Source organism: Hippocampus bargibanti, linkage group LG03 (genome assembly GCF_051943395.1).
Source record: "Hippocampus bargibanti isolate YZ-2025 linkage group LG03, ASM5194339v1, whole genome shotgun sequence".
NCBI classification, from domain to species: domain Eukaryota; kingdom Metazoa; phylum Chordata; class Actinopteri; order Syngnathiformes; family Syngnathidae; genus Hippocampus; species Hippocampus bargibanti.
In genome coordinates, this window is record NC_142736.1 from 26,943,147 (window position 1) to 27,087,325 (window position 144,179).

At 40.4% G+C, this 144,179-nt stretch overlaps 8 protein-coding genes across 19 annotated transcripts in view; 6 read left to right on the forward strand and 2 right to left on the reverse strand.

Annotated features, from left to right (window-relative positions):
* LOC148900863 (semaphorin-4B-like) overlaps positions 1-9,123 on the forward strand; it is an 89,064-nt gene extending 79,941 nt beyond the window's left edge. For both annotated transcript variants that reach the window (XM_088992876.1, XM_088992875.1), the window contains exons 13-15: positions 3,665-3,822; positions 5,252-5,343; positions 7,781-9,123. In XM_088992876.1, coding sequence (XP_088849002.1) covers positions 3,665-3,822; positions 5,252-5,343; positions 7,781-8,553 — 1,023 coding nt within the window. In that variant the 3' untranslated portion in view covers positions 8,554-9,123. The remainder of the gene's footprint in view (positions 1-3,664; positions 3,823-5,251; positions 5,344-7,780) is intronic.
* An 8,925-nt stretch (positions 9,124-18,048) lies between these two features.
* Positions 18,049-20,328, reverse strand: serf2b (small EDRK-rich factor 2b). The gene is made up of 3 exons (XM_088992877.1): positions 20,193-20,328; positions 18,513-18,621; positions 18,049-18,430 (listed from the first exon to the last, which is right to left on the reverse strand). The coding sequence occupies exons 1-3, from the start codon at positions 20,197-20,199 to the stop codon at positions 18,358-18,360; spliced, it is 189 nt and encodes a 62-aa protein (XP_088849003.1). The 5' UTR covers positions 20,200-20,328; the 3' UTR covers positions 18,049-18,357.
* Positions 20,329-35,545: 15,217 nt separating this feature from the next.
* LOC148900865 (RNA polymerase II elongation factor ELL2) lies at positions 35,546-68,472 on the forward strand. Of its 2 annotated transcripts, none has more exons than XM_088992878.1 (12): positions 35,546-35,769; positions 35,990-36,037; positions 54,879-55,006; positions 56,402-56,565; positions 58,752-59,002; positions 60,375-60,499; positions 60,606-60,723; positions 61,968-62,394; positions 63,495-63,546; positions 65,290-65,461; positions 65,562-65,606; positions 67,278-68,472. In XM_088992878.1, exons 1-12 carry the CDS (start codon positions 35,590-35,592, stop codon positions 67,386-67,388), a joined length of 1,821 nt encoding a protein of 606 aa, XP_088849004.1. In that variant the 5' UTR covers positions 35,546-35,589; the 3' UTR covers positions 67,389-68,472. The 2 variants fall into 2 exon arrangements, with proteins under 2 accessions (XP_088849004.1, XP_088849005.1); XM_088992879.1 differs by having other exon boundaries at positions 35,548-35,769; positions 58,758-59,002.
* A 120-nt stretch (positions 68,473-68,592) lies between these two features.
* On the forward strand, positions 68,593-78,774 carry wdr93 (WD repeat domain 93). 5 transcript variants are annotated; one of them, XM_088992882.1, is made up of 17 exons: positions 68,593-68,841; positions 68,945-69,186; positions 69,368-69,480; positions 71,253-71,454; positions 71,589-71,653; positions 71,737-71,815; positions 71,911-71,975; positions 72,453-72,522; positions 72,596-72,668; positions 72,735-72,799; positions 73,890-74,016; positions 74,108-74,244; positions 75,796-76,000; positions 76,412-76,472; positions 76,561-76,717; positions 77,758-77,944; positions 78,082-78,774. In XM_088992882.1, exons 3-17 carry the CDS (start codon positions 69,376-69,378, stop codon positions 78,155-78,157), a joined length of 1,674 nt encoding a protein of 557 aa, XP_088849008.1. In that variant the 5' UTR covers positions 68,593-68,841; positions 68,945-69,186; positions 69,368-69,375; the 3' UTR covers positions 78,158-78,774. The 5 variants fall into 5 exon arrangements, with proteins under 5 accessions (XP_088849008.1, XP_088849009.1, XP_088849010.1 ...); XM_088992883.1 differs by lacking the exon at positions 68,945-69,186; XM_088992884.1 differs by lacking the exon at positions 68,945-69,186 and having other exon boundaries at positions 71,287-71,454.
* A 608-nt stretch (positions 78,775-79,382) lies between these two features.
* On the reverse strand, positions 79,383-84,425 carry LOC148900867 (putative gonadotropin-releasing hormone II receptor). 2 transcript variants are annotated; one of them, XM_088992887.1, is made up of 4 exons: positions 84,295-84,425; positions 82,490-83,022; positions 81,202-81,406; positions 79,383-80,791 (listed from the first exon to the last, which is right to left on the reverse strand). In XM_088992887.1, exons 2-4 carry the CDS (start codon positions 82,991-82,993, stop codon positions 80,274-80,276), a joined length of 1,227 nt encoding a protein of 408 aa, XP_088849013.1. In that variant the 5' UTR covers positions 82,994-83,022; positions 84,295-84,425; the 3' UTR covers positions 79,383-80,273. The 2 variants fall into 2 exon arrangements, with proteins under 2 accessions (XP_088849013.1, XP_088849014.1); XM_088992888.1 differs by lacking the exon at positions 84,295-84,425 and having other exon boundaries at positions 82,490-83,037.
* A 4,243-nt stretch (positions 84,426-88,668) lies between these two features.
* ddias (DNA damage induced apoptosis suppressor) lies at positions 88,669-93,048 on the forward strand. The gene is made up of 5 exons (XM_088992880.1): positions 88,669-89,218; positions 89,774-89,935; positions 90,163-90,271; positions 90,361-90,665; positions 91,594-93,048. Exons 1-5 carry the CDS (start codon positions 89,097-89,099, stop codon positions 92,681-92,683), a joined length of 1,788 nt encoding a protein of 595 aa, XP_088849006.1. The 5' UTR covers positions 88,669-89,096; the 3' UTR covers positions 92,684-93,048.
* A 6,433-nt stretch (positions 93,049-99,481) lies between these two features.
* sppl2a (signal peptide peptidase like 2A) lies at positions 99,482-114,325 on the forward strand. Of its 2 annotated transcripts, XM_088992889.1 has the most exons (17): positions 99,482-99,634; positions 102,120-102,230; positions 102,357-102,539; positions 103,738-103,827; positions 103,900-104,033; positions 105,027-105,178; positions 105,254-105,350; positions 105,451-105,552; positions 106,621-106,702; positions 106,983-107,057; positions 107,138-107,191; positions 108,675-108,728; positions 110,475-110,574; positions 110,653-110,733; positions 110,880-111,040; positions 111,447-111,480; positions 112,767-114,325. In XM_088992889.1, exons 1-17 carry the CDS (start codon positions 99,581-99,583, stop codon positions 112,808-112,810), a joined length of 1,608 nt encoding a protein of 535 aa, XP_088849015.1. In that variant the 5' UTR covers positions 99,482-99,580; the 3' UTR covers positions 112,811-114,325. The 2 variants fall into 2 exon arrangements, with proteins under 2 accessions (XP_088849015.1, XP_088849016.1); XM_088992890.1 differs by lacking the exon at positions 108,675-108,728.
* Positions 114,326-115,370: 1,045 nt separating this feature from the next.
* trpm7 (transient receptor potential cation channel, subfamily M, member 7) overlaps positions 115,371-144,179 on the forward strand; it is a 46,786-nt gene continuing 17,977 nt past the window's right edge. Inside the window, exons 1-22 of one of the 4 annotated variants that reach the window (XM_088992896.1) lie at positions 115,371-115,578; positions 125,457-125,536; positions 127,764-127,802; positions 128,485-128,692; positions 129,400-129,613; positions 130,570-130,694; positions 130,766-130,937; positions 131,070-131,244; positions 131,754-131,877; positions 132,256-132,328; positions 134,475-134,575; positions 134,905-135,039; positions 135,117-135,170; positions 135,256-135,396; positions 135,497-135,631; positions 137,422-137,699; positions 138,759-138,987; positions 139,242-139,397; positions 139,474-139,617; positions 141,830-141,958; positions 142,343-142,594; positions 143,390-143,600. In XM_088992896.1, the coding sequence (XP_088849022.1) occupies positions 115,576-115,578; positions 125,457-125,536; positions 127,764-127,802; positions 128,485-128,692; positions 129,400-129,613; positions 130,570-130,694; positions 130,766-130,937; positions 131,070-131,244; positions 131,754-131,877; positions 132,256-132,328; positions 134,475-134,575; positions 134,905-135,039; positions 135,117-135,170; positions 135,256-135,396; positions 135,497-135,631; positions 137,422-137,699; positions 138,759-138,987; positions 139,242-139,397; positions 139,474-139,617; positions 141,830-141,958; positions 142,343-142,594; positions 143,390-143,600 (3,178 nt within the window). In that variant the 5' untranslated portion in view covers positions 115,371-115,575. Of the gene's footprint in view, positions 115,579-122,995; positions 123,257-125,456; positions 125,537-127,763; positions 127,803-128,484; positions 128,693-129,399; positions 129,614-130,569; positions 130,695-130,765; positions 130,938-131,069; positions 131,245-131,753; positions 131,878-132,255; positions 132,329-134,474; positions 134,576-134,904; positions 135,040-135,116; positions 135,171-135,255; positions 135,397-135,496; positions 135,632-137,421; positions 137,700-138,758; positions 138,988-139,241; positions 139,398-139,473; positions 139,618-141,829; positions 141,959-142,342; positions 142,595-143,389; positions 143,601-144,179 lie in introns of those variants that run through there. The other 3 variants (XM_088992893.1, XM_088992894.1, XM_088992895.1) reach the window with 3 other exon arrangements.

Here is a 144,179-nt window from a genome sequence, read left to right on the forward strand (position 1 = left end):
CGTGACGTCACGAACTGGGGGCGGGACTCTCTTTTTTTTTTGCAGATTTTGGACACTTTAAGTCATTTTTATTGGTGTTTTGCATTTGAGTAAAAATATCATACTGCGTGTTTTGGGTATTTTAGATGCTATAAAACGTTTTTCGGATGTCAGTTAAGAAACAAAAAAGTGACGTCGGTTGTACTTTAAGCGTCAGGCCTCACGGAGATATCGCGTGAGCATGACGGTTCTGAAACTCTGAGTTTGAATATCATTTCGGCTGTTCTATTAGTGGAGTTAGCGAGTTTTGCCTGTGCTTTTGTGTATTTTCTTAAAAAGAGTTAAATAAAAAATAAAATAGAAGCATGAAAGTAGGCTATGAGTTCAGTTTCAAGTTTCTCAATGGAGTTTTTATGCTCACAAAATATACAGCAAGAAAAGAACAAAATTCATCATATTTTAATTTTTAGTAAATTGATTTTTGTGAACAAAAATACACGTTTTGAGTTCCTAACTTAACTCCAGGGTTTTTGCCACTGTCACTCCAATTCCAGGAGCCACAGAATATTGAGATTTCAGAAAACATAAACATTCAACGCAGCGTATGAAACCTTAGACGCTCTTCTTTCATCAGAAAAAAAAGTTATATGGGTCTAGAGCAGGGGTGGGCAAACTTTTTGACTCGCGGGCCGCATTGGGTTCTAAAATTTGACAGAGGGGCCGGGCCAGGAGCATTTGGAGGGAGTGTTTGGGCCGGAAATACTCCGAACAAGTTATGTCCATAATTTATAAAATCACTTCAAATGACTTCGACTGAGCGTATTTTACAAAGATTCCACAGCATATAGCTATAGTTTACGTTTTAAGACTTGCGCTGAATATATGAAGTCTTGTTTTCGAGTTGATGACGATCCCCATGTGACGTCACGTTTGGACCGCCCTGACCGAGAAAGCGACATACAATGCATTTTGGGTACTTTGTTTAGTCTGAAAACTTCGTGTTAATCCGTGTTGATGGCGAAATTAGAAGGAAAACACATAAATAACGCCATGGTGAATCGTTGTGTGTTGCACCAAGACAACTATTTGATATTCGCTGACACAAATTCCCAGCTGACAAATCAGCCCATTTCCAACGGAGCTTGGGCGCAATCTTCTGCTTTTTCTGGGTGCTACATTGCTGTCATTGACGGCTCGAATTGATATGGGAGGACTCCTAGAATCAATTGCAAACATTTATGCTTTCCTCTTCAGAAGAACAAGAACAAGAAAACATCTTCTCCGAATCTGAAGCCATTGTTTTGATTCTCGAGCAACCTTCTGAAACTGGCCATTTCCGGATTCATTTTGAAGTCATTTTTATTGGTGTTTTTCATTTAACTAAAAATATCAGCCTGCCTGATTTGGGTATTTTAGATGCTATAAAACGTTTTTCTGATGTCAGTGGGAAACAAAAACAAAAAATGGTGCCGGTTGTCCTTTAAATGTAGTATGTACAAACCTCATAGCACAGTAAAAACACTACAACCCAATTTATTAACTGTCTTTCAAATGTGAAAAATATCCCTGATCAGTTAATAAATTTGTCTCAAGGAATATGCAAGATATGGCATTTACAAACTATTTCGCAGATACTTGGAGGAGGAAATGGAAATAGATTAAAATAACATATGCACTGTGATTTATCAAGATTGCGTCTGATTTTAATAAGTTTCCATCGAAGGGGCAAAGTTAAAGAAATCAACATTTATTGAAAAATGGAATCACTTTCAACATTCAAAACATATTATTACACAACGAAATATTCAAGCTCAATAATACCTACTTGTGTTAAATTCCGCAAAATCATAGATGGTTTGTCCTGACCGCGCGCTCAACAAACTCCTCACTGACGCTCTCGCCTTCACGCGCTAACAAAACACGTGTACCGTCGCCGAGCACACAAACATAGACTACCTGCAGTTGAAATTTGCATACTCGGCTCGGCAGCCAATCAGAAGCCTGCTTCTTTCTTCTGGACTTTCGCAAGCGTTACAAAGTCGTGCAATTGCATGTCATTTTCCAAAATAGATGCACAGAACCTCAAACTAGAAGAAAGATTCAAAAGAAGCTAACAACATATGTGACGCTACAAAACGTAAATTTACATTAAACCGTGACTGTAAAGTGTACGTGAGACTTATGAAAGGGGCTTAGTGGCTCGTAGGAATCAATGCAAACGTTGCATTGTGCACCACAATGACAATCGACTACTGTAGCAAAATTTACAGCCATACGCATTTGCCGTAAATTAAGCAAGGTAGCATTTGTAGTTGGTGCATTCTTGATTTAAAAAAAAACTTTATACTTTGTGACAATGTTTCTTAATGGGATTGGTCTCATTTTGCTTCAAGTTGGGAAAAATGGGGCAGGCAACTTTTCAGTTATCTGCCCTGTTGTTCGCTAGCTTTTTGTCATGAGTTTTAGACACTGTTTGTACTATAATTTGGGCAAGTTCGGCGGGCCGGATTGAAGAGCCTAACGGGCCGTATGTGGCCCGCGGGCCGTAGTTTGCCCATGCCTGGTCTAGAGTAATCTAAGCTTAAAGTGGGGGTGGTTGTACAAAAAGCCAATACTGCCCCCTCGTGGAAGGGAACAAACATTACCAAATGCACTGACCAGTGCTTTATCGCCATCCCCCGTCGGAAAAACCAAAATCCGAACAAATTTAGTAATGGCGCCCCACATCATATTTTCAATTCCTGAATAGATTCAGAAATGGCAGTGAGCGATTTAAAATAAAAACTTAACAAAATATTTACTTATGAAGTGGTGCCTTGAGATATGAGTTGAATTCATTCTGTAATCAAGTCCGTAACTCAAAACACATGCGTCTGAAGTCATTCTTTCAGAATGAAATAAATGGAAATGACTATCAAATATTAGCGATTATATAATTCTACCATAGCACAGGTGTCAAATTTAAGGCCCTGGTTCCTCATTCCTAAATTATATGGGTCTGAATTTATATGAGCTTGAAATGAGGGCGGCTGTCCAAAATACAATGTAATACATACACATTGGTTCATATTGCGCTTTAACAACAGTGGAAGCTGGAACAAAGCGCTTACATGGACAAAAGGAAAATGCTGCCCCCTTGTGAAAAAGAAAAATCATTGCCAGCGGCCATGGCCAGCACTTTATCGGCACCCAAGCATGAAAAAACAAAACCCGAACAAATTCGAGAATGGCGCTCTACGTCACATTTTCAATTTCCCGAATACATTTTTGAATGGCAGCGAATGAGTTAATGTTGGTTTCCTGTTCAGCAGTTTTGTGCCATCCTTGAAGAGTAATATCTATACAAGCCCTTAGCCCTTGGGGGAGAAAAATACAACATGTGGTTTCCTTATTTTTTTTTCTTCAATCCCTTTGTTGTTGGTTCGAATAATCTTTGATGCATGATTTGAAAAGGGAACTATAAATTAAGAGCATGTGTTTTGCACATGTGTTTTGCCCATAGTTGAAAAGGCGTTTTTGTCATGCATGTCGGAAGTTCATGGTTGCATTGATGAAAAAATTGGGAACACCTCCCAACTTTTAAATTGACCATTCCTCCTCAAAATTGTCCATCGCAATGAATAAGAAAAGTTGTCAGTCTAGATTGTGTTTGTGATTTTATACATTTCAATCCTCCTTTGTGCAGGGCCTTCTGTTTGTGTCGTCATACTCGGGCCTGGTGGAGGTGCCCGTGGCCAATTGCTCCAACTACCCAAGCTGCGGCGAGTGCGTCCTATCCAGAGATCCTTACTGCGCCTGGACCGGACGCCTTTGTCGGGATGTTAGAATGGCACCGCCTGACAGGTAGGTCAGCAATGTTGGGATCGCTCGAAATTGTTTGAACACAACGTGCTGTGCAATACTTTGGATAAAATATTGCATCAATAAAACACAGCGTCATAACACAGTGAACCACTCAGGGTGAATGCAACCCATTCCAAGGTATTGTTCAATCAACCTCCAATTTGTTTACAATTTGGAAACCTTCCAATTTGTTTACAATTTGGGAAAAAAATCCTATACAGTATTTTGTTCTTCTTTCTTCTTTATACAAGTACAGTGATACCTCAGTTTACGAACTTAATTGGTTCCCAGAAAGTGTGTGTAAGGCGAAAAGTTCGTCTGCCAAACATTTATTTCCCATAAGAAACCATTAAAAATGAGAATAATCTGTTTCCAGGTCCCCATAAAACAGAATTTTCTACTAAATATGCCTTAAAACTACACAAAATATACCTCTATGTATAATAAATGTGATATTGTATTATAATTAAAGAAATAAACTACTTTATAATATTCGTTTTATTTACCTTGGTGATGGTCGTTGATGACTTGATGAAATGGAGTGGGAGGAGGATGGAGTGAGGGAGTTACTGTTTGGAAGGAGAGTCACCGTCCATAAAGACTTTCTAGCTGGTTTTCATTAATCCAAATCAACAGAAGTTTTTCTACCTCTTCTATTGCCTGAGACTGTTGCTTAGACAACACAGAAACGCCCTTAGCCACACGTAGCAATGTTCACTCGACTTAGCGTACTGGGACGCTAAGTCACACAAATGCACACCTGTTCGTGTTTCTTGATGATCTCCTTCTTCTGCTCGACCATAATTTTGTTTTGTGTCCTCTTCGGCTTAACACTAGCCTGTGGTGGGATCTTTTTCGGTCTGGGATCTTTTTTCCCCAAAACTAGTTTGTATGCCAAGATTCTATTTTCGCGAATTTAATGTTCGTAAAGCGAAAAGTTCATTAGCTAAAGCGTTCGTAAGCCGAGGTATCACTGTAGTGTCGTTAAATTTACATGCTAAGGCTAACGTTGGGGCACACACACACATGGTAGGAATTCCTATTCCGTTCATTTGGTTTGGATGGAAAGTCACTCAAATTAAAGCTGAAAGCGGTACAAGTACACCGGGGACCTTTTATGAGCAATCTGATATCCTGTAGATTGCAAGTTGACTTTAAACTTTTTTTCCTAGTACAGTAACATACAACTTAAGTGGTTCCACAGCCTTTATCAAAACAAACAAAGAAAAAAAACAGGCCAATGGTCATATTATGAACTTCCCCAAGATGCTGTTTCAAAAGAAGGTTGTTCCCTTTTGTCATGTTGAACTGGCACTGTGATTATGCCATTTTAATGAAAGACTTGCGCGAGATGGAAGAGCATCTGCACACAATATGTCACTTCAACTGCAGCTGTGGGTGTTTTCTTTGTGTGTCATGTCTGTATCAGCCATTGGCAGCAAGATGTGGAGGAGGCTGACACTTCGGCAATTTGTAACAGGACGCTCTCAGGCCCGAGATCTGCCCGACCCACAACTACCCGTGAGTGATTTATTTTATTTGTTTATTTTTTTTTTTCGCAAGTGACATTTTGCCACAAAAACACATAAATTGCAAAGACTACATCTTGATGTTGTATCTTCACTTTCATTTCATATCAAATCCTTCATTGGGAAAAGCATCATATAAAGGACAACCGACGTCACTTTTTTGCTTCTTGACTGACATCGGAAAAACGTTTTATAGCATCTAAAATACCCAAAACACGCAGTATGATATTTTTAGTCAAATGCAAAACACCAATAAAAATGACTTAAAGTGTCCAAAATCTGCAAAAAAATTGAGCTGCGAATTGGGCATTTTCAGAAAATCCCGCCCCAGTTTGTGACGTCACGCCAATACGTGTTGCATTGCTTGATAATCAAAACAATGGCTTCAGATTCAGAGAATATGCTTTCTTGTTACACCTCGAGTTATGAATCTGATTCAAATAGTTCTGAAGAGGAAAGCATACATGTTTGCAATCGATTAAAGAATTTATTTTGAGGCAACATTGGGGAGAAACGGATCACCAGAAAAGAGGCACAAAATGGCGACCTCCTGTGGCCATCTCCGTTTCCACAGGCTGATAAATTCATTTTATGGAGCTTGGACGCCCTCTTCTGGCGGCTTTTGGGTGCAACACAAGGTTTTCAGACCAAACAATACAGCAAAATACTTTTTTTCGGTCAGGGGGCGTCGTCACCAACTCAAAAACAAGACTTCCTGAATATTCAGCGCGAGTCTTAAAACGTAAAATATAGCTATATGCGGTGGAATCTTTTTAAAATACGCTCAGTAGAAGTCATTTGAAGCCATTTTACAAATTACGGACACAACTTGTCCGGAGACGTCGGTTGTCCTTTAAGTCACTAATGTTTAGTAAGTTTAATTGTTTTATTTGCTTTTTTTAAGGAAAAAAAATGCTGTCAAATGCCTGTAATAAGTGGTTTGGCTGAGCATTCCTAATATCCAAATGTCTTTTTTTAATGTATTATGATGTCGGTTTACAAGGGTGTCAAACTCATTTTAAAGGTATGTCTTCCCTTGGAGGGCCCTTACAACAGTGAAACAGAATAAATGTTTCATCATTGCATCGTATTATTACTTGTTCACAACAAATTGATAAATTACTGGTTTTGAAATCAGTCAAGGCCACCATTTGTTTCTTATTCATTGAATTTTTATTTGAGAGAGTGTAAAATACCAAATTATTGCAAAATCTCAGCATGGGACTATTTTACATATCGGTACAGATTTCAGCAATGAAATCATGGAAGTTAAGGCACATGATTTGCTTTTGCGGGCCACGTAAAGTGACATGGCGGTCCAGATTTGGCCCCTGCGCTTTAAGTTTGACATTTATGCTGTAGAATTACTGTACTATCTGGCTGGCTATCTGGCTGGTTAGCTATTAGCTATGTATTAGCTAGCTTTGTATATATTTGCCTTACTTCCGGGTTGAGTAAACGCTGGTGCGTGTGGCTGCCACTGCTCACCCACAGAAAAACTTTATCCTGTGACTGTAAAGTGACCTTGAGAGTTTTGGAAGGTGCTTGGAAATGAAATGGATTATTATATAATCGCTAATATTTGATTGTCACTTCTATTTATTTCATCCTGGAAAGATGACTTGAGATGCATGTGTTTTGAGTTACGGGTGTGTTTGCAGGATAATTTCATATCTCATATCTCGAGGCACCACTTTATAAGTATAAGTTTTCAAAAGTTTTTATTTTAACGCATTTCCTGCCATTCCCCAAATTTATTCAGGAATTGAAAATATGATGGGGAGCGCCATTCCCAAATGTGTTTGGGTTTTGGTTTTTCTTGCATGGGGGCTGCTGATAAAGTGCTGGTCAGACCTCTGGGAATGTTTTTCACCTTCCATGAGCGAGTAACATTTGCCTTTTGTCCATGTTAGCACTTTGTTACTGCCTCAGCTGTTGTTAAAGCGCTATATAAATCAATATGTATGTATTGTATTGTATTTTGTACAGCCACCCCCATTTCAAGTTTAGATAACTCCAGACCCATATAATATTAGGAATTAACTCATTCTCATTTTTTTTCTGATGAAAGAAGAGAGTCTATGGTTTCTTCTGCTGCATTGAATGTTTAGGGAGTCCTAAAACTTAATATTCTGTGGGTCCTGCAATTTGAGTGAAAATGACAAAAACCCTGGCACTGGAGTGGACACATTTTCGCTCATTGTCTGGCAGTGAATGAGTTAAAATTCAAAATGTTCTGATGAAAAGAAACAAATGTTTTTCAACCCTTAACATCCTTCAAACACATCTATGATGAACATTTTATTAGTTTAGAATTGCATGCGGGGCAGGATTAAATATGCCCGAGGAGTGATTTTGGTCAACTTCCCCACATTTATTAACATCACGACACCCAAATTTATTTTCGTTTGTGTTCCCTTTTGGGACAGGTGGCTCCCGTTGCCAGCTTATCACAATTCCTACCAACACATTCCGGGTGTTGCCCTGCAAGCTGCGTTCCAACCTGGCCCGGAGGAGGTGGCGTTACAGCGACGGCGCCAGCCAGTCCCTGTACGCCACGCCGGAGGGCAGCCTGGTGGTGGTGGCGCAGGTCGACAAGACTGAGACCTACGAGTGCTGGTCGGAGGAGGAGAGCTTCCGCCAGCTGCTAGCCAACTACTGCGTGAGAGCGGAACCCCGCCAGGAGGGCACCACGGCGACGGCGGGCCACTCGCGGACGCCGCATGTGAGGCTTGAGGAGGTCATGATCCTTCCCGGAGAGTCTCGCTCGCAGCAGATCCACACAAAGACCTACTGGAACGAATTAATTGTGGTGTGCGCGCTGCTCGCCTTCTCCCTCGTCGCCTTCTCCTTGTTCGTCATCTACCGCAACCGCGACCACATGAAGTCGGTGCTTAAGCAGGGCGAGCGCGCCAGCATGCAGCAGAAGAAGCCCAGGATAGCCAGCAAGCCTACCGAGAGCCTGCCGCTCAACGGCAACACCATCCCCGTGTCCACGTCGGACCATAAGGGCTACCAGACTCTCAACGACAACTACATCTGCAGCACGCCCACCAGGGAGTCCTCGCCGGAGAGCAAAAGCTTCTCTGACGCTTCCGACGGGCGACCGCTTAACGTCAAAGAGAGCCACGTGGAGTACTCGCCCACCTGTCCCCGACCCAGAGTGCGGTTAGGCTCGGAGATTAAAGACTCCATCGTGTGAGACCATCCCCGGCGCCTTTTTCATTTTACTCATTGTCTTTGCTTTCAAGCAGCGCGCGGGATGCGAAGGGCAACCCCAGCAAAGGTCGAGGACACGGCAACTGCTCTCCACTAGTTTTAAGTCATTTCTTCATGTCCACTAATTGCATCCGATCAGCGTGCAGAAAGCGGCAAAGCAAGACGGAAGAAGCTCGCTCAGCATTTATGTCTTCAATTCAATTTTCCTTCGACATCTACTACCGCCACGGCCGCATAAAAGCCACCAAATTCAGGTTCAAGAATGACAAAAAAAAACTTTCTCACAAACAGTAAGTGGAGGATGACCGGCGATGAAGACTGTAAGAGATCCTATCAAATCAAAAGGCCTGCAAACAAGCTGACTTGCACTTCCTGAATGTATGGCCGTTCACGCCGTGGACCGTCGGATGGCGAGCGTCAACCCGGAATCGTGCAGGTACTACGACAAGTATTAATATATGGGAGCATGAAGCGGGGGTACAGGTATACTGATCTTATTTTTCCTCCATTGGTCTAAGCTAAGAAAGGACTCCCTTTTTTGGGGGTGGGGGGGGGGGGGTGCCACTGAGCGATTAGCTTGAGCGATTAGCTTGTCGGTATCTTTTCAGAAAACATCTACCGTAAATGGATCACCTTTTCGATAGTTCCAATTTTACACAATTGTTCATATTGTGGTCGACACTGAGATGAGCTGTTCCACCATGGGCTCCGAAACAATAAGAGCTAATGAGAAAGCGCGCGGATGCTAATGCTGGAGCTGGTGCCTGACAGAAATAGTAGAGCAAATGGTCGTGTTGAATCTTTGTCGAACTTGTCGGACGTTTCATCCAACGTGATTAACATGACAAGGAAACAAGTAGAAGAGTTTCCAATCACAATCTACTCTATCATGACCAGACTCTTGGGCTGTGTTCGGAATCATTCACTAATTTCCCTTATCTCAAATAACAGTAAAGGGATTTTTATAGAATGGACTATAGTTAGCATATTATTGTAATATAAACTCCACAAAAAGAAGGCCTGGAACTAAAAATAATAATTTTTGAGGCCATCACTGGGGCTTTTTATGTTTGTTGCTGTTGTATAACTAGCTAGTTAGCCAACCGTTGGATCTTCAATCACAAATATTGAACTCATTTCTTAAATGTTATTTTTTTATGCTGAGTATGTTTTACAAAATGAATACAAACCAAGCACTCTATGTCCATTTGTCGTTTTGTTTTGTGTATTCCATATTTTCTGGAATATAAGGCACACCTTCAACAAATCACATATTAAAAAAAATATTTTCCATACATAAGGTGCACCGCATTATAAGGGGTGCCTTCAATGAATGACATACACTGTATTTTAAAACATTTTCCATATGTACGGCACATCAGTATATGAGACGCATTGTAAGCTTTAGAAAAAATGTTTTCTTTTAGGCACGCTTTATAGTGCAGAAATACACGGTACAGTGATACCTCGGTTTACAAACCCCTTGGTTTACGAACTTTTCGGTTTACAAACGTTAAATTTATGAAAGTTTTACCTTGCTATACAAACTTTTTCGGGATACACACGGAGCTGCCACAATGAGTGATGTCGTTGGCAAACGAGCCTGATCTCCTCACAACAAAATGGCAGCCGGCTTGTTTTGGTTGTCTATTCCCCGCCCCCAGTCGTCGGTTAAAGCTACCTGATTGGTCAATAACGTAGCAGTGGGGGGAGGTGGTTTAAACATTAAAGAGACATACAGACGACAGAGAGAGTGACAAAATGGATAGAAAACAGTGAAATTTGGGCTTGTTTCAACTTTGATAGTTCAAGTGTTACATTTGATAGTTCAAGAGTGTAGACTGCAAGGTTAAAATTCCCATCAATCAAGCTCCACAAATAATCCGCACAAGCCATCTGTACACTTGATGCAAAACGTTATCAACCCAGCTAAACAGAACACAATTGATGAGGAACAAGGTAAAATTATCGCAGAGAAAGCACCTACAAGGGATCATTCCTCAAAATGGTGAAAGAAGAAGGCTACGTTCATCATCAAGTGTTTAATGCTGATGAAACCGGCCACTCCATTCCATCAAGCCATCAATGACCATCACAAAGGTAAATAAAACGACTTTATTATATAGTACAGTTTATTGCTTCAATTATAATACCATATCAGATTTATTATACATAAAATAAGGTATATTTTGCGTCATTTTAAGGCTTAGAAAATTAGAAAGTAGAAAATTATATTTTATGGGGACCTGGGAACGGATTATTTTCATTTTTATGGTTTCCTATGGGAAATTAATTTTGGGGATACACACTTTTCGCCTTACACACTCTGTCTGGGAACCAATTAAGTTTGTAAGCCAAGGTATCACTGTATTTGTTTTCATATCTATTATTTGGTGAAAGCCGTTTAAACAGCACAATAAAATGACCATCTCTATTACGGATAGCCTGATTCCGAACACAGCCTCAACCAGTCCTCTTTTTCTTTGTTGGATTTTTCTTTTTTTTTTTGGGGGGGGGGGGGTGCCCCATGGCATCACGCTGCCTTTCACAGTTCAGCCTTGGCACTGTGACAGACGTGCTGTTAAAGTCATCTTGAGTAACGCTCGATTATAAGATGAGAAAGAAGACACTTTTGGATTTTCTTGTCATGTGTGAAAGTCGGTATGTGTATACCCCGCTTTAATTAACAGAAAGCCAAGGAGTTAAAAACAAATAAATGCATTAAAAAAATATAATAATAATCTTCAGGGTCGCACTGAACCATCTTATGTTCTGTGCCAAAAAAAAAAGCAATTAACTTGCAATAGTGCCATTGTGTTGTGATGACCACTCCCACCATCTTCATTTTAGGATTGCAATGAGCACATAGAGGCTTTTGCTAAAGTCACACAAGTATATTGTGTTGGCGGTTTTTTTTTTTTTATATTTAAACAACAAAAAAAACAGATGGTTGCAGACCACATAGGTAGACGCAAACCAGCAAAACGACACGGCTCTCCTTTACTCTCTACTTCTCTTACAACAATGTATTCAATTGTGCAGACCACAAATCAAAACTAAAATAGAATCATTCTTAGCTAGCACATACAGTAATTAAAAAAAACAGGAATGTCACCTGATTTACTTGTTGCTTTAGCTAGAACCTAAAAACGAGCCCAATGAAAAAGCCTGGTGGCTCTTCGTCTCCTTTACTCTATATTAGGTCACCAGTGAATGCGACTGCCGTATTGGGCCGATATATCCAAATTTTGGTTCAATGAAAATGTCATAAAGTTTCACAGTGACAACTCATGACTTGCAGCAGTCAATCACGGAAAACTATGGGGAGATACGGCAGAAAACAGGAAGTCATCAGACGCATATTGAACAACTGTCTTTTATATTTACTTGGAATTTTGGAAAGACTCAAATGCCCCACATTAAGCAGAGAAAAACTAGATTCGTCAGATGGCAAATATTAAAATTCAAGTCATATTTTTTTAATGGGACGCCACCTGTATGTTCTTTTTTTGAAAATTTGAAACATTTACAAACGTTCTTATTATTTAACTCATTCACTGCTAGACGATGTGCAAAAAATGTGTCCACTCCAGTGCCAGGGTTTTTATCATTGTCACATGAAGTCCGGGACCCACAGAAGTAACTCAAATAGATAGAAGGCAAGCTAGCTAGCTAGCTAATAGGTACAGTAATAATAATAATACATTTCATTGATAAGCGCCTTTCAAAACTCTCAAGGTCACGTTACAGTCACAGGATATTTTTTCTGCGGGTGAGCAGCGGCAGTGAACGCTGGTGCGTGTGGCTGCCGCTGCTCACCCGCAGAAAAAATATCCTGTGACTGTAAAGTGTCCTTGAGAGTTTTGAAAGGCGCTTATCAATGAAATGTATTATTATTCATATTGAGTTTTGGGACTAGATACACATTCAGCAATGGCAGTGAATGAGTTAATAGGTCAGTTTTGTCACATGTAATAATTTAAGGAGTCGATGTAAAGATGGTTTCTGCATGCACATTTTCCATCATCATTGGAGTCCATGTGAAAGCACAAATATTTCTAAGTGTTTGTACAGAATGACACTTTCCACATTAAAATGCAACTACTGAGAAAACGACAAAAAACAGGGACCACCGTGAACTTTCTGTGTACACTATTGAGACTTAAAGGACAACCGACGTCCCCGGACAAGTTGTGTCCATAATTTGTAAAATGGCTTCAAATGACTTCTACTGAGCGTATTTTACAAAGATTCCACCGCATATAGCTATATTTTACATTTTAAGACTCGCGCTGAATATTCAGGAAGTCTTGTTTTTGAGTTGGTGACGAATCCGTACGTGACGTCACTAAAGGAACGCCCCCTGACCGAAAAAAAGGACACATTGTAGCAGTCCTTCCGTCACGTCAATGCATTTTGCTGTGCTTGTTTGGTCTGAAAACGTCATGTTGCACCAAAAAGAGCCAGAAGAGGGCGACCAAGCTCCATATAAGGAATTTATCAGCCTGTGGAAACTGGCTGATTAATTCCTTACAGGGAGCTTGGTCGCCATTTTCTGCCTCTCTTCTGGGACGCTACATTGCAGTCCAGATGCCTCAAAATGACACGGAAGGACTTCTTTAACCGATTGCAAACATGTATGCTTTCCTCTTCAGAACTATTTGAATCATATTCATAACTGGATGTGTAACAAGAAAGCATATTCTCCGAATCTGAAGCCATTGTTTTGATTCTCCAGCAATGCAAGACGTCTTGGCATGACGTCACGAACTGGGGGCGGGACTTAATGAAAATGCCCAATTCGCAGCTCAATTTTTTTGCAGATTTTGGACACTTTAAGTCATTTTTATTGGTGTTTTGAATTTGAATAAAAATATCATACTGCGTGTTTTGGGTATTTTAGATGCGATAAAACATTTTTCTGGTGTCAGTTAACAAACAAAAAAGTGATGTCGGTTGTCCTTTAAGACTTTTTCCAAAGATATACACATCACTGAACTCTAAACTCACCTTATCTGTTCCAGCAGAAAACCTTTCAAACACAGAGTAACCGCCAACTGGCTCTATTCCGACACATCCAGTTGACAAAATGATTGCACAGCGTAAAGCGCAAAAAGTGGTCTGTTTATTTTATTTTTCTCATTTGATTATATCCACTGACTGTGCTTAGTATTATGTGCGTGTGTGAGTTTTTAAGGGATCTTGTGTAATATGTGGTGTAGAGATAAAAATTAACTGTTTGCCCCCCCTCACCCAAATATTTTGCGGCCACAATCAGCTACTACTAATGAGCACACTTCCGTTTGTGGATCAAGCATATTAAAGCAGGAATGCTATTTAGTTTTCATGTTTATTTTGAGTAAAAGCTATGTGTATGGCATATCGCACGATTTAGCAGATGTGTTTTCTTTTTATGTATACCAGTGGTCAGTCGTGGCATGTGAGTGTTATTTTTGCCAATTATTTACCAATCTAAAGTATTGAAAATGGCCCATAGGGCCTATTCTATCGAAGGATACAATGTTATTGGTTGAACAAACCTGATGTTTTGGGTTTCTGCTGAAAAGTGATGATTTTTGACTTATAAGGAGTCTGCCTGACACCAGTGTGATAAATAGGCTACTTAGCCTTGTGCGTTGCTTGAAACAATGGAGTCCTGCTAACTTTAAAAGTCACACTTCAGTTTAAAATGTGCCCAAAATTTGTAAATTGGAACTTAACATACTGCTAATTAAGATTGTATTTTTTTCTAGAACCAGCCAAGCACAAAAATGCTGTGAGCTAACTAAATTTACCCTTAGTCCTGAAGCCTATATCTGATAGTTGCTGCTAGCTCGCTAGCTATTTTAGCGAACAGAAACGGCGATACTACAGTTTATAAACATGACTTCAATTCGGACTCAACATAAATTACTTTAATGTATTGAAGATGAGTGTCGGTAAATTGAGCCTAAACTTGTTGCTTATTAGATTTAACTACTCCAAGCATCTTATATTTGAGCTAAAATTAGCCATTAGCCTGCCATATACAAGCTATATCCTGACACGATCCACTAGTGAGTTAAACTAAGAAATGCCAGTGACACTGCCTCTCATATATGCGCAGGTGACACAATAGTTCAAAAGTTGAAATTAGATATATGTAAAAATGTGCCTGAACTCGCTCTAAGTTAAATATTGTTACTTCTGGAGCGAGCCAAGCCAGCGCTGTATGTGTGATGCGAACAGCTGAGCATGTTTTACTATGCAAATGTGAACATGGGTTATTTTTTTGGGCTATGCGTGTGTAGGTAAAACTAAGAAACCCTAAAAACACCTTCATGGGCAAATAAAGTATGTGTAAAGTGGAAATGAGAAGACTGTTAAAGGACAACCGACACCATTTTTTTTTTGTTTCCTAACTGACATCAGAAAAATGTGTTATGGCATCTAAAATGGAAGAAAACACATAAATAATGCGATGGTGAATCGTTGTGTGTTGCACCAAGACTACTATTTGATACTAGTTGACACAAATTTCCAGCAGACAAATCAGCCCAAATTTACTTACTCCAAATCATTTTTCTCCCTTCAAACAAACTGTCACGCCATTAATCTGTTCCAATCCATATTATTTTAAGCTATCTTTTTTAGAAGACAACAAAACCAAAGTGCATGTAGGGCAATAGACTGCCCTGTCGGTTGTCCTTTATCAAGCCCACTCTTTGAATGAATTAAAAAAATGAACCTCTTTAAAAATAATTAGACGCTGCGAAAATGTCGATTGAATGGAATGAAAAAAAAAAACTCTCGCTAAACTCCAGTTGTTGACGCCAATGCGTTTGTTCACAATGTGCTCCAGTGCATTACTGGCCTTAGTTTTAACCATGCCCAAAATATACCGACGACTAAATAATGAAAAAAAGACATTTGAATGATTGGTACCGGTCCGTGGGTCATTTGGTACCGGGCCGCGCAGAAAGAATAAATAATTGACATAATTTCCGTTTTATCTGAGTCCGAACTATGTTTTATTTTGAAAAATGAAAAATTACCACATTACATCCGTCTATGATTTACTCTTGACGCATGTCAAAACGCTTGTCTAGGTCACGTAGTTATCATTTTATTTTGTTGTATTTATCCGCCGGTCTGTAAAAATATGTTCTGACATTAAACCGGTCCGTGGTGCTAAAAGAGGTTGGGGACCACTGCCCTTTAGGACCTAGAAAAAAATCATCATGAAGGCCCCTGTGAAACTGACTGCATGATCCAATGAATAAATATCCTGCTTTTATATGCTTGATCACCTCATGAAAGTCTAAAAAAAAACGTTATTTTTTATTCTTTACGTGCCATGTCGTACTGTCTGGCATTTACCATTCACAGTGACATGAGTTATGCTGCCATTGATAACGTTATACGCCAATGATAACACTAGGGGCTGTTCAGAATGCTTTTCGTTTCGTTTTATGTTGTTTTGTTTTTGCATACACATGCCTTTTTTGAAGACACAAACTGACATGTACAATTACCATTTGGCCTTAATTGTCGTGCATATTTATTAATGACGAGCTTTTTGTTCTAGAGCAATTACAGCTTGCTTCATTTTGAGTAGCTCGCCAGTGATGCAACAAATACTGTAATGGATGTGAATGTAATGGCCACCTTACAGCTTCTTTATTTTCAGGTTTTTTTTTAAAGGATTTTTGTTGTTTTGTTTTGTTCAAACAGTCCCCCGACACAGATCAGCACAATACAACTAACATTTAATATTCCTTCTTGGCATCATCCAAATAAACGTCATCCAATTAATTGACAAAAAAAAGTAGACAAATGTGGTCTTGCCTGCATGATTCCCTTCTTTTTTTCAGTTATTATTATTATTGTTATTATAATTATTTGTTATGTAAATATTTGTGAACTGTATTTTTTTTTTGTATTCTGGAGATGAATTGTAACTGTTGTTTTTTGTTATAATGTACATAAAAAGCACTTTATTTTAAGTTTTTACGATAAATGAATAAAATCAATGTTTTTGGCAGACACGTGTGAGTAGTTTTTTTTTTTTTTTTTGGCCATATTTTTTTTAATCACAAACGACATTTCTGTAACATTGTGAAAAGAGTATTTTATTATTCTAGGAAATTGTAGTCATCAATTATTGGAGAACAAATGCTCATGCTATTTAACAATTTGTTTTCAGGCAATTCCGACAGCTTGTCCGACCGAGACGAGGAATTGTTGTACGGTATTTATTTTTCAGGCATGTGACCAGAATGGAAACATATGTCATCGTCCAATCAGCAGAACAGGGAAACAAAGCGTTTTTCCACGTCCACGCTGCTCGGAGTGAGTGTCACGCTGCCCGCACACAAATCCGACAAGAGTATCACGACATCATTCGGAACTTCTGGGTGAATTAATTATTCATAATTTGGAGTATCGATTTGACTTACATATTGGGCTTTTCTGCCACCTGGCGGTCAAGTGCGGTAACTGTGGTAATAGGAAAATACATAGTGATTGATGAGAAAGCCAAAGACGACCCAGAAATTCATTAGGGTATGAAACAATGGCGGATCGTCAAGGCCTACAAAGTCTTCACTGCTGGCCTAAAAATATCTGAATCACGGACTGTTAATTATAGTTTGTCCATGAATTCTTACTAAATAATTCCAAATTGTCTTTTGGCCCCCTTTCATGACTTTTCCCTGTGTGTGCTTTTGTATTTAAGCATTTAACCAATCACATTTCAGCCACCATTTGTTACCAGGCTCAGAAATCTACCTGGACGCCTTCACAATCAGTTCTACGGGCTCTGGAGCATCAAACTTTTTGCTCGAACACCTTTTTGACTAAGAGAGCCATAAAAGTAAAATACTGTATTGTATTTAGAAATGTTTTTCAGTGAGAGCCACACACACATGCATGATTTCAACAAAATGTCAGAATATATTATTTAAAATAACTTTGTGATAATACTCACCATTAATATGAATAGTTTTCCGTTCCTCATGAGTAAAAAAAGTTTTGTCAAGCCACAATGGCTAAAGGAGCCATTTTCAAGATGAAATTTCCAAGAAAAAAAAAGAGAACATCATTAAGAAAGGTTGGTCAGTTATTTCCTGGCTAATTGTACACCCGAGTGGACTTGTAGTAAATCACACCACACTTTTTTCGGTCTGAATTGATTCAGGCGTAGCACTACTGAAGGCCTAGCGATGCAATCCACGGACCGCCACTGGTATGAAATGACAGCTACCCTGGTAGATACTTCTCAAAGTTGATACGTTTCTTTTGCCGGGTTCCAATTCTATAGTTGTAACTTTCTTCTCAGCCACCAGTGGTAGTCTTCTCATATCTTTGCTACCAACTCATCATGTGCCACCAGATTTGTCATGTAAAAATAATAACCCAATAAATTCTGCCCCTACCACCAACAGGGTTCCAAAGAATTCACTCCTCTTAGTGATGATTCTAATGAACCAAACAAGCGTGAACTACAAAGATACTCTTTATTTGTAACCATCAGGAGACATTTATTTTACAAGAAAACACACAACAACGCTTTGTGTGGACAATTGTTCATCTTTCTGCTGCTGCTAAAAGCACTGATGCTTCTCTATGTACGTGGCATCAGTGTGGGATATTGGCGAACAATTTCACCCCAGAAAAAAAATATTCCATTGCCATCATGAGAGAACGTAGGCTTAATTATATGTTGAAGAGCTGATATTAAAAAAATGACATTACTGGCTTTTATATTTATCAGGAAGGAAGCCAAATACGGGATGAAGTCAGCTGTTCACTTGGATTTAGGAGTGTCTTTCTCTCCGCCATCTGCTTTTTTCTGCTTTTGCTGCATTATTTCAGCATCCCTTGAGAAGAAAATATAATAGATGTCATTAGGATGAAACCAAATATAAAATTTTACCTACAAAGGTGTATACTGTCTTGTACCTCTGCTTGCGAGCGGCAGCTGAGAGCCCGTCATCACTTCTCTTCCCTTTGGTGTTCTCATTAGCTTTCTTGGCAGCCTTTTGGCGTGCAAGATCACGTTGATTTCCCCCTGAAAAACACACAAGAAAACATGGTAGTTGGAAATGCCAAATAAAGTAAACAATTTTCCCAATATTACATTTGATATATTAAAATGGAACTGTATAGTGCCACTTAGCGGTTTTTTTTTTTTTTTTGACGACGATACTAGTGCAGCGTGTTCTACCGGAAACAAATTCCTTGTGTGTTCTACATACTTGGCAATAAAGATTATTCTGATTCTGATATTAAACCAACAAAGTACTCCAAACTCTGATCTCAAAATGCCGTAACCTCATTTTAAAACCGATTCACAATATAAATATATGTTGACAATCAGGACAAATGTTTGCATGTTTCTCTCCGTCACCCTTAAAGTAAGCAAAGACATCATTGTCAGATGTATCAGAATATTCTGAGTGACTTTTCTGTGGAATGGTGTGTGCGAAGGAGGATTGACCCTCACAATCTGCCCAGAAAATAACACTTAAAATGTGTAATGAGTAGGGTTGTAGTAATGTTTATTTTTTTTTCCAATGCATATTGACATTAAGCAAGATCATTTCTTTTAAACCATGTTTTTGATTAGATAAGGGTATTTTCTAAAATATTTCGCTTGGGTTGTTGTTATGAGACTTCTGCAAAACACACTGACGAACTTGATCATTTGAGTCGTGTTGGAGGAGGGAGACAACCAAAATAGGGGCTCTTGAGGACCGGATTCGGGCATCCCCGCTTTAGGTAATACAACACCAATGGTGATGTATTACCTAAAGTACACAATAACTTTTAAAACAAAAATGATGACTTTTATATTGTCGGGTCTGTCACATTTTAATATTCGCTTAGATGATAGCATTCTGTCTGAATGTACCCTATTCAGGACAGACTACGCCGTCGTCCTGACACTTCTTCGCTTTACAACGTTAAATCAGAAATAGCCAATACTTGTTAAATATTTGCATGTCAAACAAATAATGTATCACACACCAAAGTGGGTCTGGATATAAGAGAGTGCCTTCCTGTGACGTTCGTAACCCCCGTTTGTGTTATGTCGTAAAAACCGAGGAATGGTGCATGGTTAAAAACGCAGAAGACGTGGCAGATGGGCGCTATGGAGAAGCGTCACAGCTTAAACCACAACAACACAGAAACAGGTCGGGCAACGGCACAAGTAACACATTGGACACACCCGATATGCAGGTAGTGTAAAAATATTTTCTGGAAATGAAATTTGAAATGTTCCGAACGATCCATTCGACACGATACATCATAAAGCGGCGCTTGAAGACATAATTTGGCATCAGTCAATTTCAGTAGGTCAAAAACTCGCTTCAATACTAAATACAATACTAAAACAGATCAACGCAAATAACAACACTTAATGCAATTTCTAATCACTTGCAATCCACCTAAACCTGAAAAAAACAAAGTTATTAGGTCAAATTTGGAGACGTCCAAGCCCCGCGAGAAGACGTGAGGTCTGTTTCAGTAAATAGACGGCGTCAAGATTCGGTTGACCGAGTGACAGAAACAACACAGCATGCAATTACTGTGAAGTATGTAATGCCTTACGGTAAATTTATATATGTCGATACCCACTGGTCATTTTAACACGCGATGTTTCCGTCGACCAAAATCCACAAAAAGCTTAGCCTAAGGGCCAAAGTATCCTTTTGCGTAGCGCCAGTTGCTCTCCGCCTGATTCTGCTGCGCCACCACTGCGTCTGCGCACAAAGCAGAAACCAGAACATTCCGTCGTCAATGCGCGCATGCGCAATGTAGCCTGGTGTTTCTGGGTTAAATATTGATGCAAAGCAATTAATAACTAGAACTAATCTAGAACTACCAGATTCACAAATAGGGAACAAAAGTTAAAACGACGAAAAAACAGCCATAATACAAAATCAGGTTCTCCAATATGTTTTTTTAAACAGAAAAATACCTTTCTCAGAGCCATTGTGCCAAACTCATTTGCAAGGAAAGATTGTGAATTTGTATAATTTAATCATAAATCAGATGGAAATCAAATATTTGAAAATCAAATATTTACAAACCCAATTCCAAATAAGCTTCGACGTTATGTGACAAAAATCAAAACAGACTGCAATTATTTCTAAACCATATTCAACCTCGAGCAGTTTTTTAACCTTTTTTGAGCCACGGCACGTTTTTTACATGGAAAAAATTGCGGTACACCACGAACAATCTCGGCGAAATTACGCAATCAGTTCTGTGTTGCCACACGGACGAATATTAAGTTACCCTCACAGTATTTACAGCATGGATACAGGATGACATTATTTTTGCAGGAAATGATGAATACATGTTTTATACATTCTCAAATAAAGTGAGTTTTGAAAGGCGCTTATAAATGAAATGTATTATTATTATTATTATTATTATTATTATTATTATTATTATTATTATTATTATTATTATTATTAAAAGTGACATTGGATAATTTCTCACGGCACACTAGTGTGCCACGGCACAGTATTTGAAAACTCTAGGTCCTAGTAGTATATAGTACTAGTTCCTAGTAGTATATACTAGTACTCAGAAGAGAATATTTTGTTCAAACAGATAAACTTTTGTGTTTTTAAGCATAAGCTTATCTTATATTTTATATCTCTTATAGCTTTTATTTTCAGCAAAAGCTATCGACCAAGGCTTTTAAATTACAGATTTTAAGTTGCAGGTGTAGCAGTGAACTGTATTTACTGGCATTTTTTTCTTGAGTGTGTGGTGGTGATAACACGTTGATGTTGGGTTTTGATGCAGTGCCGCCTGAAGCATCGAAGGTCATAGATATTGAATGTTGGTTTTCGGCCTTGCCGCTTGCGCCTTGAGGAAGATTGTCTGACAAGTGTTCGACTACTTTTTCAGGCACTTGCTCTCAAAGAGCTGAACCTTACCTAACCTTTGTTTGTGAATGACTGAGCAGTTCCGAAAAGCTATTTTTATAGTTAGTCGTGGCACTTACCTGTTCACCAGTGGTGTTTCAAACAGGTCTTTTTTTTGCCACCCGTGACGGCTTTTTTCGGAACGTTTTGCTGCCATTTATAAATAAGTTGAAAATCATTTGCCTAAAACATTAACATTTATCCATTTGAACATCAGATATCTTGTGCAGTTGTATTGTAAGTGAGAAGAGTGAAATATACAAGTGATCGACAATGTTGGACTGTACCCTTACTTTGAAAGGCCACTGGCATTGACAGTGTCTCGCCAACGGGGGGAAGTCTTTCACAACACAACACGAGCAGCAGCTTTTAAAAATAAATATAAAAATAGTGTAGTTTGAAATTGTGGCTATGGTTTATAATAAGAATAAGAATAAGAATAAAAATAATAAACATAATAAACATAATAAACATAGTAAAAATAGTAAAAATAATAAAAAAATGTGATAATAATAATATTATTATTATTATTATTATTATTATTATTATTATTATTATTATTATTATTATTATTATTATTATTATTATTATTATTTTGGTGTTGTAATAGCAATAAAAATAGTAAAAATAGTAAAATTAGTAAAAATAGTATCAATAATAAAAATAGTAACAATAATAAAAATAATAATAATAATAAAAAATTGTAATAATAATAATGTTGATGATCATTAATTATAATAATAATAATAAATGTCTTTTATAAGCGCCTTTCAAATCAATGTGTTAGGGGTTCAAAGTAAATTTTTATGCCGGTATTGGGGTTTCAAACCAGGATTATCATTTAAAGCAAGAGTTAGTTATCAATTAGTTTCACTGTAATCTTCAACTGGGATTTAAATCAAGGACTCTGTTTTAAATTAGTCATGCATGAGTTAGGACTTTCATCAAGAATTGGTTTTCATATAAGAGTGAAGATTTCAAAATAACTTTTCAAATCAGTGTCAGAATTTCAGATCATTATATTTTTTTAAACCTGCGATATGATTTTAAATTAGGATTTTAAATCTGTATTGGTGGTGCCTGTGTTCATTTTCGCTTTTCGTATTCCAGTTTCCTCCCACATTCCAAAAACACATGCATGGTTCCTGACAGACTCTAAATTAATCATCAGTGTGATTGTGACTGTGAATGTGTATTTATCTATGTGTGCCGTGCGATTGGTTGCCAACCAGTTCTGCGCGATAGGCTCCAGCATAAACAGATTAGAAAATGGATGGATAGAAAATGGATGGATAGATAGGACACAAGCCGCCACCCACATTTTTACTAAATGCAGCCTTCTCCTTAGGCTTATTATGTAGTATCGTGTGCAGCGATAGGTCAGTGTGCACTTCTTGTTTCAGTCCATTGCTGTCATCCATCACCCTGCCATAGTCCTTGCCGGCGATCCTCTGTGATTGATGGGATAAGCTGACGCCAGCCATCACATAACTCTCATTCCACCAGCGTTGTTGTAGTACAAACTTCCTTTGACACAAGGCAGATAAATAATTCTTTCATCAGAATATTTATTACAGTGATACCTTGGTTTACGAACTTAATTGGTTCCCAGACAGAGTGTGTAAGGGGAAGTGTGTATCTCAAAAATTATTTTCTCATAGGAAACCATTAAAATGAGAATAATACGTTCCCAGGTCCCCATAAAACATAATATTCTACTTTGTAATTTTCTAAGCCTTAAAACTACACAAAATATACCTTATTTTATGTATAATAAATGTGCTATGGTATTATAATTAAAGAAATAAACTGTACTGTATAATAAAGTCGTTTTATTTACCTTTGTGATGGTCATTGATGGCTTGATGGAATGGAATGGCCGGTTTCCTCAACATTAAACACTTGATGAGGAACGTAACCTTCTTCTTTCACCATCTTGAGGAATGATCCCCTGTAGGTGCTTTCTCTGTGATAATTGTATCTAGTTCCTCATCAATTGTGTTCTGTTTAGCTTGGTTGATAGCTTTTTGCATCAAGTGTACAGATGGCTTGTGCGGGTTGTTTGTGTAGCCTGATTGGTGGGATATTTTCACCTTGCAGTTTACACTCTGTCTTTGAACTATCAAAGTTGAAGCTCACTCACTGTCGTCTGCCTGTCTCTTTAATGTCTAAACCACCCACCCTCACTGCTGATTTATTGACCAATCACTTGGCTTTAACTGAAAACTGGGGGCGGGGAATAGCGGACAAAAATAGCTGCCATTTTGTTGTTAGAAGAACGCGCTCGTTCGCGAACGACACATCACTCATTGAGGCAGCTCCACATACGAAAAAAGTTCGTTTTCCAAGGTAAAATTTCCAGAAATGTAACGTTCGTAAACCGAAAAAGTTTCCCATCTATTTAACTGCAGTCTCTCTACCAGAGGGCGCTCGTACCCCTTGACCACAAGTTATTTTGGGACAAAAGAAGACACGCGGACATATGAAGATCTCCTGTTGTGCAGATGTTGCACTGGGCGACCTTTTGTCTTGGAAGCAGAAGAGCAATCCAGCATGAGGCTGGATTCAATTTCGCATACGCAACTGTTAGGGTTTAACGCTTAGGAATGAGAAAATCAACCAGATAAGAGCCACATGAAAAATACACAAAACAATGGAGACTGTATGGTGGATTCATCACGGACTTAGAAACTATTTGGCATGCAAGAATTGAAAAAAATAACTCATTTGAACTTTCAAGCGAATTTTAAGTCAAACGTTGTGGAGCTTACACGTTCTCCCCAGGCTTGCACGGCTTTTCTCTGGGTTCTCCCACATTACAGAAACATGCATGGCAGCCTGATTGAACACTCGAAATTGTCCCTAGGTGTGAGTGAGTGTGAGCACAGGTGATTATTGGACCGTCGAGGCCCAGAATGCCTTCTCTGCTGGCCTAAAAATACTGTATCTGAATCACACTGATGTTAATTATATTTTGTCCATGAATTCAGATGAAATAAGTCCAAATTGGACATTAGTTTCCGTTCATTACTTTTCCTCTGCTGGGCTGCTTCCAGACGTGTGTTTTCGTATTTATCCATTTAACCAATCACATTTCAGCCATCATTTGTTACCAGGGTCAGAAATCTAAATGGACACCTTCACAATCAGTTCTGTGAGCCCTGTCACATCAAATGTGTCAATCAAACTGTGTCTCTCATGATTCAGATTTGGAGTTGGCAACCCAAATGGGGTACCAACACCTTCTTGACATCAGAGTTTTCACAAACTATGATTGGCTAGTTACTAGCCAATCATAGTTTGTGAAAATTGCTCTGATCACAAGCCACTGGTGAAAAGAGCATACTGGCCAGAGCTAGCACGCTGTATCAGTAGCGAGCTGCATAAGCAAATATATTGTGTTGATTTAATAGCAGTTTTGTCAAGTTCAGACTTAGCACCACTGAAGGCCTAGCGATGATACCCAAGGCCCACCACTGCTACAAGGAGAGCTAAAGCAAATCCCAGAAGCCAAACAAAATGAAAGAGCAAAACCTGCTTACAATATTACTCTTGTCACTTGCTTTTCCCAACAATGATCTTTTTAATTGTAATAATTTTGGAAAAAAAACGTTTTTTTTTTTTTAGTTCAACGTCAGATTGCATCTATTGCACATAACGGTCACACGGTTTTGAAAACATCAAACATTTTGGAATTCCCAAGTAGCTTCAACTGTAAAAGTCTCACAAAGTAGATTCCCAGGAGGAAGCAAAGATTTGTCCTTGTTATGTCCAAATTATTTATGTGACTGCACAGGAAATGATGTCACCAAAATAAAGAACCAAGAGCCTTGAAAACACTCTCATGTGTTTTTTACCCAATGCCTCGATTGAGTCACATTTTCTTATTATATAATCTCAGCAGAAACCTGTTCGAATAATTCAACGTTGTCTTTTTTTAACTCACTCACTGCCAGACGTGCAAAAATGTGTCCACTCCAGTGCCAGGGTTTTTGTTATTTTCACTCAAATTCCAGGACCCACAGAATATTGAATTTTAGGACTACATAAACATTTAAAGCACCGTAAGAAACCTTGGACTCTCTTCTTTCATTAGAAAAAAAAGATTTAATTCCTAAGTTATATGGGTCTAGACCACAGGTGTCAAAGTCAAGGCCCGCGGGCCAAACCCGGCCCGCCACATCATTTTTTTCGGCCCGCGAAAGCCAATCAAACTTGTTAAATTCCATCATGATTGCTAAAATCTGAGCCAAAATGTCATATTTTTGGATGTCAACCACAATAAAAGTCATTATTCTTGACTTCAGATTTGAAAACGAGTTATTCATTAATTTGCTGTGTGCTCTATATGTAATATTTGAAGGGATTTAAACATTCTAATGGGTTCCGCAAATTCATAACGGCCCTCGAGAGGAAACCATAACGCGGCAAAAAATGACTTTGACACCCCTGGTCTAGACTTATCTGAGCTTGAAATGTGGGCGGCTGTACAAAAGGCAAATGCTGACCCGTCGTGGAAGGGAAAAACATTGCCAGAGGTCTGACCAGCGCTTTATCACCCCCCCCCCCTCCCTTCCGCAAGAAAACCAAAACCTGAATACATTCGGGAGTGGCGCTTCACGTCCTATTTTCAATTCCAAAATAAATTAGGGAATGGCAGTGAATGAGTTCATTCCTGTGCACCGTGCAACATTTCACACACTAATCAAATATTCTTTTTGTGACAAGAGTGGTCATCAGAGGAGCAAATCATGACCTTTTTTTCCCCACCAATGCCCTCCTTCGCATGTGCTATCTGACAGGAACAAAATGAATGAACGTATCACCTCTTCTCTAAATGCAACAGGCTCTTGTTAAAACGCCCTCCAAGTGTGTACCTCATCCCAACAGCGCCGGGAAAATGAAACCCAAACAGTCATAAAAAATGGACATGCATATACTGAAGTGATTTTTAGAGTAAAATTCAATCTAGACGTTGGGAGGACCACGTGTGTTCAAAGGGTTGCCATGGTAATGGCCTTATGCATCATTTCCGGCGTATGGTGATGGTGGCGGTTGAGGTTGGTGTGCGTGTGTGGTGGGAGGAGGCGCATGCATTTTTGGGTCAAATTTAATCCAATATTACATTGATTAAAAAAGTAAATCAATGAAAATGAGAGTGTTGGCATTCTTTTGCAGATAGATAATATGAATATTTTCCACTGGTTCCCACCCCACCCCTCTCTATTTCTCTCTCTTTCACTCACTCCCTCCCACTATTTTATTTTGCCAGGCTACCTCGCCGAGTTGAATGAACTCACTGTGTTCTGCGTGACTCGTGATGTTTGCTTTCCTCTACCAAAGTAGAAGTTCTTTGTGTAAATCTTTTTGGCCTTCTATGTACATACAGTCAACTGCGTCACATTTGGGCACTTAAAGGCCACATAATGTTATCATTCCACCTTAACGTGACAGCTTCATTTTAAATGGGTTTATAATGGGTCTGGATGCATGTTGAAGATGGGAAGAAACTTGACCCAATGTTTTTTCCCCTCTTTGGTGGCACTGTTCACAAACAGGTCTAATGTTGGCAGCAGAGTGGTTCAACATGCACGGTGGAGGTTTCTGGCAATAATGAGGACTGCATCGGGCTGGCCGAGTTGCTATTTGTTTAATGTAGGTACAGTATGTTCACAGCCGTCACAGTAGCTATCAAGAAAACAACATTTTTGATGACTGTTTATAATTTGCTTTAAACTTCACATTTCGTCCATTCATCTTGTTCCATTTCTACGGGGTCGGACTTCCCTCTGCATAGTCAGTGTGTCCTGTTCCTCTGGGGAATCCTTAGGTGTCCCCTGACCAATGAGGAGACATGTCTCTCCAGCATGTCCTTGGTCGTTCGTGAGGTCTCCTCTCAGTGGGACATGCTTGAAACTGTTCATTGGGGAGGCATCTGGGAGGCATTCTGATCTGATGCCTGAGCCTCCTCTTCTGACTTGTCACAATAGAGATAAACAAGCTTCTTGCCCTATTGTGTCTCTTAAAGGACAACCGACGCCCTCAGACAAGTTGTGTCCATAATTTGTTAAATCGCTTCAAATGACTTCTACTGAGCGTATTTTACAAAGATTCCACAGCATATAGCTATATTCTACGTTTTAAGACTCGCGCTGAATATTCAGGAAGTCTTGTTTTTGAGCTGGCGACTATTCCTGACGTCACGTCACGGAAGGAACGCCCCTGACCGAGAAAGGACACGCAATGCATTTAGCGGTACCTTGTTTGGTCTGAAAACTTTGTGTTGGTCCGATTTGATGGCGAAATTTGAAGGAAAACACATAAATGACGCAATGGTGAATCGTTGTGTGTTGCACCAAGACTACTATTTAATATTAGTTGACACAAAGTCCCATGAGACAAATCAGCCCATGTCCAATGGAGCTTTGGCGCCATCTTCTCCATTTTCTGGGTGCTACATTTCTGTTGTCCTTTAAGGGTGGGAAGGAATTGAAAATATGACACTTGTCCGGAGGCGTCAGTTGTCCTTTTGATACCGTCCTTGTTCTTAAGGATGGTAGCAATGGCAGATTTAGTGTTATGGTACTGGGACGCTAAGTCACACAAACACACACCTTGTTCGTGTTTTTCGATGATCTCCTTCTTCTGCTCGACCGTAATTTTCTTTAGTGTCTTCTTCGACTTAACACTAGCCTATGGTGGGGTCTTTTTTGGTCCCATAATAGCAAAAGTATACTCGATAACAAACCACGTCTGCACTCAAAGAAAGTGGGTGTGGAAAACTAGTCCGCCGAAAACTAGTTCGTCAGCCGAGACTATATGCTCGCAAATTTAATGTTTGTGTGGCAAAACGTTTGTGAGCTGAAGCGTTCGTCAGTGGAGGTATCACTGAATATAGTTTATGTCAAACACGTCGCCGTTTGAGTAATTTGTTCTGGTTTTGGTATCTGTGTGATGAAAGAGTTAGTGCTCACTGCAAAAAAAAAAAATCGGATGAAAGCAAGCATATAATTACATAACATTTAATAGAGCCTATAGAACGTAAAAGCTTGGCCAAAACAAACATGCGTATCATACCTCTGAAGATGGAGGTTACTGATTCGCTGTGGCGATCCCTTGAAGGGAAAAGCCAAAAGGAAAAGAAGATAGAACAGAGTCTCCTTCTCCAATGTACAGTACTTAACGACGTCACTTTTTGTTTTTTTAACTGACATCAGAAAAACGTTTTATAGCATCTAAAATACCCAAAACACGCAGTATGATATTTTTAGTCAAATGCAAAACACCAATAAAAATGACTTAAAATGTCCAAAATCTGCAAAAAATTGAGCTGCGAATTGGGCATTTTCAGAAAGTCCCGCCCCCAGTTCGTGACGTCACGCCAAGACGTCTTGCATTGCTAGTGAATCAAAACAATGACTTCAGATTCCAATTTCTTGTTACACATCCAGTTATGAATATGATTCAAATAGTTCTGAAGAGGAAAGCATACACGTTTGCAATCGATTAAAGAATTTATTTGTGCCATTTTGAGGTAACATTGGAGGGAAATCTCTCATCCCAAAAAAGAGGCACAAAATGGCGACCTCCTGTGGCCATCTCCGTTACCACAGGCTTATAATTTCCTTACATGGCGCTTGGACGCCCTCTTCTGGCCTTCTGGTGGCTTTTGGGTGCAACACGAGGTCCCCAGACCAAACAAGTACAGCAAAATACATTGACGTGATGGAAGGACCGCTAGCTACAATGCGTCTTTTTTAACGGTCAAGGGCGGTCCTTTAGTGACGTCACGTACGGACTCGTCACCAACTCAAAAACAAGACTTCCTGAATTAATCCAGCGCGAGTCTTAAAACGTAAAATATGCTGTGGAATCTTTGTAAAATACGCTCAGTAGAAGTCATTTGAAGCCATTTTACAAATTATGGACACAACTTGTCCGTAGACGTCGGTTGTCCTTTAAGTCAATAAACCCTCAGACACTCACTGACACTCTAAGTAGTATCTCACAATTGGGAATCTCCTCCATGGCAACAAGTCTCAGTGAGCTGCGTGGCAGTACACAGGGGAAGCACTCACCCATCTGGAGATGATGAGCACAGCGGACTGGTTCAGCGCACACAATTCCCGCTTCGCTTGATTTGAAGAGGGAAAACTCTACACAGTGACTTTTTTCCCTTGGAGGACACAGTGCGAACAAATATTATGAAGAGTGAAATTAGAAGCAGCGAAACTGCTTGCAACCTACAGTGCAAAAAAAACAATGTGAAGATCTTAAATTCTTAGTTAATGCCTTATTGTGGTCTGAATAAAGAATATAGTCAGAATTCTGACTTTATGCTTTCTGATTTTAATCTCAGAATCCAGAATTTTCAATTTAAAGTCAGAATTCTGATTTATTCTCAATTTAAAGTCAAAATTCTCACTTTAAAGTCAAAGTTCTCAATTTAAAGTCAGAAATGTTCCCTTTAATCTCAGAATTATGACTTTTAAAAGAGAATTCTGACTTTAAAGTCACAATTCCGAGATTAAAGTGAGAATTCAGAGACTTTAAAGTCAGAATTATTCTAAGAATTCTCACTTTAATCTCAGAATTCTAACTTTAAAGTCAGAATTATTTTCAGAATTCTCACTTTAAAGTGAGAATTCTGATTTTTGTAGTGATAAGTCTGAGATTAAAGTCAGAATTCTGATTTTGTAGTGAGAATTCTGAGATTAAAGTCAGAATTTGCCACCCGTATTAATTTTTCTTTGTTGGCCCTAATCATCTTCCGTAATATAGTGACCCATAATTCACAAAAAAATAAAATAAATAAAACTAACGAAAAAAAATCAGTTGCTGTTATTTTACCCGTTTCAATTGTTATTTATTGTTTTTATATATTAATTCAAGGTCTTCAGCACCTGTCAGTCATAACTGTGTTGATTCCTTTCTGATTGAGCATGAGAGCCTTGAGTATGATCCCCCAAAGTCATGCAAACCCACCATACTAAACTTATTTTGTCATTGTTTTTCTCACTGTATGTAAATTAAAACTCAGCATCATTATTTTTTGGAATCTGCGCATCTAATATTGTGGCCACTGAGCGTCTTTCAATGGAGAGACTATAATGATGCGCAGACTCTAAATTCACCTCCCTTGAATAGGATGACGTCTGTGGGCCAAATGAGTCATCAGAGCTGCTGGAAGCCCACTCGATCGTGGATATGGCTTCCGTCATGCCTCTGGAAAATAGGCATCCAGTGAGCGGTAATAAATTCAGAGATAAGAGTCCTTCCTCCGTGAGTGGCTTTCACACGTGATTACCTGGTTGTGACGGACAACTCTAATCAGGCCTCAAAATCCAGTGCGTCACGCAGCGGCTTTGTTGAAGCAGTGGGACTTTCATCAGCGAATGCATAGTATCGTATTTTGCGGTGTGTAAGGCACACCCCAAACCCTTGATCTTCTTCAGTCGGTGACCCTGCGCCTTCTACATGTGAAGTCATATTGAGCCACAACAGGTCAACGACCGTCAGCATCCACCGAATCCATTCCCCCCGTAGAAAAAGTAGTGCGTAACCCAAGCCTCTACTGCAGCGCCTTATAATGTGGTGTGCCTTATATTTGGAAAACTTTTATCTATTTATCTTTTTGTTTTTTCATTCATTGCCTTATCTATGAAAAAAAATGAGAATACACCATTCATTTGGGTTATGCTTTATACTCCGGTGCGTGTTTTACAGACGCTCCCCTACTTACAAACATTCGAGTTATGAACAACAGTACATACGAACATTTTTTGTCGCAACATATGTAGTATTCTCTCCAGTTGCATATGTTTATTTAATGTTTACAACCCAATACAGGTTACTTATACAAGTCTTAAACATACTTATATAAATGTTAAACACACTTATATAAGCCTTAAATGTACACTCCATACAACATATAGCACTGAAGCAACTTACGAACAAATTCACATTACGAACAACCGTTCGGAACGTATCTCGTTTGTAAATTGGGGAGCGTCTGTACACCGGAAAATACGGTATTCTATCAATTACTGGAATATCAATTTTGGAATATAGGAAGAGGTCAGACCACCTGGAGCATAAGGAGAACACATACAAATGCCTTCAAAGAAGACTGGCTCATGGATTCAAACCCTGAACCTTCAAACCATGTGGCAATGCGCCAACCACTGGAAATAGTCACAGATTTACACATAAAATTAAAACGAGGACCAAATAAGGACCAAGAAAATTCATTGAGAAGTCAAAGCCAGTCTAAATACACTCTCAATGTCACACTACTTCCTGGTCCCTTGATATAAACACTTCAGTAGTGTGGTGTCTTAACTTTTATTGGATCAATCTGTCACACGGTGCCCCGGTGGTTTAAAAAAGGACATGGACTCCTGCTCCCAATTACCAGATCTACTCCTGACGCCACACTCCATTCATTGTTGTCTACCGCATGATGTTCCCAGACAGAACGTGCTGCAAGTGGAATGAAATTCAAGTGATTACATGACAGAACAAGTGAAAATAATATGTACTGTAATTTCTGGAGTTGCATGGGGACAAAGTAGGTCGTTTGATTGTCTGTGTGCTCATGCATGGGAAGATGCTTCACAGCAGTCAAAATGGCATCTGTAAAGTCATCCAAAACCTGACACACCTAGGGTCTCTTATACACTGCTTTTTTATACACGTTTTTAAAGGACAATCAACACCATTTTTCTGTTTCCTAGCCGACATCGGAAAAACGTTTTATAGCATCTAAAATACCCAAAACACGCAGGCTGATATTTTTAGTCAAATGCAAAACACCAATAAAAATGAATTAGTGTCTCAAAACTACTTCAAAATGACCTCGGAGATGTCGGGTTTCAGAAGGTCCCGCCCCCTTGTTCGTGACGTCACGCCAGGACGTCTTGCCTTGCTCTAGAATCAAAACAATGGCTTCAGATTTGGAGAAGTTGCTTTCTTGTTACTCATCCAGTTATGAATATGATTCAAATAGTTCTGAAGAGGAAAGCATAAATGTTTGCAATTGATTAAAGAAGTCCTCCTGTATTAATTCGAGCCCTCAGGACTCCAATGTAGCGTCCCAGAAAATGCACAAGATGGCGCCCAAGCTTCGTTGAAAATGGGCTGATTTGTCTGCTGGGAATTTGTGTCCACTAGTATCAAATAGTAGTCTTGGTGCAACACACAATGATTCACCATCGCATTATTTATGTGTTTTCCTTCTAATTTCGCCATCTCCACGGATCAACACAAAGTTTTCAGACCAAACAAAGTACCCAAAATGCATTGTGTGTCGCTTTCTTGGTCTGGGGCGTTCCAGACATGACGTCACGTCAGGCATCGTCATCAACTCGAAGACAAAACTTACTGAATATTCAGTGCGAGTCTTAAAACGTAAAATATAGCTATATGTCGCAGAATCTTTGTAAAATACGCTCAGTAGAAGTCATTTGAAGTGATTTTACTAATTATGGACACAACTTGTCCGCAGGTGTCGGTTGTCCTTTAAGTGTGTGCAACCGAGTCAGAAAGACTCTCCAAACGTTTTTCCTTCTGAGGATTTTTTTTCCTCCTTTCCTTTGTGTGGATCGTCTACAGGTCTAGTAGTAGTACTAGTGGCACAATACAGTACAATAAATATCGATTTATATAGCGCTTTAACAACAACTGAAGCTGGAACAAAGCGCTTAGGATGATAACTATCATATACAGGAAATAAAACAGTCACAAAGATAGTAGAAAGCAGCAGGGAGTAAAACTCTGTATCAGAGAGTAAAAGTCTGAATCATGCATTATTATTATCATTAATATTTTTTTAAACGATGTATTTATTATTATTTATAATCAGATATTGAATTCTCAGATTTATTCACACCAGACCTTTCAGAAATTTTGCTGTTCTGCAACAGTTTGTCCAGAGGAATACTGGTTAAATATTGAGAGTTTCCACTTTATAAATTCGATCTCAAATTATATATATATTATTTTTTATTTCTTTTTGGGTGTCGAGGATTCCTTCCCATTTATACCTGTCAAACTGACAAGCAACCGATGAGCAAGGGGGGAAAAATAGTATGATTGGAATGAGGGGTTGGATCATTTTTATCAGGGTGCAAATAGCTGCCACACAAAAGTGACAGTAAAAAAAATAAACATACACAATAGTTTCAGAATGTACATTTCATTATTTCTTTGAAATAATATCTGTAACAGATATGTTATTCAAACCCAGTCTAAGTCCACAGCAATATTTAATTTTGAAAAGACTTTTAAAAAGCAAATATGAAGTTGAGATTTTGATATCAAAGAAATCCTTCATTATTTTTTATTGACTAGAAGATATTTTTATCTTACATGTGGATATGGCAGTGCAATCTCTGAAAGTAGGAACCGTTTTTTCCATGAACAGAGCTACGTTGAAGGTTTGTACGGATGTGATGTTTTTCAACCACCTGCTCACCCTCCTTTGACTCACAGTAACCTCTTCCTCCTCCTCTTGTTACGTACTTTGATTCAAGCGGTAGCTTAAGAAGTTAACTAAGTAGGCTTATACTTGTCAGACTCACCTGCCTTTTATTTATTTTTTTTGCTTCCGCCACTGTAACTTGTGCACTTTCGCTGTGTTTTATAAACACGTGATGCAAACTTTTCGTTTGCATCACATTTGCGTGGTTAATAAAATTGTCATATTTTATTACTAATTTAAAAAAACACCCATAAAAAAGAACAAAATGTAGAATGAGTTGCATATATAAAATGTGACAATTTAGTAGATAACATCGACCCTAGTACAGTTTAAAATTAGTTAGTTGGTTAATGGGTTCGTTAGGTGGTTGTTAGGTTGTTAGTTATTTTGTTAGTGGTTTGTATTCATTGTTGTGTTTGGAAAACACTGATAATTAAACATGGCATCTGAATTATGATTATTATTATTACTATTATTATTCATCCATTATCCGTACCATTTTATCCTCATTAGGGTCGGGGGTGCTGGAACCTAACCCAGTCGTCTTCAGGCACGAGGCGGGGGCGCGGGGGGGACACACCCTGAATTGGTTGGCAGCCAATCGCAGGGTACACAGAGACAAACAACCAGTCACTCTTACACTCACACAATTCGGAGTCTTCAATCAGCCTGCCATGCATGTTTTTGCAATGTGGGAAGAAACCGGAGGACCCGGAGAAAACCCACACGGTCTCGGGGAGGACATGAAAACTCCACACAGCGAGGCCAGACTGGGTCTTGAACTCGCGACCTCTGCACTGCGAAACCGGCGTACTAATCACTCACCAGGTCGCCCGCATGCTATTATTATTATTATTATTATTATTATTATTATTATTATTATTATTATTATTATTATTATTATTATTATTATTTCCAGTTTTTATTCAAACTCATTCACTGCCATACATGTGCAAAAATGTGTCCATTCCAGTGCCAGGATTTTTGTCATTGTCACTTGAATTCCAGGACCCACAGAATATTGAATTTTAGGACTACATAAACATTTAATACAGCGTAAGAAACCTTAGACTCTCTTCTTTCATCAGAAGAGTAAATTCATAAATTATATGGGTATGGTAACTGCCAGAGACCATGGCCAGCGCTTTATCAACACCCAAACATGAAAAAACAAAACCCGAACAAATTCGGGAATGGCAGTGTACTTCATATTTTCAATTCCTGAATACATTCGTGAATGGCAGTGAATGAGTTGAGAATAATAATCATAATAAGATTATGTTGCATTTCGGATCACTTTTGAGAAAAGGCATCAATTTCAGGCTAGTTCTATTGTGTACGGGTTCCTTCTAAAAATCAAAAATCTAAAAATGTGACTTACCTTAAGCATTTTAAACTGAATTCCTACTCGTGCGTAAGAATGAAATGGGCATTGACCCTTGTAAGAAAAGCAAATAAAAGAAGGCAGGCAGGCAAGGCACGTGCAAAACCCATTGTCGTCATCATAGCCCCGCCCACTTTGTGACGTTACCTGACGTTCCCCTGGTTTGAGCAGTGGTGGAGAGCAAGTAGCATTAATTTGCCGAGCACACTCCGAAAGGGAGAGCCAGCGATGGCTTCGCTCGGGCAGGAGCGCTCATACGGGCTGTCGTGCGGGAAAAACAATAACAACAACAACAACAACAACAACAACAACAGCAGCAGCAACAAACACGGACCCAACCGGACACTTTACCACGTCAAGCTAACCGACAGCGCCTTTCGAGCTCTGGAGGCTTACCAGAACCTTAAGGTACCTGTGGCTCGCGCTTACCGAATACGAGCACTTGTCAGAAGTTGTTCGCTAAGCTTAATTTTCCACCAAATGGCTATGTCATTGTACAAAAGTATGTTAGTGTCATCCCTCTGCAGTATGTGGTTCACTTAACGAGCAAGACGCCGAATGAAAGACTATCACCATACACACGCACGCATTTAAATTGCGTTTTGTTTGCCTCTTTCTTTTACCTCAGGCTGACCTACCAAGTGAACCGTCTATCTGTTTCGAAGGCAGTCAAGGGGTAAGGACATACATTTCTATTTCAAGTTATTTGCAAATTTCTCCATTCTGGGATGAATAAAGGTTTTCTGATTCTAATTTTCTGATTGCCGCGTTCAATGAATATTTACTTACTACTTCATTTACAACCTGGAAAAAAACGAATTGTCAAACATGCAGCTTGAACTGTACAACTGTTGACTTAATTAGTTTGTTTAGTTCTCATTTTTCTTAGTTGTACATTTTCTAAAACGCAGGTATCAAATCCTAGGAATGAGGACCTGATCTGGCCTGACATAATCTTAAGGGGCCCTGCCAAAACAAATCAAGCATGTCAACTTTCATGTTGACTAAAATATGTTCCAAAATTTAACATTTTCGTTTACAGTGATACCTCGGTTTACGAACCCCTTGGCTTACGAACTTTTTGGTTTCCGAACGTTAAATTTCAGAAAATTTTACCTTGGCATACGAACTATTTTTTGGGATACACACGGAGCTGCCACAATGAGTAATGTGTCGTTCGCGAACGAGCCCGTTGTCCTAACAAGAAAATGGCAGCCGGCTTGTTTTTGTCCTGTATTCCCCGCCCCCAGGTTTCGGTTAAAGCTACGTGATTGGTCAAGAACGCAGCAGTGAGGGGAGGTGGTTTAAACATTAAAGAGACAGGCAGACAACAGAGAGAAAGAGACAAAATGGATAGAAAACAGTGAAATTTGGACTTGTTTCAACTTTCAAAGGCAGAGTGTAGACTGCAAGGTAAAAATCTGTACACTTGATTCAAAAAGCTATCAACCCAGCTAAACAGAACACAATTGATGAGGAACTAGGTAAAATTATCGCAGAGAAAGCACCTACAAGGGATTAGTCCTCAAGATGGTGAAAGAAGGCTACGTTCCTCATCAAGTGTTTAATGCTGATGAAACCGGCCACTCCATTCCATCAAGCCATCAACCATCACAAAGGTAAATAAAATGATTTTATTATGCAGTACAGTTTATTTCTTTAATTATAATACCATAGCACATTTATTATACATAACATAAGGTATGTTTTGTGTAGTTTTAAGGCTTAGAAAATTAGAAAGTAGAAAATTATGTTTTATGGGGACCCGGGAACGGATTATTCTCATTTTAATGGTCTCCTATGGGAAATTATTTTTTGGGATACACACTTTTCACCTTACACACTGTCTGGGAACCAATTAAGTTCATAAGCTGAGGTATCACTGTATACAGTAAGTTGAGCAGGAATTGAGCACACAATTTTTCCCGACTTCTGTTTTAAAAACTGTCCATGCACCTGTTTTCTGTGTACTGTATGAAACAATATGAGGGGATGTTTCAATTTATATAGTTGACATGTTGGGAAAATCCATGAATTTAAACGGTTAATACATGAGCCAGTATGGTTCAGGCTACTTCTCATTGTCATCCAAACAAGTCGTCAATTTCACTCGCTGCCCCATACCAGACACGATGCTAACCATGCGATCTTTGTCATTTATTCATTAATTTGTTTGTTTCTTTATTTTAAACCATTATCCTCATTGCTGTCTTGAGTGAGCCCATCGCAACACCCACAAATCACAGATATATTTAACATAAAATCAGGGAAGGACTATAAAGACACAAATTCCACATGATAGGAAAGCGACAATCATCTGCTGACTTATAATATTGGATTGGATTGGATTGGATTGGATTTGCCTTTATTAGTCTCGCAGTGGAGAAATTAATTAACTCATTCACTGCCAGACATGTGCAAAAATGGGTCAATTCCCATGCCACGGTTTTTGTAATTGTCACTTAAATTCCAGGACTCACAGAATATTGAGTTTTAGGACTACACATAAACATCAATACAGCATTAGAAACATTAGACTATTTTCTTTCATCTGAAAGAAAAAGTTAATTCCTAAGTTATATGGGTTTGGAGGTATCTGTGTTTGAAATGAGGATGGCTGTACAAAATACAATGCAATACCTACATATTGGTTTATATAGCGCTTTAAAAACAGCTGAAGCTGGAACAAAGCGCTAACATGAAAAAAAGGGGGAATGCTGCCCCTTTGTGGAAGGGAAAAACATTGCCAGAGGTTTGGCGAGCGCTTTATCGGCACCTCAGCATGAAAAAAACAAAACCTGAATAAATTTGTGAATGGCACTGAATGAGTTCAAAAAATAATTTCTCATCAATCCTACAAAAATTGTAGAATGGATAGATAAGTTGCTAAGCATTATCTGTATATCTGTCTCACCATCAAACATTAACAGTAAAATCATGAACGCAAAAAATAAAGAAATAAAATAAAATAAACAACAACAAACCGTACTGCCACGATTCAGATTCCACTGCAGACAAATATGAAAAGGCAAGTACTAGTTGTTGGAGAGATTCCCCTTCCTTCAGCCCCCTCCCACCATGTGTGTGTGTATATGTGTGTGTGTGTGTGTGTGTGTGTGTGTGTGTGTGTGTGTGTGTGTGTGTGTGTGTGTGTGTGTGTGTGTGTGTGTGTGCGCACGAGAGGGAGATCTGGTTCTCTGTATGGTGCAGAGCACAAATATGCATTAGAGTGTGAGTAAAATTCCCCCTAGAGGAATTCACATTATTAAGCGAACTCTTTTGCCCACCAAAGCAGCAGCATCTGCCGATTAACAGTCCCTCAGATTAATGGTTCTATTGGATTCGTACCGCATATTGTAAACAAGCTTGTTTTTCCTGTTTAAATCATATCTTGATATGATTTGGATAAGATCAGTAAAGCATCGACTTGGACGTCATTGCTCCCCAATATGTGCTTTGCTTTCTGTTTCAGTTCTTGTCATTTCTCTGCATTCGTCCTTGAGTCTACTTTTGGTTTTGTTTGTTTTAATCAGAAAAATGCCAAATGATAGATGCCACCCCACCCATCACGCAGAAAATAAATGCCTCCAGCTTCAATTTGAAATATGATCCATGTCATTTGTCTCCGCTATTGTGCAACTGTGAAGTAGACTTTGGCACTTAAGTCCCGTAATGATCTATAATGGGGGGGTTGTGCTTATAGCACATCGGAGGCTCGCAGGTCACTGGGTCAGGCTGGGGACTCTGGAGCAATAGTGAGCGGAGAGTAAGGGACACACACACACACACACACACACACACACACACACACACACACACACACAAACACTTTCATATTCAGTCAACAGTGTAGTGAGACGCATTCATGTGTCAAACGAAGAGTCCTCAGTGACGCACATAGGTCCTGTTGCCTCGTGGGAAGTTGATGTTGTGTTGGACTTGTTTATGCTTGGGTAGAAACTTTTTTTAAGGATCTGGAGGGGTATTTCAAGCCAATCCACAATCTGCAGCCAGCACCACCAGATCATATCTGTGTGTGCATGTGTTTGTGTGTAGACTGTGTGTCGTCAGGAAAAGCCACAGCTTTGACCTTAGGGAATATTTTACTTTTCACTCCAGCTAATTGCGCAGACTGGTGAGAAATAACTACAGTTTGCAACAATCCTGTCGAGCCAAGACTAGTAACTAGTTTTGTAGGGTGACTGTAACAGTGTCTTGGGAGCGGGGGTTTCTGTCTGCATGTCCCATGATGATTATTCTTAGTTTTCTTAAAAATCCGTTCATTTATGTAAATGTCATTTGCAATGGAGTACAAATCCACTAAGAACGGCTCCTTATTGAAAGATGCCTTGAATTACTTGAGTGACCTCACTCAAGCTTTTCACGATATGATCTATTGTTCATCCTTTGTTATACTCTGACTTGTGAATAAAAATGTGTCGTATTCAATAATATTAAGGTTTTTTTGTCTCTGTGGATTCTTCATGCACTCTGTAACCTGTAAGCTGTCCACTGCATAACCGCAGTGGACAGTGCTTAACCTGAAAGGGTTTGTCGGAAATAAAATCTGAAGTACGGATGTTTCGGCACGTTGTGACAAACCCGGACCTCAAGGAACCACTGTACAATACATAAACAACACAGTTTTGTCTGTTATGACGTTTTATTTGAACTAATTCACTGCCAGATGGTGTGCAAAAATGTGTCCACTCCAGCGCCAGGGTTTTTGTCATTTTCACTTAAATTCCAGGACCCACAGAATATTGAGTATTAGGACTACATACACTTTCAATTGAGCATATGCTACCTTAGACTCTCTCCTTTCGTCAGAAAAAAAGAGTTAATTCCTAAATTATGTGGGTCTGGAGTTATCTACGCTTGAAATGGGGGTGGCTGTACAAAATACAATACATACATATTGATTTATATAGCGCTAAGCTGGAACAAAGCGCTAACATGGACAAAAGGCAAATGATGCCTCCTTGTGGAAGGGAAAAATATTGCCAGAGGTCTGACCAGCGCTTTATAGGCACCCCCCGCAAGAAAAACCGAAACTCGAACAAATTCCAGAATGTCCCTCCACGTCACAGGTGTCAAAGTCAAGGCCCGCGGGCCAAATCCGGCCCGCCACATCATTTTTTTCGGCCCGCGAAAGCAAATCACACTTGTTAAATTCCATGATGAGTGCTAAAATCTGAGCCAAAATTTCATATTTTTGGATGTCAACCACAATAAAAGTCATTATTCTTGACTTCAGATTTGAAAACGAGTTATTCATTAATTTGCTGTGTGCTCTATATGTAATATTTGAAGGGATTTAAACATTCTAATGGGTTCCCCAAATTCATAACGGCCCTCGAGAGGAAACCATAACTACAATGTGGCCCGCGGCAAAAAATGACTTTGACACCCCTGCTCCACGTCATGCTTTTCAATGAGTGAATGAGTTAATTAATAAATCCGTTTATTATTTTAGTCATTTAATCAGTGACTTGGATTGGCGATAAAAGCATCAGAATCACGGATTGTTTACCGTTTACAAGATAAACTCCACATATTTGATTCTTTAATAATAATTCTTTTAATAAAGCCCCAGAATGCAAATTATATTTTGTGACCTATGATGAGAAACTGCTTATTTTAAGCCTCGTGTACTTTTTTTTCTCTTTCTAGAAGATTGTCCAGTATTTATGACTGCTCAACCTTGCATTGGTCTGAGCTGGATGCACCACAATTGTAGACTTGTTTGATGTGGATGCTTGTGGTGCTTTTTATCTGAGGTTTCTATCCTCTTTTGTTATTGTGATGGCGGCTGGGTGGCAGGCATTTCTACACACAGTCATTAACCAAATGAATGTTTAGAGGTAATTACAGGAGTCATAATATTCCGGATGACAGTAGCAGCTTTCGCCTTCTCGTATAACTCAAACATGCTTGTGTGGTCTTCGCCGAGCATCATAAAATCAGCTGTTTCTTTAAGCAATACAGTAGTTTTGTGAGATTAACGCAACCAGTTGTGGTGTATTTTTCTATCCAGGGTTCAGTCGCAAATTCTGAAGGAGCCATCTCATTCTGTCTTTGCATGTTATTAAGTGTGTTGCATCTTGTTTTTGTGCTCAATGTTTTTGAGGCATGATTTAGTTCTGTCCCGCACCCCCTGGGCCATTGTGCACCGGTTTTAGCCTGGGCAAGACCAGCTGAAATCCCCTGAGGGACTATCCGTGTGTGTGCATAAGTGCGTGTGTTTGTTTATCTGGTGTGTATGTGCAAATGGGTAAGACAGGATGAGGGAGCGCGGACCAATTACTTTTGTGCGAGTGGGTTTGAGCTAGCGGCTTTGTGTGTGTTAGGTTGCGTCTGCGAGCGTGTGCGTGTTTGTAGGTCCTCGCCTCATTTGGATAACAAGGAAAAGGAGAATGGGGCCTGTGTTTTGCCAGCCACAATGAATTGGCTTCCACATCTTCATACAATACAGTCAGTGCATATGCGATGTAGTCTGCCTTGGAGTTTTTATTTCTGGTAAGCCTGAGCAACGTGTTTAATGAAAATCCTTGTTGTGCATTTAATGGAGCAGAGGCTAGCAGGCGAATGACACTTTTTGGGTCAAAGTTGGGCACAATCAGATAAGGTTTAGGTACATAATTTATTCTAAAAGTAAAGACGGCTGATGGCTTCAGGAAGTGCTGAATAATGAAAGTTAGCTGGAAGCAAGCAGAAGGGAAAACAACAACATGCTGGATTGTTCCCCTGAGTGGAACTTCACTGTCACACTAAGTTTCTTTGTATAGTGTTTGAACACGTAACATACGTAATGGACCCCGTGGGCATGCGTCTGTGATTGCAGTGCATGGTGAGTTCATGTGTTCTCTTTAAGGACACCTATGTTCAAATATCAAACTGTCACCCCCCCTGTGGCCGATCATAATATCCTTCTTTAGACTACAACAGATTTTTAATGTCTTTAATGTGGCACATTCCAATCACCAAGCCTTATTTGTATTTGTTTATTTATTTATTTTTAATGAGAACCAGTTAGGAATGTTCCCCACCAGATTTAGCAGCAATGCATATATATATATATATATATATATATATATATATATATATATATATATATATACAATAAAGTCTCGTTATATCGATATCGGATATATCGATAGTCCTGGTTATATCGATACTATTTCTATGCACGCACGGAGAAAATTACATGCAAACAGGGTCGGATATATCGATAGTCCCGGTTATATCGATATTTTTTCGGACTCCCTTGAATATCGATATAACGAGACTTTACTGTATATATATATATATACCGATGACTAGTTTTGACATTTGAACTCAAGAATAATGACATGTGGTTTACATACGACAATTTGGGATTTTGATTTGGACTTTAGCAGGCATCATGGAATTTCGCAAGTTCACATTTGCTTTCGCAGGCCGAATGAAATGACGTGGCGGGCCAGAATTGGCCCCCGGGTCTTCACTTTGACACATGTACTCTAAATTGTCTGTAGCTGCAATTGTGACTGAATTGTTGTTTGTCTATGTGTGCCTTGCGATTGGCTGGCAACCGGTTCAGTGTGTCCCCCGCCGACTGTCTGAAGACAGCTGGAATAGGCTCTAGCACACCCATCACCCACATAAAGATAATGGATAGCAAAATCCACCTAATTTTATCCAACTCAGTGTAGGCAGCCATTTTGCCATTTGCTATTCGCTAAAAATGACATCACAGTTGCTCAGGGCTCAGTTAATGACCAATAATGGTTGAATTTGGAGCAGATTATTTTTATTTTTTAGTTGAGGATTAAAAATGATTTAAAATAAAATGGCAGTTTGACAAGCATTCCATTGTGTTTTAGTTACAGCCTCAAACTAAAACTTTCAAACAAATAGTCATGAGAAATGTTATACCAAGGTCAAATTTCATATTCACTCAAACCGCGACAGTTTGAGACAAGTAACCACTGAGATGGTGGAAAAAATAACTTCTACGTCCGATCAAGCGAGTCATCTTGGTTTACAAGAACTACATCTCGTCTAATTCCCTCATGTAAAAGTCCAAGGCACAAGCTTATGAGGCATGAAAGGCCGCTTGTTTCCCTTCCACACACGTGTCAAAGTATGTGTACAGCCGGCCTTGCTTGAGGGCCGCACAGGGAGGGATCGCGCCGACCCACAATTTGTTGAAGTTGACAGTCTGGCCTTGAGCACCTGCCAGAGACAAATTCTTCTTGGCATCGGATTTGAGAAAATCTCAAGGATGCACCCCTAATGTCCTCTCGCTCCCAGCATTGGAGCTTGTGGTTTTGTCTCTGTAAAATTTTAAATGGAAGGTGATTACGAGCTCAGTCTTGATTACGTGCACTGTCTCCTGCTGGAGGCAGTCGCATTCATCAACCGGCATATGAAGCTCAGCGAAGAACCCTAACCCAGACCCAACCAACTGAAAAATTATTAAAACAATATAAAAATCTTTACTGTGTTGATAAAACATATAGTTAGAGCCTATATTCTCTACTGCATGAATATATATATATATATATATATATATATATATATATATATATATATATATATATATATATATATATATATATATATATATATATATATATATATATATATATTCCTCGTCTCACCCACCATGGGTGGTGTCTGTCCCCATTTCAGCTCGGGTCCTCTACCAGAGGCCAGGAAGCTTGAGGGTTCTGCGCAGTATCCGTGCTGTTCCCAGCACTGCGCTTTTCTGGACCGAGATATCCGATGTTGTTCCCGGGATCCGTTGCAACCACTCGTCGAGTTTGGGGGTCACTGCCCCGAGTGCTCCGACCACCACAGGCACGACTGTCACCTTTACCTTCCAGGCTCTCTCCAGCTCCTCTCTGAGCCCTTGGTATTTCTCGATTTTCTCATGTTCCTTCTTTCTGATGTTCCCATCACTCGGGACCGCTACATCCACGACAACGGTCCCCTTTATCTATGACCACGATATCTGGTTGGTTGGCCATTACCATCTTGTCGGTCTGTATCTGGAAGTCCCACAGGATTTTTGCTCGGTCATTCTCCACCACCTTGGGAGGTGTTTCCCATTTTGACCTTGGGGTTTCCAGTCCATACTCCGCACAGATGTTTCGGTAGACTATGCCAGCCACCTGGTTATGGCGCTAACGGATATATATATATATATATATATATATATATATATATATATATATATATATATATATATATATATATACACAGTAAAGTCTCGTTATATCGATATCCAAGGGAATCCGAAAAAATATCGATATAACCGGGACTATCGATATATCCGACCGTGTTTGCATGTAATTTTCTCCGTGCGTGCATAGAAATAGTATCGATATAACCGGGACTATCGTTATATCCGATATCGATATAATGAGACTTTACTGTATATATATAAATTCTGTATCACCCACTCTTGCCTCAAACCTAGCGACATGACTGAATGCACCTAAACTGCGGTGCAGTGTAGGGCTTCTACGGCAACTGTAACTGGACGAATATTGTTGCTCCCATCTCAGCCTCACTTTTTAATGTCAACTGTTATGGAAGTTCAAAAACAGTTTCGCATTGTTGGAAGGAAGATTACTTCAGGTGAGTCATCTATAATCACGATTAAGTCATTCACTGCCATTCCCGAATTTATTCGGGAATTGAAAATATGATGTGGAGCGCCATTCTCGAATTTTGTTCGGGTTTTTGTTATTCTTGCGGGGAGCCGATAAAACGCTGGTCAGACCTCTGGCAATGTTGTTCCCTTCCACGAAGGGGCAGCATTTCCCTTTTTTTCACGTTAGTGCTTTGTTCCAGCTTTAGCTGTTGTTAAAGCGCTATATCAACCAATATGTTGATTGCATTGTATTGTGGACAGCAGCCCTCATTTCAAGCTCAGATAACTCCAGACACACATAACCTAGGAATTAACTATTTGTTTGATGAACGAAGAGAGTCTATACTTTCTAATGCTGGATTGAAATATTTATGTAGTCGTAAAACTCCATATTCTGTGGGTCCTGGAATTTGAGTAAAAATGACGAAAACCCTGGCACTGGAGTGGGCACATTTTTGCACATAGTCTGGCATTGAATGAATTTTTCATAATTTAGTTTAACAGAATCGAAAATTAAGAGTAAACTTTGCACCTTTAAATTCTCCCCAAAATGTCTAGTGTTATATACAGAATGGAAATTCATCCGACATTTTTTCTTCAGATAGCCAAACCTTTACATTTTTGGGATGTCATTTGGGTCACCTATCCCCCCACCAAAAAAACTAAGCAAAAAGAAAAACAAAGGAATAAAACATTAATTGTGACTTGAAACAAGTACTTTGTGTGAGAAAATGTTTTCGTAGTGAGCATTTTTTTACTTATATCAATTTGAGTGAAAATGACAAAAACCCTGGCACTGGAGTGGACATATTTGTGCACATGCCTGGCACTGAATGAGTTAAATGCGTGTGAAGTAACTTGTATTCTTTTGTTGACTTTTTGCGACGTTGCTCACATTATACAGAGCAGCCAGGGCAAAGTTGTGTATCCCTCTTTGCTATGTCACAATATTTTCCATTTCTATTTTCATGAGCACTTTATGACTTGTTTGCCATCCGTGCTGTGACATTACCAAGTTAAACACCAAAAGCCCCCAAAAAGGAAAAACACATTTGTGCAGTTTTGACAGTTTGACATTTGAGGCATATTTTTCCAGAAACTTTCAGTCCCGTTCCAAAAGTTGTAACTTCAGCGCCATTCCAGTTGTTTTCATCGCTGTGGATGGTTCCACTTGTTAAATTGCTGGTCAGCTTTCACACACTCATAAACAGTGTGGCCACCTTTTTGTATTATAGTTCAGAATAAACAAGCTGAGCTGGCAAAATGCGCAATGACCCAACTCGGGACGTTGCTGTTGTTGTTGTTGAGGGAGGGGCTCCCCATCAGCCCAAATGGCAACTAGTAGTCCTGGGAACGCATCGCCTCTTTTGTTTGGGATGAGATGAGGAGTTTATTTGACAGCGGTGAGATGAGGAGGCAGCCAGGCTGTCTGGGATGTGTGCATTTTTGTGTCCTGCTTTTGTGTGTGCACGTGTGTGTGTTTCACGGATATCTCATCCTTGGCCTTGCTCCTGCACGGCCTTCCGACTGGCAGAAATGTTGATTAGACCCGGGTGAGAGGAGCTCAAGATCAGCCTGCGCGTCGTTGCTCACGCTGGATTAACACACGCACTGCAACCACAGGTGGGGAAGTGTGTATTGTGAATCCAGCCAAGGGTGGTTTGCTGGTTTGCCTCCTGCTGGTAACAGACAGCGGTGGCGGCGACAGGTTTTCTCCCCCCCTTCTCCTCTCATCGAACCAGAGAGGCGAGGCAGTGCCACGGCTCTGGAACCCAGGAGGCCGGAACAAAAGAGAGCCTGTTTTCAGAAGGCCATTACTCAGGCTGCAGAGGATATGGAAACAATAGGCTGCATGAGTTCTACACCCCAACGCCACATTCAGCCAAAAGCTTGCAGGAAACTGAAGCCCTTTACACCAATGGCGGTCCCTCCTTTTCTTTTTTTTTGTTCCATCAACTTTGTAGTTTGATAACATCAGGAAAAGGAGTCTTTTCCTGTCCAGCGCGCCAAGACATTTTTGATGAGTGAAAACTGACATTCATTTGGAGCACGGTGATTTATTTTTTACTGAGCACCAAGGCTCTTTTACGGACTTTCCCCACAGCTCGTTCCATTTTAGATTTTTAGATTTTCTGGTGTATAAGGCATACCCCAAAGCCTTGATTTTCTTCGAAAGATGACTCTGCCTAATAAAGCCTCAAAATCCAATGTGTCATACGGCGGCTTTGTTGAAGCAGTGGGACTTTATCAGCGATGCTCATCCGCAATGCATAGTACCGTATTTTCCGGTGTATAAGGCACATCCAAAAGCCTTGATTATCTTCAAAAGATGACCCTGCGCCTTATACGCAGGTGCGCCTTATATGTGAAGACATATTGAGCCACAACAGGTCTTGCAACTACTGTCAGCAGCCACCGACTCCATTTCCCCCTGTAGAAGAAGTAGTGCATAAGCCCAGCCTCTACTGTAGCGCCTTATAATGTGGTGTGCCTTATATTTGGAAAACGCAAAAAACGCGACGAAAGAAGGCAAGTGGGGCGAATAAAATGGCACACTCGCAATCGGAAACCGGAAAGCAACAAACTTACGCGATCGCATCTAACAATCACCAAACTGTTGGACTTGCCAGCACAAGACGCAGCGAGGTGCTTTCGTCGTAATCATGTCACTGGTGAGGTGACAGCGACTCTTTGAAATGAAATGAAATTGAAGTGCCGCAAGCGGCGGCCCCGCCCCAGCTGTCAACTCGCACGTTACAATTTCGGTGTCATTAGTCACGTGAAAGCGTGACTAATGACACGCTGTTCCGGTGTGTGTGAAAACACCAGCTCTTATTGGCTTACCATGACACATGACTCTACCCTTTAGCCAATCACAATCACTTCTATCGCATCTTGTCAGGGGGTGCGTTCAAGTGTAGCAACACAGAAACGTTGGTAAGTGTTTGTACCTGCTCATTCAGTTAGACAATGCTTTCCAAACAGCCTAGAGTCATAAGAAGTCGTGCGCTATTCTCGAACCTGAACGCACCCCAAGTCTTGGATGACAAATAAACAGAGCAGTGTAGACGAGTACGGCTGGTAGTTTCTTCAATTTATTCATAGTAACGCACCACATTTGACTGTGCCGACCGAAAAATAAGTGGGTATACGCCGTATACCCTCGACTACACCTCTGGGTCGTAGAAAGTTACTCTAAGGGAAGTGACACACAGCGTGAGAGATGTGTCAGGCTGAGATTCACATGACAGCCGCGGTGCGCACATGTGACGCCACAAACGCACCCCTCGTTCGTGTTTCTCAATGATCTCCTTCTCCTCGGCTGAACACGAACCTGTGGTGTTTTTTTTTCGGTCCCATAATAGTAAAATTATCTGCAAAAAAGCTCATCGGAGGCGATGGACGTGTGAATTCAGAGAGAAGGGGTGTAGAAAGCTGGGCCGGCTCGAGCGCTGTTCGGTCGTATGCTTCCGCCGAAGATCCGAAGATCACTCCACCAGCCGTAGTGGGTGTGTATCGTGAAAAGTAGTGCGTATTTCAAGGTTTAATTTTCATAAATGTGACGTTCGTAAGACGAAAAGTTCGTAAGATAAGGTGTTCGGAAGCTGAGGTCTCACTGTATGTGGAAAACGTTTTAAAATACACCATTCATTGGGTGTGCGCACTATACTCCGGTGCGCCTTATACACCGGTAAATATGGTAATCAGACTGCTCTTTTTTTCTCAAGGGTTTCAAAGTTTGCCCAAGGGTTTTCCCACTCATGAGATGAGAGTGCCTGCTTGTCTTGACATGCCCTGTGATTGACAGGCGCCCAGTCCAGGGTGTAGTCTCTCTTCATATTGCAGTCTTGCAATATCAGTGATAAAAAATATTTTTAAAACATCATGTCACTGTGAAACTGAATACAGGGAAAGTCGCACGACTAAATACAGTGATCCCTCGCTACTTTGCAGTTCACTTATCATGGTTTTTTTCAGGCAAAAAAAAACATTCAGAAACAATGCAGAATAACTCAGAGGTTTTGTACATGGCTATAGCTTGATTGTTTCCCAGGGCTAATGTCACCCAATGACAGCACAATATCTCATGATTTACAGCCATGTGGATTGGCTTCTCAGCCCCGCCCATCACCCCCTCTCTGTGTTGTTGTTATTATTATATACTGTAACTCCACTTTGCAGATTTCATCTATCACAGGGTGGTCTTGGTCCCCATGAATCGCAAAAAACGGGGGATTACAGTATGTCAGAGATGTTTGATCGGACACCGTGGATGAATGCTCGGACCCAGAAAGATTGTCTTTACTGCCGGCAGGAGACGCAGCCATTCATGACAGACACCTGAATTCTGCAGCCTTCTGCCAAGCTATTTATTGAAAGTATATGCAAACTTATGTGATACATTAGTAAAACATAGTTTTCTTGATTAAAATACCGCACCCCTGGAACGTTCTGAGCGCGAACAGCTGTAAGCAATAAAACATTGTCTCTTCCATGAACTGATAAATTTTTATCCTGGATAATGAGCTCTTCCCGTAAAGGAGTTTTAAGTCGTAAATTGCTTCGGTGATAAAGAAGTGTCCCAAGTCCTAAATTCTGTCCAAGGCCAGATCTTCTAGATGAAGATGTGTCTGTTGACCTGATTGACCCCAGGTTGTCTGTGCTTCAATTGTGTATTCGAGTCACACATGTTGACTAAGCATATAACTTCTTATTCTCTATCACTGTACCAGAATGTGTTAAAAGTGATTTGTCGAAATGTATTTCACTTAGTTGAGTTCAACATTATCAGCTTGCACCAACAAGCCACATGACACCCGTGCCAATTTGCCCTCCATGTCCTTGCAGGGTCACCGTGTTTATCTCGACTTGATTTATCGATTACTATGAAAGGCAAAAGGGAAGTACATGGAACACCAAGATCGTGTCACTTGTTTAATCATTATCATTCAAACTCTCGTGTCAAGCCATGCGTGGACTCTGACCACAACTTTCACCAGGACTAAAATGACAGTGACTCACGCTGGGAAACCCAGTATGGTTGTCCAGCTGGAGAAAACCCAGCCATTGCATGTACTGCAACTCACAATGGTGTTGTTGTGATGAAAGTCCTGGTTTCATTACCTCACAAATTTTGGCAGATCAGCATTTGAAAAATTTGTCACTCATGAACTCAAAAGGGCAAAAAAATGATATGGATGCATTTAAGTTAAATGAGTATCATTTTTATTGTTTACTCTTGTCTTAGTTTTTTTTTTTTTACATTATGCATAAATCTTGTGGATTATGCAAAAATGTAATTGTAACATGTATTTTTACATATTCGTACTCTTTAGAAATAATTTGTCTGAATTTTGGGGAGCCTTGGAACGGATTGGGGGATTTACATGCAAAACGTATCTCTACTTACAAAACATGCAACCAATTAATTTATGAAGTGGAGGGACCACTGTATTTCTGCATTTTTCTGCCGCCGGCTTAAAATAGTGTACCATTTTTGTGTGAAGGAGAAAATGTTTTTTTAAATCTCCTTTTTTAATTCATCTTTTTTTTTACATATTAATCCGTCATGACAGTAATTCGTATTGAGCATCTCTAAAATTGATTTAGTCAAAAGGAGGATTCAACCAATGATGATAATCCATTGTCAACTCTAAAGGCACAACAAATAAGTTTTTTTTTCTTCTTTCCAGCACTGTTAATCCGTCAAGAATGATACTTGCTTGTAAACCAATTTCTCCATCAGCTTTTCGGTAGCCATGTCTATGCACAACAAGCTCAGAGAAACAGTTTATGGACAATTGATGAGGTTTCTTCAGCCTTCATCTGTACTTCTTTGAAGGTGTCGGACGTTTCGCTTCTTATCCAAGAGGCTTCGTCAGCGAACTAAAAATTTCTGGTAGTTTTGGACCTATATATATATATATATATATATATATATATATATATATATATATATATATATATATATATATATATATATATATATATATATATATATATATATATATATATATATAGGGCGGCCCGGTAGTCGAGTGGTTAGCACACCGGCTTCACAGTGCAGAGGTCGCCGGTTCGCGTCCCGGTCCGGCCTCCCTGTGTGGAGTTTGCATGTTCTCCCCGGACCCGCGTGGGTTTTCTCCGGGTCCTCCGGTTTCCTCCCACACTCCAAAAACATGCATGGCAGGCAGATTGACCACTCCAAATTGTCCCTAGGTGTGAGTGTGAGAGTGACTGTTGTATGTCTTTGTGTGCCCTGCGATTGGCTGGCAACCAATTCAGGGTGTCCCCCGCCTCGTGCCCGAAGACAGCTGAGATAGGCTCCAGCAACCCCCGCGACCCTAATGAGGAATAAGCGGTACGGGAGATGAGATGAGATATATATATATATATCCCTACTGTCCAGACGTGGCGGTACCAGACTCTGCTATGATAGGTCCCTGCTCTCAGGTTGGGGGGAGCAGAGGACTACTTCCTGCGGCTACACTGATTACTTCTATTGTCCTGCCTGTAAGTATGGGGTCTACGACTGGCCTGATTGCCCCATTTGCTCTTGTATCACCTCATCAGCATAACTAAGCCTATGTTGCCTCAGAAGTCTGTTGTAGGAACGATCCAAATTTAACCTCACCCCACCATTTAGTGAAGGGTTTTGCTGTTTAATGAAAATAGTTTATTTTACTCCCCTTTCAAACCATCTATTTCTTTCGCTAAGAGTTCAACCTCATTGTCGTCAAATGAGTGGTTGCTAGCTTTTAGGTGCATATGTACTGCAGATTGAGGACCACCGGTGTTATCCCTGCAATGTTGATAGTCTTTTTTTTTTTGATAATTTGTTTATGGACAATGTTTTTTTTTCTTTAAATAAATAATTCTCCATGGGCAGTCGGATTATGAAAGAGTAAATCTTTGTCAGAGCAAGGTTGAATTGCCTTGGAAAACTACTTAGAAGAAGCATGGCAGCAAGGAGCCGGGAAGGCGAGTGATAGTGCTTATTGTAGTTAGCACTGCGGGAGTCTGGATGCCTGCTGATTGGAGATCTCAACGGGGATGCAGGGAAGTGCTCCAACATCACTGTGCATTTGTAACATCTGGTTGCCTCTGATGACCACATGTGGCACAATTCATTTCACAAAACCCATCAATAACCACAATAGTTACACGTATAAGTAGCCCACTTACCTCTGTGGTTGCCAACAATCCCAAATAAAATGAATCCCAGAGCATCCGAGACCTTGACAATCTTTATTTTCTGCGGATGGCTGAATTTTGACATCAGCATGTATGTATTAGCCAGCCATTCGTCTTCCACAGCACTTGCTTTGGTAAGTGTTAGAGTGAGCTGGAGCCTTAGCCTAGGTGACTTTGTGCAAGAGGCTGGAGACACCCTGGACTGGTCCCTACTCAGTCACATAAATTTAAACATTACATACAGCCTGTGATTTGGTACGTTTACACTGCTTCTAAAATACAATGCAATAAAATACATATTGATTTATATTGCACTTTAACAACAGCTGGAGCTGTAACAAAGTGCTCAACATGGACAGCTATCATATGCAGAAAATAAAGCAGTCACAAAGATAGTAGAAAGCACCAGGGAATAAAACCAAGATCAAGTCGGAATCATGCAAGAGGACAAGTGAGTTTTGAGACGAGTTATAAAGATGGGCGGCGAGGGGGCTTGCCGAATGTTCAGTGGCAGGTCATTCCAGAGAGTGGGACCAGCAACGGAAAAGGCTCGATCCCCTCTGAGCCTCTGTTTAGTTTTTGGCACATCTAATAATGTCTGGTCAGCAGACCTTAGGCGTCGGGAAGGTGTGTAGGGGTGGATGAGCTCAGAGAGGTAAGGAGGAGCAAGGCCATTTAAAGATTTGTTTCTTCTCTAAAGTTTCTCCTCAAGACACATGACAAATGCTGAATGTAACCACCTTGGTGGAGCTAATGAGTTGTTTGTGTGGATGAGGTTTGAAGGCTCAAGTACAAAATCATCATGGTCGAATTAGTTGCTTCTTGACATTGGACCAGACCCACAAATGGACGCCTTAAAAAACAAAAGAACGTTGTACTTACTTCTCTAGCGTCTATGTGTCTCTCCACACTCTTCTCGCTGACAGCACCACTGCCGTTTCAAATAAATCACGTGCAGCCACATGCTCCCAATTTGAAAGGAAGGCTGGCTTTTTAACAAGACTCGCATTGCTTTATAACTGTGCGCAGATCTAACTGCTGTCCTACCAATACGCTCTGATGACATGTCATTTTTCCACACCACGTAGTCATCCTGTTGCTTTGCTCCAACTACTACCTCGCAAGTTTCTCATTTCTAACTAACAAATGAGATAAATGAGGAGGAAAAGAGGATTTCCTCTTGTGCACAAAACATACTGGAAAATTGATACTTTTTTTGTAATCAGGAAATTGTACAATTGTAATCATTATTTACACTTCCCGGTGTGCCAGTAAGGCGACCTTTGCACCGCTGCCTAATTTCCTGATGGTTCTCTTTTGTGCTTTTACTTTTTACCAGTGACGGGCCGTGGATTTTGTGGCTAAGCCTTCAGTAGTGCTAAGTCTGAATCAATCCAGACTTGAAAAAAGTGTGGTGTGATTTACTACAAGTCCAATTATCTAGTGACTAGCCAATCATAGTTTGAGAAAACTCTGACATTGACCAGTGCCTTCAAGAGAGCCTTGGTACCCATTTTGGGTTGCCATTTCAAAATCTGGTTAAAGCAACAGTTTGATCGACACATTTAATGCAACAGGTCCTGCAGAACTGATTGTGAAGGCATACTGTTAGATTTCTGACCTTGGTAACAAATGATGGGTGAAATGTGATTGGTAAATGCTTAAATATAAAAACACATGTCTGGAAGCAGCGCAATAGGCGGAAAGTAATGAAAGGAAACTGAAAGACAATTTGGATTTATTTCATGAGAATTCACGGACTATACATAATTGACATAATTCCGTGATTCAGATATTTTTAAGCCAGCAGAGAAGCTTTGCACGCCTTGACGGTCCGCCACTCTTTTGCATCAACCAGAGATAAACCTGACATGTATTTTGCATGCTTTTCTCCATATCTTAATCAAGATTTGCATATTTCTCATTAAAAAAATCCCAGAAAATAAAAGTTTTGTTTTTACACAACAGTAACTTTGATGCTTTGATTTGTTTCGTGACACTACAACCATCTGAGGATACCAAGAGCCACAATGAAAATTTGCTTTTATTATAAAATAATGGATTTCCAAATAATCACCACTGGAATAATGTTGACAAACACAACAAACAATTTGCTGTTTAGTAGACTTGCTGTTTTAGTAAACTTAACTCATTTTATTTTGACTTGTTGTATTTATCTTTCAAAATAACATGTTGACGGCTTGACCAATTATTTGCGTTCACAAAATGTAAGTAAAACAGTCTTGCAGGAAGAATTTTTTTCTGTCCTCTGTCTCTTACAACCACGTCCAGAATTACTGTAACCTACTGTTTTCAATCTTTAAAAGTGCATCGCAGCGGTAAAGAGTACACAGTCCTATCAAAGTGTTATGTCACACGCTGAGATGAGCCACCTGCGTAGTCTTTTCAAGCTGATGTGTAACTTTTACAAGGTTCCAGATGAAATCGCTGTAATAGCAGCGCACATTGTTTAAAGACTTGCAAGTAAAAGCCTGCACGTAGAAACTTGTGCAGTGGGCTGCTAATGGTGCAATAAAGCTTTTATTCCAGTCTCAGAAACACACAGCTGATGTCTATTTTCTGACGTCTCTTGTTGTCTCTGTCAACAAATATTGTATGTTTGTGTCCTTTTTTTTCTCTTTTCGAGTCACCTACGTTGCTCCTCTTGTTTCTTTCATAGTACATTAAGCTGCCAGCTCCCACAGCAGAATCGCCCAATGCGCTTCGCGTCTTCTCCTTCTATTTATCCAGCGACTGCAAAGACCAACCACAGGCCAGCTTTGACTGCATCCATCAATATGTTTCAAGGTACGACGTGATGACAAATGTAGGGGACTCCCAAAGTGTTTAAGTGCCTTTGATTTCTTTAGAGTTAAGAAAGATTGTTCTATTTAAAGCACTTCCATTCTTAGTCTTAGAGTGTATTCACACCTGCACTATTTGGAAATATTAGCCCAGAGAAAATGTTGATCCAACACAGTCCGTGATCCTTCGTCTTTTGTTTAGCCACACCGCTGCCAGCATGATGTGGGTCAAAGCACGCAGAGCAGGCGCTCCTCCCGCTGTTCCAAAATGTAGAAAAATAGCATTGCAAAATGTGCTTTGAATGAGCTGCTCTTGACACTCAGAATTATTTTGCAGCCGAAATAAGAACAAAAAGACATTGAATCAAAATGAGGCATGTCGTAATTGCATGTTTTCCTTCATTTCTGGGTTTTGTATTTTCCCTGCCGCCTTGGTCATTTCTGTGCCAATGGGAGCAACGATTATCATACGCACGCATCAGTGTTTGAAGGATATCGTTAACGTGCAAAAAAAGTACAATGTGAAAATGAACCGAGCCAAACATGCGGACCAAAGGACTCTTCTGATGTGAACATATACTCCTATGTTACATACTAACTGCAAAGTACACCGATGATTAAGAATGACACTTAATTTTACACACAGCATTTCTTGCTGAAATAAACCCTGTGTCTTTTGCAGTGCACGGGCAATGAAAAATGTCTGAAAATCAAAACTCCCTGCGTTTGGGACACTTCCACCTTTTTCCCCCCTTCACAATTCTTCAGCTGTCTATAAACGTCATCGCAAGGAACTGCTAGCTCCTTTGTGCAAGTTGGGATCAACCGTTTCGTGCCTGACTCCCGATCAAATAGTTTTATGGAGTTGTTTCCGTTTCTTGCTGCACAGCGAGAGCTCCATGAGTCCAGTGTTTGTAATTTTCTCATAAGATCAATGACATTTGTTTCTCAGACCGTATTTATTTTTTTCTCCCCCTCTCATGTCTTTGGCTTGCTTTGTCCCCACAAGTGAATTGATATTTCCAGGAGAGGAGGCTCAAAAGTGAGCAGTCATGCGTGCAAATGAAGCTGAACCACGATTATGTGTGTGACGCATGACTTTTGTCCTAGAAGAGTTTTGCAAGGCAACCGTTTGCAGCCAAGTTTGACAGAGCCAAGCTCAAAGTTTTCCACAGGCCTTATCCCGCCTTGAACCTTTTGTCTTTTTAACCATGTAGCACGCCGTGCTATATCCAGCCTGTGACATAACATAGAGCAACCTCCCGCTGCAAAGCATACCCTGTTGCCCCCGAGTCTATGTTGGTATGCCGCTGTGCTCACTGGACTTTGTCTTCACGGTGTTGACAATTTAAAGCTCCCGTGGCTCAGCCGCTATTTTTTTGTGTTGTTGGTTTTGCAGCGATGGCCGCGAGCAATTGGAAGGTCAAGGGGTCATCCAGGACAAGATCACCATATGCGCCACGGAGGACTCTTACCAGATGACACGCGAGAGGATGTCTCAGGTCGAGAAGGATAGCTGGAGCCGTTCCGCCATCGAGATAAAACCCGGAGCCACACATCCCAGTAAGTATTCCCCTCGATCGAGTAAAACCTGAAAGTTATGGGTTTTGACACCGACTTCCATGGCAGCCCCATAAAATGTCATTAACCACGGGTGTCAAAGTAAAGGCCCTGGGGCCAAATCTGGCCCGCCACATCATTTTATTCTGCCCGCGAAAGCAAATTAAACTTGTGAAATTCCATGATGCTCGCTTAACTCCGAACCAAAACTTAAAATTATCGTATGTAAACCACAATAACAGTCATTATTGTTTACTTAAAATTTGAAAACTAGTTATTCATTAATTTGTTGTACGCTCTGTCTGTAATATGGGGAGGGGATTAAACATTCTAATGCCTTCTCCTAATTCATAATGGCCTCCGATAGGAAACCGCAACTACCATGTGACCCGTGGCAAAAAAATGAGTTTGCTATCCGAGTCATTAATCATTTAGAATTTGCAGTGAAAAAAACAACTCACACAACTGTTTTTAATATCTTTGAACATTTTACTAAGTGCACATTTACTCATAATTTTCGAGGCTTTTCTTTTTTACACATCACTGTTGATATTACTGCGGTCTGATATAGATTTTCTACATTTTTTTGGGGAATTGAAGTTCACACTAACCATTCGAAAGAAATAGAAATGCAAAACCCAAATTAGCCCACAGTGACATTTGACCACTTTAAATATTGTTGCAGATCCAGTTCTTGGTTTATTTTTCATGTATTTATTTATTTTTGTTATTTTTTTTTTTTAGGACCAACCATAATCTTACGGATTTAAAAAACTATTTTAATGCATGTAATATTTTTAATGCATGTAACATTTTAACTCATTCACTGCCATTTCTGAATTTATTCTGGAATTGAAAAGCATGATGTGGAGCGCCATTCCCGAATTTGTTCAGGTTTTGTTTTTTCTTGCGGGGGGGTTGCGGATCAAACTCCAGTCAGACCTCTGGCAATGTTTTTCCTGATACGTGGAGGCAGCAATTACGTTTGGACAAACGTCTCCACTTCCACTGCAGATAACTCTACAACCAAATTCACATAATTTTTTGGAGGGGGATGAAAGAAGTGTGAGTCTACGCTTTCTTAAACTGCATTGAATGTTTATGTAGTCTTAAAACGCAATATTATATGGGCCCTGCAATTTGAGTGAAAATGACAAAAAAAACCTGGCACTGGAGTAGAAACATATTTGCACGTCGTCTGGCAGTGAATGAGTTAAAACTAACTCATGGTATTGCTCCTTCTTAGCTCCAATTGATTTCCACGTCTTCATCTGTTACAAATCAGCAACATCGTGAAACATATTCATCAAACTTGTCGTTATGCACTTGCCAGGTCCTTTCTTCTTCTTTTTTATTCCTCTTCAGTTCTTGCTGCAGTTACGCAATATTGTTTCCTGGCAGTAATGTTAGACCCCCCGTGTCGTGCTGGGCTCCAGACTCTTGCTTCAACTTTGGATGCTTTTGACCAAACTTAGCCCTTGTGAATTGTGTAACAATTGTTTTTAAGGTGAAGATGCGTGTGGTGAAAGCTTCCAACAGCTGTGCTCAGTATTGCCTGCCCTTTTAGCTTTAGGATATGTTGATGAAACACATATCACAAGGCGTGTCATTACCTCGAGGAGAGTTATACAGTCTTTTGCGTCACGTTTTGCCACGGTGATTTATGGCCCGGCATTACAGATAACGTTGCAGCGCACATTTTGTGGTTGAAATTGAAGCGCATACTGTGTGACCTTCAAGGTGCGGATTAATGTGTAATAGGATTAGCGAGGCGAGATAGCTTTTACTCATGCCCTAACATGCTCGACATGCTGTCTGCTAAATTATTTTCACTGTTGCATTTTCTGTGGATGATTACACACACACACACACACACACACACACACACACACACACACACACACACACACACACACACACACACACACACACACACACACACACAAAGATTAAAGCCAAAGCAAAAAAAAGAATTACATACGACACAGTAAATATGGTGAAAATATTGATTGGTCCTAATTAATGTATTAATTCCTAATTCTTTCCACTAGGATTGTTCAAATGTCGATTTCTGTATTATTTCAAATGCCATGTGCATTCTAATTACAGCCTTTGGGGGGACTCATAAAGCTCATTATCGTGCACTATATCCACTTGCGACTAAGCAGGCTGTTGTGTACCGTCCGCTGGCTCAGGAAAAAGCGTCAAGATCCATAAGAGGCCGCCCACTGCGTCTGCGTCAGACAGCAGCTTCTGCAAACCTCCGGCGCCCAGCCGATGGAGCAGCAGCATGGCCTCCATCTATCAGAAGCCCCTCAAGGACCGCATCATTCATCTGCTGGCTCTCAAGTCCTACAGGAAGCCGGAGCTTCTGCTTTGGTTGGAGAGAGAACGGGTTGGTGCCAAGGACAAGGCGGAGCTTGGAGCCATATTGGATGAGGTATGTGGAAGCGCATATACACGTTGGACGCTACGTCGTCGGGTACATATACATTTCTACCAATATGGCCATGAGTTGTGATTTTCTTGCCTGCAGATAAGTGAGGTGGGAGGGTCTTTTGGTGGATAGGCCATTATTTGTTGACATAGTACATTTTACTAGCGGTGCACGGATCACATTTTTCTGGCCGATCGCTATAAAAAGCTTAACTTGCCAGATGTGTTCGATTGTAGAACATTGAATGATACCTCTGAAACTATATAAATCAGAATCAGAATCAGAATCATCTTTAAATAAATTTAAATTGGTTGTTTGTAAATATTCACAGCAGAAAAGGGCAAACGTTGACTTTTACAATGCACTGCGCAAAGAGATAAGATCACAGCACAAGATTGGTTTTATTTTCAGGATCTCACAAAATGAACGAAACCCACTCTCGTACACATCCGAATGCGTTTGTTGAACTGTCGCGGATTGGAATTGAAGCGGATTTACGTGGGTCAGGGAATGTGAGACAAACTCTTTTTGTCAATGGATGCGACAGCTCAGTGTTTGCTTTCAAAATTTAGCTTGTAGCAGACGTGCAAATCCACCATGACCTCTCTGATCCACTGGTGAAACGGACACTTTGATCCTCTCCTCTTTCATCTAGAACTACTTCATGCAACAATAAGGGTGCAGAAAATGCTTAAAATTGAATGACTTCTCTTTAGGGTTGTGTCACATTATTTGTTATTTCGTTTTTTGTTGTGTTGACTTCAAGATGGCGCCGCAAGAGTGGCTGCCTTTACAGCAGCTCCTCTATTTGTTTTTCTACTTTTTCCTTTCCTTTCCTCTTACTTTCATAACTTTGCTGCTGTGAAATATTAATTTCAAAGCAGATTAACAATGGCTAATCCAATCCAATCCATCCCGGTGGATCCTTAATTTTCATAATCATATGTCCGTCCAAACTGAAGGCTAAACCAATACAGAAAGAACAAAGATGGAGAAATACAAAAATCATCAAGAATTGAAGCAGATGAGGTGCACCAAAAAAAAGAAGTGATGGGATACATCCACTTTTTGCACAGACTAATGTTCCCCTGTGTGTAATTGGGTCAGTGCTGTATTTATCTCTGCAGGCGTGTTTGTTTTGGGGACGGGATGTCTGCAGCATGCTCATTTACGATAAATTTCAGACACAGAGTCTCACCACATTAGGGACGAGATTGAAATCTGTGAAGGGAAGAAGTTTGGAAATTACTCATTACAATAACTGCAACAAGCGTATCGCTTGAGACAACAGTAGACGACTCTGGGATGCAAAAATAAAAAGATGAGATGAAAATTGACAGACTGATTGAAAGATAACCAGAAACCTGTTTTTCAGGTGGCAAAAGTGAACGCTAAAGATAGCAGCTACCTCCTGAAAGAGGACTTCTACAAGTACGTTCGGAGAGACTGGCCTGGCTATAACGAAGAGGAGCGACAGCTCGTTTACAGGTTATTGTCAAGGTGTGTTTGATTGTCAGCTTTGGAGTCTCAAAAAAGACAGATTTGCGTTTGATGCGTGGAAAAATGAAATCAGGCCATTTCAATGTATCTGTGAAACTATTTTTAGGAAGTTGCCGCCTTACCTGCACGGCCATTGGAGGAATCCTCAAGTCAATGAATCAATTGTGAAACCATCTGAGGACAGAACGCCGATGCATCACAGTTTGACAAAGCATCCGGTTGTGGTGAGTCATCAAACACACAATCACAACACGACACAACACAATCCATATTGATTTTATATGGTGTTCGTCCTCCTTGACAAGAGATGGCCATCTTCACTCAGGGAAGGGAATGGGGGTAGGTGAAGATGACTTACGCGTGAGTTTGATTATAGTGAAGGAGAGTTGCGCAATGTCGTCTGCCTCACTCTCTCGTCCCAGCCCATCTGAATCCAGTGGCAAGACAGAGTCAAGACGGCTGGGGATGGGTCGGGATGCAGTGGATGATCACAGTGCTGTACGTGTCTCACTGTGACCTACTTGCGCTCCACAATGCTTTGCTGGGCCCACCTTCATGCCCGTTGAACCAGTCTGGTGATTTCTTCCATGCAATCTGCTGGGTCCAGGATTTTATATAGCGCTTTAACAACAGCCGAAGCTGTAACAAAGCGCTTAACATGGACACCTATCTTATACAGAAAATAAAGCAGTCACAAAGATAGAAACCACCAGGGACTGAGGCCATTGAAAGATTTGAGGACAAATAAGCTCTTGAAAAGAACTTCCAGATTTTCAAGGAGTCAGTGAAGGGATGCCGGAGTAGGAATTATGTGCTCCCTCTTATGAGTACCAGTCAAGAGGTGAGCAGCAGCATTCTGGACCAGCTGGAGACGCTTCATGGAGGATTGGTTGACTCTAAAGTAAAGCGCTTTACAGTAAGTGAGCAGAGATGTGACAAAGGCAAGAATTAGTGCTACAAGGTGCTCATAAGAAAGAAGAGGTTTTATTTTAGCCAACTGTCTCAAATGAAAGAAGCTGGATTTAACAACAGCACCAATTTGTCGGTCAAGTTTAAAGTTTCTGTCCAGTTTAAGACCTGTGTTTGAGAATGTTGACTTCAGATAAGGAGCAAGGGGGCCCAAGTCTACACTATGAGATGAACATGGGCCACTGGGACCAAACAGTATCACTTCTTTTCATTGAAGTTCAAGACGTTTTTGTGCCATCCAGGTTTTGATTTCCCTCAGTGGGACATCGATCTGACAGTCATCTGCATAGCAGTGGAAGGAAATATGTTTCTTTGAGATTGAACCCAAAGGGAGGAGGTATAGTAAGAACAACATGGTCCCCAAAATTGAGCCCTGGGGAACACCACATGACAGAGAGGCAGTATGTGACTCAGAGCTGACTATTTTTTTATGTAATACTCATTTTTTATCTATTATTTATTTGATGTCATGAATAATGCATCGCTGTCGTTCTTACAGAAACGCCCCGTGCCGACAGGCAGTCTCCAAGCTCTGGCCGCAAAGAGACAAAGACAAATTGATCAAAGGACACAACCGCAGCCGTTTATGAACGGTCTCTTAAACAATAAGGCAGCACCTATCGCTGATCCTCTTCATTTCCACACTAAACCTGATCTCCAAGTGAGCGATGTGAGCAACCACCAGCACGGTTCTCCTGCAGAGGATAAAATGTCGAGTACCCACGACGTACCAGAGACCAACCAGCAGAAAACCAAAGCGACAGGCCGCGACCTACCTCGGGCAGACTTGGAATGCCCGCAGCAGCAAAGGAAGAAAAAATCAAAAAAACACAAAGACAAGGAGCGGGAAAGATTAAAAGACCAACAGGACAAAAAATGGTCAGAGGGGAGTCCAGATCTCAAGCATGAGCGGGACAAACTTGAGAGTAAGGCTCTTTTAAAAAAAAATAATTTAAAAAAAGGATCATTTATTTTTTGTCATGTGGAAATGCACTTGCAGCATACCGAGATGTTTCTGTTGTTCACGCGGCTACAAAACACATCTCAGTCTGCTGCATATTACATGCATAATCATAAACAGACTGTGGGTCTTATGCTGGTTGAGGATGCACCAGCGTTCAAAATTGTAGCGTCATCGTATGCACTCTTTTCTAATTGCCAGAACAACTGAAAATAAGGCACGTGTCAAGAAAATCGCAATATTGCCATTTCTGTCCTCTGAGGTGATTGCATGCACAAATGTGCCAAAATGTACCAATTGCAAGACATTATTTTTCCCGCGTTAATAAAGTAAAAGATTGGATCTTAGAGTAGATGACATTGGGTGTATATTCTTCTCTCTGTCTCGCTCAGTCTCTCTGTGTCTCTGTCTCTCTTTGTCTCTCTTTCTCTCTCTCTCTGTCTCTCACTGTCTCTCTTTGTCTCTCTTTGTCGTTCTCTCTCTGTCTCTCTTTGTTTCTCTTTGGGTCTCTTTGTCTCCCTTTGTCTCTGTCTCTCTGTTTCTCTCTCTCTCTCTCTCTGTGTCTCTCTGTCTCAGTCTCTGTCTCTCTTTGTCTCTGTCTCTCTGTCTTTGTCTCTCTGTCTCTCTATGTCTGTCTCTCTGTGTCTCTGTCTCTCTCACTCTCTCTCTCCTCTCTTTCTCTGTCTCAAATTTGTTGTCTTTCTCTCTCTCACTCTGTCTCGCTGTCTCTTTGTCTCTCTCTGTCTCTCTCTCTGTCTGTCTCTCTCAGTCTCTTTCTCTTTCTCTCTCTCTCTCTCTCGCTGTCTCTCTCTTGCTCTCTTTCTCTCTCTCTCTATCTCTCGCACTCTCTATGTCTCTCTGTCTCGCTCTCTGGAGTGTTGTGCCTGTTATGTTCCTGACTCACTCGACAACAGTTCTTTGACTCCCTAAAGTGACACCTCCCCTGATGCCTCTCACCTGTGAGTTTTCAAATGAACATTTTTAAGTGTTCGGCACAGTGGGTGACTTTACTTTCTTGTGTTGTTCAGATCTTAATCTTGTGTGTGTTTTTTATGTCTTTTTTAGATTGTGACATCACGAATGGCTTGGATTTGGCAGAGAAACCGGATTATGTGAGGTAAGTGTGGACAAAATGTTTCTTGTGATTTTGCATATTTTACAATATTTTACTGGAAACTTCAAAATTCATATCCATATTTCTATTGATATCCAACTGTGAATGGGGTGAGGTGTCTAGCGCTTTGAGAAAGAGGCCTTTTTGTACAAATGATTTTTTTTTCAATGTTATACAAGGGGCAAAAACCTCGTGTTGCACCAGAAAGAGCCAGAAGAGGGCGTCCAAGCTCCATATAAGGAATTTATCAGCCTGTGGAAACGGGCTGATTCATTCCTCACCGGTGGCCATTTTCTGCCTCTTTTTGGGTGAGACATTTCCCCCCAATGTTGCCTCAAAATGGCATGGAATAAATTATTTCATCAATTGCAAACATGTATGCTTTCCTCTTCAGAACTATTTGAATCATATTCATAACTGGATGTGTAACAAGAAAGCATATTCTCCGAATCTGAAGCCATTTTTTTGATTCTCCAGCAATGTAAGACGTCTTGGTGTGACGTCACGAACAGGGGGCGGGACTTTGAAAGTGACGTCGGTTGTCCTTTAATGGGACACTTTAAATTGTAGCAACATGGGAGTGTGAGCGTGAATGGTTGTTCGTCTATAAGCGCCCCGCCATTGGCTGGCAACCAGTTCAGGGTGCGCCCAGCCTAAGTCCAGAAGACAGCTCGGATAGGCAACGGTGTCCTCACCACCATCGATTGAGTTTCAAATAATAGTTTGTTTGGAAAGAAAAATCTGTCAGCTGCTGCCATCTTGTGCCAGAAAACGGAGTTGCAGCAGCCCATTTTTTGGTGGTATTAATCTAAGCCAGGGGTCGGGAACCTTTTTGACTAAGAGAGCCATAAAAGTAAAATATTTAGAAATGTTTTTCAGCGAGAGCCACACGCACGCGCGCGCGCACATGGTTTTCCGTTCCTCGTGTTTGGTAAAATTCCAGGAAAACGATCGGAATGAAATTCAATTTGCCGGTCCAGAGGCGAAGTTACTGCTAGCTAGCCTGCACACGGCTCATAAGCTTCCACACTTGCTATCTGCAATCTACTTCTCGCAGAAGTATGTTGATGCTAACGTTAACATGGGGCTAAACATGGGGTTAAAATGTCACTGACATTCGACTGTTTCATCGATGGTATTGTTTCATTGCAAATTAGAATCAGAACATTTTCTCTCCTCGCCGTCTTGCTGGAGCTCAAACACTTTGAAAATATTTCAAAAGGAACAGGCCGAGATTCCCCTGTGCACGCCCGCATTCGGTGATCAAAAGCCGGCTTGAAGACCTCCGCAGACGCCCGCTGTCACACTTCCAGGGAGGCTGCGTCACCCCCCAGCTCACTCCCACCCGATGCGGTTCCCCGCACACACCGGTGTATTCACACTGAAGTGCACTCGTTGGGCTCAGTTAAAGGGGCGTTTACCTGTTTCAACATGACGGCCACTATCATCCAATCAACATGGCGCTTTCGGCCATTCTAGATCAGTGTCATCCAATCAAAATTGCGCTTTCCGCCAACTGCAGCCCCAACGGGAAATGAACGGCGAAAAAAAAACGACGAAACGAAAAAGTAAATACATATTTTAGTTTTATCGGCGAGCCATATGCAATCATCAAAAGAGCCATATATGGCTCGCGAGCCATAGGTTCCCGACCCCTGATCTAAGCAAAGCATGTCATGGTATTCTGTGTTGATATTCCCAATGTTATGATTACTGGCACATACTAAATGAGGTGCCCATTTTCAGCATGTACGTCAGGATCACAAGCGTGGCGCAGCGACAACGCTACCAGGATGATTTCAGCGCCGAGTACGACGAGTACAAAGACCTACACACCCGAATTGCTACCATCACTCACATGTTTGTTCAGCTCGCATCCAAGATCAAAAGCATGTCGCCCGGCACGAAAGAACACAAGGTGCGTCTGCATCCAAAATCAAACTTCAAGTTTGCTTCATAGTAGTGGATGTTGACGAGTTTCGTACTGCGATGTTGACATTATGTTTTGCTTTTAATAGGTCATGGAAGATCAGATTTTAGAAAAATACAATAAGTATCGAAAGGTAAGAAATTGTGAATGCGTTTTGAACTTTGTACAGCAGCACTTTTATTTATTATTATTTATAGACTTCTAAAGATGCCTCGTAAAAGTAATTACAGGCACATACTGGTATCGCCTGTTTTTTTTATTCGACCAGGGTGGAGATAAAAGGCAACCATTTGAGGTGTGGTGCTTTTTATTAATTGGGGTGCGTCATGTTTTAGACCGCTGTAGGTTATTTTCGGTAGAAATATGAAGGTCACCAACCCTTTTAAAACTGAAAGCCTCCTCGAACTACACTGCACTGATTCATGTATCGACCTATCAGTTTGCTAACCGACTAATGATATTCGTTTATCTCTTACAACAGGGGTGTCAAAGTCATTTTTTTGGTGCGGGCCACATTGTAGTTACGGTTTCCTCTCGAGGGGTGGTATGAATTTGGGGAACCCATTAGAATGTTTGATCCCCTCTGTATATTACATAAAGAACGCACAACAAATTCATGAAGAACTACTTTTAAAATCGGAAGTCAAGAATAATGACTGTTATTGCGGTTTACATACGACAATTTGAAATTTTGGTTCGGACTTAAACTACGATCATGGCACTTGGCATACTTGATTTGCTTTCGCGGGCCAAATAAAATTACGTGGTGGGCCAGATTTGGCCCCCGGGCTTTAACTTTGACACCTGGATCTTACAATAATCACAATATCGTTTGTTAAATAAACAATGCACATTTTTATTTCTATCAATTCCCACCATTGTTTGCACTTAGCAGAGTCCTACGTTCTTTACTTATTCACTGCCAGACATGTGCAAAAATGTGTCCACTCCAGTGCCAGGGTTTTTGTCATTGTCACTTGAATTCCAGGAGCCACAGAATATTGAGTTTTAGGACTACATTAACATTCAATGTAGCGTAAGAAACCTTCGGCTCCCTTCTTTCAAAAAAAGAGTTAATTCCTAAATTATATAGGTCTGGAGTTTTATGAGCTTGAAATGAGGGTGGCCGTCCAAAATACAATCCAATACAGTGAGACCTCAACTTACGAACTTAATTGGTTCCCAGACAGAGTGTGGAAGGCGAAAAGTGTATATCTCAAAAAAAAAATCCCATAGGAAACCATTAAAATGGGTTTCCATGAAATATTCTTTTCAACTAAATAAGCCTTAAAACTACACACAACATACCTTATTCTATGTATAATAAATGTGCTATTGTATTGTAATGAAAGAAATACACTGCATTGTATCATAAAGTCACTTTATTTACATTTGTGATGGTCATTTATGGCTTGATGGAATGGCGTTGGAGGTCGAAGCTAAAAGGGAATTGCTGTTTGGAAAGAGAGGCGCATTACATGAGGACTGTAATTAAAGACATAAACTGTGCTGTAAAATAAAGTTTTATTCACCTTTTTGATGGTTGTTGATGGCTTATGGAAGGAGCGTCACCTTCCATAAGGACTATTGGTAACTTAACCTCTGATGCTGTTCGGTTGTGTGCTTCCGCCGAAGATCACTCCGCCAGCCATGGTGGGTGTGTATTATGAAAATAGTGCTTATTATAAGGTTTAATTTTCATAAATTTGACGTTTGTAAGTTGTTCAGTTAATGTCATAAAATATTCATATATTTCTGTCCTGGGAGATGCACAGTCATGATGTAGGTTGACTCTGTTCCACAGAAGTTTCCAGACTACCAGGAAGAGAAGAAGCGTTGTGAATATCTGCACCAGAAACTGTCGTTCATCAAGCAGCTCATCGTGGACTACGACGTCTCTCGGACTTCCTCGTAGCATCGGTTCTCCCTTCACATTGGATTCAGTAAATCAAGAGGATTTTTTTTCACAAACAATATCTGGTCCACAAGTGATGGAAATGTTTTTTATTTGTATTTTTTTAATGTTGATCCACCCCCAAAAATGGTCCAAAGAGAGAAACATTAAACTCTGCAAAATCATCTTAGTGCATCCACCAGAAGCATTGGAAGCCATGTTCATGGAAATCCAAAGAGCTTACTAAGATGCCTCCTTTCAAGTGTTCCAAGAAAGCCTTCTGGTCTACGGCTCAGCTAGTGCCTCTTTTCGTCTATTTTTTTATTTTTATTTTTTGCCGTAGCATTGACTTTTCTGTTTTTTTTTTTGGGATGATATAATCAAGGTAAATTTTATATTTGTATAGTTACAAACACTTCTTCATTCATTCTACTGTTTAATTGCAGCTCATTTTCCTTCATGATGTTCTCTGAAATTCACTTCAATTAGGAGTGGTGGAACGTTTTCTTGTTCATTTTGTATAAAGTCCTCCAACCCAAATGTATAGAGAATATACGATGCAATCATCAAACATGCTTTCAATTGCTACATGCATCTGCAGATTCAGTCTCTCTCCGTGTCACACTGTGGTGAAAGTTTTCTGCTTCTTTTATTTTGAAAGAATAACTTTTCTCTCATTTTAGGACAATTACCCTTCCACCGTGTCAGCCTTTCTACCTGTTTCCCCCTTTTACCTTGTTTCGTGCTCCAGCCTCTCGCCACAATTTTGTCCAGCACTTGCCTTGTTTCCAGAGCCTTGCCGTTTTGAGTTGTCAGTAGCTGATCATCAAATATATCTTTGTACTTTGAACTCTGCAACTGTGTCCAACCCTGGTTCTGACACCCCAAGGTTGTTGTTGTTGTTTTTAGAAGGGAAATTGAAGGCGAGGTTAAATCCTATCGCCAACCCAGAGATTCCCCAACCCTAAACTTAAATATTTATTGAGTGCACTCTTTCACTTTCTCACATAATTGACAACTGGTGGAAAATATCAGGCAGCATGATTAGATTTCCTCCTTCTATACAGTCAAGTGGAACAAAGTAAAATTTTCTTTCCAAAGTACATTTCTCGGAACTGCTGATGTGTTTATTTTAAGACAGCCCTCTTCTGTCCCCTATTGCCAGCCTTTCAGATTACAGGTCACATGATGTTATCGAATCACTCAGACAGGTAGCTAAATAACCTTTTCGCCTTATGCCACTCAAACTGTTGTCCCTTTTACATTGCCAGTGGAAGCCAGCATTCACAGCATTGGGGACAAATCTCCTACTTTCAGAGCAAACGCGTGTGGAATAATTCTGTTACCACCCTGTTATTTGGAAAGCCATCGTCTCTATTTTACAGTATATCATACCAAATTCTATTCGACGCGGACATTTTAAAACATTGAAGATTGTGGAAAAGGCCATATATAACCAGGACGTATTTTAAATGTAGGTATACACTTTTTTAAACATAATTTCCACGTGAATTCAAAGGTGGGGTTTCTAGTCAAGTTTGTGGTTTCAAAGTAAAAAGTGTATATGCTTGTAACAGTCTCCAGCCAAACACAGCTGCTCTCATGGCAGTTGACCTGTTGCTTGTTTCCGAGCCCTCACCCACGACGACATTCCACAACGACAACACCAGGACGTCGTTTCCATGGATACGCTATTGTCAAAACGACAAGTGCGCGCACACTAAATTATTAGTTATTCAAACGTCGTCTCAATCCGCAGGCGACTAATTTCAACACCGCGCTTCAAAAAAAATCTGTTTTAAAAGGCCACCTCAAATTGGTAAGTAAACAAGCGTCGCAATAAATAGCATCGTGCTACGTACTGATAGTTAGCTTTGTGTTCTCAACGGTTGGCTTTAGCTAACGCAACTTTACAAGTATGACAGTTTTAAATCCCTTTCGCTTAACCAGGCAGAATTTCTTTTCAAGGCATATGTGAGTCGTGTGATTTTCTTTATTAGGGTTGTCCATGTACAACAGAAACACTTCAGCAGAGTCAGAAATGACAACTGCTGCCAGTGCAAGGAAATTCATCAAGAAACCTCCCATGTTTCACTTGACCTTTGCCACAGAGGTAAGGAATTTCAATTTCCCTTTCCTTAAGCAGTGGTGTTGATTCAGTCAACTATTTTTAACCATATTTTGAATCTGGACTGGTGAGTACCGATACAAAATAGCCATCCAGGTATCGAATCGATAGTATCGATCTGATTTGGTCCCATTTCAAGTACTTATTGCGTAACTGATTAAAAAAAAAAGCAAGAAGATATGCCAACAAACAAACATGACAGTTAAATCTTGACACGAATTCACTACAACTACAAATAACACCAACACGTGTATATATAGGAAAACTGCATTAATTAATTCATTCACTTAGACATGCAAAAATGTGTCCAGGATTTTTGTCACTGTCACTTGAATTTCAGAACCCACAAAATCCTGAGTTTTAGGACCGCATAAACATAAACATTAAATACAGTGTTAGAAACCTTGGACACTTTTCTTTCATCCGAAAAAATAATAATTCCTAAATGTTATGGTTCTGGGTTATATGAGCTTGAAATGAGGGCAGCTGTCCAAAATACAATGCAATACATTTGAAACAAAGCGCCTACATGGAAAAAAGGGAAACGCAGCCTCCTTGTGGAAAAGAAAAAAACATCGGCACCCAAGCATGATAAAAAACAAACCCGAGCAAATTCGGGAATTGCCCTCCATATCATATTTTCAATTCCCAAATTAATTCGTGAATGGCAGTGAATGAGTTAAAGGAGAACCGACGCCTCTGGACAAGTTGTGTCCATAATTTGAAAAATCAATTCAAATGATTTCCACTGAGCTTATTTTACAAAGATTCCACGGCATATAGCTATATTTTACATTTTAAGACTCGTGCTGAATATTCAGGAAGTCTTGTTTTCGAGTTGATGACGATGCCTGACGTGACGTCATGTCTGGAACGCCCCTGACCGAGGAAGCGACACACAATGCATTTTGGGTACTTTGTTTGGTCTGAAAACTTCGTGTTGATCCGTGTTGATGGCAAAATTAGAAGGAAAAAACAAATAACACGATGGTGAATTGTTGTTTGTTGCACCAAGACTACTATTTGATACTAGTTGACACAAACTCCCAGCAGACAAATCAGCCCATTTCCAACAGAGCTTGGGCACCATCTTGTGCATCTTCTGGGCGCTACACTGGAGTCCAGACGCCTCAAAATGAGTCTGAAGAACTTCATTAATCGATTGCAAACATTTATGCTGTCATCTTCAGAACTATTTGTATCATATACATAACTGGATGAGTAACAAGAAAGCATCTTCTCTGAATTTGAAGACATTGTTTTCATTTGAGAGCAAGGCAAGATGTCCTGGCGTGACATCACGAACAAGAGGGCGAGGCCTTCTGAAACTGAAACTTTCTGAGTTCATTTTTAAGTAGTTTTGGGACACTTTAAGTCATTTTTATTGGTGTTTTGCATTTGACTAAAAATATCAGCCTGCGTGTTTTGGGTATTTTAGATGCTATAAAACGTTTTTCTGATGTCAGTTAGGAAACAAATATGGTGTCCGTTGTCCTTTAATGTATTGGATCACACAATGCATTCTCGCAATCTGTTGCATATTATACAGACCTCTACCGCGACAGACAAACAAAAGACATCCATTTCAGTACAGCATTTTTTTTTTTTCGAATGAAGGATACAACATGGAAAATCAATTTCAGACAGTATGGGCCAGGGATATATTTTGAAATGAAATATATTCTCAGAGCTGCATTTCTTTTCAATGAAAATACTGTGTCCACCTTGTTTTGACTGTTGTCTGTGCCATCCTGCAGCTTCCAGATAACACCAATTGCCTGTCATCTTCAGATGATGGCGTGTACCTCAGCCTGGGTCACTCCGGCGGCTTTTCTGTGTGGCATGCTAGTAGTCTGAGCAGTGAGTCCGTGTGGCTACAAGACGGGCTGGAGATTACTTCTATTCAAATGATCCGCATCAGTGACGTTGCTTACTTGCTCAGCACAATTGACGATATGGGTTAGTCTTATGCACTCGTCCGTCCTGTGTCATTTGATGACATTTAAACTGCACATTCTGCATGACATCATTTGTGTGTAGGCTACATCTTCAGTGCCAATGAAAGTTAAATTGTGAAAACGGTGTCTCCTCAGGTATTGCCAGAGTCTTTGTGTTTAACTTAGAAAACATTTATCCCTTTACTGTTATTAACATGATGGTGAGTTTTGCGGAAACAGTGCTGTGGTTACATTCTTACAAATTGGGTACAGTATTTGATACACTTTTGTTTCGTTTTGTTAGGATGATATAAACAAGAAAAGTGTTTGCTTGTCTTTCGAACTATGTGAAGGAGGAGAACATGGTGTGATAATAATGAGGAGTAAGTTGGGTTATTTTCATTTTCATCAATCATTGTTTCTGTAGTTTGAATTCAGATTTCATATTTGAATATAACATTCAATGTCTCCTTTTCAGACAACAATGAAATTTGGCTCGAAATCTATTACTTTCCCATTCAGGACTGGCTGAGAGAGTTAAAGGTAGTCGAGTTTGATATTATAAATACCGGTAGAGTACTATTGAGTAGAGCAAACATTATGATTCAATATGTTCTATACTGTATCATAGAACATGATATAACATGTGAAAAAAAATTGACCTTCAAAATCAGACATTTTTTGCATCGCCTCCCTCCCCCACTTTATTGTACAGTGGACTCCTGCATACTCACATTTTGACACCAGGGATTTGCATATTTGATTCCCGCAATACTAATAGTTTTAAAAAGTTTTCCCTATTTGTCCCGTTTCTTGTAGAAAAAGCATTTTCAATGTTTTTTTTTCGCAGAATTTTTGTGGTTTAAAGAATAATCCCCTCCACCCCACTCTTTTTACTTTTCACAGTTGTCCCTATCCCCCGCGAATCTATGGGTCCACTGTACTCTGTATTATATGTATATGAATATTTTTGAATGAAACATGGACCAATTTGAATCATAATTGCACTTTTTTTTCCAGGATCCCAAAATTTCAGCAAACATGAAATGGTCATCTTCTGTTCGTGTCAATAGAGTCAATCCATCAACAGGTATTATTATCTTAAAAAAACACAATCTACTGGAGAATGTAGAAAATAACCTGGCATGTTTTTTGTTGATTAGCGGCAACCACACGAGAGCCCCCCACCATCTTGTCTCACTTTTTAGTTTTGGATGAAACAAGCGAGCCGCCAAGGTAAAACAAAAGCTTGCACAGGGTACTCTTGACAGTCTGCTGCTAATTGGGCTGACTCTTTTCCAGACAATGCACTGCACACTTTCTTCTACGCTGTGCTCACTCTTGCGAAAAGGAAAAAGCAAAGCCAGGTTTGTGTCAGAGAAGACATAATGGTAAAAAAAAACAATAAAACGACTTATGCATGAGTAATAATGTTCAAATAGTGTTCATTTAACAATCTCTAAGACTATTGTGAGCATGCTTGAGTTCATCATGTGTACTTGAAAGTGTCACGCTTTGCGAGGTGGTGGTGGTGGACCCCAAAAAAGCAACCAGGAGTGAGGAGGAGGGTGTATTTACAAATTGTATTAAAGTCGGCAGGAAAAAATCTCAAACAACAGTCATCCGAACAAAAAGGTCCATTGTAGCCAGCAAAACTAAGTAAAACATCCATCCATCCATTTTCTGTACCACTTATTCCTCATTAGAGTTGCGGGGAACACCCTGAATTCGCCCTGAATTTGCCAGCCAATCACAGGGCACACAAAGACAAACAACCATGTGCTCTCACACTCACACCTAGGGACAATTTGTAGTGTTCAATCAGCCTGCCATGCATGTTTTGGAATGTGGGAGGAAACCGGAGGACCCGGAGAAAACCCACGCGGGCCCAGGGGGAACATGCGAACTTTACATAGGGAGGCCGAACCGGGTCTCTTCTCTCACAAACTCTGCACTGTCAAGTCAGCGTGCTAACCACTCGACTACCGAGCGCCCTATTAGTAAAACATGACAAAACAAACCTGACAGGGTGAAACAAACAATGACCCGACACTGAATGCTTGTGCCGGGAGTCCTTTTAACTGCCACTGATTAAAACGACCATCACCTGTTCAGCTGCAGGTGTGGCCCGTCAGTGCCACCAGTTGGTCGCAAACCGAAACGTGACAGCAAGCTGTATTGAAATTGTACATTTCAATGTCACACCAGGCAATTTACAATGTATATGGCAAGTAAACTCCAATGCACTGTTTCTTTATACAAGAAAGCCAGACTTCAATTTATAAACTTAAAAAAAAAAAGATTATATTCTTCTTATTATATATATTATGTTTCATCTTAAACAAACCTAAAGCGTTAGTGTTTAATATAATTTATTTTATCTCAATATTTGTTTACATTCTAATGATTTCAAATCAAAAATAAATCAACGATCGACTGAATAATTGTGATTTTCAGTTATTTCCAGGAAATATCATCAATCCCTCCCATCTCATAGGATCCCCGTACGCTGTTTGTTTTTGGTGGAACGGAAGTTACAATCTTCTCTACCTGATACTATCCAAAACCCCAAAAGCCAAACCAGGTCAATGCAGATACAATACAGCTTGACAGTCATCATTCATGCAAAAGCTGAAGTCCTGCGTCACTCACATCTATGACCTCTTGTGTTGCAGAGCAGATCCTGAAAAGCCCCCTTTGGTGCTTTGGCCTAACGCAGCTGAAATTATCTGCTCCACCGTCAGTCGGTGCACTCGTTTCATTGCGCTTGGCCTCAGCAATGATTTGCTGTGTGTCTGGGATAGGCTGTCTGGTGAGTATATCCATAATCAATAATCAAATTAATACAATCTCATTTTTACAAAATACTGTAAAAAAAGAAGTTGGAATTCCAAGTGATTTTTTTATCTTGATTGCATGTGAATCATCTTTGAAAGCCATTTTGTTGACATTTAGGACAGAGGTCCCCAACCCCCGGGCTGCGGACCGGTACAGGTCCATGGGTCATTTGGTACCGGGCCGCGCAGAAAGAATAAATAATTTACATAATTTCCATTTTATTTATTATCTGAGTCCGAACTATGTTTTATTTTGAAAAATGATGAAAATACACAATGGATTCACGTTTATTGTATTTAAAGGAAAGAAAAAAAACAGTTTCCATGCCTGTCGTATCATTTTATTTTGTTGTATTTATCTGCCGGTCTGTGAAAATATTGTCTGACATTAAACCGGTCCGTGGCGCAAAAAAGGTTGGGGATCACTGATTTAGGAGACGTGCCAGAAAAGATCCACATTCACACTTCCAACTAGGGACAATTTAGAGGGTTCCATCAACTCATTCATTGCCAAACGTGCAAAAATGTGTCCACTCCTGTGCAAGGGTTTTTGTCATTTCCACTCAAATTCCAGGACCAACAGAATATTAAGTTTTAGGACTACATAAACATTGCAACAATGCAACGTATGAAACCTTAGACTCTCTTCTTTTATCAGAAAAAAAGCTATTTCCTAAATTATATGGGTCTGGAGTTATATCAGCTTGAAATGAAGGCAAACACTGCCCCCTCGTGGGAGGAAAAACATTGCCAGAGGTCTTACCAGTGCTTTATCGTCCCCCCTCCCCACAAGAAAAAAACAAAACCCGAACACATTCAGAATGGCGCTCCATGTTCACTTCCAGAATAAATTCGGGAATGGCAGTGAAAGAGTTTGCGGAATGTGGGAGGAAACCGAAGCACCCAAAGAAAACCCACACTGGCATGCGCAGAACATGCAAACTCCACACAGGAAGGCTGGGATCAAACCTGCGACCTCCCCACTGTGAGGCCGACATGCTAACCACTGGTCCACCAAGCCACCCTTTTTTTTCTTTATGGGATTTTAAAATTGAAACCCTCAAAAACGGCATTTAACATGTCAGGATAAGCATGTCGGAAAATGGATGCATGTCAAAACCTTTTCGGTTTGATCTCATGAGCTAAGGCTGTCATTGGGTGCCCGTTAGACTCTATGTGGACACTTTTTGATGAAGTGTAAAAACTATAAGCTCCAAATTTCACTTTAGTGGCAAAGATAAATAAAAAATAGAGTGTGTTTATCCGAGCCAGCTGCTGTGACATCTGAAAGAAGCCCCCCTGCAGCTCTGGTACGCAGCTGCACATTTTATGATAGCGTGACCTGACGAAAGATATATTTAGCTGCCCCCCTCCAAGGAACTCAGGCGAAACACTATAATGAGGCTACATCAGTTTGTGGAAAGAAAAGCGTTTGATTGACTGCTAAGGTAACAGACAATGTGAATCCCTTCAATTTAGCTACGAGGCTGTGTGATTGTGACTTTGTCATATTTATCTTGCCTCAGGCTCTCCGTTGTCCATCACCGGAGTCTCAACAGACAGTGCCTTCCTCAGGCAGCAATTTGTGGATTACTGGCCCGCGTGCTCCGATAATACACAAACTTTAATTGCGGGTGAAATCCACCTTGTGACGCTTTGTGAGAGCGGAGCCGTTCACGTCATCAGCACCGGCCGAGGAGCAACGACCAGCACTGAGCAGCTGTCTCCAAGGTTTCCAGAGCTTTTCATTCTTTGAAAATATTGAACCCGTAGATGATCATTTTAACCCTTCTATACGTTTGGGGCCTGACATTTTGTACCGTGGGCTCAGCATATAAACGAGTGCATCATTTTTTTGTGCCAATGCAAATACCTCGTTTGGCAATTTGACAGAAAGTATTGCACATAAAGGAGTTTTTCTGCTACATAGGCTGTTTTTTTTTTACACACTCCCCTGGCCCACCCGTTGTCTTCTCTACAGCGACCCCTAATTCATTCCCACCCAAAGATGAGTTTGTAATGGCCGATAGATTCGACATGACAAAACACTACTTATTTCAAAATGAATACAAGATGTAAGGGTTTTATTGTTCACAGACAATTTTGATTCAAATAAATTTTCATTCCTTATTTCATGCGCAGGCCAAAAGACAGCGGCGACTTGCCGACTTTTATTGCATCTGTATCCTTCCTTCAAGGCCTGGTAGGGGAAACACTGTATTGAAAGCGCAAATGTTGAATCAAACTTTTGCCAAACTTGTTTTTATTCTCTTTTGCATTTCTGGAAAAAGTTACTGGTGGTGCGCCGAAATGGGAAAATGTTCCTGCAAGATGTCGTCAACAATGCCACGGTGTGCGTCATGAGCCTTCCTGCTCATCATCAGTTGGCTGACCCCTGCAATCCCATCTATTCTTTGAATGTCAATCAGCGAATTCTCTTCATACGAGGTACCAAAAAAATAAATAAAAAGACAAACTCCTGCCGCATATAATCACTAAACTGTAGAGAAGAGAGCTTGGCAGTTGTACTTAAGATGAAATGATGAGTCGCAGAGGCCTTTTTAGACAAATTCTGGAGAATTGTTATTTCTAATTATATACTGGACCCTCCGCACCCTGCCCACCACCTTTTCCAGCTACTCCCCTCAGGCAGGCATCCCGTTAAAATCATTGTAGCTCCAACTATCAGAATCAGAATCAGAATACCTTTATTCTGATTCTGATAGCTATGTACTCACTCAAACCACTGTATACTTGATACTTGGCACATTGTCTCGCAGTTGTTCCTGAGAGGGACCACTTACATTACAGGACAACCGACGCCTCCGGACACGTTGTGTCCATAATTTGTAAAATTGCTTGAAATTACTTCTACTGAGCGTATTTTACAAAGACTCCACCGCATATAGCTATATTTTACGTTTTAAGACTCGCAATGAATATTTAGGAAGTCTTGTTTTCGAGTTGGTGACGATTCCTGACGTGACGTCATGTCAGGCACGCCCCTGACCGAGAAAGTGACACACAATGCATTTTGGGTACTTTGTTTGGTCTGAAAACTTTGTTGATCCGTGTTGATGGCGTAATTAGAAGGAAAACACATAAATAACGCGATGGTGAATCGTTGTGTGTTGCACCAAGACTACTATTTGATACTAGTTCACACAAATTTTTGGGACACTTTAACTCATTTTTATTGCTGTTTTGCATTTGACTAAAAATATCATCCTGCGTTTTGGGTATTTTAAGTGCTATAAATCGTTTTTCTGATGTCAGTTAGGAAACAAAAAAAATTGTGTTGGTTGTCCTTTAAGGAATTCGATTCGATTAGATTAGATTAGATTAGCCTTTCTTAGTGTCCTCCATACTTATTTGTCTTGTGTTTTTTATGATCATACTAGTGCAGCGTGTTCTACCGGAGACAAATTCCTTGTGTGTTCTACATACTTGACCAAACTTTCTTTAGATGCACTAATTCTCCCCTCCAGCTGACCAGCAGCCCATCCCTGGCACTTCCTCCCTCGAAGACCACAGTCAGAGTCACCTGCTCATGCTGCGTTTTGATGAGCATGATGCCATCAAGCCGCACTTTGTTTCACATTCGGGATCTCCGTGGCAACAAAAAACAAGCGTAATTACTGGAGAGGAGGCCTGCAATTTGTATCTCCAGCAAAGGTGTGTAAAATCGCATTTCATTGCCTTTGCCCACCCTTGATGTGATTAGTATTACTTTGGAATCTTTTGCTAAGCTATAATTTGTTGACGATATTTACAAGTCCACTTGAATTTTTTTGCATTCTTTTCACTTACAGAGCGTTGTCAATGGACGAGAGGCACAAAGCAATAACGCAGACTTGGAAACGACTGCAGTGTGCCACCACGACATAAAAGCGTAACAGCAATTCTTTTCAACTTTAAAGGACAACCGACACCATTTCTTTGGTTCCTAACTGACATCAGAAAAACGTTTTATAGCATCTAAAATACCCAAAACGCGCAGGCTGATATTTTTTGTCAAATGCAAAACACCAATAAAAATGACTTAAAGTGTCACAAAACTACTTCAAAATGACCTGGGAGATGATGAGTTTCATAAGGTCCCGCCCCCTTGTTCGTCACGTCAGGTCAGGACGTTTTGCCTTGCTCTAGAATCAAAACAATGGCTTCAGATTCGGAGAAGTTGCTTTCTTGTTACTCATCCAGTTATGAATATGATTCAAATAGTTCTGAAGAGGAAAGCATAAATGTTTGTAATCGATTAAAGAAGTCCTTCCGTATCAATTCGAGCTGGGTTGCAGGTTTACTGGCGGCCCGGTAGTCGAGTGGTTAGCACGCCGGCTTCACAGTGCAGCGGTCGCCGGTTCGCGTCCCGCTCTAGCCTCCCTGTGTGGAGTTTGCATGTTCTCCCTGGGCCCGCGTGGGTTTTCTCTGGGTCCTCCGGTTTCCTCCCAGGCAGGCATGCATGGCAGGCAGATTGAACACTCCAAATCTTCCCTACCTCCCACATTCCAAACACATGCATGGCAGGCAGATTGAACACTCCAAATTTTCCCTAGGTGTGAGTGTGAGAGTGTCTGTTGGATGTATTTGTGTGCCCAACCAATTCAGGGTGCACCCCTCCTAGTGCCCGAAGGTGGCTGGGATAGTCTCGAGCACCCCCCATGACCCTAATGAGGAATAAGCGGTACGGAAAATGGAATGGAATGACCTCAGCTTCAAATAAGAAAAACAAAATTTGCTTCTGTTAAAATTTTTAAAGGTGGATGTCGGCATCATGTGTGGGCCGTGATAATTTCCCTCGCACATGAAAATCATTTTGTCCCACACAACAAACTTTTATGAAAGCCATTTACTTACTCTTCATAAACTCCAAAAGAGATCTTGCTGTGCATTTGGAAATTGTACTTCCATTTTAAATCAATAAATAACACACAGAATTGTATGCACTCTGTGGTTACAGAATTAGATTTTTTTTTCCATGTGGATGTGATCGTAGTCTTCTTATTTAGACTCAACTTGTATTCCATTATAACTTCTCTGTGCACATTCTAATTGGAAGGGGAAAACATGGCCTTTGTCATTTGGTCATTGACTCAGCCCTGATAAGACGGCCATTAGAGCTGAGTCGCTGAGTTTGCAGTGCGTTGACATCACGTTGTGTATAGTGCGCTTATTTTGTACCATAAAGGGACAGCTGAGTCACATGGAATACTTTTAATCAAGAATACCACCACATACAAATATTTTTCAACCAGCTTTTGAAAGCCACATGTTTAAGTCTGTTCAATTCTGCAATGTGACTGGTTTAGCCAACCCCTTTGAAAACTTGGAAATTTAAAATTGTCTAGGACTTGTTAAAAAAATATATTTTGTGTATTTTCTTTTAATGTGTAGACAGTTTGCACTCCAAATATTTTTTTAATGTAAATACCATTGACACATTTTGAAAGACTGCACTTTGAAGACAGCTGTTAATAATTTCACTTCATTGAGCCCCTTCAATAACTTTTGTCCTTTTTTTTTGAATTTTTAATTTAAAACAGCTTCATGTTGATGTCTCTAAATATACACAGATATAATATAATGCGAATATATTTAGGGGCTTGCTTTTGCACAGGAAGTGAAAATGCATTTTTTTAACCATTCATTGAGAGGATACAGTATCTTCCAAAGGTGTTAGGTGGGATTCGTTAACCAAACTCAACCAACCATGCTTGACGGATTTTGCTTGGTGTGTTAACATTAGTCACAAAATCATATACAGTAAATTCTCTTTATGTCGATATTCTCGGGAGTCGGAAAAAATATCTATATAACCGGACTATCGATATATCCGATCCTGCGGCATGTAAATTTTCTCCTTGCGTTCATAGAAATAGTATTGTAATAAGCAGTGCTATCGATATAATCAATATCGATGTAACGAGACTTTACTGTATTAACTTTTGTGTAAAAACACAAATATATAATGCCATGCAACCAAATTATTCCATTTGTATTCCCTTCAGATGATGCTCTCCAGTTCTGTGTGTACAGGTCTCTGTGCGATGTTGCATGTTGTTAGAAAGCAGCTTCCTGGCAGCCCGCTGTCATGATCGCCGCACATTGAAGATCTCTCATTGTTGCTACCCGGGCTGGCCTTCCGTTTCAGCAGAACGGCATTGTCAGTGCCGGCAAAAGATCCACTGATAACCGTGTTGGCGTCCGTGTCCGTGGCAGCTCGGAAGCTGCGGTTGATCCTACGGAGGAGACTCTTGCGGAATCGAACGGTGAAGAGCCCATATATGAGCGGGTCCAGGCAGGCATTGACCAGGCCGAAGATGAACAGGAGGTGGGAGAGCGAGTGGGAGATCTTTCCTTCCAGATCATCGGGGAAGAACCAGTACCACAGCCCCAGCAGGTAGTAGGGAGTCCAGCAGATGATAAAGGACAATACGATCACGACGCTCATTTTTAGAGTCCTCATGCGAGCTCTGGGGATGTTGTTCTTGGAGCAGCGTAAATGTACCTCAGTGGAGGAAACTTCAGGAGAAGAAAAGTAAAATAAAAAGGTGATCCATGCACGCATGCATGCACGCACGCACGCACACACACGCACACAAAACATACATTAAAGTAAATTGCATGCATTAATCAAATGATAATATATCCAATATATCTATCTTTATATTTTTTCTGAAACAAAGTGAGATGTAAGTTTTTATTTAACATATTGGCTGTGTTTTTCTTGTTTTCCAAATATATTGAAACATGACTGCGGCAATTTTGCAATGTTGCCAATGATAGTCACATACATATTGTCATTGTTAGATTTTTTTCCAAATGTAAAGAAGAACCATATATCCATCCATCCGTTCATGATGAAATTGTAAATTAGACTTTTATGAAACTATATTGTCCAGTCCCTCATCTTGAAAATATGTAAAACTCACCATTGTCCTTTTTCAGGCGCTTGGAGATCTCCAAGAATATCCTGGTGTAGCATGTGATCATGATAGCCAGGGGCAACAAGAACAAGCAGAAGAAGGTGAACATGTTGTATGCCGTCTCATGCCAATGCCTCTCAAAACTTCCTCGTGTGGTGCACTGCGTGAAGTCCCCGGGATACTTGATGGTCACGTTGTGGAACAGGAACATCTGAGTCGGAACATTTATAGTTTCATGCTGTTGTTCATCTTAGGCAGCCACATTCTTTTTGTTTCACTTTGAAATGCAGCCGTCATAATTCGTCATCATTCGCCTGACAGTACAGTCATGGCTTAAAAACCTAAACCAAAGCTAATTAAAGGACAATCGACGTCAATTTTGTTTCCTAACTGACATCAGAAAACCGTTTTATAGCATCTAAAATACCCAAAACATGCAGTATGATATTTTTATTCAAATGCAAAACACCAATAAAAATGACTTAAAGTGTCCAAAATCCGCAAAGAAATTGAGCTGCGAATTGGGCATTTTCAGACAGTCCCGCCCCCTGTTCGTGACGTCACACCAAGACGTCTTGCATTGCTGGAGAATCAAAACAATGGCTTCAGATTCAGAGAATATGCTTTCTTGTTACACATCCAGTTATGAATATGATTCAAATAGTTCTGAAGAGGAAAGCATGCATGTTTGCAATCGATTAAAGAATTTATTCTGTGCCATTTTGAGGCAACAATGGGGGGAAATGTCTCACCCAAAAAGAGGCAGAAAATGGCCACCAAGCTCCTGTGAGGAATTAATCAGCCCGTTTCCACAGGCTGATAAATTCCTTACATGGAGCTTGGATGCCCTCTTCTGGCTCTTTCTGGTGCAACACAAGATTTTCAGACCAAACAAGCATTGACGTGATGGAAGGACTGCTACAATGTGTCCTTTTTTTTTTCGGTCAGGGACGTTCCTTCAGTGACGTCACGTACGGACTCGTCACAAACTCAAAAACAAGACTTCTGGAATATTCAGCACGAGTTTTAAAACGTAAAATATAGCTATACGCGGTGGAATCTTTGTAAAATACGCTCTGTAGAAGTCATTTGAAACCATTTTACAAATTATGGACACAACTTGTCCGGAGATGTCAGTTGTCCTTTAAGTCTTGTAGAGATGTGATTTGACACCACTATGTGGCCTAATGCATCTTTGACACAAGCTACGGTATGATAAATCTTGATCACAATTCAGGGGTCCATGTGGGCTTTCTACTGAGTGCCCATCTTATTTGATTTTAGGTGAACTGACCTGCGGGATTGACAACAAAGCACTCATGGTCCACGCCACCGCCAGCATGAATTTGTTCCTCTTCCGGGCCTCGTTGATGGCCAGCGGATGGAGAATGGCCGATTGGCGGTCCAGGCTGATCACCACCGTGACGAAGGCGCCAGAGTACATGGCCTGAAGCTTGAGGAACATCAAGAGCCGGCAGGTAAAGTCGCCAGCCAGCCATTGCACCGTGATGTTCCACGCCGCATCCACGGGCATCACCACGAACGTCACCAGGAGGTCGGCCAGTGTCAGGTTGATGATCAGTACGCGGACATGTGATTTGCGCTTGCTGTCCGCGTAGGCTGCACAAAGCACGGCAAGGTTGCAGAACGCCGACACGCCGCATAAGATGAAGGTGACAATCACCCGAACTTTGGCGGCGGTACTAAATGTGGGCAACTCCAAGCACGGCGATGACACATCGCAGCTGGCGTTGGCGGGCCGGAGCTCGGCAGATACCTGGTGCATACTACCATCCATTTTTCTGATGAGGATGCATTTTGCTCAACCTGAAGAAAAAAACGATGGGTGAGTCACAGCCTGCGTCATTTTGAATGAGGGGTGGATCATATAAGATAGTTTTTAACCATCCATTCATTATCCAAGTTGCCAATCATCACGAGGGTCGATGGGCATGCAAAAGCTGTCTACGGGCAGTAGATGGGGTACATCCTGAACTGTTTGCCAGCATGTTGCAGGGCACACAGACAAAAAAAATCATTCTCACTTATAGTCACACCGATAGACAAGATTGGTCGTTCACCCTACCCATGCATGTCTTTGAATTGCATGAGGGAATTGGAATACCCTGAGAAACCCCACACAGCCATGGGGAGATATGATATATAAACTCCTCACAGTGAGGTCAGAGTCCGGGTTTGAATCTTGGATCTCTACTGTGTGGCAGATATGATAACCACTGTACCATTCCACCAAAAAATAACAAATAAATATAAAAATTAAATTAATCGAGTTATCAAATTATTTAGACTGACTAGACTGTTGTTTTACTACTATTACTGCTTTTAACTCATTCACTGCCATTCACAAATTTATTCGGGCATTGAAAATATGACATCGAGCGCCATTCCCCAATTTGTTCTGTTTTTTTTTCCTTGTTTGCGTGCCGATAAAGCATTGGCCATGGCCTCAGGCAATGTTTTTCTCTTCTACTAAGTGGCAGCATTTCCCCTTTTTCCATGTTAGCACTTTGTTCCAGCTTCAGCTGTTAAAGTGCTATATAAATCAATATGTATGTATTGCATTGTATTTTGGACAGCCACCCTCATTTCAAGATCATATAACTCCTGAACGATATAATTTAGGAATTAACTCTTTTTTGATGAATGAAGATACTCTAAGGTTTCTTACATTGCATTGAATGTTTATGTAGTCCTAAAACTCAATATTCTGTGGGTCCTGGAATTCGAGTGACAATGACAAAAACCCTGGCACTGCAGTGGACACATTTTTGCACACCGTCTGGCAGTGAATGAGTTAATAATGAATCTTGAATTCAAAAGTAAAATTAAATTGGAATACATTTTCTAACAGGGCGAGTTGGATTATATGCTACATTTTTGTGCACATATAGAAATCTACCTTAACTACATGAATGGCATCGTATGTCCTACTAAATTCTCTCTCTCTCTCACACACACACACACACTAAACATACAGTAAAGTAAATTGCATGCATTAATCAAATGATAACTATGGTCCAATATTTTATCCCGAATATTTTTCTAAGCTTCAGTGAAAATCTGAGAAATCGTACTTACGTGGTATGTGGAAATGTGCTTCTGTGCATGCTTGGTAATAATTGCAAGTAAGCCCTCAGGGAGAGAAGGAGGGTAAAAAAAAGCTTTTGCAAATGTAGACGCAGCCTTCAAATAAGACAGTCTGTCCGGCATGAAGAGCTCCTCTTTGACTGCACACACAGACACATGCTGCCCCCTCCACATGCAGCGTGTGCCAATGAGGGAAAAGCAAAGGTGTGGCCCCATCTCATTCCATGCCAAAATCTATTTGGTGCAATACTGTAAATTAGTCATAAATTTTAAAAAAAACTTATTAATGATGTGTGGCAAATGATTGGTTTTCATTTTCTTGTTTGTGAAAAGGCATTAATTCTACCTCCTCGACAGCATACATCACAATCAGAATCAGAATCAGAATCAGAATCATCTTTATTGCCAAGTATGTAGACCACACAAGGAATTTGTTTCCGGTAGAACAGGCTGCACTAGTATCGTCATCAAAAAAACTGCTAAGTGGCACTATACAGTTCCATTTTGGCTACTCTTGACATGTTTCTCTATTTTTCTCTTGTAAAAAAATACAGTACTTACGCCATATGTTTTTTTTTAATTCATTAATTTTAAAAACTAAAATCACATTAGCAATTTAAATATCTTACTTTAGAACATTAAATGATTGTTTTTATGGCAGCACTTTTATCACTCAGTCCTTATAGCATATTTAGGTGTAGCGTAATCTAATCAAATTTGCAGATTCACCAGGGGAAGACGGTGGGGGGGGGGGGGGCTACGGCAGGAGAGCACAGTGAGGCATCGTCTTCCAAATTCACAATCATGCTAATCAAATGACAAAGTGCCCGTCTTCACACCGAGTGTAGACTACTATACTTTTTACTTTTTTCTACTGTTTACAAATTGTCAAGTGCAGGCGACTCCATGCGCCAAACAAAGTGGCCTCAATTTGCGTTGGTGCGAATATTTAAAGGACAACCGACGTCTCCGGACAAGTTGTGTCCATAATTTGTAAACTGGCTTCAAATGACTTCTACTGCGCATTATTTAATAAGATTCCGCCGCATATAGCTATATTTTACGATTTAAGACTCGCGCTGAATATTCAGGAAGTCTTGTTTTTGAGTTGGTGACAAGTCCGTACGTGACGTCAGTAAAGGACCGCTCCTGATCGACAAAAAGACACATTGTAGCAGTCCTTCCATCACGTCAATGTATTTTGCTGTACTGTTTGGTCTGAAGACTTTGTGTTGCGCCCAAAAGCAGCCAGAAGAGGGCGTCCAAGCTCCATGGAAGGAATTTATCAGCCTGTGGAAGCGGGCTGATTTATTCCTTGCAACAACTCGGTGGCCATTTTTGAGTGCGACATTCCCCCCCGCCCGTTTGCCTCAAAATGACATGGAATAAATTCTTTAATCGATTGCAAACATGTATGCTTTCCTCTTCAGAACTATTTGAATCATATTCATAACTGGATGTGTAACAAGAAAGCATATTCTCAGAATCTGAAGCCATCATTTTGATTCTCCTGCAATGCAAGACGTCTTGGAGTGACGTCACGAACTGGGGGCGGGACTTTCTGAAAATGCCCAATTCGCAGCTCAATTTTTTTGCAGATTTTGGACACTTTAAGTCATTTTTATTGGTGTTTTGCATTTGAATAAAAATATCACACTGTGTGTTTTGGGTATTTTAGATGCTATAAAACGTTTTTCTGATGTCAGTTAGGAAACAAAAAAAATGGTGTCGTTTGTCCTTTAACTCATGCAACAACATGCAAAAATGTGTCTACTCCATTGCCAGGGATTTTGTCATTGTCACTTAAAATCCAGGACCCACATAATATTGTGTTTTAGGACTACATAAACATTCAATGCAGCGTAAGAAGCCTTAGACTTGATTATTTCATCAGAAAAAAATAGTTAATTCCTAAATTACCGGGTACTGGAGTTATATGATCTTGAAATGAGTGGGTGTCCAAAATACAATGCAATACATACATATTGGTTCATATAATGCTTTTACAACAGCGGAAGTGCGAACAAAGCGCTAACATGGAAAAAAGGAAAATGCAAAAAACATTGCCAGAGGCCATGACCAGCGCTTTATTGGCACCCAAGCAAGAAAAAAACAAAACCCGAATTAATTCGGGACTGGCGCTCTGTCATATTTTGTTCGGGAATGGCAGTGAATGAGTTAAATTGCAACCATAATTACACCAAGTGCCAGTCGAAGGATAGGGCCAATCAAGTTGAGCATTACATATCATGCTAAATGTCTTAGCATTAGATGTAAGTGGGAGTATTTTTTTCTTCTTGATAATAGCATAATCAAACCCAGTGTTGTGACACGAAAAGAGCAACTTTCCCCACCCATCCAATCATGTCACAATGAATAGACTTCAATTATCTGAGAGATAATCAGCATGGGGGAGTAACATACTTTTTCCTTCACTCACAGTGTGACGTACACGTTGTGGTCAGTAGGGTCAGTAAAAACATGAAAAGAGAACTGTATTATGCTCATCTTTTGTGGTGATCAAATAACATACTATGGCAAATTTATGTGGGAATTCTGGTAATTCCACAGGGGTTCCTTATTTTGCAGTCCACCTGCATCCACAAACACACAAACAGTAAAAAAATAAAAAACAAAACACCACTATGACCACAATTGGATAATCTTGTTACGTGTTTGGGCGATATCACCGGATGCGTCGAGCTGGATTAATTTCCCTGGTTGCTTTGACGGTAGATGGTCAAGGGACACGCTGACCCAAAACATGTATTATCTTGTGAGCACACTTCCCCTTGAAAAGAAGATGTGTCAAATTTCCAAATTTGATACTGTTTGAGTTCATCTTGTCACGATAAGCAGGCCGCACGTAACATCAATTGTGATTTTGGCAAAAGGTCATGAAAGAACGGACATGATGTGCTCATGCAGATGGAAAAGGTTACTTTGTGTCACGGTTAGATAGATATGGTTGTGTCAGGGGGCAGTAACAGTGGAGGAGTGATTACCTGCTTCAGTAAACTTGACTAGTCTCTGGGCAAAAATTCTAATCTGTCCGAATTTATACCACGTGTAATCTAATTTCTGTGATTAAATTATCAGGGTCGAGGCGGCTTAGCTTCCTACCCCTAAACACGGCTACCGGCCTCCGAGTGTTTGGTCCTCTATTTTCACAATTTACGACTATATACTTCTCAGTCTTTGCACGTGCTTTTAGTGATAATCTAAACATTATGTGTGAAGAAACAAATCACTAAATGCACTTGAGCAGCACCGCCATTCACGTCTTATCTTGCATCACATCTTCATCCTGCTTCTCCCGATTTACGCACTGACTCAAGCATAGTCATCATACACATTACATCGCATTTGCCCATCAGGCTGGAATACTGTTAATTCCATTTACTCACTTACTCAAAAAGCCCCGCAAGAAAATAACACTATATGCCTTTTAATTATTCCCCGAGGGACCATTTTTAGGCAGTGGTACTCATTTTCACATGCTCCATTTAAACACACTCATTAGAAAATACAGTACATCACTGTAAAAATATCTGTGGGTATCATTAGAAATTATCTGATGGCATAACTCCATTTATACTCCACTTGTATGTTTCATATACTTGCAATGGTCTGTGTTTGCCTAATGATTAGTCCATCCTTGAGCACTTTTTTCTTATTATCGGTATTTCTTTTATGACAAATTCACACACAATGGGTGCATCAATGATTGTCAGATTGTATCAGGGGCCGATCCGATGGACAGACCATTAGCTAATTGGTACTGGGGTCGGGCATATGTGACATCACATCGCCTACCCTTTGGGGTCATGTTACATTTGCGGTGCCACTCGCGCGAAAGTAAAGGATCAAGAGCTGCAGCATGAATGACAGAGTGAGAGATAGGGAGTGCTGAGCCTGATAAGCAAACTCTTCAAATGTAAAAAATGGCATGTTTTGGAAAAGATCACCATTATGTAGAGCAGTGTTTTTCACTGTGTTGTCTGTGATGTTGTCAATTGAAACAAACATAATATAATGACAATGACTTATGTTAAGTCATACAGCCATAAGAAGCCAAACCTGAAGATAAAAATAATTATTCATATTCTATCATGCACTATGTTTCTACAAATTGGCTTAACTATTATTTTTGGAGATGTAATGATTCCACAGTTTTATAAGTACAGTAGAGGCAAAATTAACATAATCAACTCAGTCTCACACAATAATAATAATAATAATAATAATAATAATAATACACTCCCTGATGACCATGATATTAAAAAAAGACATGACAAGTCTGGGATGTACCCAGTCTACTGCCTGAAGACTCCAGCAAACCCATGACTCTCGTGAGGATAAGCAGATTAAAAAGTGGGTGAAAGGCTGGTCGGTCATTGTAATCATCAACAGAAAGAAATCAACATACAAGTGTACATTGTAATTTACAAAACTACACAGACAACATCTCTTTAACAGTGGACTCGTGCGTCACCGATGGAATCCGTTAGGGGGCAAACGAGAGCAGGCACCTCCCGCAACCGCAAGCGCGTAGAACGTGAAAGAAAACGAAAATGATTGGTCAAAAATTTCTAAAATTATATTCGTTTTAACCACGTTTATTTTCTATTGTTGTTCCCGTTGTGGCTGCGGCTTTATAAGTATTACGCGGCGAAGCTGAACTTGCCTAAAAGCATAATGTTTCGGGAGTTCGCCCTAAAACCTTAGCATGTGAGCTACTAGCCGATAGTCTCTCCTCCACTCCGTCGTAAACTTCAACCGCTGGGTTCAAAATGTCTGTTCAACGAGCTTTAGTTGACTGTACCGTGCTGTCTCTACAAGATTCCTGCCTGTTTTATCCGTGCTGTAAAAACTGCTTTTGCAGAATGGACGTGGAGTCGCACGACAGGACGAGGTACAAATATCAAAACAAAACATGATTGCTCTTGAAAGATGTGAGTCCTCGAAGTAGTGTCATTCTGATTTGTAAAATCACGCCATTTTATTAAAAAGAACAGTTCCTTTTAAGATCACCATAGTATTTAATACATTCTATCAAAACAATGTTATTTGTTGTTACTTTGGCTTTATCTGACGATCTTTTTAAATACTTTTAGAACTTGCATTTGTATAGTGATCCCACCCAAATACGCACACACAGCTACATACACTCACTGCATTGATATTCTCGTTCATATGATGCGTGATGTCGTCTCGAGCTACAAACTGAGCTGCACTGTACATATGGCAGAGTTGGACAAACAAATGTTTTTGAACAATGATACAGGTTTCTTCAACGCACCCCAATTGTGGAGAAAACACATTTTAAAACCATCTCAGAATGATATTTTGCCTTGTTTAGGTTTGACACCTGCGCTCAATTTAATAAGCTAATTACTTTGTTGATCAAATATGCCCTCCGTTTTGTATCTGACTTAATGTTTCTCCATTTTTTGTGAATCTGCCAAAGATCCAGTTGTTCCAGGTGTCCCTACAGCTGTGTGAGAGATCATCTGGAATACAGATATCGTCTTTCAGTATTGGTGACCAGGGACACCAGTATATTTGGAGTCACAGTGTTTGGCAGCTGCCTGAACCCATTCTTTGGCATTCCCGCAACTCGATTGCAAAGGTGAGAAGGCATCATTGAAGCTGTGGTCGAAGAGTATTGGATTGGATTGGATTTGCCTTTATTAGTCTCGCAATGGAGAAATTTACATTTCACAGCAAAGTGATAAACAACTTCTGTAAACCTAGTGAACATTTATCTGTAAAGACAATGTTTGAAGGATCGTTTTAACTGTGTCAACTACCATACAAGTCCATTGGTCAGTCTAGCATTTGTTTGTGCTCTGTCAGGGTATTGGAGAAGTCGGATGGACCATTTGAAGCATCAACCAGATCCAAAGTGTTAGCGAGGGCCGCCGAGAACTGTTTAGTTGGGAGAAATGTTGTATTTGGAATAAAGGTGTGTTGCAAGTCTTATATTAAAATAATGCCTGTCATGTAATTAAAGGATGTGGCAATTGTGACCCCGGGGCTCTGTGTGCTCTGCAGGTGACAGATTCAAAAGGTTGCCCATGGTCAAAAGATCATAATCCGGATGCCTTTGATAACAAGGACATGGCACAGTTTACTGCCACCCAGCTGATTTTCCCTAGAGTTGCAGGCCTTGAAGGCCACTCTGTCCTGAAGTGCTATCGACTCCTTCAGAAAGCAGAAAAGCGGCAGCGAGAGTCTCTCGATCCAAACAAGTCCAGCGGAATCCTGACAACACCGTTACTACAGATTCCTCAAGATTCTGGTATCGGGAGCTTCAATAACAGCACCCTGTCCCGTCTTTTGTCCCACGCTCCGCAAAGGTAATGCAGTTTTGTGTGTGTGCTGTTTGTGTGTGTGTGCGCGTGTGTATGGGTGGGTGGGTTTATTTTAAGAATATTAACTTATTCACTTCCAGACGATGTGAAAAAAAATATCCACTCCAGTGGCAGGGTTATTGTCATTTTCACTCAAATTGCAGGCCGACAGAATATTGACTTTTAGGACAACATAAACGTTCTATGCAGTGTAAGAAAACTTAGAATTTCATCTTTCATCAGACAAAAATAGTTAATTCCTAAATTATATGGGTCTGGAGTTAGATGAGCTTGAAATGGGGGCGGCTGTACAAAATGCAATACAATACATACATATTGATGTATATAACACTGAAGCTGTAAGAAAGCGCTAACATGGACAAAAGGCAAATGCTGCCCCCTTGTGGAAGGGAAAACATTGTCAAAGGTCTGACCAGTGGTTTATCGGCCCCCCCCCCGCAAGAAAAACACAACCCTGTACTTCATTTCTCAATTAAAATAAATCATTGACCAATTATATTTTAGTTAACCAATATTAGAATACAGTATTTAAACATGAAATATTACAATCTTTATAATATAAATTCTCAGTGAGCTGGATTAAAATCTGTTTTGCCTACCCATAATGCATCTCCTCTGGCCAAAATATTAGGTACACTGGCACAATCTCATGAGTCTTCATTATATGCTATTCTACAGTTGACAACGCAGTAATAATAATCCATTTCATTTATAAGTGCCTTTCAAAACTCTCAAGGTCACTTTACAGTCACAGGATAAAGTTTTTCTGTGTGTGAGCAGCGGCAACCACTCAAGCTGTAGACTTTCTGTCCGTAATGACATTCCGGATGTTGATTTGCATCCAATAAAATAAGCACGGGTGCCTCACGCAAATGGACGTGTCACTTTCAATCACGTTTGTTCTGCCTGGCAGTTCGCAGCACCACGATGGCAGCTTCACTCCCACGCCGCCATGGCAACAATCACTGGGACTTGTTACTTCATCCGCCGAGCAGGAAGAACAAGAGGAAGACCCCCGCACATGCGATGACAACCAATCAACTGGAAAAGATCAAAGCACTTTTTTTGACACACCACCATTTTCTCGATGCTGGCCGGCCGAAGATGCCAACTCCTCCATTTTGAATCGTGCGACACCCGCCAAGTCTTCACGTGTGAATTATCCACTGGTCTCTGAGACTCAGACCTCCAGACATCAGAAGGATTCACCTGTGTCGTGTTCGTTAATCTGGGATGATTTGCCTTTTTCAGAGAGTCTGACAGAGTTTCTGAATGACGGGGACAAACATTTTTATATGATGAAAGACAACAACTTGCCAAAGGAATCGATTTCTACTTGTATCAAAAACACAACGGCACCAGGAAGAAACTCACTGATTTCATCGGACGTCGCGGACACTGTTGTTCTGAACAAAGACAATGAAGAAATCTACAATTGTTCCCTTGACCTGTTTGGTTTAAGCTCAGTGGATCCACACGAGGAAGACAAACAGACTCCGAGACCTCAAAAGTGTGTCAAAAGAGCCACTGAGACACCTTCTCGAGGCATGACAACCCACTGCGATTATCCACAACATCTCGACTTTATCCCATCCTCTCAATCTACTCCCATTGTTCGAATGTGTCCTTCCTCATCTTCCACATATTCTTTGTCGTCCGCTAGACATAAAAACATTTCAAAAAGACGATGCAGGAAAAACAGTCTTGCAATCCTGGGAGGAATCCTGAACAGGAAACTGGCAAGTGAATGTGATGCGCTTCAAATCCCCTCGAAGGACAACTTTGTCATTGTCCTGCCCACTCCTGCTGAACACAAAATAGAACATTGTAGCTCTCCAGAAAATCCACCGTCAGAACCAGCGCCACCAAAGCACTCTGATGACGCAGTAGGTGACGCAAACACGCAGTTGGATCACACAATCATTGAGATGGCAGTTAATAGTTCCATGTTTAAGGACCAAACATATGATTGGTCCAGAGATCTGTTCTCTGACTCCATCTGAAAACATGTGTTGTTACGTACTGCTCCCTCCTCTAGAGGTCAGTGATGTGGGATGAGGCTAGTTCAGTCATTCCTGTTCTCCCCTCCTTCTCTTTGGAGACCACATGGAGCCCTCGAATTGCTGATGAGACAAACCTGGATCCTGGGCAGCCTACATAAGGGGTTGCTTCAGGCTCACACTCTCTAACCTGCCTCCCATGACCAGATCTTTGGCCGTGTGGTTCATTGGATTGACCAGCGTCAATAAAGTTGTTATTTTTCTAGAACATACTTGTGTCTGGTCTCTCTTTTATGTTATTGGCTTTGCTGTGCCGTAACATAAATTGGGGGCTTGTCCAGGATTGTTAGCTGGTTGAATGATTGTTCTTGTTCAGAATCAGAATCAGAATCAGAATACGAATAAAGGTATTCTGATTCTGATTCTGATTCTGATTTATTCGTCCCGCAATGGGGAAATTTGCAGTCCACAGCAGCAATTGAAGAGGGATGGGGTTGGGGTGGGAGTGAAAGGATAGAAAACAAGATATTCTAAGCATAACAAAATAAAAATGTCAACTGTATACTGTGCAAATGTAGATGTGCAAAAACCGTTCTATAAACAAGACTGTACATAGTGCAGAATCAAGAGATGCATTTAGATATATTGCAACAACCCATATTTACAAATGTCCAGTTTTTTTTTTTTTTTTTTTTTTTTTTTTCACATGTGATCATTGGGAATTGTGAAGCCTGACAGCAGTCGGTAGGAACGAGCGGCGGTACCTCTCCTTCTTGCAGCGCGGGTGTAATAGTCTCTGGCTAAAGGAGCTACCCAGAGCTGTCAGGATGGGCAGGAGGGGGTGGGAGGGGCTGTCCGTCATAGCTTTTAGTTTAGCTAGCGTCCGTCTGTTGCCCACCTCCTCAAGAGAGTCCAGCGAGCAGCCCACGACAGAACTGGCCCGCTTGACAAAGCGCTCCAGTCTTTTTCTGTCCCGGGTGGTGATGCTGCCTGACCAGCAGACAATGCCATAGTGGATGGCTGATGCCACCACAGAGTCATAGAAAGTCTTTAGGAGTGACCCCTGAACACCAAAAGACCTCAGTTTCCTGAGGAGGAAGAGGCGACTCTGTCCCTTTTTGATTAGGGCATCCGTGTTTGTTGTCCAGTCCAGTTTATTGTTGAGAGTAACACCCAGGTACTTGTAGGAGGTCACCCTCTCAATGTCCGAACCCTGGATGTTCAATGGTGCAGGTGACGATTGTTTCCTGCAGAAATCCACCACCAGCTCCTTGGTTTTGCCAGTGTTGATCTGGAGGTGATTCTGCTGGCACCAGTCCACAAAGTCCTTTGTCAGTCCCCTGTACTCCCTATCGTCTCCCTCTGTAATGAGGCCGACAATAGCTGAGTCGTCAGAGAACTTCTGAAGGTGGCAGGTTGGGGTGTTGTAGTTGAAGTCCGAGGTGTAGAGGGTGAAGAGGAATGGAGCCAGGACTGTTCCCTGCGGCGCTCCGGTGCTGCAGAGAAGCCTGTCCGACTCACAGTTCTTTACCCTCACGTACTGTGGCCTGTTTGTGAGGTAGTCTGTAATCCAGGATGTGAGGTGATGGTCGACTCCGGCATGCTGCAGCTTGTCCCCCAGTAGACTGGGCTGGATGGTGTTGAAGGCACTGGAGAAATCGAAGAATGTGATCCTCACCGTGCTCCCAGCATTCTCCAGGTGCAGCAACGCCGTATGGAGGAGGTAGATGATGGCATCCTCCACACCGATGCTGGGCTGGTAGGCAAACTGCAGCGGGTCCAGCGATGAGCTTGCCAGCGGTCGCAGGTGGGCGAGGACGAGTCTCTCCAGCGTCTTCATCAGGTGAGACGTCAGCGCCACCGGTCTGTAGCTGTTGAGCTCTTTGGGGTTGGCAATCTTGGGCACTGGGACCAGGCATGACGTTTTCCACAGCTGTGGAACTCTGCCCAGCTTCAGGCTCAGGTTGAACAAGTGCTGGACAATGTCACACAGCTGGTCGGAGCAGGTCTTGAGGAGTCGGGAACTGATGTCATCCGGACCTGCTGCCTTCCTCACCTGCATCCTCCTCAGTTGGTTCCTCACCTGCGCAGTTGTGACAGACAGGCAGGAACCAGGAGGCAGAGTGGCGGCTGAGGGTGTGGCAACGGTTGGGAGGGCAGATGTTGGTTGTGGAAAGCTGGTCGTGAGAGGGGGCAGGGAGGGTAAGGCCACAGTGAGAGTTGGTGCAGGTGCAGCTACAGGTGAAGTTGACGGTGGGCCGGGGGCGGCTGGCGTCTTGTCAAACCGATTGAAAAAGCGGTTGATTTCATCTGCCCAGTCCTTGTCTTTTTCGTTCAATGTCACTGGGCTTTTGTGGCCTGAGATGTTTTTCAGGCCCTTCCAGACACCAGCGACATTGCTGGCTTGCAGCTGCTCCTCCATTTTCATCCTGTAGGCCTTCTTCCCCTCTCTGATCTTCCTCCTCAGTTGGATCTGCACGGCCTTCAGTTCCTCTCTGTTGCCCGAGACAAAAGCCCTTTTCTTCTCCTTCAGGAGGACTTTTATGTCGGGATTAATCCATGGTTTGTTGTTGGCAAAACACCGCACAGTCCTGGTGGGTACGGTGTTTTGTTCACAAAAGTTAATGTAGTCTGTGATGGTGTTGGTGAGTGAGTCAATGTCTTCCCCATGAATCTCAGTAAAGACCTCCCACCTGGTTGAATCAAAACAGTCCCGCAGAGCTTCTTCAGCTTCTGTGGACCATCTTTTGATCGTGCGGGTCACAGCTGGTTGCCTCTGGACAAGGGGTTTGTACACAGGCTGGAGATAAACCATATTGTGGTCTGCTCTTCCGAGAGGGGGAGGGGGGAGGGTTTGTATGCATCCTTGGCGTTTGAATAAAATAGGTCCAATATGTTATTGTCTCTGGTGGCACAAGTTACATACTGTGTGAATGTTGGGAGGGAGAATTTCAGGGAAATGTGATTGAAGTCCCCTGAGATGATAAACAAGGCGTTGGGGGACTGGGTTTGCAGCTTGTTTACAACAGATATGAGGGCATCGGAGGCAGCGCCGCCATTTGCCGTAGGGGGAATGTACGTCGTCACGGCTATGACATGTGAGAATTCCCGTGGCAGGTAATGCGGCCGAAGGCTAACGGCTAGCAGCTCGATGTCCCGAGTGCAAAGTTTTTCCTTCACCGTGATGTGCCCAGGATTGCACCATTTGTCATTCACAAATACAGCAATCCCCCCTCCTTTCTGCTTACCGCTGCCTTCATTTCTGTCCGCTCGTACGAGTTGGAAGCCCTCCAACTCTGCGTGGGCGTCCGGAGTGATTGCCGAAAGCCATGTCTCCGTGACGAGTAGCAAGCTGGCTTCCCGGTACTCCCTCTGATGTCGCGTTAGCGCCGCCAGCTCGTCCATTTTATTTGGGAGCGATCTCACGTTCCCCATGATGACGGACGGGAGAACGTGTCGGTATTTCCTCGTTCTTTTGCGGCGATCTTTCCCGGCCCGACATCCTCGTTTCCTCCTCTTCAATTCATCGGGGATGTCTGGTGCGGCGGCCGCTAGTCCGCTATTAGCCCGCCACGCTAGTAGCTGGTCTCGACTGTAAACAATGGGATTCCGCGTGCGCGTGGATTCCCCGTTCACAGGAGCGATGAAAAAGTAAAAAATAACGGCGATGAGCAAAAGAAAAGATGCCCATCTCCTCTCCGTAGGTTTATGGAGCGAGATCAGGCAAAACAAAAACGGAAAAGTAAAGAAGTGAAAAAGTAGACAAGAAAGGGAAAGAGCTGCTGTGGAGGCAGCCACACAGGGGGGCGCCATCTTACGAAATCCCCTAGACATCTAAGTTTGCTTACTTGCTATCCTGGGTTGGTTAGAAAGCCACATTAGGTAAGTCCTGAGTGTAACCTAGTCTAGTTAGTCTACGGGTGGTTGAGAGACCACTTCCACTTCCACTTTTATTGTTTTTGTCAGTAACCCTGGGAGGGCTCACGCGTACCCGGGTGTCAGAGATATGACAGTCAGGCACTGTGGACAGAGACTCGGAACCAGAAAGATTGTCCCTACTGCCGGCAGGAAACGCAGTCATCCATGACATACGTCTGAATTCTGTGGCCCTCTTCCAAGCTATTTATTGAGAGTACATGCAAATTAAAGTGATACATTAGTAAATCATAGTTTTCCTGATTATAATACCACACCCCTGGAACGTTCTGAGCACCAACAGGTGTAAGCAATAAAACATTGTGTTTTCCATGAACTGATAAATTTGTAACCTGGCTAATGACCTCTTCCTGTAATAAGGAGCTTCCCTAGTCCTAAATTCTGTCCAAGGCCAGCTCTCGTAGATAAAGATGACAGTTTAACAACCTGTGTCTGTTGACCTGATTGACCCCAGGTTGTCTGTGCTTCAATTTTGTATTCGAGACACAAGTGTTGACTAAGCATATAACAGCATGAAACTTTTACATATGATAACTTCTAGAGAGGTTTATTTAGGCAGTTTTTTGTTTGAGAAAGGTAGGGCGTACCAGATGCACTCGTTATAGGTCCGACAAAGCATTTGGAAATAACTGCTATTGGAGTGTCTGTGTGTGTGAGTGCAAGAGAGAATTATGTTATTAATGTTGCCTCTACTTTTAAAACTGTCCCACAGTTGTTTCTTTTCAGTGGGTTTCACATCCTGTTTGATTGTAATTTAACAGAAGAGACTAAATAAATGTATGGAATCTTAGTGTTTTAAATGGAGATGATTACTGTCAAGTACAGTTTGAAACATCACACAGGTTAACATGCATTATGTTTCAGAAATCATAAATCAGGAGATTTTCCTACTTGTGACTCTGTGGTGTGTGTTGAAATAATGTGAGTGTTACAAAGGTGTAAATTAGAAGTAAATAAAACACAAAAATTATTTCATTGTTTATTGTATTTTGTTTTTTACATTTTAGTTAGTTTCATTTTACAAATGAGCTGTCTATATTGCGTCAAAAGTTGCTTTATAAAGAGTATTGTGGTCAAAATCGTGAATATCCCGACCAAATCGTAAGTCTTGACATGTATGAACATGCTAACTCTGGACAGGGCGGTGCCGTTATTTAAATACACATTGCACTTTTTGTTCTGTATGGGGTGTGGACTCACCTGTTTATGAACAATTACATGAGAAAACACTCGAGTTTAAGGACTGTTCAACAATGTATCATTGCAAGGGATTTATGGGTTTTATTTCATGTCCATAATATAAAAAAGCGGAGAATCTAGAGAAATAACTATGTAAAATAAACAGCATTGAATATCTGCGAACTTCGGTGCCTTGGGTGGAACTACATCAAAAACCACCATAAACGTCAAAAGGATATCACCGCATTAGGCAAGAATCGGAAAGAATGCTGAACACAACGTCTCAGCTTCATTGGAAATGTGGTTTGTAATTATGATAAAACATAGCATTTGTATTTGGATATTAGATTGGATTGATTGCATTAGTCTTCATTAGTCTCGCAGTGGAGAAATTTACATTTCACAGCAGCAAAGTTATGAAAGGAAAGAAAGTAGAAAAACAAAATACAAGAGCTGCTGGAAAGGCAGCCATTCTCGTGACGCCATCTTGATGTCAAAAGAACAAAAAAACATACTTAATATGACACAACACAAAATACAATATGGATAAGATAGAAGGTGGGATAGACACTTTGCACCGCAAGCAAGAGCAGTGTGGATAGGAAGAAGACAAAAAAAACAGAAAACCACGAGGTCCAACATTTCCAGTGAGTCTACACGCCTCTCTTCAATTGCAAGGTGTTTGTAGCATAAAAAAGAGATAACAGTGATTGATGTGTAGAAAGGATTCAGAATGCTTCACTTTTCCCGCATTTTCTTATACAGGTAACATCCGAGTTACGACCGGGTTCCGTTCCGACAAAACGGTCGTAAATTAAACGGTCGTAAGTCGAAATCCAATCAAAATGGCCGATGTGACGTTTCACGACAGGATAGGACAGTATACAATGTCAACCTGTTGTTTTTAAGCAACATTTTCTTTTGAATACTATTGTATACCTAACTGTTTACAGTTCATTTGTAAATTTTATAACTTTTAGTGTAATTTTTATCATTTTATATTTCGTATTATCGATTTTTATTACTGTACACATGTACCTGTGATATATACCAAACTGTGTACTGGACAGTTTATAAATGTTAGCGTTGTTTTTATCATTTTATATTTCATATTGTCGATTTTATGGTGAGTATAGTTTTGCTTTTTTGAATGTTGCTGTGCCGATGACCATTTTGTGTTTGGGAGCCTTTTTCTGAGCATCTTTATTAAGTTCATAGAGTTGCTTGTTCTGTAGCCACAAGGGGACATAAGCCAGTGTCTTCTTGTGCTGGTCCCAAGCCCGGATAAATACAGAGGGTTGTGTAAGAAAGGGCATCCGACATAAAAGTTTGGCCAAAACAAACATGCGAATCAAACCTCTGAAGATGGAGGACACTGATTCGCTGTGGCGACTCCTGAAGGGAAAAGCCAAAAGGAAAAGAAGGTGTGGAAAACAGCTCCTAGTCGAAGGTGGCAACTGGCAAGTACAGATACTAGTGTCCTTCAAAAAAAACAAGCGAGTCATCTGTAAGCGCTGGTGGAAAGTGTACAAGACAGTCAACTTTGACTTGACTTCTCACGTAACTAGTACTTCGTTGGAAACGTATCAACTCTAAGCGATACTTAATATCTGTGTCGTTTTGTTGTCCAAACAGGCATATAATTGGCTCGGTGAGTCACGTGCCACCCTACCGATTGCGGAAGTAGTCACATAGCTTGCAACTGTTAAACGTAGGGAACGCTTATACGAAGGCACAGCGATTGCCTCACGAAGTCCTCAATGTGAGGAATTTACAGTCGAAGAGATGGATACAGCAATCATATTTGTTTTCGTGGTGGTTACCTTCCTGACGTTTCAGGTATGTGTGAGAGGGAAAATAACAAAAAGGCGGGGGCCGAATGGTTAAAATGACCACTTCTGGAAATAAGGTTGTCAAGTCAAAGTCGAGTTACACGCGAAACGTAACAAACGCAATAAACTGCCCCATATTATCATATTTATGTTCAGTATATACTATGTATCAATTAAAACGATGTTATATTGTCAAGCACGATAAGAAAGACTGCTGACAAGTTTTGGTTTGTCTTTACTTGACACCAATTGCGCGTGCGTGGATAATATGTGTTCTTTTTTTTAATGGTAAAATATAATTTGTGCTGAGACGTTATTTTTGGGTGGGATGACTGTCCGCTTACCCACGTAGACAATTGAACTTTAAACTGTTTCATGACTCGGTAACTGTTTCATGACTCGGTAGCAAACGGGTTTCTCAATGAACGGAACTGTAGTTCTGCATTCAATCGAAAGAAAGCAAGTGTGTCAAACCTAATTTCATCACGGTGTAGATAATAGTTATGGTTGCACAAAGGTCGTCACGCCATATATATATATCGCAAGGGTTGTAATTTTAAAAGCACATCCCAAATCACGGTTGACCTACATCAATCCCCAGACTTGCCCCAGAGAGCCTCACTGTGATTTGTTGGCGTCCTGAAGCTTTAAGGACAACCGACGGCACTTCTTTGTCATTTTAACTGACATCAGAAAGACGTTTTTGGATATTACAACAAGACCAACGATAAATATTTTATTATTAATTTATTAGTTTTTCTTGCCAAACATCATATTAATAAATCTAAATTTTGTGGGAGGAAACCCCTATTTGTAATATTACAAAATGAAATGAAAATATACCAGAAAACAATTCAACCATCTGCCGACCCAAATGCTATCAAAACACATGATTTGTTGATGAAATATGGCATAGGATGATGTGCTTGCCGAATTCATCTGGTGTCCCCCCCCCCCCCCCCTCTTTTTTGTCAATTTCACTATATTGTGCAGACTCAATGAAATGTTTAAAACCCCTGGCACCCCGCTCTCTCTCTCTTCTATTTTGTTCTTCTCTCTTTTTTCTTCTTGTATAATGATTATCTGTCAGGAACTCCTATTTCCTGTGCGATCAGGTACTGCCTCATACGCGATTATGTCACCTAATGTATGTTGCCAACTATTTGGAACATATCAAGTATGCAGAAAGATTTGCTGAGACACACCTCAGATGTACTTTTAGAAGCTCCACAAGCTATTCAAAACCAATGGTTTTGTCTACTTTTTTTGTGTTTTGTTTGCAGTGTTGTTTGTTTGTTTCTGTTGCTTTGTATGTTTGCATGCCATTTGAATTAATAAAAAAATAAAAATAAAAAAATAAAAAATCAGAAAGACGTTTGATAGCATCTAAAATACCAAAAACACACAGTATGATATTTTTAGTCAAACGCAAAACACCAATAAAAATGACTTAAAGTGTCCAAAATCTTCAAAAATTGAGCTGCAAATTGGGCATTTTCAGAAAGTCCCGCCCCCAGTTCGTGACGTCACGCCAAGACGTCTTTCATTGCTGGAGAATCCAAACAATGGCTTTAGATTCGGAGAATATGTTTGCTTGTTACACATCCAGTTATGAATATGATTCGAATAGTTCTGAAGAGGAAAGGATTGGATTGGATATGCCTTTATTAGTCTCACAGTGGAGAAATTTACATCTCACAGCAGCAAAGTGATGAAAGGAACGAAAGCAGAAAAACAAAATACATGAGCTGCTGGACAGGCAGCCACTCTCGCGGCGCCGTCTTGAAGTCCCTCCACCAAAGCGTCCCTCCACCAGTGGATCAGGGACATCATGGTGGAATGTGCACGTCAACTACAAGCTAAATGTTGAAAGCAAACACGCAGCTGTAGCATCCATTGACGAAAAGAGATTGTCTCACATCTCCTGTTCCACATAAGTCTGCTTCAATTCCAAGCCGCAACAGTTCCACAGAGCTCGCAGAGCTGTCCAACGATGGTAGTCAAATGGCTCCGACATTCCTCCCATTCAAAAACAGTACTGAATGAATGAAACTTTCGGGTGCAACACGGTTCTCAAACCAAACATGTACAGCAAAATACATTGACGTGATGGAAGGACGCTACAATGCGTCTTTTTTATGGTCAGGGGGTGGTCCCTTCATGATGTCACGTACGGACTCATTCCCAACTCAAAAACAAGACTTCCTGAATGTTCAGAGCGGGTCTTAAAACGTAAAATAAAGCTATGCGCGGTGGAATCTTATTAAAATACGCCCAGTAGAAGTCATTTGATGCTATTTCACAAATTATGGACGCAACTTGTCCGGAGACGTCGGTTGTCCTTTAATACTCTTGGTGTTTGCCATAATATTGTTTCACAGGGCCATAACAATGTCTAACATGTCGTCATTTATATGAAATGCAACTCATCAAGTATTTGGAATCGTGATTTTTTTGTGTGAAATGGATGTTCATTTTGAACCCTCATGCAGGTGCACTGCCAAGAGGCCATCCTGCACATTTCAAGCGGAAGCAGAGAACAAGAATTTTGCATCCTTTACAATCACTCATGGACACCCCTCGCGGAAAGCCTTGATGCTGCTGTAAGCACTTTTAAAAATGATCCTCACTCATATAATAATAAATAGGTTTTATTTGGACCACACCTCATATTTAATATTAATCTCGTTGATGATGAAGTTGTCATCTTTTTGTCTTGTGTCTTTCAGGTGGCATACCCACTAGTGAATTTGACATCCACCATGTTGTGTGATCCCTCCGGAGTCAGTCCTGATGCGGTGAAGGGTAAAGCCTTGGTGGTGATGAGAGGGGACTGTACTTTCAGCCAAAAGGCTCTGGTTGCTCAGTCCCTCGGTGCCACAACATTGCTCATTGCTTCCAACATAACCCTGGTAATTTCTAAACTTCTCTGAAGGTTTATACTCGTCTGTCATTCAATGCCATTAAAAAAAGTAGCCAAGTACACAATGAAATCTCATCAATCACTTCAACAGTGTTCCTTGGTACCATTATTCCACAAGAGGATGCCAAAAGCAATAACATGATAATCAAAATCGTCTTTATTGGCCAAGTATGTAGATCAGGGGTCTCAAACTCAATTTACCCGGGGACCGCTGGAGGCAGAGTCTGGGTGAGGCTGGGCCGCATCGGTTTTTCCACAAGAAAATCACTGATAAAACATTCCAATGTTCTCAAAATCTTTATTTTTAACACACAAACATGAATTAAACGAATAAATGGAAAAATTAATAAAAAATAAATGAACCAGCAATAAATAATTTAATGATGATAAGGCAGTTACAGATGACTGAAAAAAACACAGGAAAACCAATTATTTTAATAAAGTTTCAAATCTCTGTATTCACAGTTCTTTAACCTTTAACTTTCTTAACATAAAGAAAATATTGAACATTAACTGTCCTAAACATTGCTTATCTTGCCTACTTGTTCAGCTTCATTCATATCAATCATGCGGGCCGCACTAACATTAATCTTTCGTATCAAGGCCGGCCGCAAAATATTCTTTCGGGGCCGCATTTGGCCCACGGGCTGCGAGTTTGAGACCCATGATGTAGATAGAACACACAAGGAATTTGTCTCCGGTAGAACACCCTGCACCATTATAATCATAAAAAAAGACATGGCAAATAAGTATGGAGGACACTAATAAAGGCTAATCTAATCTAATTCCTTCATATAAGTGGTACCTCTCCGGAACAACCGTGAGACAATGTGCAAAGTAACGTAAACAGAGGTAGAATGAAATATCAGAATTAGAATCATATTTATTGTTTTCATTATTCAAGTGAGTACAGAGTACAATAATTATAAATCGGATGCTCCTCCACAGTGTTGTGCAAAATTGCAAAAAGGCTTAGATTTGGGTTACTGTTTAGAGAGTTAATGGCGACGGGGGAAGAAGCTATTTAAATGTCTGCTGGATTTGGTGCACATGGCTTAGTCGCGCCTGCCTGAGGGGAGTAGCTGGAAAAGATGGTGGGCAGGATGCCGAGGGTCCAACATGTTTAGGCAAGCACATGAAATGTTTTGAGCAGGCTTGTTTGTCTTTTGATCAATTTACTTTTTCAGATCACTCCATCGGCCAATGGCTCAGATTATTCAAAGGTTCAAATTCCTCTGGCCCTCATGAGGTACAGGGACTTGATAAAAGCACAACAGGTCAGTCCCCCCTTTTTTTCATTGAGCAGCAAAAGGGTTGAACGTTATGAAATGATGTCACGGTTCAATCAGGTTTTCGGTGATGGGATGCAGGCAAGGCTTTATGCACCGCCCACCTCTTTGGTCGACGCCAGCATTAGTGTCATGCTACTGATCTCCATCGCTACCGTTGCCTTAGGCGGATACTGGAACGGAGCCTGTGAGAGGTCAGAGTTAACTCTCCGTGAATCTGCAAATCAGTGGTTAGGGACCCCTGACTTAATGGGTAACCGACGTCACTTTTTTTGTTTTTTAACTGACATCAGAAAAACGTTTTATAGCATCTAAAATATCCAAAACACGCAGTATGATATTTTTATTGAAATGCAAAACACCAATAAAAACGACTTAGTGTCCAACATCTGCAAAAAATTGAGCTGCGAATTGGGCATTTTCAGAAAGTCCCGCCCCCAGTTCGTGACGTCACGCCAAGACGTCTTGCATTGCTGGAGAATCAAAACAATGGCTTCAGATTCGGAGAATATGCTTTCTTGTTACACAACCAGTTATGAATATGATTCAAATAGTTCTGTAGAGGAAAGCATACATGTTTGCAATCGATTAAAGAATTTATTCCGTGTCATTTTGAGGCAAACGGGTGGGGGGGGGAATGTCTCACCCAAAAAGAGGTAAGAAAATGGCCACCGAGCTGTGAGGAATGAATCAGCCCGTTTCCACAGGCTGATAAATTCCTTCCATGGAGCTTGGACTCCCTCTGCTGGCGACTTTTGGATGTAACACACGGTTTTCAAAAAAAAACAGTACAGCAAAATACATTGATGTGATGGAAAGACGCTACAATGTGTCTTTTTTCGGTCAGGAGGCGGTCCTTTTCTGACGTCACGTGAGGACTCTTCACCAACTCAAAAACAAGACTTCCTGAATGTTCAGCGCGAGTCTTAAAACGTAAAATATAGCTATATGCGGTGGAATCTTATTAAAATACGCCCAGTAGAAGTCATTTGAAGCCATTTTACAAATTATGGACACAACTTGTCCCGAGACGTCAGTTGTCCTTTAATGGGAATATTTTTTTTCCAATATATATTCAGGATTCTGTTGACATGACATGTTCATAATTTGTAACATGAATATCAGTTTACAATATATTGAAAATGTAGTTTAAGTCTATTATAAATATAATAATGTGTTTGTGACAGAGAGCGGTTGAATTTGAGCGGGGGAGAAGCAAACGGAGACAACAAAGCAGAGAGCGTAGACCTTGCCCTGTACTCTCCTTGCAAAGTGCTCATCTTTGTCGGCCTCATGTTTGGCATGCTCCTCCTCATGTATTACTTCTACAATATTCTAAGTAGGTGGGATAGGAAAGGAATCATTTTCAACCTAAATATTGCAATGATTTTGACACACTTCTGCTCTGTCTCAGTTTATGTCATGATCGGCATATTTTGCATCGCCTCTGCCACCGCACTGTTCAGTTGCATCGATGCGATGTTGGAGAAATTGGGCTGCCCCAACGGAAGGTATTTGCATTCTTATAATCTTACATTTGTAACCATGAGTGGTACAAGTGAAATGGCCATGGAACGGCTTCCTTTGTTTAATCCGTCTTTCTCTTTTCAGCTTCACCATTTTAAACAGGAACTTTTCATTGAGATGTCTCATTGTGGCCTCTGTGTGCATAAGCATCTGTGTGGTCTGGGGTGTCTACAGAAATGAAGACAGGTACTTAGTATGCAAATGAGTGAACGGGTAGTTAGAGTTGCTAATTTGATTATTTGGTTAGTCACAAATTAATGTTTTTTTTAGGGGGCTGGCGTGACTTGCAACAAGTGACTTGATGTTGTTTGAGATTTATTTGGACTCTTCGAGACTCTTAATTGCATCGTAAATTGAAACTCGGATTTACTTCAGTCTTACTGGAGCTGTGTACACTGTACAATATTAATTAAAGGGCCCGATTAATTAATTTAAAAATGTATTTGTGAATTGAAAAGCATGACGTTTTTCATGCTTGGGTGTTGATAAAGCGCTGGCCATGGCCTCTGGCACTTTTTTTTTTTTTCACAAGAAGGCAGCATTTTCCTTTTTTCCATGTTAACGCTTTCTTGCAGCTTCAGATGTTGTTAAAGCACTGTATAAGTCAAGATGTATATATTGCATTGTATTTTTTGGACAGCCGCCCCATATAATTTAGAAATTAACTCTTTTTTTTCTGGTGAAAGAAGAGAGTAAGGTTTCTAACTCTGTTTTGGATGTTTATGTAGTCCTAAAACTTAATATTCTGTGGGTCCTGGAATGAAAATGACAAAAACCCTGGCACTGGAGTGGACATGTTTTTTACGTCTGGCAGTAAATGAGTTAAACTCATTCACTTTCATTCACGTATTTATTTGGGAATTGAAAAGCATGACGTGGAGAGCCATTCCCAAATTTGTTCAGGTTTTGTTTTTTCTTGCGTTTAACGCTTCGGTCAGACCTCTGGCAATGTTTTTTCCTCCCACGAGGGGGCAGCTTTTACCTTTTGTACATCCACACCCACTTTCAATGCAGATAACTCTACAACCAAGTCAGCTCGAAATAAACTTTTTTTTTTGATGAAAGATGATAGTCTAAGGTTTCTTACGCTTCATTGAATGTTTATGTAGTCCTAAAACTCAATATTCTGTGGGTCCTGCAATTGGAGTGAAAATGACAAAAACCCTGGACACATTTTTGCACATCGTCTGGCAGTGAATGAGTTAAGAAATACTCCTAACAATGTGTGTTAAAAGTGTGTGTGTTTTTTTGAAGGTGGATATGGATCTTGCAGGATCTCCTGGGAGTTGTTTTCTGCCTCAACTTCATAAGGACCATCTCGCTGTCCAGTTTCAAGGTTGAATGCTCCCTTGCTGTTTTTGGCACGCAAATTGAGTTTTCACATTAGAAAGAGCTTTTATCTGAGCATAAGAAAAACGAAAGATGGAAATGTTTCAATCCGTGAATCCATGGGGGAACACTGTAAATCAGAGCCACAATATTATCATTCCTGTTATTGTCTGCCAAGGATGTTGTTTTCATCACCTTTGACCCTTTGTTAATCTTGAGCAGGACTAAACAAACCAGGATTTCATGAGTGTATTTCTTTAAATATTTTTCTTTGCTTGCATTGACAGATCTGCGTGATTCTCCTGACCCTTCTGCTTGTTTATGATGTCTTCTTTGTTTTCATCACACCTTTCTTCACCAAGGTATCACATGTCCATGTACGTTAGGCAAATTTCGGACGGAAATGTGATCATAAGATGTCTGCTTGGCAATCTTTTCGCAGGATGGTGTGAGCATCATGGTGCAGGTTGCTTTGGGCCCGGGCGCATCAGAGAAGGTAAAGCCTCCGTGTAATTTCTTATGTTTTTTGGGCCTAAATATATCTGAGCGCCTTTTCCTCATTTTTTTTTCTTTTACCTCATTAATTCTTCTTAATTCTTCTTCTTAATTCTTATTGAGTATGGTGTAACATTTATTGTTGAATGTTCTAGGCCACTGCTACACCTCCATTTTGAAAACCTGCTTACCCATAGAAAATACAGTGATACCGCAGCTTAAGAACTTCATTGATTCCCAGAAAGTGTCAGGCGAAAAGTTCGTCTTCCAAACATTTATTTCCCATAAGAAACCATTATAAATGAGAATAATCCGTTCCCAGGTCCCCGTAAAACACAGGTGTCAAAGTCAAGGCCAGCGGGCCAAATCTGGCCCGCCACATCATTTTTTTCGGCCCGTGAAAGCAAATCAAACTTGTAAAATTCCATGATGCTTGCTAAAATCCGAACCAAAATTTCATATTTTTGGATGTAAACCACAATAACAGTCATTCTTCTTGACTTCAGATTTGAAAACTAGTTATTCATTAATTTGTTGTGCGCTCTATATGTAATATGTGGAGGGGATTCAACATTCTAATGGCTTCCCCAAATTCATAACGACCCTCGAGAGGAAAACGTAACTACAATGTGGCCCGTGGCAAACAATTACTTTGACCACCCTGCCGTAAAACATAATTTTCTATGAAATACGCATTTAAACTACACACAATATACCTTATTTTATGTACAATAAATGTGCTATTGGATTGTAATGAAAGAAATCAACTGTACTATATAATAAAGTCATTTTATTTCCCTTTGTGATGGTCATTGATGTAGTTGCCTCTTGACGATATTCGAGTGAAGTTGCCGTGCTTTCTCGATGATAATACCCTCACCACTGTCCCCTACTAGCTGCTTTTCGTTGATCCAAATCAACAGAAGTTTTTCAACCTCTTCTGTTGCCTAAGACCGTTGCTTAGACAACACAGAAACACCCTGAGTCACACGTAGCAATGGTCGACTTAGCATACTGGGACGCAAAGCCACACAAACGCACACCTCGTTCGTGTTTTTCGATGATCTCCTTCTACCGTCATTTTCTTTTGTGTCCTCTACGGCTTAACACTAGCATGTGGTGGGGTCTTTTTCAGTCCCATAATAGCAAAAGTACTCCACTCAATAACAAGCCGCATCTGCACTCAAAGGAAGTGGGTGTGGAAACTAGTCTGCCAGCCACCGTGGCGCTGTGTGATTTGGTTCGTCCACCGAAAACTAGTTTGTATGCCAATATTATATTCTCGCGAATGTAATGTTTGTAAGGCGAAAGGTTCGTGAGCTAAAGCGTTCGTAAGCCGAGGTATCACTGTAGTTTGACTGGATAATAATGGTAAATGGGAGGGCTTCAACCTAATCTCTGTGTCAATGTGTGACTTGATTAACATCTGCGCTGCCTGCTGTTGACTTAACTGTGCACTGGGGTTTGGCGGGGCTCTGTCACAGAGACAAAGTAACGTTGTGGAGGTGCCGGCTGAACCCGAGCCTCCAACTGAAACAGTAAGACTGATTTTTTGAATCTCGACACGAAACATGTCTGCCATGTAACATTCAGTTGAGTGTTTATTTTTTTCCTTTTCCCACCAATCCCATGCCTCAATTAAAGTCCCAAAACACCCCGCCCCTCTAAATAAGACAAATAGTGGTCCTATATTTCAAACACTATTCATAACTCAATTTCACAATGATAGTAAGTTATCTCAATATATTGTGACAAAAATTCTGTTGAATTTAGAGTAATTTGATTTTATAGAATGTGACAATTTTTATAGGGAGTGTGAGATTGCCTACTGATTTGATTATTATCAGTTTGATGCAGATCACATGAATGAGTGGCGCTCATTCACAGACACACTTTCTACTGTTTAATTTCACACTTAATGGGTCGGCTCCTCTTTCATCTAGAACTGCTTCATGTAACAAAGAGGGTACAGAAAGTGCTTAAGAATGAATGACTCTCCGTGTCTTTGTGTTGTCATATTATTTATTAGTTTTTTTGTTCTTTTGAGAGTGACTGCCTTTCCAGCAGCTCATGTATTTTGTTTTTCTACTTTCATTCCTTTCATCGCTTTGCTGCTGTGAAATGTAAATTTCTTCACTGCGAGACTAATAAAGGCAAATCCAATCCAAACCAACTACTCATGAACACTCACCAAGACTCAAAGAAAAGCAATGTAATTGGCACCCATATTGTCATTGGTAGCCATGACAACAAAAATAGAATATATTCGGACTTGTTGTTTTGTAAAGTTGTTAAATGTTTCTATGTGAATCTTCGGATTTATGTTTTTGTTGTCATGGCAACCAGTGACAATATTGGCGCCGGTTATAAGCAGTTTTGCATCAGTTTGTCAGTTAAAATAAGCATTTCTTCATTTCTTCCCTCATATATGAATAGTAATACGACTAACAGCCATATATGTGGCAAGCTCCATGATGTGTTATCATTGTAACACGGACCTTTCCCTCCGGCAACGCCCATCATGTTCATTTTACCTATGTCCCGCATGGCTTAGTTACAGTGGAATTAATGTTATCTTACTAACATTATTACTAATATGGCTGTTGAATTTGTGGTTTATAACCACGATGACAAGTATGTTACATCTGTGTTTTTTTTCAAATATTTAAAAAACAAAGAGCTAGATTGCTCAAGCAGTTTAAAAATAGCACAGGTCATTTTTTTAAGACTTTCTTGTAAACCTTTTTAGACTTTTTTTTTCCACTGGTTCCAAATCTGCCTTTTTTGCTCTCGTACATCAGGTTCTCATAATATAATATGTCATAAAATAATTAATATTATGGGTTATAGGTTCCATTCTGAAATGTGTGTATTTTTTTCTGAGCCTATTTATAACTTACAACATGGCAAAAAATGTGATGCACAAATTAAAGTTCAATCTTGAAACAAGATAATACATTTAATTTCCAAGCGCCTTTCAAAACACCCAATGATACTTTACAATTAAAAGAACAATATACAGAAAATAAAACCATAAATAAATGATAAATAATAAAACAGCTGATTTAAACTAAACCATGAATGCAATTTTAAACAGATGGATTTTGAGGTAGGATTTGAAAGTGGGAAGGGAGTCAATATTACGTATGTTGGGTGGAAATGAGTTCCAGAGTTTGGGAGCAGAGTGGCTGAAAGCTCTTCACCCCATTTTGTTCTGTTTTTCTTTTCAATCTTTCACAATGATAACGAAATCATTCATAAGCAAAACTTCATCCACCTTTCAGCTTCCCGTCGTGTTGCGTGTCCCGCAATTCTCAGCCTGGGCTCAGAACTTGTGTGGGATGCAGTTTTCCATTCTGGGTTATGGAGATATCATCGTGCCAGGTGAGTCTGCCCACTTCCATCTCTACTCATAAATAAGACGCGCATGCTGATATTTCACCATGTCTTTTGATTCATCAGGTCTTTTGGTGGCTTATTGCAGCCGGTTTGATGTTTGGATCAACAGCCCCACAAAGATCTACTTCTCCACCTGCTGTACAGGTACTGTACCTCCAAAAAGACCTGCCTTCATTACATTCACCCTCTCTACACTGTTATGTAACACCATTGAGTATCTCAACTCACTGAAAGGTGTCACCCTAATTTTTGTCTTGGTTTTTTATCTTGCTGTCCCATTTTATGCGTAGCCTATCTGCTGGGAATGATAACAACGTTTGCCGTGATGTTGCTGTCGAAGATGGGCCAGCCGGCTTTGCTCTACCTGGTGCCCTTCACCCTGATAACCTCTGCGGCAGTGGCGGCCTATAGGGGAGAAATGAGGCAGTTCTGGAACGGGACCTCCTATGAGGTGAGCAGAGTGATGGTGAACATATCTCCATGATTTAATTTTTATCATGATGTGAGTTTATTCACTCGGTAGTCACGGTTTGTTGCGAGCAGTTGATTCTGTGTGCGCGTTAAAAAAAACATGGTTTATTTAGCTGTGTGTGGTTGTCGCTGACACGATGCCGCCGCTTGAGCAATGTGTGTCCTGACTGACTGACCGTGAATCCCTCTCAGTGGAAAAAAAACATACAAAACCACAAAACTGGCAGGAAATGGTTTCTTTGAGGATGACTGCGATAATGTGGGCATGAGAAATTGCCTGTGTAACATACGTGTGGGAAAGCAAGAGCGTGTCAAGTTGTAGGTTTGTGTTTTTTTTATGGTAAGAGATCGATCACATTGTGACCTGGCTCTTTTGTCTTCATCAGGTGTTGGATTCCTCACAAGAACCTTTGTTGCCAGGTGTGCTCCTCTTTATCCCTCCCAACAGCTCTTCTCTTGTGTCATGCCTGATTATTTTAACCTCTTTTAACTCATTTTTCCCCATTTTAGTGATCATGAAAATGTTAACTATGGACGCTTCTGTCGTGAATTCACCACTAGGTGTCCCTATGCATCCATCTGATTTCTATCGCGCTTTTCTTCAAAAGGGCCAGGGATCAGCTAGAGCAGGGGTGCTCACACTTTTTCAACACGGGAGCTTCTTTTGAAATGACCAAGTCAAAGTGATCTACCCGTTATATTTATGAAGAAATATATTGACGATTCTTGCAACTTATGTTGATGTATAACCGCATATGTAGCACAACATAATTTTTTTGCCATGACCTGAGTTCACGCCGATAACTGGCAGACGAGACAAACGCACTTGGAAAATGTCATCGTGGAAAAAAAAGTCCCACTCCCATTCCATATGAAAGTGATACTTTTTTTTCCCTTCTGACTTGGTACAGCTCCCACACTCGTTTTTATACCCTATCTTACGTTTAAGAGGATAAAACCGAACGAAAATTAGGATGTAACTAACGACTAGCTTGTTAACTTTGCGTTGTTTCAGCACGCACAGTGTACCTAATAATGAGATGTCATATGATTGGTTGTCCGGTGTGCCAATCAAGCAAAGGGATGGCTGATTGGCTAACGTCGAGGTTTTTTTCGCCCAAAACAACTCAACTTTATTGTATAGCGTCAGTTCATGACAAATGTCACGCGATCTATAGTACCTTGGAGATCGATAGGTCGATCGCGATCGACGCATTGAGCACCACTGAGCTAGAGCCTGTCTCTGTAAATTTGGGGTACACCTTTGACGATTTGCTTGCTAATTGCACGGCAAATACAGACAAACAAACATTCACACTTGTATTCAAACATTTAATTGGCGTGGGAGAAAGCCCATACACAAATGGGGTTTTGCATGGTAACTCACCATAGACTTAACTGTTTTGGTTTCTTTTTTCTTTAATTCTCCGACAAGCAAATAAAATTTCTGAAACAATGAGATAAGCTAATTATAGAAAAACGCATATAATATTGCATGTTTTTTTTTTTTTGCTCACAGGCTTTTGTTCCTCACCCATTCACTCTCTATTGCTGTTTAGCATTCATATCGTCATCCGTATCCTGCTATGGTGGTATTGTTGTGGCATGGAGTTTGATAGATTGATGTCTGCGTTGTCCGTCACACTCACTCTCGTCGTTTCATGGAAACAACAACATAGATTTGAATCTTTCCATTCTCTTTACAGAGGCAAGAAGTGACCACCACCCAATAGAAGCAGAACCATGCTGACCTCCAAGTCAACTATTGGCATTTCTTATTTGTCCATTTTACTCTGAAATTCTTCTTCGATCAATCCGGATTAATTTTGACTGCTTTGCAGACCACACAATGTGTGGGTGTTCTTTTTTTTTTTTTTTTTTTTTGTAGCATTGGAAATGTTTTTTTTTTCAGCGCCTCTCTTACAATTTCAGAACAAAAAACTGTCACATCTTTGCCTACACACTCTGCCTTGGAAACGATTTAAAACATAATAATAGAAAGCACTTTACTCTAATTATGAGTGTAGGCACTTTTTGATAACTTTGGATTTCTATGTTCGGCCTGGTTCACGACAGGATAATTAGCCCAGTTTTAACCTCGATTCTCCACTCCTAACAATTGTGAGGGCACTCCTATTATCATAATGACTTCAGAAATCATCTCATTAGATATTCCTGCCATGTGTAGTGTATTCAAACTGATCTCGATTGCTCGGAAAGATGTTTGATTTGCTCTGCTTTCAAATACGGATTATTCAACATGTGAGATTGTTTTGGCCCAACCTCTCACCGTTTGTGGGATACCTTGAGGACAAACGAGCATGCACTATGTTGATAGTGACATGCAGCCAATCAGAAAGTGTGGTGAGGAATCCAAAATCAAAACAGTCATGGCCCATACAGAATGTCCATCCCCATCCTGTCTCCAAACCTTTTGTTTTTACTGTTTTTCTGCAAGTAACAGAAGTCTGACAACAACTTTAAACTTCTGAAGTGCGAACCAGGCTGTAGTTGTTTTTATGATGTGGTTTGTTGCCTTGTATTAAATTGACAATTATGTTGTAATGTGTTTTTCTGTGAATAGGTTTCACACACCTAAAACAACACCCCTTTGTGTGTGTATTTGGGAAACATTTGTCCCACCCCATAAGAAGTCATGCAAATTGATGCGGCCAAGAAACCTGAATTAACTGTACAAACAGCTTTTTAATAATAATACATTTCATTTTAAGTGCCTTACAAAGCTCTCAATGACACTTTACAGTCACATACAAGCATAGGTACTATAATAAATAAAATACAATCACAAATAGAATACAATAAATAAAATACAATTACTATGAATAGAAACAAGAGAAAGAGCTACACAGAAAATGCGATTCTAGATAGGTGGGTTTTGAGATGGGATTTGAAGGTGGGAAGAGAATCGATGTTACGAATGTTGGCAGGAAGTGAGTTCCAGAGTTTGAGGGCAGAGCAGCTGAAAGCCCTGACCCCCATCGAGCTGAGACGGGCGGGGGCACACAGGTGGAGGGAGGAAGAGGATCTTAAGGAACGAGAGGGAATAGAAATTTGAAGGTCAGATAGGTATGGGGGGCAAGGTTAAGGATAACTACATGTATAAAGAATTTTAAAGTTGATTCTATATTTAAAGTTGCATTAACTTTCTTACAAGTATAAAAATAAGTCACTATGAAAACACTTAAAAGAAAGTGACCAACAGAGGAGTGCAACAATTACCCAACTACTAATAAATTATCAAATTGATCACTTATTTTGGATAATCAGACATAGTTTAATTTAAAATCTTGCACATTGGAATATCAATCTCTCAACAGCAATGCTTCTCAGATGTCAATCCCCCTTCATGAAAGCGCAGTTAAATGACTTATGCAAAATATTGACTCAAAATAAACATTTCAATAAAATTTTACCTGGGTAAACTGGTCATCATTTTTCCTCCATGTTCTGATCCGTTACAGATCAAACAAGCAAAACAATTACCATTTTCTGTGCTGTCAATTTAAAACTCCTGCTTTCTAATACGATGATGGGAATTAAAAGTTGTTTATTGTTCATCAGTCCATCGAGAGAGAAAAAATGACAAATTAATCTGTTAAAACAAATTTGCCGTCCAATACAAGTAAAATAAAACGAATTAAAAAGACAAGGAAAAAGTTGATTGTCAAGATTAGCCCAGATCTTCATGAAAAATAACAACAGATACTCAAGAATATTTTATATGCGATCCCATGAGTCTTGCAATGTCATTTGGATTAATAAAAGGTGGTGTATGAATTGAGCAGCAAAATCTACTGTGTTATACCCCTTCAAAGGGGCGGCCATTTTGACACTTTTTATCAACCGAAATGACTTCGCGGTTGCTCAAGTGACGACCAATCACAACTCGCCTGTTTTCTAAATTTGGTCTGATGACGTCGGCAAACAGACACAAACACTATGATGTCATTTTCATTGGACAATAAGAGACAAAATGGCCGCATGAGATGATAAAAAAATTGTAGATTTTACTGCTCAATTCACTGGCCTCAAACACAACATTAATCGCAATACAGTGTTTAATCGAGTGTAGGTGCGTAGAATACATTGCGAAGAGCATTTTTGATTTGACTTAATCTATATTTTATTGTAAAAGAGAGATTCGTGTCTTTATTCATGTAAGCCTACCTTGCAACGTATTTTCTACCCCCAAAACCCCACCACGCTTGTGGGTGACCAGTCTGATGTGAGTAAAACAAAGGCACATGTAGTCAGAGGCTCCTCCCCGGCCATGTGACAAGTAAGAGCTGGGCCGGCTGACTCAGCCGCTCCGTCACGCCGCGTCAGTCTGGAGTCGAACAATTATGAAAAAGCAACCTTCCGTTGGAGCTGCAGCCGAAGCGGGTCTCTCCAGCGTCCATCGGGCTTTCTCTCCGAAGCTAATAACACAGATCAGCGCCGATAGATGGCTACAAGCCACGACGCTGCCCCCTTTGACTCTCAACGGTGACAAGAATGGTACGTGGCCGCTCCCTCCTCATCTAGTAGACCGCCTTCGAGGCGCTTTTGTCGGCTTGTCAAATTGGCGCCGGTAGGTTGTCGCAACAACGCGGATGGCGTGGAAACTACCCACTCGGGCTTACTTTTGCATATACGACACGAGGGACATCGCTTATGTTTGCTGGCAATGACACCCCTTGGCCTTTTCACGCAGTAAAAAGGCTCCTACACGAAAAGCCCCACGTTTACTCCCCCACTCGGGGCGCAGAGAACGCAAAGTGGCTAGCTAATAGCGTTACATGCTAACTAGCTTACAGGAGCAACCCCGATGTTAGCGGCGGTGTCAATAACAACGTCAACCCGGAATTTCAACCGCAAATGTTGATATTCGTAACGACATAGTTGTGGTTGATAGATAAGTTGTCATGGCCACTGAGCAGTCGTCGTCACTGGAATGAGGAGACACCTGACTCGTTTGGACAGCTTGTTCTGTCACGGAGATCGAGCGGTGCTGAGACCGCCTTTGGAGCCATGCGCTCCCGCGTTAGACTCGTCCACCTGGGCACTTTCCGTGCGTTGAGCTGAAACTCGTCGTTTCTTTTTTCTCAACTTTTAAGTTTATATGGTTAAACCAGTCAGGGAACGAACAGTTTGTATACTCCCTTGCTTGTAGTCAATATATAAAATTGCTTTTCAGTCGTTATTATTGTTTTAATGCGAACATATTTTTTAGCTACAGTGATACCTTGTCTTTCGAACTTAATTGGTTCCCAGACAGTGTGTAAGGTGAAAAGTGTGTATCACAAAAATTAATTTCCCACAGGAGACCATTAAAATTAGAATAATTCGTTCCCAAGTCGCCATAAAACATAATTTTCCAAGCCTTAAAACTACACAAAATATACCTTATTTTATGTATAATAAATGTGCTATGGTATTATGATTAAAGAAATAAACTGTACTAATAAAGTCGTTTTGTTTACCTTTGTGATGGTCGTTGATGGCTTGATGGAATGGAGTGTTCGGTTTCGTCAGCATTAAACACTTGATGAGGAATGTAGCCTTCTTCTTTCACTATCTTGAGGAATGATCCCTGGTAGGTGCTTTCTCTGCGATAATTTTACCTTGTTCCTCGTCAATTGTGTTCTGTTTAGCTGGCTTGATAGCTTTTTGCATCAAGCGTACAGATGGCTTGTGCGCGTTATTTGTGGAGCCTGATTGATGGGAATTTTAAACTTGCAGTTTACACTCTGCCTTTGAACTATCAAAGTTGAAACGAGTCCAACATTTTCACTCTCTTTGTCGTCTGCCTGTCTCTTTAATGTTTAAACCACCTCCCCTCACTGCTGCGTTCTTGACCTATCACGTGGCTTTAACCAAAGACTGGGGGCAGTGAATAGAGGACCAAAAAAAGTCGGCTGCCATTTTCCTTTTGGAAAATGGCCTCACTCTATAGTTTGTCTGTAATCCCCCCCACTGCTGTGTTCTTGACCAATCACGTGGCTTTAACCGAAGACTGCAGGCGGGGAATAGAGGACAAAAATGAGTCGGCTGCCATTTTCTTGTTAGGAGAACGGGCTTGTTCGCAAATGACACATCACTCATTGTGGCAGGTCCGCGTGTATCCCGAAAAATAGTTCATATGCCAAGGTAAAATTTTCACAAATTTAAGGTTCATAAATCAAAAAGTTCGTAAGCCAAGGGGTTCGTAAACCGAGGTATCATTGTAGATGGTTTAAAAGGGGCGTCAAAGAAGCTATTTTCAGAAAACAGCAAAACCCTTCACTAAATCGCCATGGTGGGGTGAGGTTTAATTTGGTCAAGACAAAAAATGATGACGGCCAAGAAAAGAAAAGCCATCATTTCCCCACAGCGGAAGCCTGAGACGGATCACATGCCCCAGCTTACCCCTCAACTGGATGAGGGTCACTGGACAGTTTCAGATGACATGTAAAGTGCTCGTTGGAGCGTTGCATACAGACGTACGAAACTCGCTCGACTGATGATGTCGCAATGCATCCCCCCGTGCTAAATTTCCCCCCACCATTCCCCACCTTCAGCCCTCCCTATTGACATTCAGGCCCTACAAACCGTGAGTGATCTGCATTTATGGAGGGACAAACCTGGTAATGATCTCTTATGTTTTGAGGGGCCTTTGAAACCACGGCGCAACATGATTGGCTGCTTGCAGTGTTGAGTAAACAAGTTGGCTCTTTAAAGTTAAATGACTGCAATAGATTACTTACAGATCTCTGGGTCGCATGTTTGCATGTTTGCATGTCATATGTTGCTGTTTTTTTAATAGTTTACTCTCCGTTTTGTCTTTCATAGCCTCTGATTTGCAAGTAATTCACCCATTCACTGCCAGATGTGCAAAATGTGTTCACTCCAGTTTCATTGTCATTGTCATTGTTTTGTCATTGTGACTTGAATTCCAGGACCCACAGTATATGGAGTTTTGGGACTACGTAAACATTCAATACATCGTCAGAACCCTTAGACTCTCTTCTGTCATCAGAAAAGTTAATTCTTAAAGTATATGGGTCTGGAGTTATAAGAGCTTGAAATGAGGGCAGCTGTCCAAAATACAATGCGATACATTCATAGGACTAACATGCAAAGCACTAACATGTTAAAAAGGGAAATGCTGCCCCCTCGCGGAAAAGAAAAAAAAACATTGCCAGAGGCCATGACCAGCGCTTTATCGGTACGCAAGAATGGAAAAAAACAAAACCCGAACACATTCGGGAATGGCGCTCTACGTCATATTTTTAATTTTCAAATACATTGGTGAATGGCAGTGAATGAGTTAATGTAGCATCACAGCATTGTACTCTGGTAATTTCTTGCTCTCTATGTATGCGTATGTATGTGGCTGCCGCATGTTTCAGAGCACTGTTATCTCATGCACTTAATACATTTCCACCCCACACACACTATTTTTAAGATGACTGAAAGTTCTTTCCACTGGCCTTTAACAGACTTGAGAGCGCGTTCGGTCACAGCCTACATTTTTCAATTGATTCACTATTATAAAGTGAAGTTCCTGCTTCCTTGAGTATACTGCCAACTGAATCTTCAACAAGCGTCTAGGACAAGTGACAGTAAGGCCATGGCACATGCACATAATTGGATATGTTTGTGGTGGTTGTTGTGTTGAACGAAACATTTGTGATCGAGAATAGGCAGAATAGAAGTTATCATATTTAAAGGTTTCAAGGTTTATTGGCCGCCGAACACAAGGCCCACAATAGAGGCACAGAAAACCTGGGGTCAATCCGAGGTGACAGCCTGTTAAACTGTGATCTTCATGTAGGAGATCTGGCATTGGACTATTTTAGGACTTGGTAAACTCCTTCACGGCAAGAGGTCATTAGACAGCTTACAAACCTATCAGTTCATGGGAAGGACAACCAATTATAATGTCTACGTTCTGTTGTTTTATAGTTGTTGGTGTTTGGGTCGTCCAGGGGCGCGGTATTCAAATCAAGAAGACTATGTTTTACTAATGTATCACTGAAATTTGCATATACTCTCAATAAATAGCTTGGCGGAGGGCTGCAGAAGTTGTACGTCGGTCATGAATCGCTACGTCCCCTGTTGGCAGTAAAAGACAATCTTCTTGTGTTCGAGCCTTTGTTCACAGTGTCCGACCGAACATGTCTGACATGTCATCTATGAAAGGTAGGCGCCGGTGAACCCTGCCTTTCATTGGCCCACATAACGGTGAGCTCCTGCTATTGCAAGAAGGCATCACATGCTGTGTATTGTCGGGATGCACACTTGCTTGAAGGTATCACAACGAGACATGGCGTGCCATACCAGGCTGTGCACTGCTGAGCCATGGCCACAGGGAACAAGCGTTTGAGCTGTCACGCTTTGGTCTCATGACTCGGCGCAACCCATCCGTCCAAAGGCTTTAATTCATTTCCACATCCATTTTCCTCTCCTTTTTGAAATGTTGAAAGATATGATATGAATGAGTTAAGTAACTGCATTGTTGTCCAACACTAAGCTTTGTCGTCGAGAAAAAAAAATGTATGAAGCGTCACTTACTTACCTCATGTGAAACCATTGCAATGACCCGATGGGACACTAAACTAGTTGTGTAAATTCACCGCACTCGTTTGTGCTGTTTGACAAATTAGGAGCGCAAATCAACTTCCAGAATGACTGACACAATACAGACAAGACATGGAACTATCCTGCATTACAATGAATGGAACCCCCCCCCCCCCCCCTTTGTGCCACAATAACAGGTTGTGCTGCATTGGTAAAATGTGAAAAAACAAGAACAACAAATGCATCTCATGCTTCATAGTCTTGCCTTTAAAGGGCAACTGACGTCACTTTTTTGTTTTTTAACTGAGATCTGAATAACGTTTTATAGCATCTAAAATACCCAAAACACGCAGGCTGATATTTTTAGTCAAATGCAAAGCACCAATAAAAATGACTTATAGTGTCCAAAATCTGTAAAAAAAAATTGAGCTGCGAATTGGGCATTTTCAGAAAGTCCCGCCCCCAGTTTGTGACGTCACACGAAGACGTCTTGCATTGCTTGAGAATCAAAACAATGGCTTCAGATTCGGAGAATATGCTTTCTTGTTACACCTCCAGTTATGAATATGATTCAAATAGTTCTGAAGAGGAAAGCATACATGTTTGCAATCGATTAAAGAATTTATTCCATGCCATTTTGAGGCAATATTGGGGAGAAACGATCACCAGAAAAGAGGCACAAAATGGCGACCTCCTGTGGCCACCTCCGTTTCCACAGGCTGATAAATTCCTCATATGGAGCTTGGACACCCTCTTCTTGTGGCTTTTGGGTGCAACACAAGGTTTTCAGACCAAACAATACAGCAAAATACATTGACGTGATGGAAGGACTGCTACAATGTGTCTTTTTTTTGTTCAGGGGGCGTTCCTTTAGTGACGTCACGTACGGACTCGTCACCAACTCAAAAAAAAGACTTCTTGAATATTCAGCGCGAGTCTTAAAACGTAAAATATAGTTATATGCGGTGGAATCTTTTTAAAATCAGCTTAGTAGATGTCATTTGAAGCCATTTTACAAATTATGGACACAACTTGTCCGGAGACATCAGTTGTCCTTTAAGGCTGTGGTGTCAAACTCATTTCACATCATGGGCCACATATGGCCTCGGTAGATGTCAAGTGGGTCGGACCATTAAAATTGTACTATACATCCTATAAATAACCAAATATCATTCCTTCAATTCCGAAACTTGTTGAAAACTGTTAGGTTAGAATATTACAAGCTAAGATTAGCGTTAACAGTTACATTTAATCTTTTAACAATTTTGAACGGAATTAAATATTTTAAACTTACTATTTTAATGTTTATTTTGAGCAATATTTAATATTGCTAAATAAATGTATATACAGTAAAGTCTCATTATATCTATATTCTCAGGAGTCGGAAAAAATATTGATATAACCGGACTATCGATATATCCGATCCTGCGGCCTGTAAATTTTCTCCTTGCGTTCATAGAAATAGTATCGTAATAAGCAGTACTATCGATATAACCGATATCGATATAACGAGACTTTAATGTATTTCCTTCAAAACATACCAAGCTCAATTGTTTCCCACACATTTCTGTAAAAAAATATGACATGGTTCAATTTTCATTACATTCTACACTCATCTACTTTTCTGTTTGGATAATGACATTTTGGTTAATGAGGGTGTTGAAACCGTGGTTGAAATAAAAGAACGCATCTAGTGGACAATCTTTGAATTGCATCTCATTAAAAATATCAATTCCATTTCGTTTTTGCATTTTTTTCTACTTTGAAATTATCCTGCGGGCCCGATCAAACCCCCTCGGGGACCGGTTCCGGCCCGCGGGCCGTATGATTGACACCACTGCTTTAAGGGATACATTTTTTGGCTACTGTTCATGCTGAGGGGGCTGACTCGATAGCCTTTGTTCTTTTTAAAGGCAGGGCGGAGATCAGATTGACTTTCGTCATTCAAAGAGGGTTAGGGGGGCGTGACGATGGCTTTTCCGACTTATTTGCGCGCATGGAAACAGCATGTGAGCACTAGAGATTCTTTCTGAATTCAGTTTTTGTAAACCATTTCTAGTGGAGCTGAGTAATGTTTCACGAAGCAACCAAAAACAAAAGATCATAAACATAAATGCAAATAGTATGAGCGAGCGAAGTGTACGTGTGTGTTTTTGGCAGGGCGTCCAGAGTCTTTTGTTGGCTGACATTCTCAGGTACCATGGTTACAGGTCAGCGCAGCTTGAATCTGGTTTTTAACACTGCGCTGGGTGAGGCAGATTTCAGTTCCAACTATAATGGATGAGAGGGAATGGGCATAATCATTGATCAAATTATCCAACGTCAGAAGTCTGATGCAGATTGGTTGACCGTTTGCTCACTTTCTTGTGTGGTGCAAAAAAGAGTTAGTATTATTATTGTGGTGCAAAAAAGATGAAAAGGTTTCTTCAGCCGTCATCTGTACTTTTTTTGAAGGTGTCGGACGTTTCGCCTCTTATCCAAGATGCTTGTTCAGTGAACTAAAGTCTTACTGGTAGTATCGGCCCTATATATATATCCCTAATGTCCAGACATGGCGGCACCGGACACTGCTATGATAGGTCTGGAACGCCCCTGACCGAGAAAGTGACACACGATGCATTTTGGGTACTTTGTTTGGTCTGAAAACTTCGTGTTGATGGCAAAATTAGAAGAAAAACACATAAATAACGCGATGGTGAATCATTGTGTGTTGCACCAAGACTACTATTTGGTACTAGTTGACACAAATTTCCAGCAGACAAATCAGCCCATTTCCAACGAAGCTTGCGCGCCATCTTGTGAATTTTCTGGGCGCTACATTGGAGTCCAGACACCTCAAAAATGAGACGGAAGGACTTCTTTAATCGATTGCAAACATTTATGCTTTCCTCTCCAGAACTATTTGAATCATATTCATAACTGGATGTGTAACAAGAAAGCATCTTCTCCGAATCTGAAGCCATTGTTTTGATTCTCAAGCAAGGCAAGACGTCCTGACGTGACGTCACGAACAAGGGGGCGGGACCTTCTGAAACTGAAACTTTCTGAGTTCATTTTGAAAAAATTTTGTGACACTTTAACTCATTTTTATTGGTGTTTTACATTTGCTGTAAAACTTTTTTTCTGATGTCTGTTAGGAAACAAAAAAATGGTGTTGGTTGTCCTTTAAGAGACTGTGTGCGTGCATGCGCCACAGTAGGTGATGTATTCCAGTGGGTAGATGGTTGTTTATCATTGAGGCCTCTGCCCATCCTCTTGTCCTATCCTGCACCACCTTCATTTAGGCCTGTATCACCCTAGTCTAACATCTACTTGTTGGTTCTCAGACTCATTCATCTGCCTCCCGACAGAGGCTTCTTACACATTAACTGTCCATGGCGTTATTGTTAAACGGCCACATCTCGCTGATCATTCGGCATTTAACTCTCGGCCAGATCGGTGCGCTAAACAAAGAATATTGCGGTCATAGTCACGGTGAGGCGGACGACCTGATTGCGATATCGATGATGGTGATTGGTTGCTGAAGACAGATTGGGGAAGTTGTGGCTTTGGTCCAGGAGATGCTTGAAGGTGCATTGGGATGTTTTTCTACAAAGCGCTTGAATGCAGAATTGAAGATGAAGAAAACAGTCAGGTATGCTGTCAAGTGATTGAGTGGGCATATTCTCTTGTATAGATACAGAGTTGACAAAACTAGCAGGATCTCTGAGTCAGGCTTGCAAATGCGCATTTGGAGTCCGAACCGGAGGGGACTTGATTTGACCGTACAGTTCCTCATGCTGCATATGCTGGCAGGGGAAAAAATGCAGTACTGTACATTCATGGGATTTTCCCCAAGGTCATTTTTGACCACAGTCAAACCAAATGCACAATTTTGATTTATTTAAAACTAAATTCGTAGAACCCAAATAAAATCTATATTTGACTCTCTTACTCTGCACAAACATTGAAAACCCGTCTGTGTATGCCTTAGTCGTACAGGAGTGGTCCATCGATGAAAAGGTTTCTTCAGCCATCATCTGTAACTCTTTGGTGTCGGTCGAATCACTCCTCAGCCGAAGAGCTTCGTCAGCAGACTAAAGTTGTGCTGGTAACTGTCCAACACCTTCAAAGAAGTACAGATGATGGCTGAAGGAACCTTTTCCTCGATAAAAATTGGAAATGTATTTAAAATATATCCAATTTGCTCAACCAGATTTGACAAAAAAAAAACTCCCGTATGTGGTCTCAAAGTAAATTTTAATCGTCTACCCTAAAAAAACAGCCTTTTTACTTCCTGTTTTGACGTTTTTGGTTGTTTTCGGACTCTTTGCTTGAAATAGTTGAAGTGATTTAATGGATTCCTTGCGTATTCTGGGAGGGATTAGACATATTAATCCTCTTGAGAACCCCCCTCTCTCCCAAACTGCACTGGTTGAAAAATAAATTAACTGAGGTCATATTCAATACATCTTTGCATCTTTTAATATATATATATATATATATATATATATATATATATATATATATATATATATATATATATATATATATATATATATATATATATATATATATATATATATATGTATGTATGTATGTATGTATGTATGTATGTATGTATATGTATGTATGTATGTATGTATGTGTGTGTGTGTGTGTGTGTGTGTGTGTGTGTGTGTGTGTGTGTGTGTGTGTGTGTGTGTGTGTGTGTGTGTGTGTACAGTAAAGTCTCGTTATATCGATATTCAAGGGAGTCCGAAAAAATATCGATATAACCGGGACTATCGATGTTTGCATGTATTTTCTGTGCGTGCCGTATGATATAACCGGGACTATGATATATGATATCTGTTTGCATGTAATGTGTTCTCCGTACTGTATATATATATATATATATATATATATATATATATATATATATATATACATACATATATATATATATACATACATATATATACAGTAAAGTCTCATATTGATATAATAGTATCGATACTATTTCTATGCACGCACGGAGAAAATAATGCAAACGTGGATATATCGATATCGTTATATCGATATATCCGATATCGATATAACGAGACTTTACTATATATATATATATATATATATATATATATATATATATATATATATATATATATATATATATATATATATATATATATATATATATATATATATATATATATATATATATATATGCATATGTATATGTATATATATGTGTATATATATATATATGTATATGTATATATGCATATGTATATATATATATATATATATATATATATATATATGCATATGTATATGTGTGTATATATATATATATATATGCATATGCATATGTATATGTGTGTATATATGTATATATGCATATATGCATATGTATATATATGTGCATATATATATATATATATATATATATATATATATGTATATGTATGTTGTTGTTTTTTTTTTTTTTTTACTGTTACGGTGCTGCAGATTTATTGGCACATTCACTCGCAATATTCATCGACCTCAATGGACAGTTCGGACGGCGTGAAAACAAAATCATTGGCACCGCCCTACCCACTCTCGAGGACTTGCACATTGCAAGAATCAAGACAAGGGCACGGAAATTCCTAATGAACCCTCCACACCCTGCCCACCACCTTTTCCAGCGACTCCCCTCAGGCAGGCGCTACCAAACCATGCGCACCAAATCCAGCAGATATTTAAACAGCTTCTTCCCCCTCGCCATTAATTCTCGAAACAGCAACGTGTTCTGCCGGAGACAAATTTTTGTGTGTTCTACATACTTGTCCAATAAAGACAATTCTGATTCTGATCTTTTCTTCTCTTGTCAGTCCCAGAAACCCTGGATAGAAAGCACTTTCACCAAGCGGGAATGTATCCACATACTTCCAGTGTCAAAAGACCCCCACAGGTATGTGTTTGCACTTGAGTAGTGAGACTGGTGGTGGTGGTAGCCGTGGAAACGTTGTAATTGTGTGGTGTCTGTCAGACGAGGCCCAAACCTCAGCGACCACTCTCACAGTGGATAAATAAGTTCGTGTTCAACGTTGCTTTTAAGACTCGCACTGCAAAACGTAGGTTGATGGCGTTTATCATCCTTCATTCTACTGAACCCTGAATTCAGTTTGTTTTTATTCGCCACCCATTTTTAATCATTAATTTACAGTACAGAAGTCATTCATTCATTCATTGTTATTGAGCAGCCAGGAATTTGTTAACTTTTGACAGGACTTTCCTTAATATCCCAATTACTAATACAGTGATACCTCACCTTACGAACACTTTAGCTCACGAACTTTTCGCTTTACGAACATTAAATTTGCGAGAATATAATCTTGGCATACAAACTAGTTTTCAGTGGACGAAACAAACCACAGAGCGTCACGGTGGCTGGCGGACTAGTTTTCGGCGGATGGACACCAAACCACAATGTCGAACAGGTGGCTGGGGGACTAGTTTTTGTCACCACCTTTCTTTGAGTGCAGATGTGGATTGTTATCGAGTGGAGTACTTTTGCTATTATGGGACCAAAAAAGACCCCACCACAGGCTAGTGTTAAGCCGAAGAGGACACAAAAGAAAATTACGGTCGCGCAGAAGGAGATAATCCAAAAACACAAACAAGGTGTGCGTTTGTATGATTTAGCGTCCCAGTACCAGTATGCTAAATCGACCATTGCTACGTATGTATGTATGGGTGTTTCTGTGTTGTCTAAGCAACGGTCTCAGGCAATAGAAGAGGTTGAAAAACTTCCGTTGATTTGGATTAATAAAAAGCAGCTAGCAGGAGACGCTGTGAGTATTATTTAGTATGTATATATTATTTATTATGAGGGTATTATCGCCGAGAAAGCACGCAATTTCACTCGGATATCATCAAGTGGCAACTACATCAATGACCATCACAAAGGTAAATAAAACGACTTTATTATATAGTACAGTTTATTTCTTTTATTACAATCCAATAGCACATTTATTATACATGAAATAAGGTATATTTTTGTGTAGTTTTAAGGCTTATCTAGTAGAAAATTATCTTTTATGGGGACCTGGGAACGGATTATTCTCATTTTTAATGGTTTCTTATGGGAAATAAATGTTTGGCAGACGAACTTTTCACCTTACACACACTATGTGAGAACCAATTAAGTTCGTAAACTGAGGTATCACTGTACTGTATCGATGTTCACACTATGCATACTATATAGTACATAGGACAATATCCATGGTAGAAATCAGTGTTATGATAGACATGCAATATAAAAATGCCTTAAAACGTTACTAGTTATTTGATGTACAGACGCTCCTCAACTTACGAGCATTGGAGTTATGACGTTACGGTACATACAAACATTTTGTAGTAACATGTAGCATTCTCTCCAGTTATACATGTACATATCTTTATGGAGCATATATTTTATTAAATGATTATGTTTCAATACAAACCAAGACAGGTTACTTATACAAGCCTTAAAAATACTTATATACAACATAAACCTACTTATATAAACCATAATCATACATTCCATATAAAATTTAGCACTGAATCAACTTACGAACGACCGTTGGCAACGTATCTTGTTCGTAAGTTGGGTAGCGTCTGTAGTTGATTCCCACAGTTGGAGGAATTTACTGTTTAATCATTTTGTGTCATAAATGATCTCGAACTCTTGTTACTCTTTGTAACTTGCATGCATTTGTCTACCTTCCGGGACAGTTATTCTTTTTCTTTGTGTTTTCTTTTCAATCAATAATTTGCTTTTTCTCCCCCAGCTCCGGTGCATGTTCGTACTCATTGTTCAGTTTATGAACTTTGATTCCTGGCCCACATATTAGGCTGCCTTTATGATGGGACTAAATATCAGTACAGTAATCTGTCATATCTTAATCATGTCCTATGCCGTAAATTACCAATAAAAATAACATATTCAAATATATCAACCCAACTCTAAGAACTCCCATTGCGGAAAAGTCATTTAATTAGGTTGCACCACTCCGAATGAAACTTCCTACAGCCCAGTTGAAAATCGTCTTGCTGGCAGCTCATGGTGACATTCTTGCTTTAGTAGTGCACGCAATGCCCTCTGTTTGACTTTAAGCTTGTGAATGCTTCATGTCATGTGTTTAAATTCCCTCTAGATGCCTTCCAGGATGCCAGATTTGCCAACAACTAGTCCGGTGAGTACTGCCTCAGTCTTTGTTTCTTACATTTTTTGGGATTAGTCTGCAGAGAAACTCTGCTGCCCAGAGTGTAATTCCACTGAGGAGAAAACCCACCTCAGGAAGCAATTAACTTCCAGGCTTTGTGATATACCAAATTCTTCTTCACGCTAATGACTCAGGTGGGAAAAAAAGGCTGATGTTGCCCATTTGATTGTGACCAGGAGCTCATAAAAAGATAAATGGAGCAGTCACTTTTTTAAAGTGTAGATTAATTCTACGCTGCTCATTGAATTGAGGTCTGAAATCTCCCGCAAAGTTTTGGCAAGAGTCCATTGTATTTTTAGCCTTACTTTAATTTTCATTCATGGTGTCTTTTGATGGTCTTAAAATGTGCTTATATTTGAAATTAAGTGTTGAAAATCTGTTTAAAAATGACACACAATCTCCAACACAACAATACTGGTTCTGTTCTTTTATTTCTTTTCCTTGCGGTCGCTTTGCAGCATACAATCAAGTCAACTGACAATTCGATAATTGAGTATGCCGAAGCAATTTATCACAGTCGCACGAGGCTAGGAAAAGCTTGAAATCTGCTCTTGAAACTACTTTCAAAATTCTCAATGTATTCTTTTAATTGCTCATGACAATAAATTGTGGTTAGTGTGTAACCGCATCTGTGTGTGTGCTGCCGGCGCAGGTGCTGCTGCGGCCGTCTGGTGCGGCAGCACGTCGGCTTCACGGCCAGCCTGGCCAACAAATACTCGGACGTGAAGACGGTTGACAGGGCTGGCGGGGCCCCGCCGGAATTGGAGGAGTGGTCGGTGGAAAAACACACAGAGGCTAGCCCCACTGACGCCTATGGTGTCGTTAACTTCCAGGGAGGCTCGCATTCCTATAGAGCCAAGGTAGGAATGATGATTCTTTCTTGGAGGTTATGTTCATGTTTCATTTTAGGATTGTGCCTGCAGGAATGTTTCAGTTTACATTTGTAGTGCAATCTGTGTAAGCTCTAGGTCGTATAGGAGTGGTCCATTGATGAAAAGGTTTCTTCAGCCGTCATCTTTACTCCTTTGAAGGTGTTGGACGTTTCGCTCCTCATCCGAAAAGCTTCGTCAGCGAACTAAAGTTGTGCTGGTAGCTCTGGCCCTATATATATCCCTAATGTCCAGAGGTGGCGGGGCCAGACATCTGCTTTGATAGGTCCCTGCTCTAAGGTTGAGGGGAGCAGCAGAAGACTATTTCCCTAGCTAATCATGCTGATGAGGTGATACCAGAGCAAATGAGGCAAACAAGGCCAGTCATAGAACATAATCGAACAGGACAAAAGAGGTAATCAGATGAGCTTCAGGGAATAATTATCTGCTTCCCCCAACCTTAGAGCAGAGACCTATTAGAGCAGAGTTCTGGCCCCGCCACCTCTTAGGGATACAATTTGGGCCAGAACTACCAGCACAACTTCAGTTCGCTGACGAAGGTTTTCGGATGAGGAGCGAAACGTCCTACATCTTAAAAAAAGTACAGATGACAGCTGAAGAAACCTTTTTATCGATAATGCAACAGTGTTAATTTGTCTTGCTTGTATGTTGTGTGTGCTTATTAAATGTCTGTCTAGTATGTGCGTTTGTCCTATGATTCTCGTCCGGAGAGCATCCTGCGGCTGATGCTCAAGGAGTGGCACATGGAGTTGCCCAAGATCCTCATCTCTGTCCATGGAGGCGTGCAAAATTTTGAGCTACACCCTCGCATCAAGCAAGTGGTGGGCAAAGGCCTCATCAAGGCAGCCGTCACCACGGGTGCCTGGATTCTCACCGGAGGGGTCAACACAGGTTTGGAGTTACTTCACTTTTCAGCATATATTTTGTTGACAGATGTGTATTGCACAAGGTTCTTGGGGTGTCTTAAAATAATGAGAAGATCAGGATGTTTTGAAGAAATCAAACTGGAATATGTATAAAAAACAGGAAAAATAGCTTATTCTGGGTGAAGGGATATCAGAGACAGCATTTAGTAAAATGCTAACGCCTGTATCAGAGCTTTTGTAGCTCAACAACTGTAACATAGGACCCATGTTGCACATACATATTGGTTTATATATCGATTTAACAAAAACTGAAGCTGCAACATGGACAAAAGGCAAATGCTGCCTACTCGCAGAAGGGAAAAAGCATTGCCAGAGGTCTGACCAACGCTTTATCGGCACCCCGCAAGAAAAACCAAAACCCAAACAAATTCGGGAATGGCGCTCTACGTCATATTTTCAATTCCTGAATAAATTCGAGGATGGCAGTGAATGAGTTAAGTGGTGCCTCCAAGGGCCACTTACCCAGAACTATGTCTCACTACTGATCTTTTTCCAGCAAGGTGGCAAAGTCCAGGCCCGGGGGTCAAATCAGGCCCGCCACATCATTTTATTCGGCCCGCGACAGCAGATCAAACCTGTGACATTCCATGATGCTTGCAAGTCCGAACCAAAAGTTCAAATTGTCCAATGTCAACCACAATAACAGTCATTATTTTTAACTTTACATTTGAAAACTAGTTATTCATTAATTGGTTGTGCGTTCTATAACGACCCCCGAGAGAGGAAGCCGTAACTACAATGTGGCCCATGGCAAAACATTTGACAACCTCGGAGTGTCTCCTTTTAACTATCTTTGGCTCTCCCTATGGATATTCTCCTTAATACAAATTGTTAGGGGATATTTGATGCACATTTTCTTACATGTTTCTTTCGTAGGAAGTGATGCGGTAGCTTTTAAATGTTTGTATCACTTTCTCAAAGGTGTAGCAAAACATGTCGGTGACGCTCTCAAAGAGCACTGCTCCAGATCATCAAAGAAGATTTGCACTATTGGTATTGCATCGTGGGGAGTCATTGAAAACAGAACCGACCTCATCGGGAGAGACGTAAGACATACCATAACTACACTATATCAGCAAAAAAAAACACTAAACGGTATTTTGGGGTATGTCCACAGATCATTGCTCCATACCAGACACTGCTCAACCCTCTCAGCAAACTCAACGTTCTCAACAACCTCCACTCACATTTCCTCCTTGTTGATGATGGCACAGTAGGAAAGTACGGTGCGGAGGTTCAACTACGTCGGGACTTGGAGAAGCACATCAACCTTCAAAGAATACATGCACGTAAGAGCCACACAACAGAGGTGGTCGAAAGAGGCTAATATGATTGGTGGATGTGCAAGATAAACTGTGATATAGCTAGCAATATTTTCGTATGTTGAGCTAGCTCCTTTGCATTCTTTGTCTTTCTCACAGGTATTGGTCAGGGTGTTCCTGTGGTGGCGCTCATCTTCGAGGGTGGTCCTAACATGATCTTAACCGTGCTTGGTTATCTTCAAGAGAGCCCTCCCGTCCCTGTGGTGGTGTGTGAGGGAACGGGCCGAGCCGCTGACATACTGGCCTACGTTCACAAGCAAACTGAAGAAGGCGGGTAAGGCGTATGTGAATAATTGGGAAACATTAACATGTTGTCGTCTGTGATCTATTTTGGATCATTATCAAACATTTCATTTAATTTCAAAGTAGGTGAAACATCTACCCATAGAATCACACACAAGCCGCATTCTGTGTTTTTAATGTCAATGTGACCACAGATATGCAGTATAATCTAATTTGCCAAGATTTTATTGATTTATTTATTTTTTTGCCCCTTTGGTGAATCTGTTTGACTGATATACTTTCAAATGCCGCTGAACATCACCAGACGTATAGTTTATATTTTACTCAGCGTATGTTCACTTCTTATTATGCTGTAAAGAAATCACTGGAGTGTCTTTATTTATTTATTTATTTATTTATTTATTTATGAATTTTTATTATGACGTAAAGATATCACTGCAGTGTCATTTTATTTATTTCATTTATTTATTTATTTATTTGTCTATGTATATATTTCTTTGTTTATTTAATCATTTTTATTTTGTATTTATTTTCTTCTAGCGGCCTACCTGATGGCGTGGAAGCGGATATCATTGCCACCATCAAGAAAACCTTCAACTTCAGCCAGAGCGACGCCATCCATCTTTTTCAGACTCTTATGGAGTGTATGAAGAAGAAAGAATTGGTAAAATGATTCTGTTGGGAAAATATATATTCTTTTAATTCCCTCATTGAACACTCATTTCAAATTTGCTCCTGTCTTTTTCTAAGACTTTTATAGGTCAACTGTAAAAATGAAATATATGTATATATGTAAATATGTATATATGTAAATAATGAAATATATTTTTTTTTAAATGGCTTACAAGAAAAAAAACATGATTTAAATCAGTTTAAAAAGGACACCTTGAGGTACACTTAAAGCCCTATCTAATTTAAAATAATCTGTTGACCAATAGATTTTTTACTGTAACCGCTTAAATTGTTGTCCACACATAGTTTAATAATTAAATTAAAAGATGACATTTCCCTTGATGCTGAGAAATGTGTTTCTTCAAAACAGATAACTGTGTTTCACATCAGTTCGGAAGAAAGCCAGGACATCGACGTCGCCATTCTTAGAGCCTTACTCCAAGGTAGGAGGGGTTCTTCCCATACGCTCTCTTTACTTTTCTCGGAATAAAGATTCTTTTCTGTCAGGGTGCAAGCCATGTTGATTCAGTGTTCTTCTGGGGAAAAGGCCTCTTACATTTCAAGGCTGTGCAGTGTTTTTCTTTTGTTATTGATAAGCCTTCAAAGCAGTTTGGCCATGTTTACTTATGGGGAGATCATGTTCCTTACAGTCACAGTTTCTCCATCAATTCTATCTCTTGAAACTTGCTTAACGGAGACAATTCATAGAGGAAATGTGTCGAAATGACTCAAAAATTTCACCAGACATTATACCAATAATTTACCACCTACACACTGAGTAATTCTTTGCCCTGACTTTATATTTAGAAATTAGACAAGAATGCCTGTGGTGACTGCAGACGAGCAATCATATTAACTGAAAAGTCCACACAAACAAATATTTGTCAGCCTGGGGTGTGTTCTTGCTGGTGAAACAGTAACTCATCCTCCGAAGGACCCTGAGCTTGTAACGTTTACCGACCATGTTGTGAGGATTTCAAAATGGCCGCTATAGGCCTCACTATAAAGCAGTAGACCTTTGTGAATATTGTAAATGTAACAGTAATTATTTTGAAAAAATATATATTGCTTAAGTTATTTGATACTATGACAATACTGGAGTCTAAGTTTGATAGGGTTTATAAATGAATGAGTCCACAAGTTTCTTTTCCACTTTTAGTATTTATGATTCACCCGGCAGTGTTTACCAGACATGATGTGTCGTGGGAAGTTTGGGTGGGGAGTTTTCTTAAATCATCACTGTCTCTGAAACTAGAAATGTTGTGCAAGTGGGAATAATGCTGTCAAGAAATCATTTTGGGGAATATTGCCGTTATGCATACAATCCATTTAAAGTCCAGTGAATACTCTATGACAACACATTTGGGACACAACAAAGTGATTAATTAATCAATGAGACTGAGCTGGCGCCTTTAATTCCCCCGTGAATTTTAAGTATTTAACTTCTAAAGACATTTTGCACAGTTGTGTGCTTCCAACTTTGTGGGAACAGTTTGCGGAAGACACTTTTCTGTCCCAACATGATTTGGATGAACTGGAGCAGAGATTGGAATGGATGGGATTAGAATGGATGGGATCAGATTAGCTTTATTAGTCTCACAGTGGAGAAATATACATTTCACAGCAGCAAAGTTATGGAAGGAAGAGGAAAGGAAAAGAAGAAGTAAAAACCAAATACAGGGATTGTTGGAAAGGCTGCCAGTCTTGCTGCGCCATCTTGAAGTCAAAAGAACTAAACAAATTCTGTGCAAACAGACACTTTTCACCTATTTTTCAATCAGTTTCACGTTCCAGAGTTGTAAAAGCAAGGCATCCCATACCCTCCATCCAAAGGAGAGTAATAGACTGGACTAATTATCTGTAATCCAATCATTTTAACCATCTTCCAGGGCGTATTTAGTTCATAAGGATTATCTTCCCCTGGGATATATCTCTCACAATAGAATATGTGCCCGGAATCTACTGCATTTTCTGGTGTATAAGGCACACCCCTAAAGTTTTCCATATATAAGGCGCACTGGACTATAAGGTGCACCTTCAATGAATGAAAAAAAGTTTTCCAAATATTATATATGGATATGTAAAAGTTTTCCAAATATAAGCACATTATAAGGCGCTATAGTAGATGTTGGGGTCACGCACGACTTCGACAGGGGCAAATGGCTGCTGACAGTAATGTTGTGCCTCAATATTACTTCACAAATAAGGCACAACTGCATATAAGGTGATCTTTTGAAGAAAATTAAGGCTTTTGGATGCGCCTCATACACTGGAAAATACGGTAATTTTGTATGATCTCTCTCAAACACTGAATCGCTTTCTTCAATTCGACTGAAATTTGAAAGCTAATACTGTGGTTCTTGGGGGGGGGGGGGGGGGGGGTGAGCCCGAGAACATTCTTATAGTCTGTTTTAGATCTCCTCAGTTGTGTGAGGGGGAAAAAACATCAGGTGTGCTTGTGCATCCGTGTGTGTGACCTTTTTCCGTAGTGCCCATAAAAAGTTGTTGTGTGCGCATTTCAGTATGTGAAAGGTTACCGGTGAATTATTTCATGAGAGTGTTCATGCAAATTTTACCTGTGTGTTTCAGGCACAAATGCATCTGCCTTCGATCAGTTGGTCCTGACCCTAGCCTGGGACCGCGTTGACATTGCCAAGAATCATGTGTTTGTGTACGGACAGCAGCTTTTGGTATGTGTGCATGCGTGTGTGTGTTTTCTTACCTCACCTTTAGCTCCAAACCTTTGGACTAACCCATACTGACCCTGAAATCTCAAATGACCATAATGGTGCCGTATGAGGAGCCCTGGGGGCTATGAACTTTTATTACATCACAAGCATCCCTCAATGGTGCCGTTTATTTTGAAACTGTAGCATTATGGAATCTCCTCTACATCACATTTATTTAGATTTCGTTAGGGAACTTCAGTCAAATGAAACTTTGTCTTCACCCTTTATTTTGTTATGAGTTGTATCATGAACTCAAAGTCATGCATTTGTCTTTTGTTACGTGTGTGCAGGTGAGCTCCTTGGAGCAAGCCATGTTGGATGCACTTGTGATGGATCGAGTGGACTTTGTCAAGCTGCTGATTGAAAACGGTGTCAGCATGCACCGCTTCCTCACAATCAGTCGTCTCGAGGAGCTTTACAATACTGTAGGGTTATGAAACGGACACGAGAACTAGGAAGTTTGAAAATGATGGCGTAACACCTTTTTTGTTTTTTATTTTAGAAACAACCACCCAACAATCCAACTCTCCTCCACCTGGTTAGAGATGTCAAGCAGGTCAGTGGAGATCATATTCGCCTCCCGAATACAAGTCAATTCAATCTCAAGAGCATTGTTTTATCCCTTTTGGGATTTTCCATAGAGCCACTTACCTCCAAACTATAAAATCACCTTAATTGATGTGGGCCTTGTCATCGAGTACCTGATGGGAGGAACTTACAGGTGCAACTACACTAGGAAACGTTTTAGAATAATTTACAACAATCTCCATGGCAGCAGTCGGGTGAGTGGCAGGCAATCCTGTATAACAGATATCTTTTTTTCATTTCCTATAATGAATGCAACTTGAAAGTTGTTTGTTTTTTTCCCCCGTGTGCTCACAGAGGTCTGGGCGCCACCCAATGGGGCCGGGCTCTCATTTGAGGAAAAGTCATGAGTCATTCAGCATGCAGGCTGATAAGAAGGAGAAGACCAGGCACAATCATTTCATCAAGACTGCACAGCCTTACAAACCCAAGGTAACAAAAAACGCCTCACAACAGAAGCCATATATCACACCATTGTGTTCACAAAACATGTTCATTATGAAATACATGTGCAACCATAAATATTTGTTCTTAAACCAGGACAGTGTTTCCCCATTAAATAAATGGACATGAACTTAATCCGTACCAAATAGTTACTGTATTTTCCTGTATATAAGGCACACCCAAAAGCCTTCATTTTCTTCAAAAGCTGACACTGCGCATGTGAACATGTGAAGTAATGTTGAGCCACAACAGATGCCGCAACGACCATCAGCAGCCACCGACTGTATTTCCCCTGTAGAAGATGTAGTGCGTAACCCCAGCCTTTACCGTAGCGCCTCGTAATGTGGTGTGCCTTATATTTGGAAACTCTTATATTTTTATATATCATAATTGGAAAACCGTTTTCATTCCTTGGAGGTGCGCCTTATAATAATAATAATATAATAATATAATAATAATAATAATAATAATAATAATAATAATAATAATAATAATAATACAATGCATTTATAAGCGCCTTTCAAAACTCAAGGACACTTTACAGTCACAGGAAATTTTTTCTGCGGGTGAGCAGGGGCAGCCACACGCGCCAGCGTTCACTCAACCAGGAAGTAACATAAAGTAAAAAAAAACAAAAAAAACTAAATAACAAATAATATGACAACACAAAAACACGGAGAGTCATTCATTCTGCAGCACTTTCTGTACCCGCTTTGTGACATGAAGCAGTTCTCTATGAGAGGAGAGGATCAAAGCTATACTCCGGTGCGCCTTATACACCGGAAAATACGGTATCCTTTTTTTTTCTCATCAGAGTGTAGTTAAATATAAATATTGTGCAATATAGAGATACAGAAGCTCCCCAACTTATGAACGAGATACGTTCCGAACAGTCGTTCGTAAGGTGAATTTGTTTGTAAGTTGCTTCTGTGCAATATTTTGTATGAAATGTATGTTTAAGTATGTAGTATAAGTAGTTTAATAAGTATGTTTAAGGTTTATATAAATATGTTTAAAGTTTGTATAAGTAACCTGTATTGTTTGTACTGAAAAATAAACATTTAATAAAATATATGCTCTATAAAGATATGTGCATGTACAACTGGAGAGAATACTACATATGTTACTACAAAAAAAATATTCGTATGTACCGTTGTTCGTAACTCTGTTTGTAGGTAGGGGAGCGTCTCATTATTGTATAGAAATAAGACCATGCACAGAAATAAATACTCTTCAACTTTGACAGGAGAAAATAGGAGGAGGACTAGATCCTTCATTGGGAAAGTGTCTTCTGTCACAATTCTCAATGATCACATGTGGAAAAAAAACTGCACACTTGTAAATATGGGTTGATGGAATACAGCTACATATATCATATATCAATATGCCATTCTTGATACTTGCGCTATGTACAGTTTTTTTATGAAACAGTTTTGCACATTTACATTTGCACAGTATACAGTTGACATTTTTATTTTGTTCTGCTTAGAATATCTTGTTTTCTATCCTTTCACCCCCACCCCATCCCCTTTCAAATTGCTGCTGTGGACTGCAAATTTCCCCATTGTGGGACGAATAAAGGTTTTCTGATTCTGATTTCTGATTCTGAAAACAAGAAAATTTAAAATCATAGACCTGAGCAACAGTCAATTGTCGTATACCGCAATGGGTTCTACCATTAATGTTTTCTTTTAGTTTTTACTTTTGGAGTCCTCATGTTTTGTATCATCAAAATACATCTAAATTTGACAACTATGCTTCTCTAACTATCCTCTCAGTTGGAGTCTACCAAAGAGCAAAATAAGAAGCGCAACAGGGAAGAGATTGTGGACATCGACGATCCGGAAACGCGGCGCTTTCCCTACCCATTCAACGAGCTACTGGTGTGGGCCGTGCTGATGAAGCGGCAAAAAATGTCGCTGTTCTTCTGGCAGCATGGTGAGGAGAACATGGCCAAGGCCCTGGTGGCCTGCAAACTCTGCCGTTCGATGGGCTACGAGGCCAAGAAGAGTGATGTGGTGGATGACACATCAGAGGAGCTGAAGGAGTACTCAAAGTAGGTTTCCTGTCACTTGATGGAGTATAATACAATACATATTGATTTATATAGCACTTTAACAACAGCTAAAGCTACAACAAAGCTCTTAACATGGACAGGTATCATATACAGGAAATAACAATAAGTGTGAGTAACATCTTTCTTTGTGGTTGTATGCGAGCCTGTTGAGAGCTAATGAAAACAGGTATTCTCAGCTTCTGGCAACTGTAATTAGCATGTTTTTATTTATTATTATTTTTTTTTTAATGTCATACTTCATTTTGTGTCTCCTTTTTACAGAATGGTATTATGTAATATCCAAAGCATGGGTGTCAACCCAATTTTTTTTTTTTTTTTTTGCCGCGGGCCACATTGTTTCCTCTCGGGGCCCGTTATGAATTTGAGGAAGGCATTAGAATGTTTAACCCTCATATTATGTTGAAAAAAAATCACATTGAGTATGTTGTGGGCCATTTTTACCCGGATGTAAAATTACTGAGATGTTGTAAACCTACTTGAAAAGAGAGACAACATATTTTCTATCCCATTGGGATATTTTAGAACTGTTTTGAAGAAAGGAAAAAGAAAGGATATCCATTGCTTTAGTCAACACAAGAACAGAAATGGGTAAAATTGACCCGTAACATTATATGATCCCCATATTACATATAGAGTGCATAGATGAGAAGGTTTCTTCAGCCGTCATCTGTACAAATGACGGCTGAAGAAACCTTCTCATCGATGGACCACTCCTGTACGACTGAGAGCTTACACAGACATATAGAGTGCATAACAAAATAATAAATAACACGTTTTCAAATCTGGAGTAAGAAATAATGATTGTTATTGTGGTTTACATACGACAATTTGAAATTTTGGTTCAGACTTTGACATGTTTGATTTGCTTTCGTGGGCCGAATAAAATGATGAGGCGGACCAGATTTGACCCCCGGTCCTTGACTTTGACACCTGTGACCTAAAGAATGTTGCATTGTTGGGGCAACTGTGTCCTTATTGTTTAAATAGAGGAACTATAACATGGATTCCAGCCTGACAGCGATTGCGGATGTTTTCCAGTGAATTTGGTACGTTGGCTGTGGACCTGCTGGAACAATCGTTCAGGCAGGATGAGACGATGGCCATGAAGCTTCTCACCTACGAGCTGAAGAACTGGAGCAACTCCACCTGCCTGAAGCTGGCTGTCTCCTCACACCTGCGACCCTTTGTGGCGCACACCTGCACCCAACTGCTGCTGTCTGACATGTGGATGGGGCGGCTAAACATGCGCAAGAACTCCTGGTACAAGGTTCATGCTCCATCTTAGATTTTTATTCTGTTTTATTTTTCCATTTGAAGTTGTAGTTGTGGATTCTTAAATGGTATCTCGCCAATCACTGCTCAAACCAAGAAAGCAGTTGAGTCGTAACATTGAAAAGAAAATGTTTCACTTGACATTTTTTGTTGTTATGTATCCTACAAAATTATTTGTCAATAGTTTGGTTGCAGCCGTTAGTGGCAAAATATGAGAACCCACCACTGGCCTCTGTGTTTTTTCGTCAGGTGATTCTGAGCATCTTAGTGCCCCCTACTATCCTGCTGTTGGAGTACAAGTCCAAAGCCGAGATGGCACACATCCCTCAGAGTCAGGATGACCACCAGATTACTATGGAGGACAGCGAAAACAACTTCCAAAATATTGCAGATGACATCCAAATGGTCAGAAACACTCAGTGTTTCGATTCTCTCTGTTGCTTGTGTTTGTTTCCCCTTATTTCTTTCGATTGCTTTGCAGGATGTCTTCAAGGAGGCCAGATCCAACGACCCCGTGGATACCAAGACTGATATGGAGACACACGTTCGCCCCAGAAAGTTGCCATTAACCAGGAAAATCTACGCTTTCTACCACGCTCCCATTGTCAAGTTTTGGTCCAACACGGTACGCTTACATGTATTTAACAGTTGAAAGGTCCTATTCATTCATTCACTGCCAGATAATGTGCAAACATGTGTCCAATTGAATGCCAGGGTTTTTGTAATTTTCACTTAAATTGCAGGACCCCCAGAATATTGAGTTTTAGGACTACATAAACATTCAATTCAGCGCAAGAAACCTTAGACTATCTTCTTGCTTCAGAAAAAAATGTTAATTTCTAAGTTGTATGGGTCTGGAGTTATCTGAGGTTGAAATGGAGGCAACAAAAGGCAAATGCTGCCCCCTCGTGGAAGAGAAACACTGCCAGAGGTCTGACCAGCGCTTTATCGGCACGCTCGCAAAAAGAAAAACTGAACACATTTGGGAATGGCTCTCCACGTCACACTTTACAATACCCGAATAAATTCGGGAATGGCAGCGAATTAGTTAAGATTAGAACAATTTACGTCTTCTGATGAAATTTCGTCTGCCTCGGAGTCTCACACGGCTGATAAATTTTCATACAAAAATTTTCATACATTTGGTAGAAAGAAAAGGAGTAGTTTAAGTAGCATCCATCTTCTTTTGAATCTTATTGTGCAGATAAAAAAGCATCAGTATTATCACTTTTGCGGTACTTCACTGTAATGCAGGAGTAGTAGTAGTCAATCAATAATAATAAAAGAGAAAGGGACAAGGTGCACTCAAGTCTTATCGAACACCAGATGCGCTTTGGATGTTTACCGCTCAGTGACTTCCGTAAAGCTTAAAGTACACCACGTTTTACCCCCATTGCTGAAAGACAAATTTAAACAACACTCAAGTCCAAAAAAATAGCAGATCTCCAAATTTTGTGATCTTTTCTAAATAATTTAAAAAAAGCAGTCATTAATCCTTTCATGTTTTCTTGAACAGCAGTTATTGCGGACAGTCACATCCAGTTTTGTTAATCCTATGATCTTCTGACTGTGACATTGATGCCCTATCTGCCTATCATATTTCTCTCCATGATATTGCAGAAAAGGCGAATGTTCCAGGTTTTTTTTTCACATGAACTTTAGTGTGAATGTTTGACTTAAAGCATTCTCCCGACTGTTGAGTCCCCATAATCACATTCACACTCATGCTTGACATTATCTCATCTCCGCTTTGTACTTAGACTAGCCCGAGGCGGGTCCTCAGATAAACGGGAATTACCACTTGGTTCTGTTTACACGGATAATAATGAGCAGATAGCATCAATGAAAGTGATCATTAGCATATCCCAGATGCCTTCTTGCATTCTGACCTCCAAGCGTCGATGGCGGCACTCAGCCCAGACTTTCACATCAGACGATTGCTTGATTTCCCAAGCACTCGACTACGTACTTAATTGTTTTGGTTTGTGTGTTTTTTTAATGGTCTACCTGGTGCGTGTTGTATCTGGTACATCAGCTAAAACCTTAAAACGATCTGTATGCTAATTATGAGACTTTCCCACGGTTCAATTATTTGACCCTGAATTCTAGGCACAAACTAAAAGATGCTGTTTTTTTCTAAATAAATGAATTGGTGTACCGTTCTTTAAAAAAAACATTATCCTCGTGATTTTAATGACAAACTATTCTTATTGCATATAACATTGTCCCAAGTATCTGGTATCAACTGAAAATGTTTATTGGCTATTGTGCTACATTCCCACAGTCCAATCATTTGAACTTGAATTTTATTCACAAAATAAAAACTCACCCCGTGCCCCCTTCTTTGCTGGCCTCCCCCTACTGTTGGAAACTGTCAATGAAACAGTTTACACATCTAAAGAAAAGGTTTTATTTGAAGATTAAATGAATACTTTTTAGATGCAATATTATAACACAATGTTTTGTAGCGCCTCCAAATTTGAGCATAAATTCTAATGTGACTCTGCTTGGCGGAGTTGTAATTTCCCCAAATGTCACTTTTCTATTAGCTATACAGCTATATATATAGCTATCTATTGGGTAGCTGGCCAGCTTTCTATCTATTTGAGTTACTTCTGGGTTGAGTGAATGCTGGCACGTGTGGCTGCCAATGCTCACTCACAAAAAAAAACGTATCCTGTGAACTTGAGAGTTTTGAAAGGCGCTTATAAATGAAATGTATTATTATTTTATTAGCTGTCCAGGCAGGAATGAGGTCTGACAAAATCCTCTTGCCTTCTTTCCTTCCTACCTTCTTTTCATTGCTTTTCACAGCTAATTTTCTTGTGTGTCCCCAGCTCTTTTATTTGGGGTTTTTGATGCTCTACTCATACGTGGTCCTGGTCAAAATGCCCGACTGGCCTTCTCCTCAAGAGTGGGTCGTCATTCTCTACATTTTCACCTCAGCCATTGAAAAGATTCGAGAGGTATGTCGTTCAATAGACCTAACCCATTTACACCGTGCGTGTTCATATGAATACAGATCAATTCTTTTTTTAATCAAAATAAAATCAAAACACAGTATCAAATAGGCTCAAACGCAGTCTATAATTAACAATCATATAATTGTATAGAATTAACAATAATTAATGTGGCAAGAGACATGCAGATCAAACCTCTAAAGATGGAGAACACTGATTTGCTGTGGCGACCCCTTGAAGGGAAAAGACGAAGAATGTGGCAAGAGACAACATTAATGCATTTGAAAATGAATGTATCTGTATTCATATGAACACGCTTGCCGTAGATGGGTTAAAATTATTCATTTCTTTCATGGAAAACCTAAAATGAATTGTGTTCCTCATTTGCAGATGTTTATGTCAGAAGCAGGCAAAATAAGTCAAAAGATAAAAGTGTGGTTTGATGACTACTTCAACGTCTCAGACTTTCTGGCCATTGTGTCCTTTTTCATTGGCTTTGGCTTGAGGCTGGGTGGAGGGAAAGCCTTTGTCCCAGGCAGGACAGTTTATTGTCTCAATATCATCTTCTGGTACGTGCGACTCCTTGATATCCTGGCCGTCAACCAGCAAGCTGGGCCCTATGTCATGATGATTGCCAAAATGGTAAGTTCCCAACACAACTGGATTTGATGGATTCAATGAATGAGCACATGAAACTGGTGGGCTTCGGTGCCTCCAACAAGATTAAGAACCACTGGTCCAACAGCACCGACTTTTTCGCTGAACAAAGTGGGGCTGTGAAAATGCTGCCCATTACATGTGCTAAAAATAACTGTGCTAACTTAATATAACTTAGAACTGACCACTGGATCTGACACATTCCGAACTACAAATCTAAATGTTAATGGTGAGGTTATTGGATTGGATTTACCTTTATAAGTCTCACAATGCTTCAATTTAAGTCTAGGTTTCTATAAATGTCAACCTTTTCACTTCTTTCATCACATGTAGCTTTTTTTGTCTTTTCTCTTGACTTTATTTTTAGTTCTTTTTTTCCTCTCTTCACTTATTTTTATTTATCTAGCTATCCAGCCATCGAGCTATCTATCTATCTAGCTACCTAGCTAGCTATTTGCTAGCTATTGGCTATCCATTTGCTATCTAGCTGGCAAGCTAGCTATTTAGAGAGTTATCTATTAGATATTTAGCTGGCTATCTAGCTACCTATCTATTGGCCAGTTAGCTAGCTTTCTATCCGAGTTACTTCCGGGTTGAGTGAACAAAAAAACTTATCCTGTGACTGTAAAGTGACCTTGAGAGTTTTGAAAGGCGCTTATAAATGAAATGTATTATTATTATTATTATTATTATTATTATTACTACTAAAGCATACGTAAGGATGACAAATATATACTTCCAAGCATGTGTCTCATTCTGTTTCCACATCATCCTTTGCAGGTGGCTAACATGTTTTACATTGTGGTGATAATGGCCATCGTCCTGCTAAGCTACGGCGTTCCCCGCAAAGCCATTTTATATCCGCACGAAGAGCCAAGCTGGACGCTGGCCAAAGATGTGGTGTTCCAGCCGTACTGGATGATGTACGGGGAAGTGTATGCATATGAAATCGATGGTAAGGACGGTGAGGATGGAAAGGGAGATTACGAGGGTAAGGATAGTTTTACGGCAAGCTTCTCGTGCTTGATGTCAGTTTAAGGCAGAACAAATTAAAAGCGCACCAAGAAGAGTCAATATGCACTTTACTAAAACAAATATGATTACAGTGATACCTCGGTTTACGAACCCCTTGGTTTATGAACTTTTCGGTTTACGAATGTTAAATTGAAATTTTTAGCTTGGCATATACGCTATTTTTCGGGATACTCATGGAGTGCCACAATGAACGATGTGTCGTTCGCGAACGAGCCTGTTCTAACAAGGAAATGGCAGCTGACTTTTTTTTTGTCCTCTATTCCCCACCCCCAGTCTTCGGTTAATGCCTCGTGATTTGTCAAGAACGCAGCAGTTGGGGTTTAAACATTAAAGAGACAGGCAGACGACAGAGAGAGAGTGAGAAAATTGATAGAAGACAGTGAAGTTTGGACTCGTTTCAACTTTGATAGTTCAAAGGCAGAGTGTAGACTGCAAGGTTAAAATATCCCTTCAATCAGGCTCCACAAATAACCCGCACAAGCCATCTGTACACTTGATGCAAAAAGCTATCAACCCAGCTAAACAGAACACAATT

Bases quoted from the DNA above. Each gene is read 5' to 3' on its own strand.
- ddias (XM_088992880.1), top strand. From the start codon at position 89,097: ATGTCTGTTCAACGAGCTTTAGTTGACTGTACCGTGCTGTCTCTACAA. The intron at 89,219-89,773 runs GTACAAATATCA...AATCTGCCAAAG, and splicing joins GAGTCGCACGACAGGACGAG to ATCCAGTTGTTCCAGGTGTC. The intron at 90,272-90,360 runs GTGTGTTGCAAG...TGTGCTCTGCAG, and splicing joins ATGTTGTATTTGGAATAAAG to GTGACAGATTCAAAAGGTTG.
- serf2b (XM_088992877.1), bottom strand. The intron at 18,431-18,512 runs GTACAAGACAGT...TTTCTTCTCAAG, and splicing joins GCTGCCGCTCGCAAGCAGAG to GGATGCTGAAATAATGCAGC.
- LOC148900865 (XM_088992878.1), top strand. From the start codon at position 35,590: ATGGCTTCGCTCGGGCAGGAGCGCTCATACGGGCTGTCGTGCGGGAAA. The intron at 36,038-54,878 runs GTAAGGACATAC...TTTCTTTCATAG, and splicing joins GTTTCGAAGGCAGTCAAGGG to TACATTAAGCTGCCAGCTCC. The intron at 63,547-65,289 runs GTAAGTGTGGAC...GCCCATTTTCAG, and splicing joins GAGAAACCGGATTATGTGAG to CATGTACGTCAGGATCACAA.
- LOC148900867 (XM_088992887.1), bottom strand. From the start codon at position 82,993: ATGGATGGTAGTATGCACCAGGTATCTGCCGAGCTCCGGCCCGCCAAC. The intron at 81,407-82,489 runs GTCAGTTCACCT...GTTCCGACTCAG, and splicing joins CTTTGTTGTCAATCCCGCAG to ATGTTCCTGTTCCACAACGT. The intron at 80,792-81,201 runs GTGAGTTTTACA...CTTCTCCTGAAG, and splicing joins GCGCCTGAAAAAGGACAATG to TTTCCTCCACTGAGGTACAT.
- sppl2a (XM_088992889.1), top strand. From the start codon at position 99,581: ATGGATACAGCAATCATATTTGTTTTCGTGGTGGTTACCTTCCTGACG. The intron at 108,729-110,474 runs GTAAGACTGATT...TCCACCTTTCAG, and splicing joins CCGAGCCTCCAACTGAAACA to CTTCCCGTCGTGTTGCGTGT. The intron at 110,575-110,652 runs GTGAGTCTGCCC...TTGATTCATCAG, and splicing joins TGGAGATATCATCGTGCCAG to GTCTTTTGGTGGCTTATTGC.
- wdr93 (XM_088992882.1), top strand. From the start codon at position 69,376: ATGTACAACAGAAACACTTCAGCAGAGTCAGAAATGACAACTGCTGCC. The intron at 71,976-72,452 runs GTAGTCGAGTTT...TTTTTTTTCCAG, and splicing joins ACTGGCTGAGAGAGTTAAAG to GATCCCAAAATTTCAGCAAA. The intron at 77,945-78,081 runs GTGTGTAAAATC...TTTCACTTACAG, and splicing joins AATTTGTATCTCCAGCAAAG to AGCGTTGTCAATGGACGAGA.